This window comes from Tachyglossus aculeatus, chromosome Y4, assembly GCF_015852505.1.
Source record: "Tachyglossus aculeatus isolate mTacAcu1 chromosome Y4, mTacAcu1.pri, whole genome shotgun sequence".
NCBI lineage: Eukaryota > Metazoa > Chordata > Mammalia > Monotremata > Tachyglossidae > Tachyglossus > Tachyglossus aculeatus.
The window spans coordinates 7,050,695-7,172,590 of NC_052096.1; the positions used below are offsets into that span (position 1 = coordinate 7,050,695).

The 121,896-nt window shown below is 51.2% G+C and overlaps 5 protein-coding genes and 1 pseudogene across 5 annotated transcripts; 2 read left to right on the plus strand and 4 right to left on the minus strand.

Moving 5' to 3' along the window:
• Positions 1–5,438: 5,438 nt before the first annotated feature.
• Positions 5,439–14,325, plus strand: MCL1 (MCL1 apoptosis regulator, BCL2 family member). The gene is made up of 3 exons (XM_038768948.1): positions 5,439–6,130; positions 11,418–11,665; positions 12,570–14,325. Exons 1-3 carry the CDS (start codon positions 5,509–5,511, stop codon positions 12,684–12,686), a joined length of 987 nt encoding a protein of 328 aa, XP_038624876.1. The 5' UTR covers positions 5,439–5,508; the 3' UTR covers positions 12,687–14,325.
• A 45,279-nt stretch (positions 14,326–59,604) lies between these two features.
• On the plus strand, positions 59,605–64,713 carry LOC119946945 (target of rapamycin complex 2 subunit MAPKAP1-like). The gene is made up of 2 exons (XM_038768426.1): positions 59,605–60,227; positions 64,664–64,713. Exons 1-2 carry the CDS (start codon positions 59,723–59,725, stop codon positions 64,711–64,713), a joined length of 555 nt encoding a protein of 184 aa, XP_038624354.1. The 5' UTR covers positions 59,605–59,722.
• ADAMTSL4 (ADAMTS like 4) lies at positions 64,442–84,409 on the minus strand. Its single transcript, XM_038768728.1, is given in 15 exon segments — positions 64,442–64,954; positions 65,041–65,185; positions 68,251–68,430; positions 68,537–68,749; positions 70,625–70,801; positions 71,102–71,306; positions 73,263–73,392; positions 76,502–76,687; positions 77,632–77,743; positions 77,897–78,069; positions 80,245–80,449; positions 80,625–80,761; positions 83,254–83,356; positions 83,614–83,733; positions 83,735–84,409. Coding segments are annotated over 15 exon segments (2,808 nt in total). The 5' UTR covers positions 84,314–84,409; the 3' UTR covers positions 64,442–64,811.
• LOC119947425 lies at positions 79,831–79,933 on the minus strand (annotated as a pseudogene).
• An 821-nt stretch (positions 84,410–85,230) lies between the features above and the next one.
• On the minus strand, positions 85,231–99,054 carry LOC119946946 (basic proline-rich protein-like). Its single transcript, XM_038768427.1, has 9 exons — positions 98,987–99,054; positions 98,322–98,810; positions 97,889–98,204; positions 97,726–97,799; positions 95,655–95,840; positions 91,819–91,944; positions 87,804–87,883; positions 86,820–86,866; positions 85,231–85,572 (listed from the first exon to the last, which is right to left on the minus strand). The coding sequence occupies exons 1-9, from the start codon at positions 99,052–99,054 to the stop codon at positions 85,231–85,233; spliced, it is 1,728 nt and encodes a 575-aa protein (XP_038624355.1).
• A 685-nt stretch (positions 99,055–99,739) lies between these two features.
• On the minus strand, positions 99,740–121,420 carry F11R (F11 receptor). The gene is made up of 10 exons (XM_038768724.1): positions 121,361–121,420; positions 107,856–107,924; positions 105,136–105,243; positions 103,778–103,924; positions 101,373–101,575; positions 101,194–101,296; positions 100,970–101,077; positions 100,529–100,541; positions 99,911–99,959; positions 99,740–99,804 (listed from the first exon to the last, which is right to left on the minus strand). Exons 1-10 carry the CDS (start codon positions 121,410–121,412, stop codon positions 99,769–99,771), a joined length of 888 nt encoding a protein of 295 aa, XP_038624652.1. The 5' UTR covers positions 121,413–121,420; the 3' UTR covers positions 99,740–99,768.
• Between the last annotated feature and the right edge of the window lie 476 nt (positions 121,421–121,896).

The following is a 121,896-nucleotide window of genomic DNA, read 5'->3' on the forward strand; positions in this document are numbered from 1 at the left end:
AGTCACTTTGCTTGTCTGTGCCTCAGTGACCGCATCTGGAAAATGGGGATGAAGACCGTGACGTGGGACAACCTGATGGCCTTGTGTCTACCCCAGCGCTTGGCACCCTGTAAGCGCTTAACAAATACCATTATTATTATTCTAAAAATATTAATAATGCTTAGTACAGTGCTCTAGGCCTAGAAAGCGCTCAGTAAGTTGCGATTGATTGACGTGCCTGGTGGGTGCGGAGTGCGGGGGCGGTAAACAAAAGGCCGTTGGTGGGGCCGGTCCCCAGGACGGGCTCTCGCCCATCCCCACGGTACAGATTTGGCGACGCTGAAGATGCATCTTCGGCTCCTTCAATCAATCAATCAATCAGTCGTATTTATTGAGCGCCTACTGTGTGCAAAGCCCTGTACTAAGCGCTTGGGAAGTCCAAGCTGGCAACATCTAGAGACGGTCCCTACCCAACAGTGGGCTCACAGTCTAAAAGGGGGAGACAGAGAACAAAACCAAACATACTAACAAAATAAAATAGATCAATCAATCAATCGTATTTATTGAGCGCTTCCTGTGTGCAAAGCACTGTACTAAGCGCTTGGGCAGTCCAAGTTGGCAACCCTCCGACTGCCACGACCCCCCAGAAGCCGAGGCGGGCGGGCGTTGGGCGTCCCGGGCGACGCACACGTGAGTCGGTGGAAAGAGCCCGGGCTTTGGAGTCAGGGGTCATGGGTTCGAATCCCGGCTCCGCCACGTCTACTGCGTGACCTTGGGCAAGCCACTTGACTTCTCTGAGCCTCAGTTCCCTCATCTGGAAAGTGGGGAGGAAGATTGTGAGCCCCATGTGGGACCACTTGATCACCTTGTATCCCCCGCCAGCGCTTAGAACAGTGCTCTGCACATAGTAAGCGCTTAACAAATGCCGTTATTATTATTATTAATATTATTATGTTGGATATAACATAATGAGAACCCAAGACCTCCGACGGGTGCCCGCGGGCGTGGGAGGGGGCCGGCCCGCTGTTTTCTCCCCAGTTTCCTCTAGCCGGGCGACAGCAGGATGTGGAGTAAGCAGTTTCTCAGAAATGAAGTTTCAGTGGAGGCGGAAACCGGCTTACAGCATTCCTCTCAATCAACCAATCAATCAGTCGTATTTATTGAGCGCTTACTGTGTGCAGAGCACTGGACTAAGCGCTTGGGAAGCACAAGTCGGCAGCGCGTAGAGACGGTCCCTACCCAACAGCGGGCTCACAGTCTAGAAGAGCCCCCTCCTCGAGGAGGAGGCTGGGAGGCCTGTATATCATCATCATTATTAAATATTACTCTATTTATTTATTTTACTTGTACCTATCTATTCTATTTATTTTATTTTGTTAGTATGTTTGCTTTTGTTCTCTGTCTCCCCCTTTTAGACTGTGAGCCCAATGTTGGGTCGGGACTGTCTCTAGATGTTGCAAATTTGTACTTCCCAAGCGCTTAGTCCAGTGCTCTGCACATAGTAAGCGCTCAATAAATGTGATTGATTGATTGATCATCATCATCATCATCAATCGTATTTATTGAGCGCTTTCTATCCTACTTATTTTATTTTGTTGGTATGTTTGGTTCTGTTCTCTGTCTCCCCCTTTTAGACTGTGAGCCCACTGTTGGGTAGGGACTGTCTCTGTGTGATGCCAATTTGTACTTCCCAAGCGCTTAGTACAGTGCTCTGCACATAGTAAGCGCTCAATAAATACGATTGATTGATTGATTGATTGACAAGTTGGTAACATATAGAGACAGTCCCTACCCAGCGGTGGGCTCACAGTCTGAAAGACTGTATATATGTATATATGTTTGTACATATTTATTACTCTATTTATTTATTTATTTATTTGACTTGTACATATCTATTCTATTAATTTTATTTCGTTAGCATGTTTGGTTTTGTTCTCCGTCTCCCCCTTTTAGACTGTGAGCCCACTGTTGGGTAGGGACCGTCTCTAGATGTTGCCAACTTGGACTTAATAATAATGTTGGCATTTGTTAAGCGCTTACTATGTGCCAAGCACTGTTCTAAGCGCTGGCGGGGGGGCTACAAAGTGATCAGGTTGTCCCACGTGGGGCTCACAGTCTTAATCCCCATTTTCCAGATGAGGGAACTGAGGCTCAGAGAAGTTAAGTGACTTGCCCAAGGTCACACAGCAGACATGTGGCAGAGGTGGGATTCGAACCCATGACCTCTGACTCCCAAGCCCGGGCTCTTTCCACTGAGCCACGCTGCTTCACTGCTTCAAGCGCTTAGTACAGTGCCCTGCACATAGTAAGCGCTCAATAAATACGATTGATGATGATGATGATGGTATTTTTTATTATTATTATTATTATTATTACTATTATTATTGTACTAAGGTATTTCAGAGAAGCAGAGTGGCTCAGTGGAAAGATCCCGGGCTTGTGAGTCAGAGGTCGTGGGTTCTAATCCCGGCTCCGCCGCTTGTCAGCTGGGTGATTCGGGGCGAGTCACTTCTAGAGAAGCAGCGTGGCTCAGTGGCAAGAGCCCGGGCTTTGGAGTCAGAGGTCGTGGGTTCTAATCCCGGCTCCGCCGCTTGTCAGCTGGGTGACTTTGGGCGAGTTGCTTCCCTTCTCTGAGCCTCAGTGACCTCATCTGTAAAATGAGGATGAAGACTGGGAGCCCCCCGTGGGACAACCTGATCACCTTGCATCCTCCCCAGCGCTTAGAACAGTGCTTGGCACATAGTAAGCGCTTAACAAATGCCATCATCGTCATTATTATTATTATTTTTATTCTCTAGGCCTCAGTTCCCTCATCTGTAAAATAAGGATGAAGACTGTGAGCCCCCCACGTGGGACAACCTGATCACCTTGCATCCTCCCCAGCGCTTAGAACAGTGCTTTGAACATACTAAGCACTTAACAAATGCCATCATCATGATTATTATTATTATTATTATTATTATTATTCTCTGGGCCTCAGTTCCCTCATCTGTCAAATGGGGATGAAGACTGTGAGCCCCACGTGGGACAACCTGATCACCTTGCATCCTCCCTAGCGCGTAGAGCAGTGCTTTGAACATACTAAGCGCTTAACAATTGCCATCATTATTATTATTATTCTCTGGGCCTCAGTTCCCTCATCTGTCAAATGGGGATGAAGACTGTGAGCCCCATGTGGGACAACCCGATCACCTTGCATCCTCCCTAGTGCATAAAACAGTGCTTTGAACATACTAAGCGCTTAACAAATGCCATCATCATTATTATTATTCTTTGAGCCTCAGTTCCCTCATCTGTCAAATGGGGATGAAGACCGTGAGCCCCACGTGGGACAACCCGATCACCTTGCATCCTCCCTAGTGCATAAAACAGTGCTTTGAACATACTAAGCGCTTAACAAATGCCATCATCATTATTATTATTATTCTTTGAGCCTCAGTTCCCTCATCTGTCAAATGGGGATGAAGACTGTGAGCCCCACGTGGGACAACCTGATCACCTTGCATCCTCCCCAGCGCATAGAACAGTGCTTTGAACATACTAAGCGCTTATCAAATGCCATCATTATTATTATTATTCTCTGGGCCTCAGTTCCCTCATCTGTCAAACGGGGATGAAGACTGTGAGCCCCCCGTGGGACAACCTGATCACCTTGCATCCTCCCCAGCGCATAGAACAGTGCTTTGAACATACTAAGCGCTTAACAAATGCCATCAATATCATTATTATAATTATAATAATAATGGCATTTATTAAGCTCTTACTATGTGCAGAGCACTGTGCTAATTCTCTGGGCCTCAGTTCCCTCATCTGTCAAACGGGGATGAAGACTGTGAGCCCCACGTGGGACAACCTGATCACCTTGCATCCTCCCTAGCGCATAAAACAGTGCTTTGAACATACTAAGCGCTTAACAAATGCCATTATTATTTTTTATTATTATTATTATCATGATGGCATTTGTTAAGCGCTTACTATGTGCAGAGCACTGTGCTAATTCTCTGGGCCTCAGTTCCCTCATCTGTCAAACGGGGATGAAGACTGTGAGCCCCACGTGGGACAACCTGATCACCTTGCATCCTTCCTAGCGCATAGAACAGTGCTTTGAACATACTAAGCACTTAACAAATGCCATCATCAATATCATTATTATAATTATAATAATAATGGCATTTATTAAGCGCTTACTATGTGCAGAGCACTGTGCTAATTCTCTGGGCCTCAGTTCCCTCATCTGTCAAATGGGGATGAAGACTGTGAGCCCCACGTGGGACAACCTGATCACCTTGCATCCTCCCTAGCGCATAGAACAGTGCTTTGAACATACTAAGCGCTTAACAAATGCCATCATTACCATTATTATAATTATAATAATAATGGCATTTATTAAGCGCTTACTGTGTGCAGAGCACTGTGCTAATTCTCTGGGCCTCAGTTCCCTCATCTGTCAAACGGGGATGAAGACTGTGAGCCCCACGTGGGACAACCTGATCACCTTGCATCCTCCCTAGAGCATAAAACAGTACTTTGAACATACTAAGCGCTTAACAAATGCCATTATTATTATTATTATTATTATCATAGTTATATATTATAAGAATGGCATTTATTAAGCACTTACTATGTGCAGAGCACTGTGCTAATTCCCTGGGCCTCAGTTCCCTCATCTGTCAAATGGGGATGAAGACCGTGAGGTCCCTGTGGTACAACCTGATCACCTTGGAACCCCCCCAGCGCTTAGAACAGTGCTTCACACATAGTAAGCGCCTACTAAAGCCATCATTATCATTGTTAATTATTATTGTTAATTATAATCACACACTGTTGGGTAGGGACTGTCTCTCTATGTTGCCAACTTGTACTTCCCAAGCGCTTAGTCCAGTGCTCTGCACACCGTAAGCGCTCAATAAATACGATTGATTGATTGATTGATTGATTAGTATTTCCACCACTTTGGGGTGGAAAATTCCAGGCCTCGCCCTGCCCCCAACGGCTGTGAAAAGGGGCGCGTGACGTCGGGGAGGCCCCTCCCCCGTCACGTGACGCCTGGAAGCGCCTCCCTCGTCACGTGACGTCAGGGAAAGAACCTTCCCCCCGTCACGTGACTCCACAACGCGCTCGCCCCCCCCCGCGTGACGTCGGGGAAGCGCCGCCCCCGTCACGTGACCCTAGAGACGCCCCCATCGTCCACCACGTGACTTCAGGGAACCGCCCCGCCCCTTCTCGCTCTTTCCGACGCCGGCCACGCCCCCTGCTTCCGGTTCCCCCCCCACGACGCGTCTCGGCCGGCTTCCGGTGAGGCGCCTTTGCCCTTATATGGTCCCGGGGGGAGGTGGCGGAAGGGGCGTGTCCCGTCCGCCGGCGCTTCCTTCCTCCCTCTCCCCCCCCCCCTCCCCCGGTGACGCCACCGCGTCCGTTCCGCCGTAAAACCGCGCCCCCGCCGGCCCCCCGCTCCCATTCTTCACTTCTGCTTCTTCGGAGCGCGGATCCCTTCTGGTGGCCTTCCCGCGACGACGACGGACAGCGAGGATGCTGGGGCTGCAGAAGAACGCCGTGCTCGGGCTCAACCTCTACTGCGGGGGCGCCGGGGCCGCGGGGGGCTCCCCGCCCGGAGGGCGCCTGCGCAGCGACAAAGCGGCGGCGGCCGGCGGCGAGGGTCCGGCGGGCCGGCGCGCAGGCGCGGAGCACGAGGCGGCGACGGCGGCGCTGCTGGGCGGCGGCGGCCACGCGGGGGCGCTGCCGCGCCCGGCCCCGATTGGCGCGGAGGGCCGTGACGTCACGGCGGCCCCCGGGCTGCGCGCGCAGCCGGAGGGGACGGAGCCCTCCTCCTCCGCGCCGCCCTCCGGCCCGCTCCGGCCCGAGGACGAACTGGACGGCTACGAGCCCGAGGCCCCGGCCAAGCGGCCGCCCCGCCCGTTTCCCGGAGGGGGGTCCCTGCCCTCCACCCCCGACGGCGACGACGACGACGACGTGATGGCCGCCGCCCAGGACGGGCTGTACCGCCAGTCCCTCGAACTCATCACCCACTACCTGCGGGAGCAGGCGGCCGGGCGCAAGGCCGAGCCCCGGCGGGGGCGGGACCGGAGGGCGCTGGACACCCTCCGCAGGGTCGGCGACGGCCTCCAGCGCAACCACCACACCGCCTTCCTCGGTAAGGGGGCTGCCGGGACCCGGGGGCGCTCACCCCACTCACCCCGTCTTTCATTGGGGCCTATTTAGTGAGCGCTTACTGCGTGCGGAGCACCGGAGTGCGAGGTGGTAGCATAGAGGGGCCGCCCCTACCCAACTGTGAGCTCACAATCAATCAATTAATCAATCAATCGTATTTATTGAGCGCCTACTGCGTGCAGAGCACTGGAGTACAAGGTGGCAACATAGAGAGGCCGCCCCTACCCAACTGTGGGCTCACAATTAATCAATCAATCGTATTCATTGAGCGCCTACTGCGTGCGGAGCACTGGAGTACAAGGTGGCAACATAGAGGGGCGGCCCCTACCCAACTGTGGGCTCACAATCAATCAATCAACTAGTTAATCAATCGTATTTATTGAGCTCTTACTGCGTGCAGAGCACTGGAGTTCAATCAATCAATCAGTCGTATTTATTGAGCGCCTACTGTGTGCGGAGCACTGGAGTGAAAGGTGGCAACATAGAGGGGCGGCCCCTACCCAACAGTGGGCTCACAGTCAATCAATTAATCAATCAATCGTATTTATTGAGCGCCTACTGCGTGCGGAGCACTGGAGTGAAAGGTGGCAACATAGAGGGGCAGCCCCTACCCAACAGTGGGCTCACAGTCAATCAATTAATCAATCAATCGTATTTATTGAGCGCCTACTGCGTGCGGAGCACTGGAGTGAAAGGTGGCAACATAGAGGGGCGGCCCCTACCCAACAGTGGGCTCACAGTCAATCAATTAATCAATCAATCGTATTTATTGAGCGCCTACTGCGTGCGGAGCACTGGAGTGCAAGGTGGCAACATAGAGAGGCGGCCCCTACCCAACCGTGGGCTCACAGTCAATCAATCAATTAGTTAATCAATCGTATTTATTGATCTCTTACTGCATGCAGAGCACTGGATTAAGCGTCAGTCATTCAATTGTATTTATTGAGCGCTTACTGCGTGCGGAGCACTGGAGTGCAAGGTGGCAACATAGAGGGGCGGCCCCTACCCAACTGTGGGCTCACAATCAATCAATCAATTAATCAATCAATCGTATTGAGCGCCTACTGTGTGCGGAGCACTGGAGTACAAGGTGGCAACATAGAGGGGCGGCCCCTACCCAACCGTGGGCTCACAGTCAATCAATCAATTAGTTAATCAATCGTATTTATTGAGCTCTTACTGCGTGCAGAGCACTGGATTAAGCGTCAGTCATTCAATTGTATTTATTGAGCGCTTACTGCGTGCGGAGCACTGGAGTGCAAGGTGGCAACATAGAGGGGCGGCCCCTACCCAACTGTGGGCTCACAATTAATCAATCAATCGTATTGATTGAGCGCCTACTGCGTGCAGACCACTGGAGTACAAGGTGGCAACATAGAGGGGCGGCCCCTACCCAACTGTGGGCTCACAATCAATCAATCAATTAGTTAATCAGTCGTATTTATTGAGCTCTTACTGCGTACAGAGCACTGGAGTTCAATCAATCAATCAGTCGTATTTATTGAGCGCCTACTGTGTGCAGAGCACTGGAGTACGAGGTGGCAACATAGAGAGGCGGCCCCTACCCAACAGTGGGCTCACAATCAATCAATCAATCAATCGTATTTGTTGAGCGCCTACTGCGTGCGGAGCACTGGAGTACAAGGTGGCAACATAGGCGGCCCCTACCCAACAGTGGGCTCACAGTCAATCAATCAATTAGTTAATCGTATTTATTGAGCTCTTACTGCGTGCAGAGCACTGGAGTTCAATCAATCAATCAGTCGTATTTATTGAGCGCTTACTGTGTGCGGAGCACCGGAGTGCAAGGTGGCAACATAGAGAGGCGGCCCCTACCCAACAGTGGGCTCACAGTCAATCAATCAATTAGTTAATCAATCGTATTTATTGAGCTCTTACTGCGTGCAGAGCACTGGAGTTCAGTCAATCAATCAGTCGTATTTATTGAGCGCCTACTGTGTGCGGAGCACTGGAGTACGAGGTGGCAGCATAGAGAGGCGGCCCCTACCCAACAGTGGGCTCACAGTCAATCAATTAATCAATCAATCGTATTTATTGAGCGCCTACTGTGTGCAGAGCACTGGAGTACAAGGTGGCAACATAGAGGGGCGGCCTCTACCCAACAGTGGGCTCACAGTCAATCAATCAATCAATCGTATTTATTGAGCGCCTACTGCGTGCAGAGCACTGGAGTACGGGGTGGTAACATAGAGAGGCGGCCCCTACCCAACAGTGGGCTCACAGTCAATCAATTAATCAGTCAATCGTATTTATTGAGCGCCTACTGTGTGCAGAGCACTGGAGTACAAGGTGGCAACGTAGACGGCCCCTACCCAACAGTGGTCTCACAGTCAATCAATCGTATTTATTGAGCGCTTACTGCGTGCAGAGCACTGGACTAAGCGTTAGTCATTCAGTCGTATTTAGTGAGTGCTTACTGTGTGCAGAGCACTGGAATACAAGGTGGCAACATAGAGAGGCGGCCCCTACCCAACAGTGGGCTCACAGTCAGTCAATGAATCAATTAATCAATCGTATGTATTGAGCGCTTACTGCGTGCAGAACACTGGACTAAGCGTCAGGCATTCAGTCGTATTTAGTGAGCGCTTACTGTGTGCAGAGCACTGGAGTACAAGGTGGCAACATAGAGAGGCGGCCCCTACCCAACAATCAATTAATCAATCAATCGTATTTATTGAACGCTTACTGCTGGCAGAGCATTGGAGTGCAAGGTGGCAACATAGAGAGGCGGCCCCTACCCAACAGTGGGCTCACAGTCAATCAATCAATCAGTTGTATTTACTGAGCGCTTACTTTGTGCAGAGCACTGGAGTGCAAGGTGGCAACATAGAGAGGCGGCCCCTACCCAACAGTGGGCTCAGAGTCAATCAATCAATTAATCAATCAATCGTATGTATTGAGCGCTTACTGCGTGCAGAGCACTGAACTAAGCGTCAGGCATTCAGTCGTATTTATTGAGCGCTTATTGCGTGCAGAGCACCGGAGTACAAGGTGGTAACATAGAGAGGCCGCCCCTACCCAGCAGTGGGCTCACAGTCAATCAATTAATCAATCGTATGTATTGAGCGCTTATTGCGTGCAGAGCACTGGACTAAGCGTCAGTCATTCAGTCGTGTTTAGTGAGCGCTTACTGCGTGCAGAGCACTGGAGTACAAGGTGGTAACATAGAGAGGCGGCCCCTACCCAACAGTGGGCTCACAATCAATCAATCAATCGTATTTATTGAGCGCTTACTGCGTCCAGTAATATAGGCGGCCCCTACCCAGCAGTGGGCTCACAGTCAATCAATCAATCAATCAATCGTATTTATTGAGTGCTTACTGTGTGCAGAGCACTGGAGTACAAGGTGGCAACATAGAGAGGCGGCCCCTACCCAACAGTGGGCTCACAGTCAATCAATCAATCAGTCGTATTTATTGAGCGCTTACTGCGTGCAGAGCACTGGAGTACAAGGTGGCAACATAGATGGTCCCTACCCAACAGTGGGCTCACAGTCAGTCATTCCTTCATTCATCCAACCATCCATTCGATCATCCTCCCAGTCATCCATTCTTGTGCTGCCCAAGCGCTTAGTACAGTGCTCTGCACGCAGTAATCGTTCAATAAATACGATTGGATGAATGAAGGAAATCCATTCAGTCATCCATTCGACCATAGTAACATTCATTCATTCAATCATTTGTTGACTCACAGGCAACATTCCTTCGTTCAATCATCCATTTGACCCTCGTTCCATTCATTCATTCAGTCATTTGTTGAATCATCGCACCATTCTTTCAATCATCCACTCAATTATTTTACCATTCCTTCATTCAATCACCCATTCGATTATCTTACCATTCATTCAGTCCATTCGATTATCACACCATTCATCCAATCATCCATTCGATTATTTTACCATTCCTTCATTCAGTCATCCATTCGATCTTCATACCATTCATACAATCGTCCATTCAATCATCGCACCATTCATCCATTCAGTCATCCATTCGATTATCTTACCATTCATTCATTCATTCGATCATCGTACCATTCATTCAATCATCCATTCGATTATCTTACCATTCATTCATTCATTCAATCATCCCTTCCATCATCGCACTATTCATTCGATCATCCATTCGATTATTTTACCATTCCTTCATTCAATCACCCATTCGATTATCTTACCATTCATTCAGTCCATTCGATCATCACACCATTCATCCAATCATTCGATTATTTTACCATTCCTTCATTCATTCATCTATTCAGTCATCCATTCGATTATCTTGCCATTAATTCATTCGAGCATCGTACCATTCATTGTCATCCATTTGATCATCACACCATTCATTCAGTCGTCCATTCGATTATCTTACCGTTCATTCATTCGATCATCGTACTTTTCATTCATTCATCCATTCGATCATCGCACCATTCATTCAGTCATCCATTTGATTATCGCACCATTCATTCAATCATCCTTTTGATTATAATAATAATAATGGCATTTCTAAGCGCTTACTATGTGCAGAGCACTATTCTAAGCGCTGATTATCGCACCATTCATTCAGTCATCCATTCATTCATTTTATTGCATTGATGGAGCACTTACTGCATGCAGAGCACTGGATTAAGTGAGAGAGAGTCTTTTAGACTGTGAGCCCACTGTTGGGTAGGGACTGTCTCTATGTTGCCAATTTGTACTTCCCAAGCGCTTAGTACAGTGCTGTGCACATAGTAAGCGCTCAATAAATACGATTGATGATGATGGAGTAAGCGCCTGGAAAGGACAGTTCGGACAATTCGGCCCACCCCTACCCGACAGTGGGCTCACGGTCTAGAAGGGGGAGGCAGATAACAGAACAATTTAATTCCATCGTATCTTCTGGACCGTGAGCCCGTTGGTGGGTAGGGACTGTCTCTATCCGTGGCCGATTTGTACTTCCCAAGCGCTTTGTACAGTGTTCTGCACCCAGTAAGTGCTCAGTAAGTATGATTGAGTGAATTTATGGAGCGTCTACTGTGTGCAGAACACTGGAAAGGAAAATTAGACCACAGACAGATGGTCAGGACCCAACAACGGGCTCAGAGTAGGAGGAGGAAGGCAACAAAACCAAACAAGGGGCCAGGCCCTCCCCGTTAAAGAGCGGCCTTGGCCAAAGTTGGGCCGCGTGTGGAGGGGGCGTCGAATGCGAGCCCACCCCCTGCCCGGGGGGCGACCAGGTGGGCGGTAGCAACGGAACCCCCTCTCCGTCCCCCCGCAGGCATGCTCCGAAAGCTGGACATCAAGAAGGAGGAGGACATCAAGGCCGTGTCTCGCGTCGGGACCCACATTTTCAACGACGGGACGACGAACTGGGGCCGAATCGTGACTCTGATCTCTTTCGGTGCCTTTGTGGCCAAGCACCTGAAGAGCATAAACCAAGAAAGCTGCATCGACCCCCTAGCAGAGAGCATCACAGAGGTCCTCGTCACCACGAAACGGGACTGGCTGATCAAACAAAAAGGCTGGGTAAGTCCGGCCCGGGGACCGGAGAGCGGAAGCGGCCCCCCCGCCCCGCCCCGGGCGCCGACTGTGGCCCCGACTCGGGTTTAAGCTTACGTGGCCGGTCCGGAGGGGGAAGTTGGGATTCAAATGCAACTCCGGTGGCCAGGGCTCCCCACCCCCCAAGCGGGTCAGGAGCTTGGCGTGCGAAGCGGCCTGACCTAGTGGGAAGAGCACAGGCTGGGGGGGTCAGGGGACCTGGGTTCTGATCCCCATTCTGCCACTTCAGTCAATCAATCAATCGATTGTATTTTTTGAGCGCTTACTATGTGCAGAGCACTGAACTAAGCGCTTGGGAAGTACAAATTGGCAACACATAGAGACGGTCCCTACCCAACAGTGGGCTCACAGTCTAAAAGGGGAAGGGATCTGATCCCGATTCTGCCACTTGCCTGCCGTGTGACCGTGGATGAGTCATTTCACTCGGGGCCTCAGGTTCCTCCTTTGTAAAGTGGGGGGTTCAAGAAGCCCCTTGTGGGACGGGGACCATCTGACCTGATTGTGTCTCCCCTCCTCGGGGGGCTTGGCCCGTAGGTGGCATTTAACAAATGTCACGATTATTATTACTTATTATTATTGGGCCTTGCAGAAACTATGTGCTGGGACGGGCGGGGAGGCGTCGGAACGTCACCAGGTCCTGGAATTGGCCCGTTTTGGAGTCCAAAGGACAAAAACCCCTTTTCAGAAAGCGGAACTCGGGGGGGGGGCCTGTTGCGTTTCGGCCTTCTTTAGTGAGCGGCGGCGGCCTGGGCTGAGCGTGTCTCGTAACCCGGCCCTCTCTCCCTGAGGCGCAGAGTTGGGGGGGGGTCTTCCGAGCCCGGCAGAGAGGGTTCGCGCTTTAAAAACTTGGTTTCCCTTTCCCCCCCACCAGGAAGGATTTGTGGAATTCTTCCGCATAGAGGACGTGGAAGGCAGCGTCCGGAACATGCTCCTGGCCATGGCCGGGGTGGCCAGCCTGGGAGCCGGTTTAGCCTACCTGATCAGATGATGGGGACCCCCCTCCCCCTCGGACGCTCAGAGACCGACCTCACGTCCGCGCAAATCCAGCCCCAGGCGCCCGCCACCAGCTCACTTCAGCCGCCGCGACAGCTGGAAGGCTTTATTTATGAAGCCCAGCGTCCCGCCGCCCAGAATTGTCAGGCACCGAGCGGCGGCCGGCCAGGCAAGAGGGTTCGGGCTGGTTTTGGAGCTAGACATTAAGCAGAGCCCTGTCGTCTCGCTCCCCCGAAGAGCCGTCCTTGGAAAGAAGCGAAAGAGAACCGGTTCGGGAGGTTTACGTACAGCTTGGATGCCAAGCGCTCTCTTTCCCCCTCTCTCTCCCCCTTTTTTTTTCTCTTTTTTTGGGCCTTTTCCCCCTTTTTTATTTTCTAATCTGCAAATGGGGGCCACTGGGCGGAGAGCTCCACTGGGTGGGTGTTTGGTCTTGTGATCCGTGGCCCGAGTTTTGTTTTGTTTTTTGTTTTTTTTCTCCTCTTGGTTAAGAGTCGTGGCCAGGAGCCAGGCCCCCGGGGAGGGTTAGGAAAGGCTTAGCGTCCACAGGGAAGTTTCCCAAAATGAAAACCGAAGCACTAACACTCCCCACCCACCCCCACAGACACACAGCCCTCCTCCCCTTCCCTAGAGGAAGTGGTTTGCAACCGATGAGGCCACCCGGGTTAAAGAAGGCCTTCTCTTCAGTTCCAGGGCAGTGAGAAAGGTCAGCCCGGCAGCTTCTTCTTCCCCCCCAGCCCACCCATCCCCCCTTCTCCCTGGGTGGCAGAATTACTCAGTTTCCCTCCAGCTGGTGCCCTGCCTGTCCCGGCCCTGAGGCCTCCAGTCCCCCCCTTCTCCCGCATCAAGTGTATAAGGAGCCTTCTGAAGCAGACTTAAAACTGTACATGCGTTCGTACCCGTAAAAGTTGTGTATATATATTTTTGCAGAACTTTATTTCTCCGCACTGGTGTAACAGGAGGATTTTTTCTGAGGCGGCGGGGTGGGGGTAGAGGGGCGGCCCCCGCTCCTCTCGGGAAGCAAGCCCCGGTTCTGAGGTCGCGAGCGAGGGGAACGCAAGCCCTCCCCGCGTGATCCGTGCGGGGTTCACTAAATCGCCGTCCACGCTGTGCCAAAGCAGGATTCACTTCAGATTTGGGGGGCGGCGGGGGGGGGTCTCGTGTGTGTGTGTGTGTGTGTGTGTGTGTGTGTGTGTGTGTGTGTGTGAGTGGTTTTTGGAGATCTCAGACTTTCCTCTGGCGAGGCTCGGAAGCCACGGACTCGCAGTTGGACCCGGATTCGAATGCTCCACTGCAGGCCCCCCGTCTCCCCCCGGCCCCAATCCCCTTCACCCCGAAAATCGGAACGTGCAATGTGGCTCGAGGCCCAGGTTTCAGACCCCTGCAGCCTTTGATTTCCTCGGTGCGACCGGGATCGGATTGGAATTGCGGGGTCCGGCTCCTGGACTGATGGCACCCCGCGCCCGCCCACCTCCCCAATTCCCACCCCCACCCCTGGCTTCAACTGAAATCCGTGGCTTCCCTGGAAATCCAGGTAGAAGAAAGGCGCAAGCGTGGAGCGTAAACATGGTGCTATTTACCAGGCTTTGCTCGTCCCGGCCGAGGCCTCATCTGGCAATAAACACGTGTTTTGTTAAGAGTTGTTTTAAAATTTACTATTCCCGTGGGTCCCTCCGTCCAAAGCCCCGGTCAGTCTGTCGCACCTGACCAGATTTTGACCCCCCCTCCCTGCTTTTATTTGTGTGTGTCCCCCCGAAACCCGGGACTCTTTTGGAATGACCAGTATTGGGGAGGGAAGAAAGCTGAACGTGCCGGCTCATTCTGTCAATCAATCGTATTTATTGAGCGCTTACTCTGTGGAGAGCACTGTGCTAAGCACTTGGGAAGTACAAGTCAGCAACATATAGACAGTCATCATCATCATCAATCGTATTTATTGAGCGCTTACTATGTGCAGAGCGCCGTACTAAGCGCTTGGGAAGTACAAGTTGGCAACATATAGAGACAGTCCCTACCCAACAGTGGGCTCACAGTCTAAAACTGTCGTCCACCCCCCCAGCGCTTACTACAGTTCGCCGCTCATCAATCAATCGTATTTATTGAGCACTTTGTGCAGAGCACCGTACTAAGCGCTTGGGAAGTACAAGTTGGCAACATATATATTGCCAACTATATATATATAATATATATTGAGCGCCTCTTTGCCAAGTATATATATATATATATATATATATATATATATATAATATATATACTGAGCGCCTCCTCGGAAGCGCTCAATAAATATCATCGAAATACCCCTTTCACCCCTCCCCACTGCTGGGGGGCCTGGGGATCTCCCTAAGCTGCTTTCCGCTTGAGTTCCCTCATCTCTCCGGAAGAAACGCTCGTTAACTTTCCTCGTAAAGCCCCTCGGCGTTTGGGGGTTTTCTTTAAATTTTGGTTTTTCCCAGAAACAAGTGTCAGAGGATTCCCGGGGGGTGGGAGGGGGGTGTGATGGGGCCAAAGGGGGGTTTACAAGCCCACGAAATGGGTGGCAGCAGGAGGCTCAGAGAATCAATCAATCATATTTATTGAGCGCTTACTGTGTGCAGAGCACTGTACTAAGCGCTTGGGAAGGCCAAGTTGGCAACATATAGAGAAGCTGCTGTGGCTTGGTGGAAAGATCATGGGCTTTGGAGTCAGAGGCCATGGGTTCGCATCCCAGCTCTGCCACTTGTCCGCTGTGTGCCCACTGTTGGGTAGGGACTGTCTCTATATGTTGCCAATTTGTACTTCCCAAGCGCTTAGTACAGTGCTCTGCACACAGTAAGCGCTCAATAAATACGATTGATGATGATGACTTGTCCGCTGTGTGACTCTGGGCAAGTCACTTCACGTCTCTGGGCCTCAGTTCCCTCATCTGCCAAATGGGGACTAAGACTGTGAGCCCCATGGGGGACAACCTGATGACCTTGTATCTTCCCCAGCGCTTAGAACGGTGCTTTGCACATAGTAAGCGCTTAAATACCATTATTATTATTATAGAGAGACAGTCCCTACCCTGCACATAGTAAGCGCTTAACAAATACCATCATCATTATTATTATTATAGAGAGACAGTCCCTACCCTGCACATAGTAAGCGCTTAACAAATACCATCATCATTATTATTATTATAGAGAGACAGTCCCTACCCTGCACGTAGTAAGCGCTTAACAAATACCATCGTCATTATTATTATTATAGAGAGACAGTCCCTACCCTGCACATAGTAAGCGCTTAACAAATACCATCATCATTATTATTATTATAGAGAGACAGTCCCTACCCTGCACGTAGTAAGCGCTTAACAAATACCATCATCATTATTATTATTATTATTATTATAGAGAGACAGTCCCCACCCAACAGTGGGCTCGCAGTCTAAAAGAAGAAGAAGCTGTCGGACCTCAGAGGGTCGCGGAGAGCCGGGGAGGGGGCCCGGCCTGACCTTTTAGTTTGGGGGAGAGGGGGGCTCCCCCAACTCCAGGAACCGAAAGCCCTTTATACGCTGTTTTAAACATCCTCGCCTGTGCAATCAATCAATCAATCAAAACCAAACATACTAACAAAATAAAATCAATAGAATAAATAGATACAAGTAAAATAAATAGAGTAATAAATATGTACAAACATCTATCCAGGTGCTGTGGGGAAGGGAAGGAGGTAAGATGGGGGGGAAGCACTGTTCATTCATTCATTCAACCGTATTCTTGAGCGCTTACTGTGCGCAGAGCACTGTACTAAGCGCTTGGGAAGTACAAATTGGCAACACACGGAGACAGTCCCTACCCAACAGTGGGCTCCCAGTCTAAAAGGGGGAGACAGAGAACAGAACCAATCAATCAATCAATCAATCAATCGTATTTATTGAGCGCTTACTATGTGCAGAGCACTGTACTAAGCGCTTGGGAAGTACAAATTGGCAACACACAGAGACAGTCCCTACCCAACAGTGGGCTCCCAGTCTAAAAGGGGGAGACAGAGAACAGAACCAAACATACCAACAAAATAAAATAAGTAGGATAGAAATGTACAAGTAAAATAAATAAATAAATAGAGTAATAAAACCAAACATACCAACAAAATAAAATAAATAGGATAGAAATGTACAAGTAAAATAGAGTAATAAATATGTACAACCATATATCCATATATACAGGTGCTGTGGGGAAGGGAAGGAGGTAAGACGGGGGGATGGAGAGGGGGAGAGGAAGGAAGGGGCTCAGTCTGGGAAGGCCTCCTGGAGGAGGTGAGCTCTCAGCAGGGCCTTGAAATCAAGAAAGGATTTGGGGAGGTCCTTCCCTCACTCTCAGCGGGGCCTCGGTTGCTTGGGGGGGGACCCCCACCCAAGCCACCCACCCAGGTGGGTGGCCAAAAGGCGAGTAAATTTGGTTTCTTCTTTGACTTCCTGTTTTCCTGAGAAGAGAATAATAAATCTTTTTATTTCGATGCAAGGCCGCGGCGTGGGGCGTCCGTTGCGCCGGACGCCTTCTCGCCACCCCCGGTTGGAGCCAGCTGAGGAAATAGGCCCGACTCGGACAGGTGACCCCGCTCTCCTCAAACTGCCACCCACCCCCGTGCTCGTAATAATCGTAATGATGGTATCTGTTAAGCGCTTACTACGTTGCCAGCTTGTACTTCCCAAGCGCTTAGTCCAGTGCTCTGCACACAGTAAGCGCTCGATAAATACGATTGATGTGGCAAGGACTGTTCTAAGCGCTGGGGCATGCTCATAATAATCGTAATGATGGTATCTATGTTGCCAACTTGTACTTCCCAAGCGCTTAGTCCAGTGCTCTGCACACAGTAAGCGCTCAATAAATACAATTGATTGATGTGCCAAGCACTGTTCTAAGCGCTGGGGCATGCTCATAATAATCGTAATGATGGTATCTATGTTGCCAACTTGTACTTCCCAAGCGCTTAGTACGGTGCTCTGCATACAGTAAGCGCTCAATAAATACGATTGATGTGGCAGGCACTGTTCTAAGCGCTGGGGCATGCTCGTAATAATCGTAATAATGGTATCTGTTAAGCGCTTACTATGTTGCCAACTTGTACTTCCCAAGCGCTTAGTCCAGTGCTCTGCACACAGTAAGCGCTCAATAAATACGATTGATGTGGCAAGCACTGCTCTAAGCGCTGGGCCATGCTCTTAATAATCGTAATGATGGTATCTGTTAAGCGCTTACTACGTTGCCAGCTTGTACTTCCCAAGCGCTTAGTCCAGTGCTCTGCACACAGTAAGTGCTCAATAAATACGATTGATTGATTGATGTGCCAAGCACTGTTCTAAGCGCTGGAGCATGCTCATAATAATCGTAATAATGGTATCTGTTAAGCTCTTACTATGTTGCCAACTTGTACTTCCCAAGCGCTTAGTCCAGTGCTCTGCACACAGTAAGCGCTCAATAAATATGATTGATTGATTGATGTGCCAAGCACTGTTCTAAGCACTGGGGCATGCTCATAATAATCGTAATAATGGTATCTGTTAATCAATCAATCAATCGTATTTATTGAGCGCTTACTATGTGCAGAGCACTGTACTAAGCGCTTGGGAAGTACAAATTGGCATCACATAGAGACAGTCCCTGCCCAACAGTGGGCTCACAGTCTAAAAGTCTGTCTTGGTGCGGTTTGGGGAGGGATGGGTGCTTTTTTTCTTTTTTTTTTGGCGGGGGTGGGGGCTTGTTTTGAGTGATTTCAGTATCACATCACAGTATCACATCCCCCCAACGCATATAAAAGCCTCTGCCACCGGGAGGGGGGTCAGAGGTGAAAAAAGTAAACAAACGGCACCGAGTGAATCACCGGGGCAATGTGCAAATGTGAGGTTTTGCAAATGGTTTTGTCGCCTCTGTACTGGACGGGGCCAAGGGGCCCGGGAGATCAGATGAGTGATTTTTAGCTCTTCCGCCCTGGAGCGGGGCAGGCGATCAACAAAGCCACAATGTTTGCACTGTGATCGACATTTCAAAGAGCTGTTTGTGGCCCAGGCCGGGCCCCCCCCCCTTAAGGGACCCGGCTGGGGGAGGGGAAGAGGGAGTGCCCGACAATCATCATCATCAATCGTATTTATTGAGCGCTTACTATGTGCGGAGCACCGTACTAAGCGCTTGGGAAGTACAAATTGGCAACATCTGACCTGTATATATGTATATATGGTTGTACATATTTATTACTCTATTTATTTTACTTGTACATGTCTATCCTACTTATTTTATTTTGTTGGTATGTTTGGTTCTGTTCTCCGTCTCCCCCTTTTAGACTGGGAGCCCGCTGTTGGGTAGGGACTGTCTCTATGTGATGCCAATTTGTACTTCCCAAGCGCTTAGTCCGGTGCTCTGCACATAGTAAGCGCTCAATAAATACGATTGATGATGATGATAATAATAATAATAATGGCATTTGTTAAGCACTTACAATCATCATCATCAATCGTATTTATTGAGCGCTTACTATGTGCGGAGCACCGTACTAAGCGCTTGGGAAGTACAAATTGGCAACATCTGACCTGTATATATGTATATATGGTTGTACATATTTATTACTCTATTTATTTATTTTACTTGTACATGTCTATCCTACTTATTTTATTTTGTTGGTATGTTTGGTTCTGTTCTCCGTCTCCCCCTTTTAGACTGGGAGCCCGCTGTTGGGTAGGGACTGTCTCTATGTGATGCCAATTTGTACTTCCCAAGCGCTTAGTCCGGTGCTCTGCACATAGTAAGCGCTCAATAAATACGATTGATGATGATGATAATAATAATAATAATGGCATTTGTTAAGCACTTACAATCATCATCATCAATCGTATTTATTGAGCGCTTACTATGTGCAGAGCACCGTACTAAGCGCTTGGGAAGTACAAATTGGCAACATCTGACCTGTATATATGTATATATGGTTGTACATATTTATTACTCTATTTATTTATTTTACTTGTACATGTCTATCCTACTTATTTTATTTTGTTGGTATGTTTGGTTCTGTTCTCCGTCTCCCCCTTTTAGACTGGGAGCCCGCTGTTGGGTAGGGACTGTCTCTATGTGATGCCAATTTGTACTTCCCAAGCGCTTAGTCCGGTGCTCTGCACATAGTAAGCGCTCAATAAATACGATTGATTGATTGATTGATTGATTGATCTAGAGACAGTCCCCTACCCAACAGTGGGCTCACAGTCTAAAAGGGGGAGACAGAGAACAGAACCAAACATACTAAATAGAATAGATATGTACAAATAAATTAAATAAATAAATACATAGAGTAAAAAAAAATTGGCAACCCCTTTAGTACCATTTCATAGTAATAATAATAATAATAATGGCATTTATTAAGCGCTTACTATGTGCAAAGCACTGTTCTAAGCGCCGGGGAGGTTACAAGGTGATCAGGTTGTCCCATGGGGGGCTCACAGTCTCAAGCCCCATTTTCCAGATGAGGGAACTGAGGCCCAGAGAAGTGAAGTGACTCGCCCAAAGTCACCCAGCTGACAATTGGCGGAGCCGGGGTTTGAACCCGTGACCTCTGACTCCAAAGCCCGGGCTCTTCTCCACTGAGCCACGCTGCTTCTCTGCCATAATAATAATAATGGCATTTATTAAGCGCTTACTATGTGCAAAGCACTGTTCTAAGCGCCGGGGAGGTTACAAGGTGATCAGGTTGTCCCATGGGGGGCTCACAGTCTCAATCCCCATTTTCCAGATGAGGGAACTGAGGCCCAGGGAAGTGAAGTGACTTGCCCAAAGTCACCCAGCTGGCAATTGGCAGAGCCGGGATTTGAACCCAGGACCTCTGACTCCAAAGCCCGGGCTCTTCTCCACTGAGCCACGCTGCTTCTCTGCCATAATAATAATAATGGCATTTATTAAGCGCTTACTATGTGCAAAGCACGCGCTGGGCCGGTTACAAGGTGATCAGGTTGTCCCACGGGGGGCTCACAGTCTTCACCCCCATTGTACAGATGAGATCACTGAGGCGCAGAGAAGTTAAGTAATCATTCATTCATGGGAGAAGCAGCGTGGCTCAGTGGAAAGAGCCTGGTCTTTGGAGTCAGAGGTCATGGGCTCGAATCCTGGCCCCACCACCTGTCTGCTGTGTGACCTTGGGCGAGTCGCTTCACTTCTCTGAGCCTCAGTTACCTCATCTGTGAAATGGGGATTAAGACTGGGAGCCCCACGTGGGACAACCTGATCACTTTGTACCCCCCCCACAGCGCTTAGAACAGTGCTTTGCACATAGTAAGCGCTTAACAAATGCCAACATTATTATTCATTCATTCAATTACATTTATTGAGCGCTTACTGTGTGCAGAGCACTGTACTACAATCGCATTTATTAAGCGCTTACTATGTGCAAAGACTTCTCCCCCCACCCTTAATGAGTTTTAATAAATGAAGCACTTGAAATAATATGTTTTGCTCTCTGTCCCACCCTCAATGATTTCTGTTAGACTTCTCCCCCCACCCTTAATGAGTTTTAATAAATGAAGCACTTAAAATAAATATGTTTTGTTTTGTTGTCTGTCTCCCCCTTCTAGGCTGTGAGCCCACTGTTGGGTAGGGACCGTCTCTAGATGTTGCCAACTTGGACTTCCCAAGCGCTTAGTTCAATCAATCAATCAATCGTATTTATTGAGCGCTTACTGTGTGCAGAGCACTGTACTAAGCGCTTGGGAAGTACAAGTTGGCAACATCTAGAGACGGTCCCTACCCAACAGTGGGCTCACAGTCTAGAAGGGGGAGACGGACAACAAAACCAAACATATTGACAAAATAAAAGAAATAGAATAGCTATGTACAGTGCTCTGCACACAGTAAGCGCTCAATAAATACGATTGAATGAATGAATATGTTAAGCACTTATTAAGTGCCAGGCACTGTACTAAGCGCTGGGGGGTGGGGAGACAAGGTAAAAAGATAAGATTATCTTCTTATCCCCAAGATAAGAAGCACTGTGGCCCAGTGGAAAGAGGCCGGGCTTGGGAGTCAGAGGTCATGGGTTCATTCATTCAGTCGTATTCATTCATTCATTCAATCGTATTTATTGAGCGCTTACTGTGCGCAGAGCACTGGACTAAGCGCTTGGGAAGGACAAGTTGGCAACCTCTAGAGAAGGTCAATCAATCAATCCATCGTATTTATTGAGCGCTTACTGTGTGCAGAGCACTGTACTAAGCGCTTGGGAAGTCCAAGTTGGCAACATATACAGTCCCTACCCAACAGTGGGCTCACAGTCTAGAAGGGGCGGGCTCACATGTAGTAAGCGCTTAACAAATACCATTATTATTATGGTCATTTTAACTTCCCTGTGCCTCAGTTTCCTCATCTGTAAAATGAGGATTAAACACCTGCTCTCCCTCCTACTTAGAGGCTGAATCCCAGTTGGGAAAGGGACTGGATCTGGCCTGATTATGTCGTATTCACTCATTCATTCAATCGTATTTATTGAGCAATCCCTGTGTGCAGAGCACTATACTAAGCACTTGGGGAAGAAGTACAAAACCACAAACAGACATATTTCCTGCCCACAAAGCACTGACTCGTCCGCTGCGTGAGCATATTTAACGAGCGCTTACTGAGTGCAGAGCACTGTACTAAGCGCTTGGGAAAGTACAACAATAAACAGACACATTCCCTGCCCTCAGCAGTCTAGAAGGGGGGAGACAGACATCAATCAAATAGGCGCCACAGGGCTTGGGACACAATAAGCGCTTAAGAAATACCACAATAATTCCTCCCCCATGAACATATCGAAACCTCCGCGGGGGCGTCCAGCCCAGAGCTCTGAGGACTGTGAGCCCGTTGTTGGGTAGGGACCGTCTCTATATGGTGCCAACTTGGACTTCCCAAGCACTTAGTACAGTGCCCTGCACACAGTAAGCGCTCAATAAATACGATTGAATGAATGAATGAATGACTACCACAAGATGTTGGTGATCTCAGCGCCTTCGAGACTTAGAACAGCGCTTAGTACAGTGCTCTGCACACAGTAAGCGCTCAATAAATACGATTGATTGAATGAATGAATGACTACCACAAGATGTTGGTGATCTCAGCGTCTTCGAGACTTAGAACAGCGCTTAGTACAGTGCTCTGCACACAGTAAGTGCTCAATAAATACGATTGAATGAATGAATGAATGACTACCACAAGATGTTGGTGATCTCAGCGCCTTCGAGACTTAGAACAGCGCTTAGTACAGTGCTCTGCACACAGTAAGCGCTCAATAAATACGATTGAATGAATGACTACCACAAGATGTTGGTGATCTCAGCGCCTTTGAGACTTAGAACAGCGCTTAGTACAGTGCTCTGCACACAGTAAGCGCTCAATAAATACGATTGATTGAATGAATGACTACCACAAGATGTTGGTGATCACAGCGCCTTCGAGACTTAGAACAGCGCTTAGTACAGTGCTCTGCACACAGTAAGCGCTCAATAAATACGATTGATTGAATAAATGAATGACTACCACAAGATGTTGGTGATCTCAGCGCCTTCTTGACTTAGAACAGCGCTTAGAACAGTGCTCTGCACACAGTAAGCGCTCAATAAATACGATTGATTGAATGAATGAATGACTACCACAGGATGTTGGTGATCTCAGCGCCTTCGAGACTTAGAACGGCGCTTAGTACAGTGCTCTGCACACAGTAAGCGCTCAATAAATACGATTGATTGAATGAATGACTACCACAAGATGTTGGTGATCTCAGTGCCTTCGAGACTTAGAACAGCGCTTAGTACAGTGCTTTGCACACAGTAAGCGCTCAATAAATACGATTGATTGAATAAATGAATGACTACCACAAGATGTTGGTGATCTCAGCGCCTTCTTGACTTAGAACAGTGCTTAGTACAGTGCTCTGCACACAGTAAGCGCTCAATAAATACGATTGATTGAATAAATGAATGACTACCACAAGATGTTGGTGATCTCAGCGCCTTCTTGACTTAGAACAGCGCTTAGAACAGTGCTCTGCACACAGTAAGCGCTCAATAAATACGATTGAATGAATGAATGACTACCACAAGGTGTTGGTGATCTCAGCGCCTTCGAGACTTAGAACAGCGTTTAGAACAGTGCTCTGCACACAGTAAGCGCTCAATAAATACGATTGATTGAATGAATGAATGACTACCACAAGATGTTGGTGATCTCAGCACCTTCGAGACTTAGAACGGCGCTTAGTACAGTGCTCTGCACACAGTAAGCGCTCAATAAATACGATTGATTGAATGAATGAATGACTACCACAAGATGTTGGTGATCTCAGCGCCTTCGAGACTTAGAACGGCGCTTAGAACAGTGCTCTGCACACAGTAAGCGCTCAATAAATACGATTGAATGAATGAATGACTACCACAAGATGTTGGTGATCTCAGCGCCTTCGAGACTTAGAACGGCGCTTAGAACAGTGCTTTGCACATAGTAAGCGCTCAATAAATGCCATCGTTATTATAGACTGGAAGCTCAGTGTGGGCAGGGATTGGGCAGGGATCTACCAACCCTGTTATATTGTCCTCTCCCAAGCCTTAGTCCGGTGTTCCTCATAAAGTAAGCGCTCACTAAATAGGAGTGATAAACTGATAAATACGAGCAGCAGCGTGGCTCGTTGGCTTGGGAGTCGGAGGTCGTGGGTTCTAATCCTGCTCCTCCCCCTATCAGTTGTGTGACTTTGGGGAAGTCACTTCCCTTCTCTGTGTCTCAGTTACCCCATCTGTAAAATGGGGATGAAGACCGTGAGCCCCATGTGGGACAACCTGATCATCTTGTATCTCCCCCAGTGCTTAGAACAGTGCTTGGCACATAGTAAGCGCTTAACAAATACCATTATTATTATTATTATTATTATTATTATTATTATTATTATTATTATTATTATTAATGGGGGGGCGGGCCTGCAGGACCACCGGGATGCACTAGTACATCCCATAGTCAGAGAAGCAGCGTGGCTCAGTGGAAAGAGCCCGGGCTTTGGAGTCAGAGGTCATGGGTTCAAATCCCGGCTCCGCCAATCCATTCATTCAGTCGTATTTATTGAGCGCTTACTGTGCGCAGAGCAGCTGGGTGACTTTGGGCAAGTCACTTCACTTCTCTGGGCCTCAGTGACCGCATCTGTAAAATGGGGATGAAGACTGGGAGCCCCCCGTGCAACAACCTGATCACCTTGTTAACCTCCCCAACTCTTAGAACGGGGCTTTGCACAGAGTAAGCGCTTAATAAATGCCATCATTATTATTATTTTTATAACATTTATTAAGCGCTTACTATGTGCAAAGCGCCGTTCTAAGCGCTGGGGAGGTTACAAGGTGATCAGGTTGTAAGTGCCATCATTATTATTGTTTTTTATAACATTTACTAAGTGCTTACTATGTGCAAAGCGCTGTTCTAAGCACTGGGGAGGTTACAAGGTGATCAGGTTGTCCCACGGGGGACTCACAGTCTTCATCCCCATTTTCCAGATGAGGGAACTGAGGCCCAGTGAAGTGAAGTGACGTGACTTGCCCAAAGTCACCCAGTTGACAAGTCAGCGTAGCTCAGTGGAAAGAGCTTGGGCTTTGGAGTCAGAGGTTGTGGGTTCGAATTCCGGCTCCACTACATGTCTGCTGTGTGACCTTGGGCAAGTCACTTAGTTTCTCGGAGCCTCAGTTACCTCATCTGTAAAATGGGGATGATAACTGTGAGCCCCACGCGGGACAACCCGATCACCTTGTTTTCCCCCCCCCCCCCCCAGGGCTTTGAACAGTGTTTTGCACATAGTAAGCACTTACCAAATGCCATTACTTTTTAAGAGAAGCAGCGTGGCACAGTGGAAAGAGCTTGGGCTTTGGAGTCAGAGGTCGTGGGTTCAAATCCCGGCTCCACCAGTTGTCAGCTGTGTGACTTGGGGCAAGTCGCTTCACTTCTCTGGGCCTCAGTTACCACATCGGTAAAATGGGGATTAAGACCGTGAGCCCTACGTGGGACAACCTGATGAGAAGCAGTGTGCCTCAGTGGAAAGAGCTCGGGCTTTGGAGTCAGAGGTCATGGGTTCAAATCCAGACTCCGCCAATTCTCAGCTGTGTGACTTTGGGCAAGCCACTTAACTTCTCCGTGCCTTAGTTTCCTCATCTGTAAAATGGGGATTAAGACTGTGAACCCCCCATGGGACAACCTGATCACCTTGTAACCTTCCCAGCGCTTAGAACAGTGCTTTAATAATAATGGCATTTATTAAGCACTTACTATGTGCCAAGCACTGTTCTAAGCGCTGGGAAGGTTACAAGGTGATCAGGTTGTCCCACGGGGGGCTCACAGTCTTAATCCCCATTTTACAGATGAGGTAACCGAGGCCCAGAGAAGTGAAGCGACTTGCCCAAAGTCACACAGCTGACAGTTGGCGGAGCCGGGATTTGAACCCATGACCTCTGACTCCAAAGCCCGTGCTCTTTTCCACTGAGCCACGCTGCTTCTCTATGCTTTGCACATAGTAAGCGCTTAATAAATGCCAGTATTATTATTGTAACCTCCCCAAGGCTTAGTACAGTGCTTTGCACATAGTAAGCGCTTAATAAATGCCAGTGTTATTATTATTATTGTTGTTGTAACCTCCCCAGCGCTTAGTACAGAGCTTTGCCCATAGTAAGCGCTTAATAAATGCTATAATTTGAACCCATGACCTCTGCTTCCAAAGCCCGGGCTCTTTCCATTGAGCCACGCTGCTTCTCTGTTATTATTAGAGCAGTGTGTGTGAGTCTCCGTACGTTGCCAACTTGGACTTCCCAAGCGCTTAGCCCAGTGCTCTGCACACCGTAAGCGCTCCATAAATAGGATTGAATGAATGAATGAATGTGAGCGTGTGTTTTTCTTCCAGAAATACGGTTGAATGAATGAATGAATGTGAGTGTGTGTGTGTTTTTCTTCCAGAAATACGATTGAATGAATGAATGAATGTGAGTGTGTGTTTTTCTTCCAGAAATACGATTGAATGAATGAGTGAATGTGAGTGTGTGTTTTTCTTCCAAAAATACGATTGAATGAATGAATGAATGTGAGTGTGTTTTTCTTCCAGAAATACGATTGAATGAATGAATGAATGTGAGTGTGTGTGTTTTTCTTCCAGAAATACGATTGAATGAGTGAATGAATGTGAGTGTGTGTGTTTTTCTCCCAGAAATACGATTGAATGAATGAATGAATGTTAGTGTGTGTTTTTCTTCCAGAAATACGATTGAATGAATGAATGAATGTGTGTGTGTTTTTCTTCCAGAAATAGGATTGAATGAATGAATGAATGTGAGTGCGTGTTTTTCTTCCAGAAATACGATTGAATGAATGAATGAATGTGAGTGTGTGTGTTTTTCTTCCAGAAATACGATTGAATGAATGTGAGTGTGTGGTTTTTCTTCCTGCCTCCAGCCCCAAGTTCTCCAGGATGGGGCGGCTCAGAGGAGCGGCCTGCTGCTGTCGTGGAGGTTAAAGGTCCCCTCTTCCCTGGATTTTCCATCCTCATTCCGGGCTCCTCCCGCCAGAACAATCCCAAAAAACCAGGCCTGGTCGGCTCTAACCCGAGGAAGGAAGGAGGTTTATCTGGGAAAAATGCCGGAGTCCAGTCCAGCTCAACTGGGGCCCCACCTCCCCTCCAGCCACATGCCTCACATAGCTGAGATAACAGCGGTTACAACCTTGGGGGAAGGAAAGGGAGGAAGCCGTGAAACCAAAGAGGAAGAGGCCTAGAATCAATCAATCCATCAATCCATCAATCAATCATATTTATGGAGCGCTTACTGGGTGCACAGCACTGGGAAGTCCAAGTTGGCAACATCTAGAGACGGTCCCCACCCAACAGTGGGCTCCCGGTCTAGAAGGGGGAGACAGACAACAAAACCAAACAGATGAACAAAATAAAATCAATAGAATCAATCAATCAATCGTATTTATTGAGCGCTTACTGTGTGCAGAGCACTGGACTAAGCGCTTGGGAAGTACAAGTCGGCAACACATAGAGACAGGCCCTACCCAACAGCGGGCTCACAGTCTAGAAGGGGGAGACAGAGAACAAAACCAAACAGATTAACAAAATAAAATAAATAGAATCAATCAATCGTATTTATTGAGCGCTTACTGTGTGCAGAGCACTGGACTAAGCGCTTGGGAAGTGCAAGTTGGCGTCACATAGAGACAGTCCCTACCCAACAGCGAGCTCACAGTCTAGAAGAGGGAGGCAGAGAACAAAACCAAACAGATTAACAAAATAAAATAAATAGAATCAATCGTATTTATTGAGCGCTTACTGTGTGCAGAGCACTGGACTAAGCGCTTGGGAAGTACAAGGCGGCAACACATAGAGACAGTCCCTACCCAACAGCGGGCTCACAGTCTAGAAGGGGGAGGCAGAGAACAAAACCAAACATACTAACAAAATAAAATCAATAGAATAGATATGTACAAGTAAGATAGAGTAATAAATTTGTACAAACATATATACAAATATACAGGTGCTGTGGGGAAGGGAAGGAGGTAAGATGGGGGGATGGAGAGGGGGACGAGGGGGAGAGGAAGGAAGGGGCTCAGTCAGGGAAGGCCTCCTGGAGGAGGTGAGCTCTCAGTAGGGCCTTGAAGGGAGGAAGAGAGCTAGAATAGGATATGTACAAGTAAAATAAATAGAGTAATAAATCTGTACAAACATATATCCAGGTGCTGTGGGGAAGGGAAGGAGGTAAGACGGGGGGATGGAGGGGGGGCGAGGGGGAGAGGAAGGAGGGTGCTCAGTCTGGGAAGGCCATGGCTCAGTGGAAAGAGCCCGGGCTTCGGAGTCAGTGGTCAGGGGTTCAGATCCCGGCTCTGCCAATTCAGCTGGGTGACTCTGGGCAAGTCACTGCACTTCTCTGGGCCTCAGTGACCTCATCTGGAAAATGGGGATTGACTGGGAGCCCCCCGTGGGACAAACTGATCATCTTGTGACCTCCCCAGTGCTTAGAACAGTGCTTTGCACATAGTAAGCACTTAATAAATGCCATTGTTATTATTAATAGTCTTTTAGACTGTGAGCCCACTATTGGGTAGGAACTGTCTCTATATGTTGCCAACTTGTACTTCCCAAGCGCTTAGTACAGTGCTCTGCACACAGTAAGCGCTCAATAACTACTATTGATGATGATGATGATGATTAAAACCCCCGCTGGCCAGAATGGGGCGAGGAGTCCCCCGGGAGAAGTTAATCAATCCATCCATCAATCGAATTTTTTTGATAGCATTTATTAAGCGCCTACTATGTGCAAAGCACTGTTCTAAGCACTGGGGAGGATATGAGGTGATCAGAGAAGCAGCGTGGCTCAGTGGAAAGAGCCTGGGCTTTGGAGTCAGAGGTCATGGGTTCAAATCCCGGATAGTAATAATGATGGCATTTATTAAGCGCTTACTATGTGCCAAGCACTGTTCTAAGTGCTGGGGAGGTTACAAGGTGATCAGGTTGTCCCCCAGGGGGCTCACAGTCAATCCTCATTTTACAGATGAGGGAACTGAGGCCGAGAGAAGTGAAGTGACTTGCCCAAAGTCACCCAGCTGACAACTGGCGGAGCCAGGATTTGAACCCCTGACCTCTGACTCCAAAGCCCGGGCTCTTTCCACTGAGCCACGCCTCTTCTCTGGCGGATCTGCCAGTTGTCAGCTGTGTGACTTTGGGCAAGTCACTTCACTTCTCTGGGCCTCAGTTCCCTCATCCGGAAAACGGGGGTGAAGACTGTGAGCCCCCCAGGAGACAACCTGATCACCTTGTCACCCCCCACAGCGCTTAGAACGGTGCTTGGCACATAGTAAGCGCTTAATAAATGCCATCATCATCAGGTTGTCCCACGTGGGGCTCAGTCTTCATCCCCATTTTCCAGATGAGGTAACAGGCCCAGAGAAGTGAAGTGGCTGGCCCAAAGTCACACAGCTGACAGTTGGCGGAGCTGGGATTTGAACCCAGGACCTCCGAGTCCAAACCCCGGGCTCTTTCCACTGAGCCACGCCGCTTCTCACTAATTAATAATGATGGCATTTCACCCGGTGCTGTGTGCAGAGCGCCCCGGTAGTTGCTTTTAGACTGTGAGCCCACTGTTGGGTAGGGACTGTCTCTATGTGATGCCAATTTGTACTTCCCAAGCGCTTAGTACAGTGCTCTGCACATAGTAAGCGCTCAATAAATACGATTGATTGATTGATTGATTGGGAGAGGATGAGGTAGCCGAGTTGGTAGCCACGTTCCTTGCCCGCGACCGACTCTCCCGGCCTTTGGCGCAAGCCGGCCCCGCTCGCCCTCCTCGACTTTCCTTGGGGCCCCCCCGCCTTTTTGACCCGATAATCATCGGAATAATTTTGGTATTTGTGAAGGGCGCAACATTTAGCGAGCTCTGCCCCCGAGCGCGTAAACAGGAAATAGGAGGCCCCCGCCTGCGGGTGAGGCCTGCTGAGAAGCATTGTGGCCTAGTGGCTAGAGCCTGAGCCTAGAAGTCGGAAGGACTTTGCTTCTCATAATAATAATAATAATAATGGCATTTGTTAAGCGCTTACTATGTGCAAAGTACTGTTCTAAGCGCTGGGGGGGATACAAGGTGACCAGATTGTCCCACATGGAGCTCACAGCCTTAATCCCCATTTTACAGACGGGGTAACTGGGGCTCAGAGAAGCTAAGTGACTTGCCCAAGGTCACACAGCAGACGTGGCAGAGCTGGGATTCGAACCCGTGACCTCTGACTCCAAAGCCCGGGCTCTTTCCACTGAGCCCACGCTGCTTCTCATCCTGGCTTGGCCGCTTGGCCGCCGGGTGACCTTGGGCCAGTCACTTCACTTCCCTGGGCCTCAGTTCCCTCAGTACACTGCTCTGCACACAGTAAGCGCTCAATAAATGCAATCGAATGAATGCAAAGTGGGGATGATAATAATAATGATGGTATTTGTTAAGCGCTTACTATGTGCAAAGCACTGTTCTAAGTGCTGGGGGGGATGCAAGGTGACCAGGTTGTCCCACATGGGGCTCACAGCCTTAATCCCCATTTTACAGATGGGGTAACTGGGGCTCAGAGAAGCTAAGTGACTTGCCCAAGGTCACATAGCAGACATGTGGCAGAGCTGGGATTCAAACCCATGACCTCTGGCTCCAAAGCCCGGGCTCTTTCCACTGAGCCCACGCTGCTTCTCATCCTGGCTTGGCCGCCGGATGACCTTGGGCCAGTCACTTCACTTCCCTGGGCCTCAGTTCCCTCAGTACACTGCTCTGCACACAGTAAGCGCTCAATAAATACAGTTGAATGAATGCAAAGTGGGGATAATAATAATAATAATAATGATGGTATTTGTTAAGCGCTTACTATGTGCAAAGCACTGTTCTAAGCGCTGGGGGGGATGCAAGGTGACCAGGTTGTCCCACGTGGGGCTCACAGCCTTAATCCCCATTGTACAGATGGGGTAACTGGGGCTCAGAGAAGCTAAGCGACTTGCCCAAGGTCACACAGCAGACATGTGGCAGAGCCGGGATTCGAACCCGTAACCTCTGACTCCAAAGCCCGGGCTCTTTCCACTGAGCCCACGCTGCTTCTCATCCTGGCTTGGCCGCTTGTCTGCCGGGTGACCTTGGGCCAGTCACTTCACTTCCCTGGGCCTCAGTTCCCTCAGTACACTGCTCTGCACACAGTAAGCGCTCAATAAATGCAATCGAATGAATGCAAAGTGGGGATGATAATAATAATGATGGTATTTGTTAAGCGCTTACTATGTGCAAAGCACTGTTCTAAGTGCTGGGGGGGATACAAGGTGACCAGGTTGTCGCACATGGGGCTCACAGCCTTAATCCCCATTTTACAGATGGGGTAACTGGGGCTCAGAGAAGCTAAGTGACTTGCCCAAGGTCACACAGCAGACATGTGGCAGAGCCGGGATTCGAACCCGTGACCTCTGGCTCCAAAGCCCGGGCTCTTTCCACTGAGCCCACGCTGCTTCTCATCCTGGCTTGGCCGCTTGTCTGCCGGGTGACCTTGGGCCAGTCACTTCACTTCCCTGGGCCTCAGTTCCCTCAGTACACTGCTCTGCACACAGTAAGCGCTCAATAAATGCAATCAAATGAATGCAAAGTGGGGATGATAATAATAATGATGGTATTTGTTAAGCGCTTACTATGTGCAAAGCACTGTTCTAAGCGCTGGGGGGGTTACAAGGTGATCAGGTTGTCCCATGGGGGGCTCACAGTTTTAATCCCCATTTTACAGATGAGGTAACTGAGGCCCAGAGAAGTGAAGTGACTTGCCCAAAGCCACACAGCCGGCCATTGGTGGAGCCGGGATTTGAACCCCTGACCTCTGACTCCAAAACCCGGGCTCTTTCCACTGAGCCACGCTGCTTCCCCATTGATGAAGACTGTGAGCCCCATGGGGGACAGGGACTCTGTCCAAACTGTCCACTGGCTCAGTGGAAAGAGCCCGGGCTTTGGAGTCAGAGGTCATGGGTTCAAATCCCGGCTCAGCCACTTGTCAGCTGGGTGACTTTGGGCAAGTCACTTCACTTCTCTGGGCCTCAGTTCCCTCATCTGTAAAATGGGGATTAAAACGGTGAGCCCCACGTGGGACAACCTGATCACCTTGTATCCCCCCCAGCGCTTAGAGCAGTGCTCTGCACATAGTAAGCGCTCAACAAATACCATCAAAAAAAATAAATAAATACGATTGAATGAATGAATGAATGTGCCAACTTGGACTTCCCAAGCGCTTAATCCAGTGCTCTGCACACAGTAAGCGCTCAATAAATACGATTGAATGAATGAATGAATAGGCCACGCCAATTCCCCACCAGGCCATCATCATCATCATCATCAATCGTATTTATTGAGCGCTTACTGTGTGCAGAGCACTGGACTAAGCGCTTGGGAAGTCCAAGTTGGTAACATCTAGAGACGGTCCCTACCCAACGGCGGGCTCACAGTCTAAAAGGGGGAGACAGGGAACAAAACCAAACATACTAACAAAATCAAATAAATAGAATAGATAGGTACAAGTAAAATAGAGTAATAAATATGTACAGGCTGTTGGGCAAAGGGAGAATCCTCCCCATCTGCCAATCGTCCCCTAAAGGAAAAGTCCCGTGGCTCTCTAAATTTATGCAGGGCATCAAAAAACCATCCTTTTATGGCGAGAGGTTTCTCTCCCTAAACCACAGCCTTGAAGTGGGGGAAATTCAAGGGCGGGTATCAATCAATCAATCAATCGTATTTATTGAGCGCTTACTGTGTGCAGAGCACTGGGCTAAGCACTTGGGAAGTCCAAGTTGGCAACATAGAGAGATGGTCCCTACCCAATAGTGGGCTCACAGTCTAAAAGGGGGAGACGGAGAACAAAACCAAACATACTAACAAAATAAAATAAGTAGAATAGATATGTACAAGTAAAATAAATAAATAGAGTAATAAATATGTACGGGCTGTTGGGCAAAGGGAGAATCCTCCCCATCTGCCAATCGTCCCCTAAAGGAAAAGTCCCGCGGCTCTCTAAATTTACGCAGGGCATCAATCAATCAATCAATCAATCATATTTATTGAGCACTTACTATGTGCAGAGCACTGTACTAAGCGCTTGGGAAGTACAAATTGGCAACATATAGAGACAGTCCCTACCCAACATTGGGCTCACAGTCTAAAAGGGGGAGACAGAGAACAAAACCAAACATACTAACAAAATAAAATAAATAGAATAGATATGTACAAACAAATAAATAAATAAATAAATAGAGTAATAAATATGTACAAACATGTATACATATATACAGGTGCTGTATAAGATGGGGGGGATGGAGAGGGGGCCGAGGGGGAGAGGAAGGAAGGGGCTCAGTCTGGGAAGGCCTCCTGGAGGAGGTGAGCTCTCAGCAGGGCCTTGAAGGGAGGAAGAGAGCTAGAAAGGGGGAGACAGAGAACAAAACCAAACATACTAACAAAATCAAATAAATAGAATAGATATGGACAAGTAAAATAAATAAATAGAGTAATAAATATGTACGGGCTGTTGGGCAAAGGGAGAATCCTCCCCATCTGCCAATCGTCCCCTAAAGGAAAAGTCTCGCGGCTCTCTAAATTTACGCAGGGCATCAAAAAATCATCCTTTTATGGCGAGAGGTTTCTCTCCCTAAACCATAGCCTTGAAGTGGGGGAAATTCAAGGGTGGGTATCAAACAATCAATCAATCGTATTTATTGAGCTCTTACTGTGTGCAGAGCACTGGACTAAGCGCTTGGGAAGTCCAAGTTGGCAACATATCATCATCATCATCATCATCAATTGTATTTATTGAGCACTTACTATGTGCAGAGCACTGGACTAAGCACTTGGGAAGTACAGATTGGCAACATATAGAGACAGTCCCTACCCAACAGTGGGCTCACAGTCTAAAAGGGGGAGACAGAGAACAAAACCAAACAGACTAACAAAATCAAATAAAATAGAATAGATATGTAGATGTAAAATAAATAAATAGAGTAATAAATATGTACGGGCTGTTGGGCAAAGGGAGAATCCTCCCCATCTGCCAATCGTCCCCTAAAGGAAAAGTCCCGCGTCTCTCTAAATTTACGCAGGGCATCAAAAAATCATCCTTTTATGGCGAGAGGTTTCTCTCCTAAACCACAGCCTTGAAGTGGGGGAAATTCAAGGGCGGGTATGTGTGTGAAGGGCATTTTGGTGGGGGGTGGAGTCCTCTAACGCCCTTGAAAATTGTTTAATTTCCTCTAAACAAAGGGCCTCCCTTCTCTTCCCCAAGGCCGAGGTCGGGCCGGCCTTTAGATTATTATTATTTTTTTAATGGTATTTGTTAAGCATTTATTAACACGCAGGCACTGGGGCAGATACAAGATAATCAGGTTGGACAGAGTCCAGAGCAGCGTAGCGTAGTGGAGAAGCAGCGCGGCTCAGTGGAAAGAGCCCGGGCTTTGGAGTCAGAGGTCCTGGGTTCAAATCCCGGCCGCGCGGCTTTGGGCAAGTCACTTCACTTCTCTGGGCCTCAGTTCCCTCATCTGGAGAATGGGGATGAAGACTGGGAGTCCCACGTGGGACAACCTGATTACCTTGTATCTACCCCAGCGCTTAGAACAGTGCCTTGCACATAGTAAGCACTTAACAAATACCATCATCATCATCATTATTATTATTATTCCCTGGTCCTCAGCTCCCTCATCTGGAAAATGGGGATGAAGACTGGGAGTCCCACGTGGGACAACCTGATTACCTTGTATCTACCCCAGCGCTTAGAACAGTGCCTTGCACATAGTAAGCACTTAACAAATACCATCATCATTATTATTATTATTATTATTCCCTGGTCCTCAGCTCCCTCATCTGGAAAATGGGGATGAAGACTGGGAGTCCCACGTGGGACAACCTGATTACCTTGTATCTACCCCAGCGCTTAGAACAGTGCCTTGCACACAGTAAGCGCTTAACAAATACCAACATTATTATTATTATATAATAATATATATTATTTATTAAGTCCGGAAAGAGCCCAGACTTGGGGGTCAGAGGTCCTGGGTTCTAATCCCGCCTCCGCCGCTTGTCAGCTGGGTGACTTGGGGCGAGTCACTTCCCTTCTCTGAGCCTCAGTGGCCTCATCTGGAAAATGGGGATGAAGACTGGGAGCCCCACGTGGGGCAACCCGATCGCCTTGTATCCCCCCTAGCGCTTACAACAGTGCTTGGCACATAGTCATAATAATAATGATGATGGCATTTATTAAGCGCTTACTACGTGCCAAGCACTGTTCTAAGCGCTGGGGAGTAAGTGCTTAACAAATACCAACATTAGTATTGAGAAGCAGCGTGGCTCAATGGAAAGAGCCCGGGCTTTGGAGTCAGAGGCCATGGGTTCGAATCCCGGCTCCGCCAATTGCCAGCTGTGTGACTTTGGGCAAGTCACTTCACTTCTCGGTGCCTCAGTTCCCTCATCTGTAAAATGGGGATGAAGACTGTGAGCCCCCCCGGGACAACCTGATCACCTTGTAACCTCCCTAGCGCTTAGAACAGTGCTTTGCACATAGTAAGCGCTTAATAAATGCCATCATTATTATTAGTAGTATTATTATTAGGCGGGGTTCACAGTCTCAATTCCCCTTTTACAGCTGAGGGAACTGAGGCCCAGAGAAGTGAACTGACTTGCCTAAGGTCACACAGCAGACAAGTGGCAGAGCATGATTAGAACCCAGGATCCTCAACTCCATCCGCATTTGAGGATGAAATCCCACCCCTTCTCTCGCCTCCCCCCACCAATCGACTACCCCTCTCCCCTTCCTGATTATATTGGGAACTCTGTATGGGAGGACTTTATTTGTTACGGGCAGGGAACGTGTCTGCTTATTCTGTTGCGCTGTGCTCTCCCAAGTGTCTAGTACAGCGCTCCGCATATGTGCTCAATAAATACCATTAATTGCTATCTACCAATGCTGTTGTAAATAATAATGTTGGCATTTGTTAAGCGCTTACTATGTGCAAAGCACTGTTCTAAGCGCTGGAGGGGCTACAAAGTGATCAGGTTGTTCCACGGGGGGCTCCCAGTCTTCATCCCCATTTTACAGATGAGGTAACTGAGGCTCAGAGAAGTTAAGCGACTTGCCCAAGGTCACCCAGCTGACAATTGGCGGAGCTGGGGTTCGAACCCGTGACCTCTGACTCCAAAGCGCTGGGGAGGTTACAAGGTGATCAGGTTGTCCCACATGGGGCTCACAGTCTTCATCCCCATTTTACAGATGAGGTCACTGAGGCTCAGAGAAGTGAATAATAATAATGATGGCATTTATTAAGTGCTTACTTTGTGCAAAGCACTGTTCTAAGCACTGGGGAGGTTACAAGGTGATCAGGTTGTCCCACGTGGGGCTCACAGTCTTCATCCCCATTTTACAGATGAGGTCACTAAGGCTCAGAGAAGTGAATAATAGTAATAATAATAATGATGGCATTTATTAAGCGCTTACTATGTGCTTACTATGTGAGAAGTGAAGCGGCTTACCCAAGGTCACACAGCAGACGTGTGGCGGAGCCGGGATTAGAGCCCACGACCTCCGACTCCCAAGCCTGGGCTCTTTCCACCGAGCCACACTGCTTAGACAAGCCAACGCTTAGTATAGTGTCTGACACACAGTAAGTGCTTAACAAATGCCACGGTCATGCTATTATTTTGGATAAGGGCGGCCTGCAGCTCTCGGCAAGACTTGGGAAGGTTTTGAATGCGCGGGCCTGCTTTTTCCTCCTTCCCCCTCCTCCGTTTTTCCCGTGGGAGCCTGGACCTCGGGCCGTCCACATCCCAGCGCGTCGATCCAAGGCCCTGCTGAGAGCTCACCTCCTCCAGGAGGCCTTCCCAGACTGAGCCCCTTCCTTCCTCTCCCCCTCGTCCCCCTCTCCATCCCCCCATCTTACCTCCTTCCCTTCCCCACAGCACCTGTATATATGTTTGTACATATTTATTACTCTATTTATTTTACTTGTCCATACTGTCTCTATATGTTGCCAATTTGTACTTCCCAAGCGCTTAGTACAGTGCTCTGCACATAGTAAGCGCTCAATAAATACGATTGATGATGATGATATCTATTCTATTTATTTTATTTTGTTAGTATGTTTGGTTTTGTTCTCTGTCTCCCCCTTTTAGCCTGTGAGCCCGCCGTTGGGTAGGGACTGTCTCTAGATGTTGCCAATTTGGACTCCCCAAGCGCTTAGTCCAGTGCTCTGCACATAGTAAGCGCTCCATAAATACGATTGATGATGATGATGATGATGATCCGATGTCCCCCAGACCACCCACCACCGCACTCCCGCCGTCGTCTCGGCTCCCGAAACCCTTCGGCCTGGCCAGGCCGGCATTCCCGTCGGGATTTTCTCCCCGCCATCCCGTCACGTGCGGGGGCCCGCAAGCGTGTGCGTGCCGGCCTTGCTGGGCGACGAACCAGATGAGGAAAAGAATGCGTTTCAAGGCTTGGGTGGCATCCAGAAGCCGGGGGTGCCGGCTTTTCGTTCTGCCTTTGTTGGCGCCCCGCGTTCCGTTCCCTTTTTAAACCCTCTCCATTTTCTCTCTCCTCCCCGGCCTTTATTTTATTCTGTTAATATGTTTCATTTCGTCCTCTGTCTCCCCCTTCTAGACTGTGGGCCCACTGTTGGGTGGGGACTGGCTCTGTGTGTTGCCGACCTGTACTTCCCAAGCGCTTAGTAATAATAATAATAATAATAATGGTATTTGTAAAGCGCTTTTTTTTTGATGGCATTTATTAAGCGCTTACTATGTGCAAAGCACTGTTCTTAGCGCTGGGGGGATACAAGGTGATGAGGATGTCCTAAAATAAATAGAATAGATATGTACAATCAATCAATCGTATTTATTGAGCGCTTACTATGTGCAGAGCACTGTACTAAGCGCTTATGTACAAGTAAAATAGAGTAATAAATATGTACAAATATATATACATATACACATATATATACGTACAAACATATATACATATACAGGTGCTGTGGGGAAGGGAAGGAGGTAAGGCGGGGGGGTGGGGAGCGGGAGGAGGGGGAGAGGAAGGAGGGGGGCTCAGTCTGGTTGTCCCATCTGGGGCTCACAGTCTTCATCCCCATTTTACAGATGAGGGAACTGAGGCCCAGAGAAGTGAAGCGACTTGCCCAAAGTCACACAGCTGACAAGTGGCGGAGCCGGGATTTGAACCCATGACCTCGGACTCCAAAGCCGGGGCTCTTTCCCACTGAGCCACACTGCTTCTCTAACTATGTGCAAAGCACTGTTCTAAGCTCTGGGGAGGTTACAAGGCGATCAGGTTGTCCCACGGGGGGCTCACATCTTAACGCCCATTTTACAGATGAGGGAACTGAGGCCCAGAAAATGAATGAATGAATGAGTGAGTGAATGAATGAATGAGCCCATGACCTCTGACTCCAAAGCCCGGGCTCTTTCCACTGAGCCACGCTGCTTCTCTGCGCTCAGTAAGCGCTTAACAAATACCATCATCATCAGCAGCAGATGGACATTCATTCATTCACTCAATCGTATTTATTGAGCGCCTACAGTGTGCAGAGCACTGGACCGAGCGCTTGGGAAGTCCAAGTCGGCGACACAGAGAGACGGTCCCTAGTCCAGTGCTCTGCACACAGTAAGCGCTCAATAAATACGATTGAATGAATGAAAGACGTGCGGGAGACAGAGCCAGGAGGCCCAGGCCGGCCCGTTCCCTCAGTCGGTCGGTAAATCAATCAATCAATCAATCAATCAATCGTATTTATTGAGTGCTTACTATGTGCAGAGCACTGTACTAAGCGCTTGGGAAGTACAAATTGGCAACATATAGAGACAGTCCCTACCCAATCGTAGTTATCGAGCGCTGACGGCGTGCGGAGCGCTGGACTGAGCGCTTCGGAGCAGGCCACGTCAACAGGCACATTCCCTAGCCACAAAGAGAAGCAGTCAATCAATCAATCAATCAATTGTATTTATTGAGCGCTTACTGTGTGCAGAGCAGTGTACTAAGTGCTTGGGAAGGACAAGTTGGCAACATATACAAGTTGGCAACATATAACACAGTCAGCGCTCAATAAATATGATTGATTGATTGATTGATTGAGCGCTTACTATGTACAAAGCACTGTTCTAAGCGCTGGGGAGGTTACAAGGTGATAATAATGATGGCATTTACTAAGCGCTTACTATGTGTGAAGCACTGTTCTAAGCACTGGGGAGGTTCCAAGGTGATAATAATAATAATAATAATGGCATTTACTAAGCGCTTACTATGTGCAAAGCACCGTTCTAAGCACTGGGGAGGTTACAAGGTGATAATAATAATAATGATGGCATTTACTAAGCGCTTACTATGTGCAAAGCACTGCTCTAAACACTGGGGAGGTTACAAGGTGATAATAATAATAATGATGGCATTTACAAAGCACTGTTCTAAGCACTGGGGAGGTTCCAAGGTGATAATAATGATAATGATGATGGCATTTACTAAGCACTTACTATGTGCCCTCGTCCCCCTCTCCATCCCCCCCATCTTACCTCCTTCCCTTCCCCACTGCACCTGTATATATGTATATATGTTTGTACATATTTGTTACTCTATTTAATTATTTTACCTGTACATATCTATTCTATTTATTTTATTTTGTTAGTACGTTTGGTTTTGTTCTCTGTCTCCCCACTTTAGACTGTGAGCCCACTGTTGGGTAGGGACCGTCTCTCGATGTCGCCAACTTGGACTTCCCAAGCGCTTAGTCCAGTGCTCTGCACACAGTAAGCGCTCAATCAATACGATTGATCATCATCATCATCAATCGTATTTACTGAGCGCTTACTGTGTGCAGAGCACTGGACTAAGCGCTTGGGAAGTACAAGTTGGTAACATATAGAGACAATCCCTACCCAGCAGCGGGCTCACAGTCTAAAAGGGGGAGACAGCGAACAAAACCAAACATCCTAACAAAATCAAATCAATAGATGATGATGATGATGTGCGAAGCACTGTTCTAAGCACTGGGGAGGTTCCAAGGTCATCAGGTTTCATTATCAATCGTATTTATTGAGCGCTTACTATGTGCAGAGCACTGGACTAAGCGCTTGGGAAGTACAAATTGGCAACATCTAGAGACAGTCCCTACCCAACAGTGGGCTCACAGTCTAAAAGGGGGAGACAGAGAACAAAACCAAACATACTAACAAAATAAAATAAATGGAATAGATATGTACAGGTAAAATAAATAGAGTAATAAATATGTACACTGAGCGCTTAATGTGTGCAGAGCACTGGACTAAGCGCTTGGGAAGTCCAAGTTGGCAACATCTAGAGACAGTCCCTACCCAACAGTGGGCTCACAGGTCTAAAAGGGGGAGACAGAGAACAAAACCAAACATACCAACAAAATAAAATAAATGGAATAGATATGTACAGGTAAAATAAACAAATAAATAGAGTAATAAATATGTACACTGAGCGCTTACTGTGTGCAGAGCACTGGACTAAGCGCTTGGGAAGTCCAAGTTGGCAACATCTAGAGACAGTCCCTACCCAACAGTGGGCTCACAGCTCTAAAAGGGGGAGACAGAGAACAAAACCAAACATACCAACAAAATAAAATAAATGGAATAGATATGTACAGGTAAAATAAACAAATAAATATGTACACTGAGCGCTTACTGTGTGCAGAGCACTGGACTAAGCGCTTGGGAAGTCCAAGTTGGCAACATCTAGAGACAGTCCCTACCCAACAGTGGGCTCACAGGTCTAAAAGGGGGAGACAGAGAACAAAACCAAACATACCAACAAAATAAAATAAATGGAATAGATATGTACAGGTAAAATAAACAAATAGAGTAATAAATATGTACACTGAGCGCTTACTGTGTGCAGAGCACTGGACTAAGCGCTTGGGAAGTCCAAGTTGGCAACATCTAGAGACAGTCCCTACCCAACAGTGGGCTCACAGGTCTAAAAGGGGGAGACAGAGAACAAAACCAAACATACCAACAAAATAAAATAAATGGAATAGATATGTACAGGTAAAATAAACAGAGTAATAAATATGTACACTGAGCGCTTACTGTGTGCAGAGCACTGGACTAAGCGCTTGGGAAGTCCAAGTTGGCAACCTCTAGAGACAGTCCCTACCCAACAGTGGGCTCACAGGTCTAAAAGGGGGAGACAGAGAACAAAACCAAACATACCAACAAAATAAAATAAATAGAATAGATATGTACAAGTAAAATAAATAGAGTAATAAATATGTACAAACATATCTACAAGTGCTGTGGGGAAGGGAAGGAGGTAAGATGGGGGGATGGAGAGGAAGGAAGGGGCTCAGTCTGGGAAGGCCTCCTGGAGGAGGTTCCCCCCCCAGCGCTTAGAACAGTGCTTCGCACATAGTAAGCGCCTCCCCCAGCCCTGTTGGGAAGTTCTCCGGGCAGTTTGACCTCCTCCCAGGGCTTCATCTCTTGTTTACGGTGGAGGCAGGAGGGGGAGGGAAGGAGCAGCTGCTTTGGCCCTGCCTCCTTTGTATTGAAATTTCCTGCAGCCTATTTGTTTATTTCCTTCTCATTTCCCAACTGCCTGGGGGGTGGGGCCCACCCCCAGACGGCAGGGGCCTCAGTTTCCCCCCTCCCACCGAGCCCCCCGTGGACCGAGGCTTGGGGCCCGGGCAGCACCGGGTCCAAGGGGTCCAGAGGGCTGGGCGTTCCCCCAGCGGCTATGAACTGAGCGCCTCCCTCCTCGGCTACCACCCGGCCCCCGGAGGGAGATGAAATCTTTTCTCAGAAATCCCCGCCTGGAGGCGGAAGCAGGGTGGGGGAGGGGGGGGGAACAGGCCGCACCGAGCGAGAACCCGGTTTTTAACCGAGTCTTGAGGCTTTGAGGAACAGCTGGCTGCTTCTGGGTACTTCCCAAGCGCTTAGTACAGTGCTCTGCACGCAATAAGCGCTCAATAAATACGACTGATTGATTGATTCTGGGTGAAGGAGAGAGTTGGGTAGGGACTGTCTCTATATGTTGCCAACTTGGACTTCCCAAGCGCTTAGTACAGTGCTCTGCACGCAGTAAGCGCTCAATAAATACGACTGATTGATTGATTCTGGGTGAAGGAGAGAGTTGGGTAAGGACTGCCTCTATGTGTTGCCAACTTGGACTTCCCAAGCGCTTAGTACAGTGCTCTGCACACAGTAAGCGCTCAATAAATACGATTGATTGGTTCTGGGTGGGTAGGGACTGCCTCTATATGTTGCCATCTTGGACTTCCCAAGCGCTTAGTACGGTGCTCTGCACGCAGTAAGCGCTCAATAAATACGACTGATTGATTGATTCTGGGTGAAGGAGAGAGTTGGGTAGGGACTGCCTCTATATGTTGCCAAGTTGGACTTCCCAAGCGCTTAGTACAGTGCTCTGCACGCAGTAAGCGCTCAATAAATACGACTGATTGATTGACTCTGGGTGAAGGAGAGAGTTGGGTAGGGACTGCCTCTATATGTTGCCAACTTGGACTTCCCAAGCGCTTAGTACAGTGCTCTGCACACAGTAAGCGCTCAATAAATACGATTGATGATGATGACCCCCCCTAAGCCCCCCTTTCCATCCGCTGAAGCCAGCCCCCTCTTTGGGGGACCATGCTCAAACCCTACCATCCCTGGGGGAGGGGGTCTGCAGAGACCCCGGACCAGGCCCCCTATCTAGGGGGTTTAATAATAATAATAATAATAATAATAATAATAATAATAATAATAATAATAATGATGGCATTTGTTAAGCGCTTACTATGTGCAAAGCACTGTTTTAAGTGTTGTGGAGGTTATAAAGTGATCAGGTTGTCCCATGTGGGGCTCACAATCTTAATCCCCGTTTTTACAGATGAGGGAACTGAGGCCCAGTGAAGTGAAGCGACTCATTTGTTAAGCGCTTACTATGTGCAAAGCACTGTTCTAAGCGCCGGGGAGGTTACAAAGTGATCAGGTTGTCCCCCGGGGGGCTCACAGTCTTCATCCCCGTTTTTACAGATGAGGGAACTGAGGCCCAGAGAAGTGAAGCGACTCGCCCAAAGTCACCCAGCTGACAGTGGGCGGAGCCGGGATTTGAACCCATGACCTCTGACTCCAAAGCCTGTGCTCTTTCCAGTAAGCCAATAATAATGATGGCATTTGTTAAGCGTTGTTCTCAGCTGCCTAACAGGCATATCTATTCTATTTATTTTATTTTGTTAGTATGTTTGGTTTCGTTTCTCTGTCTCCCCCTTTTAGACTGTGAGCACACTGTTGGGTAGGGACTGTCTCTATATGTTGCCAACTTGGACTTCCCAAGCGCTTAGTACAGTGCTCTGCACACAGTAAGTGCTCAATAAATACGATTGATGATATCTATTCTATTTATTTTATTTTGTTAGTATGTTTGGTTTTGTTCTCTGTCTCCCCTTTTAGACTCTGAGCCCACTGTTGGGTAGGGATTGTCTCTAGATGTTGCCAACTTGGATTTCCCAAGCGCTTAGTACAGTGCTCTGCACACAGTAAGCGCTCAATAAATATGATTGATTGATTGATAAGCACTTACTATGTGCAAAGCACTGTTTTAAGCGTTGTGGAGGTTATAAGGTGATCAGGTTGTCCCCCGGGGGGCTCACAGTCTTCATCCCCATTTTTACAGATGACGGAACTGAGGCCCAGAGAAGTGAAGCGACTCGCCCAAAGTCACACAGCTGACAGTGGGTGGAGCCGGGATCTGAACCCATGACCTCTGACTCCAAAGCCTGTGCTCTTTCCAGTAAGCCAATAATAATAATAATGGCATTTGTTAAGTGCTTACTATGTGCAAAGCACTGTTTTAAGTGTTGTGGATGTTATAAGGTGATCAGGTTGTCCCACGGGGGGCCTCACGGTCTTCATCCCCATTTTTGAGGAAACTGAGGCTCAGAGAAGTGAAGCAACCCGCCCAAAGTCACACAGCTGACAATGGGCGGAGCCGGGATCTGAACCCATGACCTCTGACTCCAAAGCCTGGGCTCTTTCCAGTAAGCCAATAATAATAATAATGGCATTTGTTAAGCGCTTACTATGTGCAAAGCACTGTTTTAAGCATTGTGGAGGTTATAAGGTGATCAAGTTGTCCCACGGGGGGGGCTCACGGTCTTCATCCCCATTTTTGAGGAAACTGAGGCTCAGAGAAGTGAAGCAACCCGCCCAAAGTCACACAGCTGACAGTGGGCGGAGCTGGGATCTGAACCCATGACCTCTGACTCCAAAGCCTGTGCTCTTTCCAGTAAGCCAATAATAATGATGGTATTTGTTAAGCGCTTACTATGTGCAAAGCACTGTTTTAAGCGTTGTGGAGGTTATAAGGTGATCACGTTGTCCCCCGGGGGGGCTCACGGTCTTCATCCCCATTTTTGAGGGAACTGAGGCTCAGAGAAGTGAAGCAACCCGCCCAAAGTCACGCAGCTGACTGTGGTCTGGATTTGAACCCATGACCTCCAACTCCAAAGCCTCTTTCCACTGAGCCAAGCTGCTTCTCTCGAGGTTTGGGGGTCTGCGTTTCGGCCTCTCTGTGTGTGGGGGTCTCTGCGGGGCTGAGAGAGGGTCACTGGGGTGGGAGACCCCGAGAGATGGAGAAGGCAGGGTCGGGGGGCGTCCTCTCCGTACACCCCCAAAACTGCGTCCCTGTCCGGTTCCCACGGCCTAGGCCTAGGGAGGAGCCTCGCTGGGAGTAGGCAAGGGGGGAGTCCAGAACAGAGTCCGGGGGTGGGGCAGATCCCAACTTTGATCTCCAAACAAGAGTTTCCTTTGAGGAACCCAAGAAGGCCAAAGTCTCTGTGCTATTTATTCTGGCCCCCTCCTCCGGGAGGGACTCCAGAAATAGAGCCGGGGCCGGGGCACAGGCTGCCCCTTGTCTTGTGAGGCGGGGGAGGGTCAGGGGAAATCAATCAATCAATCATCATCATCAATCGTATTTATTGAGCGCTTACTATGTGCAGAGCACTGGACTAAGCGCTTGGGAAGTACAAAACCCCTTTTTTGTCTCCCCCTTTTAGAATGTGAGCCCCCTGTTGGGTAGGGACTGTCTCTATATGTTGCCAATTTGTACTTCCCAAGCGCTTAGCACGGTGCTCTGCACATAGTAAGCGCTCAATAAATTCGATTGATGATGATGATGAAAACCAAACATACTAACAAAATAAAATAAATAAGAATCGCGTTTACTGAGCGCCTACTGTGTGCAGAGCACCGGACTAAGCGCTTGGGAGGTCCAAGTTGGCAACATCGGTGGGGAGGGGGTGGCTGGCTACATATCTATTCTATTTATTTACATTATTCTATTTATTTTATTTTGTTAGTATGTTTGGTTTTGTTCTCTGTCTCCCCCTTTTAGACTGTGAGCCCACTGTTGGGTAGGGGCTGTCTCTATACGTTGCCAATTTGGACTTCCCAAGCGCTCTGCACATAGTAAGCGCTCAGTAAATACGATTGATGATGATGATGATGATGGTTTGGCCTCTGGAGAGTTTCTGCGGTCATCAAGAGAGCAGAAGCGGGCAAAGGCCCAGGGACTTTCCCAAATTGCTCTCCTTCCCGGAACCGTTGGGCCCCGGGACCCCGGCCCCCTCCATCCCACCCCCCTGGTCCAGAGAGGGGCCTTCCCCTCAGCGCCAGGTGGCCCTGCTTCCTGACTCAGTTTACCTCCCCCGGCTGGGAGGAAGAGGAGGAAGCGCTCAGTTTTGCAGAACTTGGGGAGGGGGAAGCGAAAGCGGATCTTGGGGAGGGTGTGACGTGACGCACCCCAAGCTCCTTCCTCCACTCTTGTTGCTCTTTGAGCTCAAATGGGGTGAGAGCTTCCCCCCCTGCAAGCCCCCTCACTGCGCAATGCACATCATCATCATCAATCGTACTTATTGAGCGCTTACTGTGTGCAGAGCGTTCCGGCGGGGTGGGGGGAAAGGAGAGGAGGGGGCTCTCAAACCCCTCTACAGCCATGCCCCTGCTCCAGGGCCTGTAGCTGCCCCCTCCCCTCCAGACTGGTGGCCCCCGGGCTGGGGGCTCCTGAGAAAGGGCTACCAGCCCCACGTCATCATCATCAATCGTATTTATTGAGCACTTACTGTGTGCAGAGCACTGGACTAAGCGCTTGGGAAGTCCAAGTTGGCAACATAAAGAGACAGTCCCTACCCAACAGTGGGCTCACAGTCTAAAAGGGGGGGAGACAGAGAACAAAACGTCCACAAGCACACTTCCTCATTTCCTTGGCGAAGCAGCGTGGCTCGGTGGAAAGAGCCCGGGCTTTGGAGTCAGAGGTCATGGGTTCAAATCCCGACTCTGCCAATTGTCAGCTGGGTGACTTCACTTCTCTGTGCCTCAGTGACCCCATCTGTAAAATGGGGATGAAGACTGTGAGCCGCCCCGTGGGACAACCTGATCACCTTGTCACCTCCCCGGCACTTAGAACAGTGCTTTGCACATAGTAAGCGCAGCGTGGCTCGGTGGAAAGACCCCGGGCTTGGGAGTCAGAAGTCATGGGTTCAAGTCCCTGCTCTGCCAATTGTCAGCTGGGTGACTTTACTTCTCTGTGCCCCAGTGACCCCATCTGTAAAATGGGGATGAAGACTGTGAGCCCCCCCGTGGGACAACCTGATCGCCTTGTCACCTCCCCGGCGCTTAGAACAGTGCTTTGCACATAGTAAGCGCAGCGTGGCTCGGTGGAAAGACCCTGGGCTTGGGAGTCAGAAGTCATGGGTTCAAGTCCCTGCTCTGCCAATTGTCAGCTGGGTGACTTTACTTCTCTGTGCCCCGGTGACCCCATCTGTAAAATGGGGATGAAGACGGTGAGCCCCCCAGGGGACAACCTGACCACCTTGTCACCTCCCCGGAGCTTAGAACAGTGCTTTGCACATAGTAAGCACAGGGTGGCTCGGTGGAAAGAGCCCGGGCTTGGGAGTCAGAGGTCATGGGTTCAAATCCTGGCTCCGCCACTTGTCAGCTGGGTGACCTTGGGCGAGTCACTTCACTTCTCTGGGCCTCAGTGACCTCATCTGGAAAATGGGGATTAAAACTGTGAGCCCCAGATGGGACAACCAGACTGAGCCCCCCTCCTTCCTCTCCCCCTCTTCCCCCTCTCCACCCCCCCCACCTTACCTCCTTCCCTTCCCCACAGCACCTGTATATATGTATATATGTTTGTACGTATATATATATGTATATGTATATATATTTGTACGTATTTATTACTCCATTTTACTTGTACATATCTATTCTATTTATTTTATTTTGTCAATATGTTTGGTTTTGTTCTCTGTCTCCCCCTTCTAGACTGTGAGCCCACTGTTGGGTAGGCACCGTCTCTAGATGTTGCCAACTTGGACTTCCCAAGCGCTCAGTACAGTGCTCTGCACACAGTAAGCGCTCAATAAATACGATTGATATTGATTGATTGACAACCTGATCACCTTGTAAACTCCCCAGCGCTTAGAACAGTGCTTTGCACATAGTAAGCGCTTAATAAATGCCATTATTATTATTATTAATGATAATAATAAATGTCATTGTTATTTTTTTTTATTATATTTGCTCTCAAGGCCTCCCTGGGAATGGGGCAGTGGGCACTCATGGCCCCGGGCGTCCTGGTTCCCAGATTCCTGCTCTGTGAGTCCAGAAAAGGGGTACTGTGGGGTGGGGGTGTTTATTAGCTTCCCCCCCCCCCGTGTCCCCCGTCCCCTCCCGGGGCAGCTGGTCCCCGGGGAGAGAGCGGAGAGGGAAGGAAGGCAGGCCAGGTGTTCACCAGGGACGGGGGTTTCCCTGCCCAGATGCCAGCCTCGCCCCGTGCCCCCTTGCCAGGCCAGGACCCCCGGGGACGGAGAGGGGATGGAAATCAATCAATCAATCAATCAATCAATCGTATTTATTGAGCGCTTACTGTGTGCAGAGCACTGGACTAAGCGCTTGGGAAGTACAAGTTGGCAACATATAGGGACAGTCCCTACCCAACAGTGGGCTGGAAAGGAGGGGAAGGGTCTCTCTTCTTGACTGTGAGCCCACTGTTGGGTCGGGACCGTCTCTATAACAAGTGGTGGAGCCGGGACTTGAACCCATGAGCGCTTACTATGTGCAAAGCACTGTTCTAAGCGCTGGGGAGGATGCAAGGTGATCAGGTTGTCCCATTTTAGACTGTGAGCCCACTGTTGGGTAGGGACTGTCTCTATATGTTGCCAATTTGTACTTCCCAAGCGCTTAGTCCAGTGCTCTGCACATAGTAAGCGCTCAATAAATACGATTGATGATGATGATGTGGGGCTCACAGTCTTAATCCCCATTTTACAGATGAGGTAACTGAGGCACAGAGAAGTTAAGTGACAACTTCTAGACTGTGAGCCCGTTGTGGGCAGGGACTGTCTCCCTTTGTTGCCGAATTGTCCTTTCCGAGCGCTTAGCCCACTGCTCTGCACACAGGAAGCGCTCAATAAGTACGATTGAATAATAATAATAATGGTGGTATTTATTAAGCGCTTACCATGTGCCAAGCACTGTTCTAAGCACTGGAGGAGATACAAGGTGATGAGGTTGTCCCACATGGGGCTCCCAGTCTTCATCCCCATTTTACAGATGAGGGAACTGAGGCCCAGAGAAGGGAAGTGACTTGCCCAAGGTCACACAGCAGACAAGTGGCGGAGTCAGGATTAGAACCCATGACCTCTGACTCCCAAACCTGGGTTCTTGCCACTGAGCCACGCTGCTTCTCAATGAATGGGGGGGGGGGGCGGGGAGGGTGATGGGCGGGAACCAGATGAGGGAACTGAGGCCCAGAGAAGTGAAGTGACTTGCCCAAAGTCACCCAGCTGACAATCGGCGGAGCTGGGATTTGAACCCCTGACCTCTGACTCCAAAGCCTGGTAAGTGCTCAATAAATACGATTGAATGAATCCCCCCCCACCGCCTTACCTCCTTCCCCTCCCCACAGCACCTGTATATATGTATATAGGTTTGTATGGATTTATTACTCTGTTATTTTATTTGTACATATTTATTCTATTTATTTTATTTTGTTAATTTGTTTTGTTCTTGGTCTCCCCCTTCTAGCCCGCGAGCTCGCTGTTGGGTAGGGACCGTCTCTAGATGTTGCCAACTTGGACTTCCCAAGCGCTTAGTCCAGTGCTCTGCACACAGTAAGCGCTCAGTAAATACGAATGAATGAATGAATGTCTCCTCCCTGTTTCTGCGCTTAGTACAGTGCTCTGCACACAGTAAGCGCGCAATAAATATGATTGATTGATTGATTCTGCATTTATCCCTCCGTCTCTCTCAGCCCACTCCTGGTGTCTCTGTCTCTCCCGGTGTCTCTGTCTCCGTACCCACTCACCCCCCACCCCGGTGTCTCTCTGATCTCTGGATCGGATCTGTCTCTGAGGCTCCGGCGCCTGTAGCGTGCCTCAGTGACAAGAGCCCAGGCTTGGGAGTCCAGAGGTCATGGGTTCTAATCCTGCCTCCGCCACTCTCCACATGTTTTGTTTTGTTGTCTGCCTCCCCCTTCTAGCCTGTGAGCCCACTGTTGGGTAGGGACCGTCTCTAGATGTTGCCAACTTGTACTTCCCAAGCGCTTAGTACAGTGCTCTGCACACAGTTATGAATGAATGAATGAATGAATGAATTTCTCTGGGCCTCAGTTCCCTCATCTGGAAAATGGGGGTGAAGACTGTGAGCCCCACGGGGACAACCTGATCATCAGTCCTCATCATCATCAATCGTATTTATTGAGCGCTTACTATGTGCAGAGCACTGTACTAAGCACTTGGGAAGTACAAATTGGCAACATATAGAGACAGTCCCTACCCAACAGTGGGCTCATAGTCTAAAAGGTCTGTAACCTCCCCAGTGCTTAGAACAGTGCTTGGCACGTAGTAAGCACTTAACAAATACCAACATTACAGCGTGGCTCAGTGGAAAGAGCCCGGGCTTTGGAGTCGGAGGTCATGGGTTCGAATGCCGGCTTCTCCACTTGTCAGCTGGGTGACTTTGGACAAGTCACTTGACTTCTCTGGGCCTCAGTTCCCTCATCTGTAAAATGGGGATTAAGACTGTGAGCCCCCCGTGGGCCCACCTGATCACCTTGTAACCTCCCCAGCACTTAGAACAGTGCTTTGCACATAGTAAGCGCTTAATAAATGCCATTATTATTATTATCATCTGGGAAGCTCTGTGGCTCAGTGGAAAGAGCCCAGGCTTTGGAGTCAGAGGTCATGGGTTCGAATGCCTGCTCCCCCACTTGTCAGCTGGGTGACTTTGGGCAAGTCACTTCACTTCTCTGTGCCTCTGTGACCTTATCTGGAAAATGGGGTTGAAGCCTGTGAGCACCCCCACCCCCACCGTGGGACAACCTGATAATCTTGTTAGCTCTCTTCCTCCTTTCAAGGCCCTACTGAGAGCTCACCTCCTCCAGGAGGCCTTCCCAGACTGAGCCCCTTCCTTCCTCTCCCCCTCGTCCCCCTCTCCATCCCCCTCATCTTACCTCCTTCCCTTCCCCACAGCACCTGTATATATGTATATACGTTTGTACATATTTATTACTCTATTTATGTATTTATTTTACTTGTACATATCTATTCTATTTATTTTATTTTGTTAGTATGTTTGGTTTTGTTCTCTGTCTCCCCCTTTTAGTCTGTGAGCCCACTGTTGGTTAGGGACCGTCTCTATGTGCTGCCAACCTGTACTTCCCAAGCGCTTAGTCCAGTGCCCTGCACACAGTAAGCGCTCAATAAATACGATTGATTGATTGATTCTCTGCGCCTCTGTGACCTCATCTGGAAAATGGGGATGAAGACTGTGAGCCCCGTGTGGGACAACCTGATAATCTTGTAACCTCCCCAGCGCTTAGAACAGTGCTTGGCACATAGTAAGCGCTTACTAAATGCCATCATTATCTCTGGGGGGGGGTGAGACTGTGTCAGCCTTCCCACCCCACCCGACCAGGCCTCGGTTTCCCCCCTGGGGCCGGTCCCCAGCTGGCAGACACCTGGTTGGGGGATGGCGGGGCCCCGAGGCCGTTTCGCTTTCGGGCCTGGCAGTGGGGGAGACTCCTCCCTCTTTCCCCCCTCCTCCCCCTTTCCCCCCTTCCCCTCCAGCTGGGCTCGGTGGCCATTCATTCAAACGTATTTATTCAATCAATCGTTTTTATTTATTTTATTTTATTTTATAATGGCATTTATTAAGCGCTTACTATGTGCAAAGCACTGTTCTAAGCGCTGGGGGAGGGGATACAAGGTGATCACGTTTTTATTACTCTTTTTATTTATTCATTTATTTTACTTGTACATATCTATTCTATCGATTTGATTTTGTTAGTATGTTAGGTTTTGTTCTCTGTCTCCCCCTTTTAGACTGTGAGCCCACTGGTGGGTAGGGACTGTCTCTAGATGTTGCCAATTTGCACTACCCAAGCGCTTAGTACAGTGCTCTGCACATAGTAAGCGCTCAATAAATGTGATTGATGATGATCAGGTTGCCCCACGGGGCAATCCCCATTTTCCAGATGAGGTCACTGAGGCCCAGAGACGTTAAGTGACTTGCCCAAGGTCACACAGCTGGCAATTGGTGGGGCCAGGATTGGAACCCAGCGCTTACTGTGTGCAGAGCACTGTACTAAGCGCTTGGGAAGTACGGGTCGTTTGGGGGCCTCTCCCGGGGGCGGCCTGGGACCCTTGAGCCTTCCTGAAATGGGGGGACCCCCCCCCCCTCTTCCCCTGGACAGCTGGGGACCGGGGAAGACTGCCCTTTTAATAAGCGCTTAGTACAGTGCTCTGCACATAGTAAGCGCTCAATAAATACGATTGATGATAATAATAATAATGGTAGCATTTATTAAGCGCTTACTATGTGCAAAGCACTGTTCTAAGCGCTGGGGAAGTTAACAAGGTGATCAGGCTGTCCCACGGGGGGGGCTCCCAGTCTTCACCCCCATTTTCCAGATGAGGGAACTGAGGCCCAGAGAAGTGAAGTGACTTGAAGTCCCCCAGCTGATAAGTGGTGGCGCCGGCATTTGAACCCATGACCTCCGACTCCAAAGCCCGGGCTCTTTCCACTGAACCACGCTGCTTCTCCTCACTAAATACATAAATACGCTCAATAAATACGATTGATTGATTGATTGATTGCTTCTTTTATCATCATCATCATCAATCGTATTTACTGAGCGCTTACTATGTGCAGAGCACTGGACTAAGCGCTTGGCAACATATAGAGACAGTGTGAGCCCACTGTTGGGTAGGGACCGTCTCTATGTGTTGCCGACTTGGACTTCCCAAGCGCTTAGTCCAGTGCTCTGCACACAGGAAGCGCTCAATAAATATGATTGATTGCTCTGCACACAGGAAGCGCTCAATAAATACAATTGAATGAATGAATGAATGAATGAATGAAAGGAGGAATGAAAGGAGAAAAAAGGGGGGGAGGGTGAGCAGGTTGGGACTTGTCTGGGCGCCCTCCTCCCCCCCCAATCCCTCAGTTATTTACCTTGAGAGCTGGTGGAGACAGGAAAGGGGAGGGGAATGACATAGGCCTGGAGGAATGTGAGCTTGGCAGGACACTGAGTACAGTAACTGAGGCCCCTCCCGGCCTCCCCCCACCCCCCAAGACATCCAGTACTGGGATCCCTGCCCGGGACCCTCCCAGTCATCATCATCAATCGCATTTATTGAGCGCCTACTGTGTGCAGAGCACTGGACTAAGCGCTTGGGAAGTCCAAATTGGCAACATATAGAGACAGTCCCTACCCAAAAGTGGGTTCACAGTCCCCCCCGCCCACCACCACTCAGTCAGTCGTGTTTATTAATAATAATAACAATAATAATGATGGCATTCGTTAAGCGCTTACTATGTGCAAAGCACTGTTCTAAGCGCCGGAGGGGGATACAGGGTGATCAGGTGGTCCCACGGGGGGCTCACAGTCGCTGGGGGGGAGATGCAGGGTTTTACTTGTCCATATCTGTTCTATTTATTTTATTTTGTTAATATGTTTGGTTTTGTTCTCTGTCTCCCCCTTTTCGACTGTGAGCCCACTGTTGGTAGGGACCGTCTATATAGGTTGCCAACTTGGACTTCCAAAGCGCTTAGTACAGTGCTCTGCACACAGTAAGCGCTCAATAAATACGATTGATGATGATGATCGGGTGGTCCCACGGGGGGCTCACAGTCGTCATCCCCGTTTTCCAGAGGAGGGAACTGAGGCTCAGGGAAGTGAAGTAATAATAATAATAATGATGATGATGGCATTTGTTAAGCGCTTACTATGGGCAAAGCACTGTTCTAAGCGCTGGGGGGAATACAAGGTGATCAGGTTGTCCCACGGGGGGCTCACAGTCTTAATCCCCGTTTTTACAGAGGAGGGAACTGAGGCTCAGAGAAGTGAAGTGACTTGCCCAAGGGCACACAGCAGACATGTGGCGGAGCCGGGATTCGAACCCATGACCTCTGACTCCAAAGCCCGGGCTCTTTCCACTCAGCCACGCTGCTTCTCTGTGCTTACTGTGAGCAGCTTACTTATTAATAATAATAATAATAATGGTGGCATTTATTAAGCGTTTACTATGTGCAAAGCACTGTTCTAAGTGCTAGGGAGGTTACAAGGTGAACAGGTTGTCCCACAGGGGGCTCACAGTCTTCATCCCCATTTTCCAGATGAGGGAACTGAGGGCCCAGAGAAGTGAAGTGATTCGCCCAAAGTCACACAGCTGACAAGTGGCGGAGCTGGGATTTGAACCCACGACCTCTGACTCCAAAGCCCGGGCTCTTTTCACTGAGCCACGCTGCTGCGCTTATTGAGCGCTTACTGTGTGCAGAGCACTTGGAAAGTACAAGCAACAAATAGAGACCATCTCTGCCCACAGTGGGCTCACAGTCTAGAGGGGGGAGACTGGCATCGAAACAAGTAAACAGGAATCAATACCATCAATATAAATAAATGGAATTAGAGATTATTGAGCGCTTATAGTGTGCAGAGCACTGGACTGAGCACTTGGAAAGTGCAATTCAGCAACAAATAGAGACAATCTCGGCCCAAAGTGGGCTCATGGTCTAGAGGGGGGAGACGGGCATCAAAACAAGTAAAAACAGGAATCAATACCATCAATATAAATAAATGGAATTAGAGATTATTGAGCGCTTACTGTGTGCAGAGCACTGTACTAAGCTCTTGGAAAGTACAATTCAGCAACAAATAGAGACAATCTCGGCCCACGGTGGGCTCACGGTCTAGAGGGGGGAGACGGGCATCAAGACAAGTAAACAGGAATCAATACCATCAATATAATTAAATGGAATTAGAGATTATTGAGCGCTTACTGTGTGCAGAGCACTGGACTGAGCACTTGGAAAGTACAATTCAGCAACAAATAGAGACCATCTCTGCCCACAGTGGGCTCACGGTCTAGAGGGGGGAGACGGGCATCAAAACAAGTAAACAGGAATCAATACCATCAATATAAATAAATGGAATTAAAGATTATTAAGTGCTTACTGTGTGCAGAGCACTGTACTGAGCACTTGGGAAGTACAATTCAGCAACAAATAGAGACAATCTCTGCCCACAGTGGGCTCACGGTCTAGAGGGGGGAGACGGGCATCAAAACAAGTAAAAACAGGAATCAATACCATCAATATAAATAAATGGAAGTATAGATTATATACACATCATTAATATACACAGAATTGTCAATATCAGTCAATCAATCAATCGTATTTATTGAGCGCTTACTGTGTGCAGACCACCCGGGGGGGGCTCCCATCCTCCTCAATCAATCAATCATATTTATTGAGCACTTACTGTGTGCAGAGCACTGTACTAAGCACTTGGGAAGTACAAACTGGCAACATCTAGAGACAGTCCCTACCCAACTGTGGGCTCACAGTCTAAAAGGGGAGACTTTCCCCTCTAGACTGTAAGCTCGCTGTGGGCAGGGAGGGTGTCTGTTATATTGTCCTCTCCCAAGCGCTTAATACAGTGCTCTGCACACAGTATTTATCGCCCCCCCCCCCTTAATGAACCCCGGTTTCAGAGAGACCTCCCTCCTTGGGGAGCCTCTTCCCCCCTTCCCCCAGAAGGCTACAGAAAGGTTGGGGTGGCAGCGTGGCTCAGTGGAAAAAGCCCGGGCTTTGGAGTCAGAGGTCATGGGTTCAAATCCCGGCTCCGCCACTTGTCAGCTGGGGGACTTTGGGCAAGCCACTTCATTCATTCATTCAATCGTATTTATTGAGCGCTTACTGTGTGCGGAGCACTGGACTAAGCGCTTGGGAAGTCCAAGTTGGCAACACATAGAGACGGTCCCTACCCAACAGCGGGCTCACAGTCTTGAAGTCACTTCTCTGGGCCTCAGTTCCCTCATCTGTAAAATGGGGTTGAAGACTGTGAGCCCCCTGTGGGACAACCTGATCACCTTGTATCCCCCCCAGCGCTTAGAACAGTGCTTTGCACATAGTAAGCGCTTAACAAATACCACCATTATTATTATTACTATGGAGAAGCACCGTGGCTCAGTGGAAAGAGCCCGGGCTATATGTTGCCAACTTGTACTTCCCAAGCGCTTAGTACAGTGCTCTGCACACAGTAAGTGCTCAATACGATTGATTGAATCAGAGGTACTTATTTTGTCGGCTGTGTGACCTTGGGCAGGCCACTTCACTTCTCTGGGCCTCAGTGACCTCATCTGGAAAATGGGGATTAAGACTGTGAGCCCCACGTGGGACAATCCGATTACCTTGTGTCTACCTCAGCGCTTAGAACAGTGTTTGGCACATAGTAAGTGCTTAAAAAAATACCATAATAACATAATTATTATTATTATTACTGCAAAAAGCACGGGCCTCGTAGTCGGGACAACCCGGATTCATTCATTCATTCAATTGTATTTATGGAGCGCTTACTGTGTGCAGAGAGCACCGGAAGTCACACAGTAAGCGCTCAATAAATACGACTGATTGATTGATTGATTGAATCAGGGGTCATGGGTTCTACTCCCGGCTCCGCCGCTTGTCGGCTGTGTGACCTTGGGCAAGCCACTTCACTTCTCTGGGCCTCAGTGACCTCCTCTGGAAAATGGGGATGAAGACTGTGAGCCCCACGTGGGACAATCCGATTACCTCGTGTCGACCTCAGCGCTTGGAACAGTGTCTGGCACATAGTAAGCGCTTAAAAAATACCATAATACCATAATTATTATTATTATTACTGCAAAAAGCACGGGCCTCGGAGTCGGGACAACCCGGATTCATTCATTCATTCAGTTGTATTTATGGAGCGCTTACCGTGTGCAGAGAGCATCGGAAGTCACACAGTAAGCGCTCAATAAATATGATTGATTGATTGATTGATTGATTGATTGATTGAATCAGGGGTCGTGGGTTCTACTCCCGGCTCCGCCGCTTGTCGGCTGTGTGACCTTGGGCAAGCCACTTCACTTCTCTGGGCCTCAGTGACCTCCTCTGGAAAATGGGGATGAAGACTGTGAGCCCCACGTGGGACAATCCGATTACCTTGTGTCGACCTCAGCACTTGGAACAGTGTTTGGCACATAGTAAGCGCTTAAAAAATGCCATAATACCATAATTATTATTATTATTACTGCAAAAAGCACGGGCCTCGGAGTCGGGACAACCCAGATTCATTCATTCATTCAATTGTATTTATGGAGCGCTTACTGTGTGCAGAGAGCACCGGAAGTCACACAGTAAGCGCTCAATAAATACGACTGATTGATTGATTGATTGAATCATGGGTCGTGGGTTCTACTCCCGGCTCCGCCGCTTGTCGGCTGTGTGACCTTGGGCAAGCCACTTCACTTCTCTGGGCCCAGTGACCTCCTCTGGAAAATGGGGATGAAGACTGTGAGCCCCACGTGGGACAATCTGATTACCTCGTGTCGACCTCAGCGCTTGGAACAGTGTCTGGCACATAGTAAGCGCTTAAAAAATACCTTAATACCATAATTATTATTATTATTACTGCAAAAAGCACGGGCCTCGGAGTCGGAACAACCCGGATTCATTCATTCATTCAGTTGTATTTATGGAGCGCTTACTGTGTGCAGAGAGCACCGGAAGTCCAAATCGGCAACCTGTAGAGACGGTCCCTACCCAACAACAGGCTCGCGGTCTAGAAGGGGGAGACGGAGGACAAAACAAAACAGAACAAAACAGTTCCAATCCCTACCCCACCACTTAAATTGCTGTGTGCCCCCTTAGGCCGGTCACTTGACTTCTCTGGGCCTCAGTTTCTTCATCTGTAAAATGGGGAAGACATTCCCATCCTCCCTTCGACGTGGCAGAGGGACCTTCCAATCGAAGTGTCGTGTGTCGAGCCCACTGCTTGGCACATGCATTTGAACACGCGTTATTACCCTTATCGTTGTTGTTATTATTATTAATTCATTCATTCATTCACTGGACTGTACTAAGCGCTTGGGAAGTACAAGTCAGCATGTTGTTATCAGCGTGGCACAGTGGAAAGAGCCCGGACTTTGGAGTCAGAGGTCATGGGTTCGAATCCCGGCTCCGCCACATGACTGCTGTGCGACCTTGGGAAAGTCACTTCACTTCTCCGGGCCTCAGTTACCTCATCTGTAAAATGGGGGTGAAGGAGCAGCGTGGCTCAGTGGGAAGAGCCCGGGCTTTGGAGTCAGAGGTCATGGGTTCGATTCCCGGCTCCGCCACATGTCTGCTGTGCGACTTTGGGAAAGTCACTTCACTTCTCCGGGCCTCAGTTACCTCATCTGTAAAATGGGGATGAAGAAGCAGCGTGGCTCAGTGGGAAGAGCCCGGGCTTTGGAGAGAGAGGTCATGGGTTCGATTCCCGGCTCCGCCACATGTCTGCTGTGCGACCTTGGGAAAGTCACTTCACTTCTCTGGGCCTCAGTGACCTCATCTGTAAAATGGGGTTTAAGACTGTGAGCCCTCTGGGGGACAACCTGATCACCTTGTAACCTCCCCAGTGCTTAGAACAGTGCTTTGCACATAGTAAGCGCCTAATAAATGCTATTATTATTATTATTATTATTATTATTATTATTATTCCCTCATCCGGGTTCTGAGCTACTGGGCCTCCCAGCTCAGGGACTGGAGTTGAACTGGGAGAACGGGCGCCCTCTCGTGGTGAATCCCGTGGCCTGCACACGCCGGCGCCCTGCCAGTATCTGGGTCATCATCATCATCATCATCATAATGATGGCATTTATTAAGCGCTTACTATGTGCAAAGCACGGTTCTAAGCTCTTGGAGATTACAAGGTGATCAGGTTGTCCCACGGGGGGGCTCACAGTCTTCATCCCCATTTTATAGATGAGGTAACTGAGGCACAGAGAAGTTAGGTGCTTTGCCCAAAGTCACACAGCTGGCAATTGGCATCATCATAATGATGGCATTTGTTAAGCGCTTACTATGTACAAAGCACTGTTCTAAGCGCTGGGGAGGATACAAGGTGATCAGGTTGTCCCACGTGGGGCTCACAGTCTTCACCCCCATTTTACAGATGAGGGAACTGAGGCCCAGAGAAGTGAAGTGACTTGCCCAAGGTCACACAGCTGACAATTGGCAGAGAGAGGATTTGAACCCGTGACCTCTGACTCCCAAGCGCGGGCTCTTTCCACTAAGCCACGCTGCTTATCCTATCATCATCATCATCATCATGACGATGGTATTTACTAAGCGCTTACTATGTGCTAAGCACTGTTCTAAGCTCTGGGGGAGATACAGGGTCATCAGGTTGTCCCCCGAGGGGCTCACAGTCTTCATCCCCATTTTACAGATGGGGTAACAGAAACAGAGAAGTTAATAATAATAATGATGGTATTTGTTAAGCACTTACTATGTACGAAGCACTGTTCTAAGCGCTGGGGGGATACAAGGTCATCAGGTTGTCCCACATGGGGCTCAGTCTTAATCCTCATTTTACAGATGAGGTCACTGAGGCACAGAGAAGTTAAGTGACTTTTCCAAAGTCACACAGCTGGTAAGTGGCGGAGCCGGGATTAGAACCCTTAAGTGCTTAGTACATGCCAAGCACTGTTCTAAACGCTGGAGTAATAATAATAATAATAATGATAATGATAATAATAATAATAATGATAGTATTTGTTAAGCACTTACTATGTGCCGAGCACGGTTCTAAGCTCTTGGAGATTACAAGGTGATCAGGTTGTCCCACGGTGGGGCTCACAGTCTTCATCCCCATTTTATAGATGAGGGAACTGAGGCACAGAGAAGTTAGGTGACTTGCCCAAAGTCACACAGCTGGCAATTGGCATCATCAGCATCATAATGACTCCGGCTGGGCCCGGCCGTTGGCACCCGCGGCTCCGCTGCGGCCGCCGCCATCGCGGCGGGGGGGCCGGTCCTCACACGGAGGGAGGGAGGGAGGGCAGGCAGGCGGACCCCCCCTCCTCCAGCCCCTCCCCCAAGGCTTCACGTGGTTGATTCTACAGAACAACATGAAGAGACGAAAATAGCATTTTAAGGGGCTTGGCCGTGGAAGGATGGCCTTCTTGGACAACCCAACTATCATTCTGGCTCATATTCGGCAGTCCCACGTGACCAGTGATGACACAGGGATGTGTGAAATGGTTTTAATTGATCATGATGTTGACCTCGAGAAGTTTCATCCCTCTACAGTGACTGGAGACAGTGGCCCGGAAATTCAGGGAAGTGGTGGTGGTGAGAATCAGGGCTTTGTATATGCCCAGTCTGTCGACATTACCTCAAGCTGGGACTTTGGCATCAGAAGGCGATCGAACACAGCTCAGAGATTAGAACGACTTCGAAAAGAGAGGCAAAACCAGATAAAGTGCAAAAATGTTCAGTGGAAAGAGAGAAATGCTTCTCACTCAGCGGAGGAGCTCAGCTCACTGTTTGAAAAAAAGAACTTCAAAGTTAAGTCTTCAAATTCTGGGAAGCAGTCAATATTATCAGTACGACTTGAACAGTGCCCTCTCCAGCTGAATAACCCTTTTAATGAGTACTCAAAATTTGATGGCAAGGCTCGCATCTCCTCCTGCCTTCAGGACATCTCCATCTGGCTGTCTGCCCGCCACCTAAAACTCAACATGTCCAAGACTGAACTCCTTGTCTTCCCTCCCAAACCCTGCCCTCTCACTGACTTTCCCATCTCTGTTGACGGCACTACCATCCTTCCCGTCTCACAAGCCCGCAACCTTGGTGTCATCCTCGACTTCTCTCATTCACCCCTCACATCCAGGCCGTCACCAAAACTTGCCGGTCTCAGCTCCGCAACATTGCCAAGATCTGCCCTTTCCTCTCCATCCATACCGCTACCCTGCTCATTAAAGCTCTCATCCTATCCCGTCTGGACTACTGCATCAGCCTTCTCTCTGATCTCCCATCCTTGTGTCTCTCCCCACTTCAATCCATACTTTCATGCTGCTTCCCAGATTGTCTTTGTCCAGAAACGCTCTGGATATGTTACTCCCCTCCTCAAAAATCTCCAGTGGCTACCAATCAATCTGCGCATCAGGCAGAAACTCCTCACCCTGGGCTTCAAGGCTGTCCATCCCCTCACCCCCTCCTACCTCAGCTCCCTTCTCTCCTTCTCCAGCCCAGCCCGCACCCTCCGCTCCTCTGCCGCTAATCTCCTCACTGTACCTCGTTCTCGCCTGTCCCGCCATCGACCCCCGGCCCACGTCATCCCCCGGGCCGGGAATGCCCTCCCTCTGCCCATCCGCCAAGCTAGCTCTCTTCCTCCCTTCAAGGCCCTACTGAGAGCTCACCTCCTCCAGGAGGCCTTCCCAGACTGATCCCCTTCCTTCCTCTCCCCCTCGTCCCCCCTCCACCCCCCCATCTTACCTCCTTCCCTTCCCCACAGCACCTGTATATATGTATATATGTTTGTACATATTTATTACTCTATTTATTCATTTATTTTACTTGTACATATCTATTCTATTTATTTTATTTTGTTAGTATGTTTGGTTTTGTTCTCTGTCTCCCCCTTTTAGACTGTGAGCCCACTGTTGGGTAGGGACTGTCTCTATATGTTGCCAACTTGTACTTCCCAAGTGCTTAGTACAGTGCTCTGCACACAGTAAGCGCTCAATAAATACGATTGATGATGATGATGATAATGACGGCATTTGTTAAGCGCTTACTATGTACAAAGCACTGTTCTAAGCGCTGGGGAGGATACAAGGTGATCAGGTTGTCCCACGGGGGGCTCACAGTCTTCACCCCCATTTTACAGATGAGGGAACTGAGGCCCAGAGAAGCGAAGTGACTTGCCCCAAGTCACCCAGCTGACAAGCGGCGGAGCCAGGATTAGAACCCATGACCTCTGACTCCCAAGCCCGGGCTCTTTCCACCGAGCTACGCTGCTTCTCTTCTAACAAGTGAGATTGGACACAGTCCCTGTCCCACATAGGCCTCACAGTCTTCATCCCCATTTTACAGATGAGGGAACTGAGGCCCGGAGAAGTGAAGTGACTTGCCCAAAGTCACCCAGCTGACATGGGGCAGAGCCAGGATTAGAACCCAGGACCTTCGGTCTCCCAGGCCCGCGTACTATCCACTAAGCCACGCTGCTTCATTAGTACAGTGCTCTGCACACAGTAAGCGCTCAATAAATATGATTGACTAAATGAATTATCATCATCATCGAAGGTATTTATTGAGAGCTTACTTCCAGGCCCCCATTCTATCCGCTAAGCCACACTGCTTCATTAGTACAGTGCTCTGCACACAGTAAGCGCTCAATAAATATGATTGAATAAATGAATTATCATCATCGATGGTATTTATCGATAGCTTAATTTTTTTTTCTAATGGCATTTATTAAACCCCCTCCACGGGCCAAGCACTGGGATGGATCCAAGCTAATCAGATTGGACGCAGTCCCTGCCCCACGTGGGGCTCACAGTCTTTATCCCCATTTTACAGATGAGGGAACCGAGGCCCGGAGAAGTGAAGCCACTTGCCCGAAGCCACACAGTAGACAGACGGATTAGAACCCAGGTCCTTCCGACTCCCAGGACCCCCCTCTATTCATTTATTCAATCGTATTTATTGAGCGCTTACTGTGTGCAGAGCACTGGACTAAGCGCTTGGGCTCAATGGAAAGAGCCCGGGCTTTGGAGTCAGAGGTCGTGGATTCAAATCCCGGCTCCACCAGTTGTCAGCTGTGTGACCTTGGGCAAGTCAGGATGAGGTAACTGAGGCCCAGAGAAGTGAAGTGACTTGCCCAAAGTCACACAGCTGACAATTGGCAGAGCTGGGATTTGAACCCATGACCTTCCTCCCTTCAAGGCCCTGCTGAGAGCTCACCTCCTCCAGGAGGCCTTCCCAGACTGAGCCCCTTCCCTCCTCTCCCCCTCGTCCCCCTCTCCATCCCCCCCATCTTACCTCCTTCCCTTCCCCACAGCACCTGTATATATGTATATATGTTTGGACATATTTATCACTCTATTTTGCTTGTACATATCTATTCTATTTATTTTATTTTGTTAGTATGTTTGGTTTCGTTCTCTGTCTCCCCCCTTTTAGACTGTGAGCCCACTGTTGCATAGGGACTGTCTCTATATGTTGCCAACTTGGACTTCCCAAGCGCTTAGCACAGTGCTCTGCACACAGTAAGCGCTCAATAAATACGATTGATTGATTGATTCTCTGGGCCTCAGTTCCCTCATCTGGAAAATGGGGATGAAGACTGTGAGCCCCCGCCCGTGGGACAACCTGATCACCTTGTAACCTCCCCAGCGCTTAGAACAGTGCTTTGCACATAGTAAGCACTTAAGAAATGCCATTAAAAAAAAAAAAGTCCAAGTTGGCAACATATAGAGACGGTCCCTACCCAACAGCGGGCTCACAGTCTGGAAGACTGTCGTCTATCCCATAGACCACGTGGCTTCCTGGGAGCAGAGCACTGTACTAAGCTCTTGGGAGAGCAGACTACAACAGAGTTGGAAGACACATTCCCTGCCAACTGCGATCTTTTCCACTCCTTCCCTCTTCCCAACTCCTGGGCTGAGCCCACCCCAGGACACTTGAGGCCTGAAGCCCCCTCCCCACACCGGCCAAGAGCCCAGCCCCCCCAGGATCCATCATCATCATCATCAATCGTATTTATTGAGCGCTGACTGTGTGCAGAGCACTGTACTAAGTGCTTGGGAAGTACAAATTGGCAACATATACAGTCCCTACCCAACAGTGGGCTCACAGTCTAAAAGGGATCCAGGACCCTGACTTTCCCCTCTAGGCTACGTTGCCAACTTGTACTTCCCAAGCGCTTAGTACAGTGCTCTGCACACAGTCAGCGCTCAATAAATACGATTGAACGAACGAATGAATGACTGTAAGCTCGCTGTGGGCAATCAATCAATCAGTCGTATTTATTGAGCGCTTACTGTGTGCAGAGCACTGTACTAAGCGCTTGGGAAGTCCAAGTTGGCAACATCTAGAGACAGTCCCTACCCAACAGTGGGCTCACAGTCTAGAAGGGAAGGTGTCTGTTACATTGTCCTCTCCCAAGCGTTTATCACGGTGCTCTGCACACAGTAAGCACTCAATAAATACAACTGACTGACTGACCATCTCCCCCCGATCCCGACACCCCCCCTGAGGCAATCCTCCTTACCTGATTTTAATGATGATAATAATAATAATGATGGTATTTGTTAAGCGCTTACTATGTGCAAAGCACTGTTCTACAAGGCGATCAGGTCATCCCACATGGGGCTCACACTCTTAATCCCCATTTTCCGGATGAGGTAACCGAGGCCCAGAGAAGTGAAGTGACTCGCCCAAAGTCACCCAGCTGACAGTTGGCGGAGCCGGGATTTGAACCCATGACCTCTGACTCCCAACCCCGGGCTCTTGCCACTGAGCCACGCTGATTTTGGCTGGAGGACAAGAACGAAGGCCCGTGTCATACTCATCTTTTAATAAAAAATAAATTAGTTCTGGGTGGGGGGGTGGGGGTGGAGGCAGAGGTGGGACTTGGGAGAAGTTGGGGGGTGGGATGTATGTAGTCCGCCTGCTTCCCGTTCCCAAACCCCATCACCAGAGACTGTGAGCCCACTGTTGGGTAGGGACTGTCTCTATATGTTGCCAATTTGTACTTCCCAAGCACTTAGTACAGTGCTCTGCACACAGTAAGCGCTCAATAAATATGATCGATGATGATATGTGGCGGACAAATGACGGGGGACACAGCCTGGGGGACGGAGCTGGGGCCCGGAGGACAGGAAATACAGTTTCGGGGCGCAGGAATTGCGGCCTGGCCGGGCCCCTCGGACGTCTGGGGGAATTTCTGGGGCTTCAACCAACGTCAGTGAGGATAATCCCCGCCCGGATGGACGTGGACACCAACACCAACACGCACTGGTACCCCCACGGGGGTCCAAAAGACCCCAGGATGGCAGCTTTCTGTCTCCTTTCCCACTAAAATCCCCGCTCTCCTTCCGCCTAAACAGACCTAACCCCCCGCTACGCCCCCAAATCACACCCAGCCGCCCTCCCCTAGCCCCTCTTCGAGCTTTCGGGGATACAGGAGGGGAGAGGGAGGGAGTCAGGCCTCCAAGGTGTGGGTCGCGGGGGGCGTCTCCGGCCCCCCGGCCCCCCTCAGCCCGGTTCGGGGGTCTCCCGGGGCGGGGCCGGAGCGAGGGAGCAGGAGCGGCAGCAGGATGCTTGGTAGGAGGGGTAGACACAGAGCCGGGCCTGGACCACCAGAGGACAGGTCGGGGACGAGTCTTGGCAGCGGTCATCTGGAGAGGGGGACGGGGTGGTGAGGACGGTCCGGACCCCCCCAAACCCCCCCCAGGACCACCACGGTCACCCCCGCGGCCCTTACCCGGGCTCCGGTTGCACGGCTGGTCGTTGCAGGACTGTCTGCGGGCCGGGCGGAGGGCGGGAGGACAGCGGGCACTCAGGGTCCGGTTGACCGTCAGGCACTGGACCTCCCTCAGCTGGACGCCCCCCAGGCAGGAGCGCGAACACTGGCGAGAGGGCCGGGAGGAGGGCGGAGGGTCAGATCTCATCCCACAATTGGGTAGGGACCGTCTCTATATGTTGCCAAATTGTACCTCCCAAGCGCTTAGTCCAGTGCTCTGCACACGGTAAGCGCTCAATAAGTACGATTGATGATGGGGAGAGAGGCGGGGAGACTGGAGGTGGTCCGGGCCAGGGGCCGGGGGCAGGCTGAGGGGAGCTTGTACTTCCCAAGCGCTCAGTACAGTGCTCTGCACACAGTAAGCGCTCAATTAATATGATTGATTGATGGATTGAGGGGGATCGGGAGGAAGGCGGATACTCCGGGGAAGGGGATGAGAAGAGAGATGAGACCTAGGAGGGTTGGGGGGGGGAGAAATGGGGCAATTTTTTGGGGGGTGGTGGTATTTGCTAAGCGCTTACTATGTGCCGGGCACTGTTCTAAGCGCTGGGGTACGTACAAGCTAATCAAGTTGGACACCGTCCCTGCCCCACGTGAGGCTCACGGTCTTCATCCCCACTAGACGGAGGGGGGAACCGAGGCCCGGAGAAGTGAGAAGCAGCGTGGCTCAGTGGGAAGAGCCCGGGCTCGGGAGTCAGAGGTCGTGGGTTCTAATCCCAGCTCCGCCACTTATCAGCTGGGTGACTTTGGGCAAGTCGCTTCACTTCTCTGGGCCTCAGTTCCCTCATCTGGAAAACGGGGATTAAGATTGTGAGCCCCCCGTGGGACAACCTGATCACCTGTATCCCCCCAGCGCTTAGAACAGTGCTTTGCCCCTTCCTTCCTCTCCCCCTCGTCCCCCTCTCCATCCCCCCCATCTTACCTCCTTCCCTTCCCCACAGCACCTGTATATCTGTATATATGTTTGTACATATTTATTACTCTATTTATTTATTTTACTTGTACATATCTATTCTATTGATTTTATTTTGTTAGTACGTTTGGTTTTGTTCTCTGTCTCCCCCTTTTAGACTGTGAGCCCACTGTTGGGTAGGGACTGTCTCTCTATGTTGCCAACTTGGACTTCCCAAGCGCTTAGTCCAGTGCTCTGCACACAGTAAGCGCTCAATAAATATGATTGATTGATTGATTTGTGTTTAACAGATACTATTATTATTATTATTGTTATTATTAAGTGAAGTGCCTTGCCTAAAGTTACTCAGGAGACAGGTGGCAGAGCCGGGACTAGAACCCAAGTCCTTTGGACTCCTAGGCCCAGGCTTTATAATAATAATAATGATGGCATTTATTAAGCGCTTACTATGTGCCAAGCACTGTTCTAAGTGCCGGAGAGGATCCAAGGTGATCAGGTTGTCCCACGTGGGGCTCACAGTCTTCATCCCCATTTTACAGATGAGGTCACTGAGGCCCAGAGAAGTGAAGTGACTTGCCCAAAGTCACACAGCTGACGATTGGTGGGGTCGGGATTTGAACCCATGACCTCTGACTCCAAAGCCCGGGCTCTTTCCGCTGAGCCACGCTGCTTCTCGGGGCCCGAGTTCCCTCATCTGTAAAATGGGGATGAAGATTGTGAGCCCCACACGGGACAACCTGATCACCTCGTATCCCCCCAGTGCTTAGAACAGTGCTTTGCACATAGTAAGCGCTTAACAAAGCAGCGTGGCTCAGTGGAAAGAGCCCGGGCTTTGGAGTCAGAGGTCAGGGGTTCAAATCCTGACTCTGCCAGTTGTCAGCTGGGTGACTTTGGGCAAGTCACTTCACTTCTCTGGGCCTCAGTTCCCTCACCTGGAAAATGGGGATGAAGACTGTGAGCCCCACATGGGACAACCTGATCACCTTGGATCCCCAAGCGCTTAGAACAGTGCTTGGCACATAGTAAGCGCTTAACAAATACCATCATTGTTATTATTATTATTATTAAGTGAAGTGCCTTGCCTAAAGTTACTCAGCAGACAGGTGGTGGAGCCGGGACTAGAACCCAGGTCCTTCAGACTCTCAGGCCCGGGCATTTATCTGCTCTGCACACCACTGTGAGCCCGCTGTTGGATAGGGACCGTCTCTCTATGTTGCCAACTTGGACTTCCCAAGCGCTTAGTACAGTGCTCTGCACACAGTAAGCGCTCAATAAATACGATTGATTGATTGATATTTATTCTACTTATTTCACTTTGTTAAAATGTTCTGTTTTGTTGTCCAGCTCCCCCTTCTAGACTGTGAGCCCGCTGTGGGGTAGGGATCGTCTCTCTATGTTGCCAACTTGGACTTCCTAAGTGCTTAGTCCAGCGCTCTGCACACAGTAAGCGCTCAATAAATACGATTGATTGATTGATATTTATTCTATTTATTTCACTTTGTTAATATGTTCTGTTTCATTGTCCAGCTCTCCCTTCTAGACTGTGAGCCCGCTGTGGGGTAGGGACCGCCTCTCTATGTTGCCAGCTTGGACTTCCCAAGCGCTTAGTCCAGTGCTCTGCACACAGTAAGCGCTCAATAAATACGATTGATTGATTGATATTTATTCTATTTATTTCACTTTGTTAATATGTTCTGTTTTTCGTTGTCCAGCTCCCCCTTCTAGACTGCGAGCCCGCTCTTGGGTAGGGCCCGTCTCTATATGTTGCCAGCTTGGACTTCCCAAGCGCTTAGTCCAGTGCTCTGCACATGGTAAGCGCTCAATAAATACGACTGAATGAATGAATGAATGCTAGGCCACACCACCACCATCATCATCATCATCAATCATATTTATTGAGCGCTATGTGCAGAGCACTGGACTAAGCGCTTGGGAAGTCCAAATTGGCAACATCTAGAGACAGTCCCTACCCACCAGTGGGCTCACAGCCTAAAAGGGGGAGACAGAGAACAAAATCAAACATACTAACAAAATAAATAGAATAGATATGTACAAGTAAAATAAATAGAGTAATAAATATGTACAAACATATATACAGGTGCTGTGGGGAAGGGAAGGAGGTAAGATGGGGGGATGGAGACCACACCAGGGCAAGGTGCATCCCTTTCTCTAGAGACCCCCACGAGGGTGGGCCGGGGGGTGGGGGCCGGGGCGAGTGTCCGGCGACGGGAAGGGATGGGGGGGACGGTCCCACTTACGGGGCTCCAGGCGGTGGAGAACCAGCGGTCAGTACAGTCTCCCCCGTGGCAGGGCTGCAGGGTGGGAGGCCGGGGCAAGGAGGAGCATTCGGCCGGGGGGACCACCGAGGTCTCGGCCCCCCTCCGTTGCACGCAGATCACTTCTCGCCGCTGGCTGCCGGGCCCACAGTCCACCGAGCACTGGGATGGGATGGAGAGGATGAGGCCCCCAGTTCGAGTCCTACCAGAGGCCCCCTCCCTTCCCCAGGCCCGGTCACCCCCGCCCCGTCCCCACCGCCCTCCTCACCTCTCCCCAGGGTCCGGCGAACCAAACCCGCGAGTCCTGGCAGGGTCCCGAGCTGCAGGCCCGCGTCTCCGCGGGGCGGCTGGCCGGGGGGCAGCTCCCCTCCCCGGGCCCCCAGTCCCCGCCGCCCCCCGGCCCCTCGCCCTCCCCCGGACCCCCGCTCCACAGGCAGATCACCGAGCGACGCTGGATCCCCGTCCCGCAGTCGGCCGAGCACTGTGGGAGAGGGCGAGAGCGGGGCGGCCGTGAGCGCGGGGATGGGGGAAAGGGTCGGGGGTCGAGGGGGGGGCCTCAGGAGGTAATAACAACAATAATAATAATAATGACGGCATTTCTGAAGCACTCACTATGTGCAAAGCACCGTTGGGAAGCGGTGTGGCTCAGTGGAAAGAGCCTGGGCTTTGGAGTCAGAGGTCATGGGTTCGAATCCCGACTCCGCCACATGTCTGCTGTGTGACCTTGGGCAAGGTAGGGACTGTCTCTATATGTTGCTAATTTGTACTTCCCAAGCGCTTAGTACAGTGCTCTGCACATAGTAAGTGCTCAATAAATACGATTGATGATGATGATGATGAAGTCACTTAACTTCTCTGAGCCTCACTTAGTGTAAAATGGCGATTAAGACTGTGAACCCCACATGGGACAACTTGATCACTTTGTATCCCCCCCAGTGCTTAGAACAGTGCTTTGCACATAGTAAGCGCTTAACAAATGCCAACATTATTATTATTATTATTCTAAGCGCCGGGGGGGATACAAGGCGATCAGGTTGTCCCACGAGGGGCTCACAGACTTCACCCCCGTTTTCCGGATGAGGGAACCGAGGCCCGGAGAAGCTGTGACTTGCCCAAAGTCACCCAGCTGACAGTCGGCGGAGCCGGGATTTGAACCCAGGACCTCTGACCCCAAAGCCCGGGCTCTTTCCGCTGAGCCACGCTGCTCCAGGTGTGGAAAGGCTGGCGTCAGTGGGTCATGGCTAGCCCCAGCGTTTAGTACGGCGCCTGGCACATAGTAAGCGCTTAGCAAAGCGCTGCTTGTGGAAGCAGCGTGGCTCAGTGGAAAGAGCCCGGGGTTGGGTGTCAGAGGTCTGGGGTTCAAATCCCGGCTCCGCCCATTGTCAGCTGTGTGACTTTGGGCAAGTCACTTCACTTCTCTGGGCCTTAGTGACCTCATCTGTCAAATGGGGATGAAGATTGAGAGCCGCCCGTGGGACAACCTGATCACCTCGTAACCTCCCCAGCGCTTAGAACAGTGCTTTGCACACATAGTAAGTGCTTAATAAATGCCATCATTATTATCATTATTATTATTAATAATGATAAATACCACTATCATGATTACTGGGGATCCGCGGGCAGGTCCTGGGCAGGGCAGGCTGGGATCATGGATCGACTGTGAGCCCACTGTGGGTAGGGACCGTCTCCATATGTTGCCAACTTGTACTTTCCAAGCGCTTAGTACAGTGCTGTGCACACAGTAAGCGCTCAATAAATACGATTGATTGATTGATTGGGGGGGTCAGAGGTCATGGAGGGATTGCGGGGCTTAGAAGGAGAGCTGGGGTCTAGACTGTGAGCCCGCTGTTGGGTAGGGACCGTCTCTATATGTTGCCAACTTGGACTTCCCAAGCGCTTAGTACAGTGCTCTGCACACAGTAAGCACTCAATAAATACGAGTGATTGATTGGTCGGGGGGGTCAGAGGTCATGGAGGGATTGCGGGGGTTAGAAGGAGAGCTGGGGCCTAGACCGTGAGCCCGCTGTTGGGTAGGGACCATCGCTATATGTTGCCAACTTGGACTTCCCAAGCGCTTAGTACAGTGCTCTGCACACAGTAAGCGCTCAATAAATGCGATTGATTGATTGATTTGGGGGGTCAGAGGTCATGGAGGGATTGCGGGGGTTAGAAGGAGAGCTGGGGCCTAGACTGTGAGCCCGCTGTTGGGTAGGGACCGTCTCTATATGTTGCCAACTTGGACTTTCCAAGCGCTTAATACAGTGCTCTGCACACAGTAAGCGCTCAATAAATACACTTGAATGAATGAGGGGTTTGGACCGGTGGGAGGGGTGGGGAGGGCGGGGGAGGGTCCCACCTTGGGGCTCCAGGCGCTGTGGAACCAGGTGTGGGCGCAGGGTCCCATGTGGCAGGGCTGGCTGCTGGGGGGCCTGGGGGGTCCGGGCCGGCAGTCGGCCTCGCTCACCTCGTTGCCCTGGTTACTGACGCAGCGCACCTGGCGGCTCCGCAGGCCCCTCCCGCAACGCACCGAGCACTGGGGGGGTGGGGGCGGGATGGCTGGGGGAGCCCCGTCCCCCCGGCCTCCAGCGGACCACCACCCCTGTACCCCAAATCTCCTCCACCCCCCTACCTGCTGCTGACCTCCAGGGCCCACCCGCTGCTGCGTCTCCCGGCCCCCATCTTCTCCAGACCCATAGCCCCCCCAGTCTCCAGGTCCCACCCCCTGCGGACATTCACACCTCGCCCCCCACCTCCCCTAGACCTCAGACCGCCCCCCCCCCCCCCGCAGCCCCCCACCCTGCCCCTCTGCTCCCCAGTCTCTCCCCAGGCCAACCTGGCTCCATGAGGACTGCACCTCCCAGTGCCCGCAGAGACGCTGCTGGCAGGGCCGGGTGGCATTGGGCGGGGCGAGGCGGGCACAGCGCTGGGGCGGCACGGAGGAGCTGCCCTCCCCGAAGTCCTGGCGGCAGCGGAGCTGGCGGTGCTGGCTGCCCGGCCCGCACGACCGGCTGCAGGGCGTCCACTCGCCCGTCTCCCAGCTGGGCCCCACACGTGGGCGGGCGGGCGGGCACGCGGGCAGACGCACGGACACGCGACGGGGCGAGACGCGGGAGGGGGTTAACGATCAGAGGTCTGCCTCGCCCCCTCCTCCCTCACCTCCCTTCACTCCTTGTCCAGCCCAGCCCGCACCCTCCGCTCCTCTGCCACCATCACCTCCTCACTGGGCCTCGTTCTCGCCCATCCCACCATCAACCCCCGGCCCACGTCCTCCCCCTGGCCCGAAATTCCCTCCCTCCACACATCCGCCAAGCTGGCTCTCTTCCTCCCTTCAAAGCCCTACTGAGAGCTCACCTCCTCCAGGAGGCCTTCCCACACTCAGTCCCCTTTTTCCTCTCCATCCACCCCCGCCCTACCTTCTTCCCCTCCCCACAGCCCCTGTATATATGTCTGTACAGATTTATCACTCCATTTTACTTCTACATATTCACTATTCTATTTATTTTGTTAATGATGTGTAGGGTAGGGACTGTCTCTATATGTTGCCAGCTTGTACTTCCCAAGCGCTTAGTACACTGCTCTGCACACAGTAAGCGCTCAATAAATACGATTGATTTAGCTTTAATTCTCTACCTCCTTCCCCTCCCCACAGCCCCTGTATATATGTCTGTGCAGATTTATCACTCTATTTTACTTCTACATATTTACTATTCTATTTATTTCGTTAATGCTGTGCATTTAGCTTTAATTCTCTACCTCCTTCCCCTCCCCACAGCCCCTGTATATATGTTCGTACAGATTTATCACTCCATTTTACTTCTACATATTTACTATTCTATTTATTTCGTTAATGCTGTGCATTTAGCTTTAATTCTCTACCTCCTTCCCCTCCCCACAGCCCCTGTATATATGTCTGTACAGATTTATCACCCTATTTTACCTCTACATATTTACTATTCTATTTATATCGTTAATGCTGTGCATTTAGCTTTAATTCTCTACCTCCTTCCCCTCCCCACAGCCCCTGTATATATGTCTGTACAGATTTATCACTCCATTTTACTTCTACATATTTACTATTCTATTTATTTCATTAATGCTGTGCATTTAGCTTTAATTCTCTACCTCCTTCCCCTCCCCACAGCCCCTGTATATATGTCTGTACAGGTTTATCACTCCATTTTACCTCTACATATTTACTATTCTATTTCTTTTGTTAATGATGTGCATTTAGCTTTAATTCTCTACCTCCTTCCCCTCCCCACAGCCCCTGTATATATGTCTGTACAGATTTATCACCCTATTTTACCTCTACATATTTACTATTCTATTTATTTCGTTAATGCTGTGCATTTAGCTTTAACTCTCTACCTCCTTCCCCCCCCAACAGCCCCTGTATATATGTCTGTACAGATTTATCACCCTATTTTACTTCTACATATTTACTATTCTATTTCGTTAATGATGTGCATTTAGCTTTAATTCTCTACCTCCTTCCCCTCCCCACAGCCCCTATATATATGTCTGTACAGATTTATCACCCTATTTTACTTCCACATATTTACTATTCTATTTATTTCGTTAATGCTGTGCGTTTAGCTTTAATCCTATTTATTCTGACGACTCGACACCCGTCCCCACGTCTTGTTTTGTTGTCCGTCTCCCCCTCCTAGACTGGGTTGCTGGGTAGGGACCGTCTCCATAGGTTACCAAGTCCCACGCGCTTAGTCCAGTGCTCTGCACACAGTAAGCGCTCGATAAATACGATTGATGATGATAAATACGACTGAACGAATGAACCAACATCCCAATCCTGACCGGCCTTCCCGCTCCCCACGCCAGCCTTCCTCCCAAGCCCAGGAGAGCCCCCCAGCCCCGTTCCCACTCTCAGTCTGGTCCCTGCCCCAGCCTTTTTGGGGTCCCTTGGGTGGGGGGCCGTGGAGGGGAGGGCTCCCGGGGGCCAGGGAGAGGGGTCTCCCAGGCGAGGGGCGACTCACTATGGTGGACACGGAGGCCCGTGGCAGGACTCCAGGGGGGCGGGGGGCCGGGAATTGGGGGCACACTCGCTCTCGTCCAGCTCTTCCCTCCCTTGGCGGGACGTGCACTGGAACACGGGGCGCCAGACCCCTGCGGAGCGGGAGACACGGAAATCCTGGGTCCCTCCGCTGTCCCCACCCTCTCCCACCTCCTGAGTCTTAAATCAGCTCCTCAATCAATCGATCGATCGGTCAGTGGTAGTAGCGGAGACGGGCAGTGTGGCCTAGGGGATAGAACCAAGGGCCGGGAGTCTGGCGGACCCGGGTTCTAATCCTGACTCCGCCACTTGTCAGCTTGGGGAAGTCACTTCACTTCTCTGAGTCTCATCCGGTAAATGGGGAGGAAGACTGTGAGCCTTAGGAGGGATAGGGACTGTGTCTAACTCAGTCACCCTGTATCTACCCCAGAGCTTACTTCAATGCTCAGCGCGTTATTATCAGCGTACATTGAGCGCTCACCGTATGCGCAGCACTGTACTAAGCGCTTGGGAAAATACAATAGAGTTAGAAGACACCGCTCCTCTCCTCAAGGGTCTCAGTCATCCTGTATCTACCCCAGAGCTTGCTTCAATGCTCAGCGCGTAGTAAGCGCTTAATACCACAGTTATCATCGGCGTGCATTGAATGCTCACCGTATGCGCAGCACTGTACTAAGCGCTTGGGAAAATACAATAGAGTTAGAAGACACAGCTTCTGTCCTCAAGGGTCTAACTCAGTAACCCTGTATCTACCCCAGAGCTTACTTCAATGCTCAGCGCGTAGTAAGCGCTTAACAAATACCACAGTTATTATCGGCATGCATTGAACGCTCACCGTATGCGCAGCACTGTACTAAGCGCTTGGGAAAATACAATAGAGTTAGAAGACACAGCTCCTGTCCTCAAGGGTCTAACTCAGTCACCCTGTATCTACCCCAGAGCTTACTTCAATGCTCAGTGCGTATTAAGCGCTTAACAAATACCAGAGTTATTATCGGCATGCATTGAGCGCTCACCGTATGCGCAGCACTGTACTAAGCGCTTGGGAAAAATCCAATAGAGTTGGAAGACACAGCTCCTGTCCTCAAGGGTCTAACTCAGTCACCCTGTATCTACCCCAGAGCTTACTTCAATGCTCAGCGCGTAGTAAGCGCTTAACAAATACCAGAGTTATTATCGGCGTGCATTGAGCACTCACCATATGTGCAGCACTGTACTAAGCGCTTGGGAAAATACAATAGAGTTAGAAGACACCGCTCCTGTCCTCAAGGGTCTCAGTCATCCTGTATCTACCCCAGAGCTTGCTTCAATGCTCAGCGCGTAGTAAGCGCTTAATACCACAGTTATTATCAGCGTGCATTGAGCGCTCACCGTATGCGCAGCACTGTACTAAGTGCTTGGGAAAATCCAATAGAGTTAGAAGACACAACTCCTGTCCTCGAGGGTCTAACTCAGTCACCCTTTATCTACCCCAGAGCTAACTTCAATGCTCAGCGTGTATTAAGCGCTTAACAAATACCACAGTTATTATCGGCGTGCATTGAGCGCTCACCGTGTGTGCAGCACTGTACTAAGCGCTTGGGAAAATACAATAGGGTTAGAAGACACAGCTCCTGTCCTCAAGGAGCTTACGGTCTGGAGGAGGAGACGGACATCGGGTCTACTAACTGGACAGTGCTCTCCCAAGCGTTTAGGACAATGCCCTGCACACAGTCGGTACTCAGTAAATAGAGATTGACTGTGTTTGATAAACAGAGGTCAGGAGAGTAGCGTGGCCTAATGGATAGAACCCGGGCCTGGTTCAGAGGACTTGGGTTCACGTCTCTGGGCCTCAGTTTCCTCATCTGTAAAATGGGGATTAAGACTGAGAGCCCCACACGGGACAGAGACTGTGTCCAACCTGATTATTTTGTAACCACCTCAGCACTTAACACAGTGCCTGATACATGGTAAGCGCTTAATACTATAAAGAAAAAGGAGACGAGGAATCCTGCAACTGGGGAGCGCTTAACCAATACCATTATTAAGAATAATAATAATAATAATGATAGCATTTATTAAGCGCTTACTGGGGAGCGCTTAACCAATACCACAATTAATAATAATAATAATAATGATAGCATTTATTAAGCGCTTACTGGGGAGTGCTTAACCAATACCATAATTATTATTAATAATAATAATGATAGCATTTAGTAAGTGCTTATATGTGCAAAGCACTGTTCTAAGTGCTGGAGAGGTTACAAGGTGATCAGGTTGTCTCATGTGGAGCTCACAGTCTTCATCCCCATTTTCCAGATGAGGTCACTGAGGCCCAGAGAATAATAATAATAATAATAATAATAATAATAATAATGGCATTTATTAAGCGCTTACTATGTGCAAAGCACCATTCTAAGTGCTGGAGAGGTTACAAGGTGATCAGGTTGTCCCACAGGGGGCTCACAATCTTAATCCCCATTTTACAGATGAGGGAACCGAGGCCCAGAGAAGTGAAGTGAGCCCACTGTTGGGTAGGGACCGTCTCTCTATGTTGCCAACTTGTACTTCCCAAGCGCTTAGTACAGTGCTCTGCACACAGTAACCCTAGAGCCAGATTCCTCAAAATGCCACCGGATGATACGCCAAGACCTCATGGCTGCTGCTGGAGACTGTGAGCCCGTTGTTGGGTAGGGACCGTCTCTATATGTTGCCGACTTGTACTTCCCAAGCGCTTAGTACAGTGCTTTGCACACAGTAAGTGCTCATTAAATACGATTGAATGCATGAATGAATGAGCCCGTTTCTAGATTGTGAGCCCATTGTTGGGTAGGGACCGTCTCTATACGTTGCCAACTTGTACTTCCCAAGCGCTTAGTCCAGTGCTCTGCACACAGTAAGCGCTCAATAAACACGATTGAATGAATGAACAGTAAGCGCTCAATAAATGCGATTGAATGAATGAATGAAGTGACTTGCCCAAAGTCACCCAGCTGACAATTGGCGGAGCCGGGATTTGAACCCATGACCTCTGACTCCAAAGCCCGGGCTCTTTCCACTGAGCCACGCTGCTTCTCTACTATATTATTATTATTACAAAAACAGAGGGTCTCGTTGGGATGGGATATATGTTGCCAATTTGTACTTCCCAAGCGCTTAGTACAGTGCTCTGCACACAGTAAGCGCTCAATAAATACGATTGATGATGATGATGATGATGGGGGTCGGGGCAGGCGTCCAAACCTTGTCCACAGGAGGTGGAGCAGTCGGTCTGCCCGGATCGTCTCCAGTATCCCGCCGGTGTTCGGAGCTGGGGTCCCGGGAGAGGCGGGGCGGGGAGCGGGGGGATCCGGACCTGCCGCTGCAGAATCCCCGGGGTCCGGGCCAGGCGGGGGGCCGGGCCGGCCCGGGAGTTCAATGCCAAGACTCCTGGGGATGGGGTGAGAGAGGCGGTTAGGGCCTGGACCAATCAATCAATCAATCAATCGTATTTATTGAGCGCTTACTGTGTGCAGAGCACTGGACTAAGCGCTTGGGAAGTCCAAGTCGGCAACATATAGAGACGGTCCCTACCCTACAGCGGGCTCACAGTCTAGAAGGGGGAGATAGAGAACAAAACCAAACATACTAACAAAATAAAATAAATAGAATAGATATCATCATCATCACATTAATCTTATTTATTGAGCGCTTACTATGTGCAGAGCACCGTACTAAGTGCTTGGGAAGTACAAATTGGCAACATATAGGGACGGTCCCTACCCAACAGTGGGCTCACAGTCTAAAAGGGGGAGACAGAGAACAAAACCAAACATACTAACAAAATAAAATAAATAGAATAGGTATGGACAAGTAAAATAAATAGAGTAATAAATATGTACAAACATATATACATATATACAGGTGCTGTGGGGAAGGGAAGGGGGTAAGATGGGGGGGGATGGAGAGGGGGACGAGGGGGAGAGGAAGGAAGGGGCTCAGTCTGGGAAGGCCTCCTGGAGGAGATACATATTTATTACTCTATTACTCTATCTATTTATTTATTTATTTTACTTGTCCATATCTATCCTATTTATTTTATTTTGTTAGTATGTCTGGTTTTGTTCCCTGTCTCCCCCTTTTAGACTGTGAGCCCACTGTTGGGTAGGGACTGTCTCTATGTGTTGCCAATTTGTACTTCCCAAGCGCTCAGTCCAGTGCTCTGCACATAGTAAGCGCTCAATAAATACGATTGATGATGATGATGATGAGATATGTACAAGTAAGATAGAGTAATAAATACGTACAAACATACATACATATGTATGTATACACTCCCACCCCCATTCAGGTTCTCCCTCCTTTCCCCCCCCCCAGTTGCAGCGGCCACTCGCCTGGCTGGAGCCGGGGCCCGGGGGTCTCCGTTGGGGGGGCCCCGGGGTCCGGGAGGGGAAAGGATATGAGGTACTGATAGGAGACCCCCAAGTTCTCCTCCTGGAAGATCATCTGGGGAAGGAAGCAGAAGCGGGCGGTCAGTCGGACCAGATGCGAGGGACTTCTCCCCCGCGATCCCGCCGGCCCCTGCCCGCCGCACGTCCCTCGGGGTTTGGGGACCCACCTCCCCACCCACCCCCGGCCCCCCGATCCACCCCCACTGACGTAGACATCCACGGGGTGAGCGGTGGGCCCTTCGGCGGTCAGGCTCTCTCCGGCCCCGTCTTCCCGGGGCGGTCGCTGGTACCGGAACACGGTTCCGCCGGCGGGATAGCTCCCGGGTGGATCCACGGCCCAGTTCCCGTTGATGATGGATTTGCCCCCGGGGCCGCGCAGAGCTGGGAAGAGGGGACAGGGCGGGGGTCACCCGCGTTTCCCCCGGCCCATGGACTCCCCGGGCCACGGAAGGGACACCACCACCACCTTTACTATTCTATTTATTTTGTTAATGATGTGCATCCAGCTTTAATTCTATTTGTTCCGACGCCTTTGACGCCCGTCTACATAATAATAAATAATAATAATAATGGCATTTATTAAGCGCTTACTATGTGCCAAGCACCGTTCTAAGCGCTGGGGGGGATACAAGGTGATCGGGTTGTCCCACGGGGGGCTCACAGTCTTCATCCCCATTTTACAGATGAGGGAACTGAGGCCCAGAGAAGTGAAGCGACTTGCCCAAAGTCACACAGCTGACAGGTGGGGGAGCCGGGATTCTACGTGTTTTGTTTTGTCGTCCGCCTCCCCCTTCTAGACTGTGAGCCCGCTGTTGGGTAGGGACCATCTCTATAGGTTGCCAACTTGCACCTCCCAAGCGCTTAGTCCAGTGCTCTGCACACCGTAAGCACTCAATAAATACGATTGAATGAATGAATGAACCACCACACTCCCTCCCATCGTACTCCCAGACTGTGTCCTGAGACTCTGGCCTTCAAAGCCTTATCCACAGCACCTGTATATATGTATATATGTTTGTACATATTTATTACTCTATTTATTTATTTTACCTGTACATATCTATTCTATTTGTTTTATTTTGTTGGTATGTTTGGTTTTGTTGTCTGTCTCCCCCTTTTAGACTGTGAGCCCACTCTTGGGTAGGGACTGTCTCTATATGTTGCCAACTTGTACTTCCCAAGCGCTTAGTACAGTGCTCTGCACACAGTAAGCGCTCAATAAATACGATTGATGATGATGATGATGAAGGCCCGTCTCCTCCAAGAGGTCTTCCCCGACTGAGCTCTCCTTTCCTCTTCCCCGCTCTCTTCTGCGTCGCCCCGACACACTCCCTTTATTCATCCTCCTTCCCAGCCCCACACCTCTTTTGTCTTTATCCCTCATTTATTTATTTCTATTAATGTCTGTCTCCCCTTCTGGATGGTAAACTCATTGTGGGCAGGGAATGTGTCTATTATTATATTGTCCTCTCCCAAACACGTAGTACAGTGCTCTGCACACAGTAAGTGCTCAGGAAATACTATTAACTGACTGACTGACTGACTGATGTGTGTCTGTGGGGGCAGCGGGAGCTTGGGAAAGGATTGAGGAACTAGCTGGGTTAATCAATTGTATTTATTAAGCGCTTACTGTATGCAGAGCACTGTACTAAGCGCTTGGGAGAGGACAATAGAACACTAAAACAGACACATCTCCTGCCCACAATGAGCTTACAGTCTAGAGGGTTGGATGCTCCAAAGTAGATGGCAATGCCTTATCCATAAACTTGTTGGGGGCAAGGAATGTTTGTTTACTGTTATAGTGTACTCTCCCAAGCACTTAGTACAGTGCTCTGCACACAGTCAGTGCTCAATAAATACTAGTGAATGAATGAATGAATGAACCATATATATGTGTTGTAAAGACCACACAGAGAAGCAGCTTGGCACAGTGGAACGAGCCCGGGCTTTGGAGTCAGAGGTCATGGATTCAAATCCCAGCTCCGCCAATTGTCAGCTGTGTGACTTTGGGCGAGTCACTTCACTTCTCTGGGCCTCAGTGACCTCATCTGTAAAATGGGGATGAAGACTGTGAGCACCCCCGTGGGACAACCTGGTTAACTTGTAACCTCTCCAGCGCTTAGAACAGAGTGCTTTGCACATAGTAAGCGCTTAATAAATGCCATTATTATTATTATTATTATTATTATTACCTCTTCCATCCTTCTCAAAGGGAATGCTAACCTTCTCTCCTTTCAGGGTGAGGGGCCGGGGGGGATCCCAGGGGCAGGGTGGGGGGATGATGATGGAGGACGTAAGCCGTCTAGACCGTTAATCTCATCGTGGGCAAGGAATGCGTCTGTTTAGTGTTTTATTGTCCTCTCCCGAGAGCTTAGTACAGCGCTCTGCGCACCGTAAGTGCTCAATCAATGCAACCGAATAGACTGTGAGCCCGTTGTTGGGTAGGGACCGTCTCTATATGTTGCCAACTTGGACTTCCCAAACGCTTAGTCCAGTGCTCTGCACACAGTAAGCGCTCAATAAATGTGAGTGAGTGAGTGAAGAGGGAGGGCTCACCGAGGTAGTTGTTGGTGTGGCGGAGCTGGGCGAGGCGGAGCTGGGTGGCCCCGGACGGGACGGTCAGCAGCTTCTGGTAGCCGAGGGGCTGGCCCGGCTCAGTCAGGTTCCCCGATACCAGGCGGCAGGAAGAGCCGTCTCCCCCGCAAACCCCACAGCTGTCCGGACGACGCTCCGAACCCAGGAGTCCATCACAGCCGGGACTCTGTGACCGGGAAGGGCCGGGAAGGGGGAGACGGGGTTGGGGCGGTGAGGAGGACCGCTCCCCATCCTCCCTCCAGCCCCCCGCACACCCCAAGGCTGTCCGGCCGCCGCTGCGACCCCGGGATCCCACCTCCCACCCCGCCTCGAGAATCTCCTTCCCCTTCGCCGGCCCTCACCAGACAGCGGCCGGCCACGCAGATGTCCGCGGCCCCGGGCTGACAGGGCGTCCCATCCTGGACTGTGTCCGTGTGCCGGACGTAGAAGCGGAAGCCGCGGGGGCGGCAGTTGAGCTCGCAGCGCTGGGAGCCCTGCACTGGGAGCGGGGGAAGGCAACAAGATGATGATGATATTTGTTAAGCGCTTACTCTGTGCAAAGCACCGTTCTAAGCTCTGGGGAGGTTACAAGGTGGTCAGGTGGCCCCGTGGGGGGCTCACAATCTTCATCCTCATTTTCCAGATGAGGGAACTGAGGCCCAGAGAAGTGAAGTGACTTGCCCAAAGCCACACAGCCGACAATTGGCAGAGCTGGGATTTGAACCCATGACCTCTGACTCCAAAGCCCACGCTCTTTCCGCTGAGCCACGCTGCTTTAAGATGGCGGGAGGGGTCACCCCAGGGGACACTGGGGGGGATCCCTAGGACCGGGACGGTTGGTCGATCGTATTTAGCGAGCGCTTACTGTGTGCGGAGCGCTGGACTAAGCATTCAGGGCTGTCCAATACAACAGACACATCCCCTGCCCACAGTGAGCTTCCAGTCAGGAGGGGGAGACCGACACGAATGTGAATAAATAATAGTAATAATGTTGGTATTTGTTAAGCGCTTACTATGTGCAAAGCACCGTTCTAAGCGCTGGGGAGGATACAAGGTGATCAGGTTGTCCCACGTGGGGCTCACAGTCTTAATCCCCATTTTACAGATGAGGTAACAGAGGCACAGAGAAGTTAAGTGGCTTGCCCAAGGTCACACAGCTGACAAGTGTCTGAGTCGGGATTCGAATCCATGGAAATAGACACAAGGGGCCACCAGGGTGGGAGGGTCACAGGAGGCTGGGAGGGTGAGGGGGGATCATGTGGCCCACTGTTGGGTAGGGTCTGTCTCTATATGTTGCCAATTTGTACTTCCCAAGCGCTTAGTACAGTGCTCTGCACATAGTAAGCGCTCAATAAATACGATTGATGATGATGATGATGTGGGGGTTGAGCAATCCCTGGGGGAGGCCCTGTCGGAGTCATAATAATAATAATGAAAATGGAATTTTTTAAGCGCTTACTATGTGCCAAGCACTGTTCTAAGCCCTGAGCAGTGGGGGGCGGGGCTCGAGGGGACTTCTGGGTCAATAATAATAATAATAATAATGGTATTTGTTAAGCGCTTACTGTGTGCAAAGCACTGTTCTAAGCGCTGGGGAGGTTACAAGGTGATCAGGTTGTCCCACTTGGGGCTCACAGTTTTAATCCCCGTTTTCCAGATGAGGTCACCGAGGCCCAGAGAAGTGAAGCGACTTGCCCAAAGCCACCCAGCTGACAGTTGGCGGAGCCGGGATGTGAACCCGTGACTTCCGACTCCGCGGGGTTGCGGCACAGCAAGCAAATGTCCGGGGGGGTGTCAGGACGAGAGGAGGTCACCTCGGGGCGGGGAGGGCCGGTAGGAGCGGCCAGGGTCATCATCATCATCATCAATCGTATTTACTGAGCGCTTACTGTGTGCAGAGCACTGGACTAAGCGCTTGGGAAGCACAAATTGGCAACATATATCCCATCCCAACGAGACCCTCTGTTTTTATAATAATAACAATACAGTAGAGAAGCAGCGTGGCTCAGTGGAAAGAGCCCGGGCTTTGGAGTCAGAGGTCATGGGTTCAAATCCCGGCTCCGGCTCATCACCATCAGTCGTATTTATTGAGCGCTCACTGTGTGCAGAGCACTGTACTAAGCGCTTGGGAAGTCCAAATTGGCAACATATAGAGACAGTCCCTACCCAACAGTGGGCTCACGGTCTAAAAGGGGGAGACAAAATGAAACATACTAACAAAAAAGTCCCCCCCGGACCTTTGACCTTCTTACCCCAGCTGACCCCTCCATGCCAGTCTCCCCCCGCCCCGGTCATCATCATCATCATCAATCGTATTTATTGAGCGCTTACTATGTTCAGAGCACTGTACTAAGCGCTTGGGAAGTCCAAATTGGCAACATATAGAGACAGTCCCTACCCAACAGTGGGCTCACGGTCTAAAAGGGGGAGACAAAATGAAACATACTAACAAAAAAGTCCCCCCCGGACCTTTGACCTTCTTACCCCAGCTGACCCCTCCGTGCCAGTCTCCCCCCCCGCCAGTCCCTTCCAGCTGCCCGCTCCCACCCATTCCCGATCAGTCACACTTTCCAAACTCCGTTCCAGCAGCTGACGCCCAGCCACCGCCCCCCCCCCCCCCCCAGCCCCTTCTCCACTCCCCACACCCCCCAACCCCTGGCAACACAAAGAGCCATCTGTGTCTGCCCTGCCCGCCCCCCACCCTCCCCTCAGTGGCTTATCTGGCCCGGGACGACAGCAGCTCCAGACTGCGGAGGGGAGAGGGCAGGGAGACGGCCGGGAGGAAGCAAGACGGAGGTGGGATGGACAGATGCACATGGACGGATGCACAGAAGCACATGCTCACCCGCGCGCTCACACGCCAACGTCCCCCGATAAGGGAACCCGGTAGATAGGGAGGAGAAGCTGGCAGGGGCAGAGGAGGAAAGAGGAAACAATCCAGAGCGGCACCACCCTGAGGGCGAGGGCGCGGGGCCTAGGTTCGAATCTCACCTTCTGTGAAAGGTTCCCACACATAGCGTCGCCCCATGAACTCTCGCGGGTTGAAGGCGGCGCACTGCAGGGCCCGGGGGTCCGGACGGTCCGGGGGGCAGGGCTGGGGGGGCGGCGGCAGCGGGGTTAGGGACGGGGGAGGATGGGGGGCGTCCGGCGGGTTAAAATGACCCGGGGCGGGTGGCGGAGAGGGGAGGCGTCCTCCAGTTCGGCCCTGAGCCAGAGGTCCGGCTGAACGGGCAAGAGCCGGGGTTCTGGAGCGCAAGGGGAGGGCGGCTGGGTCAGGGGAGGGATGGGGGCTGCTGGAGGAGGGGGAGAGAGAAAAGTCGGGGTTCTCGGTGTCCCCAAGGTCAGACTGACCTCCTGGCTGCAGGCTCGAAGCTGCTCCTTCTCCCCAGGGCACAGAACGGCAGAGGTGACGGGGGCAAACAGGTTCCACAGGGGCCCGGGTGGGCCTGGGGGACCGGGAGGCCTGGGGGGGGCCGGGGCTCAGCAGCGGCAGCCCGTTACCTGAGCTGGGGGGGTTCGGTTCCGCCCGGGCTGGCCAGGGCAGACCCCCGGACCACGCTGCTTCCTCCTCCCGCCCCTGGGCCCGCCGCAGGAACTGGGCCGGGGATGGGATGGTTTGGGAGGTCGGAGTCCTGAAGGGCAGGGTGATGGGGGGCTGGACCGGAGAGGGCTTAGCTTGGGAGGGCGCGGTCTGGGGGGACTTTGTTTCTGGGGGGGCCGTCTGAGGGAGCTGGGCCTGGATTTTGGGGGGTGGGGGCTTGGGGGCCTGGGTTTTAGGGGGCAGCTTGGTCCTGAGGGGGTGGGTGTGTGGCAGTGGGTTTGGCGGCAGTGATTCGGTGCCCGGGGACCGGGTCCCGGGGACCCGGGCGAGGGGCGGCTCTGTTTGCGGGGGCTCCGTCCCGGAGGGGCGAGGGGCCCGTGTTGCGGGGTCTTGGGGGTCAGAAGCCCGAGCCCCCGGGGCCGGGGGAGGTGAGGCCGGAGGAGGCTTCTGGGGGTGTCGGCGGGGCCGGTGCAGGGGCAGGGCGAAGGGGACTCGGCCGTACCCGAACATCCCCGGTTTGATGGGCTCTCGCCCCCGTGACCTGCGAAGACCGAGGGGGAAGGAAGGGAAAGGAGCCAAGGAGCAGGGAGGGGAGGAAACGGGAGGAGGAAGGAGAGGGAAGGGGAAGAAATGGGAGGGAAGGGGATGGAAGGAGAGGGACAGGGAAGAAATGGGAGGGAAGGGAAAGAAATGGAAGGGAAGGGGAAAGAAGGGGAGGGAAGGAGAGGGAAGGGGAGGGAAAGAGAAGAAATGGGAGGGAAGGGGAGGGAAGGAGAGGGAATGGGAAGAAATGGGAGGGAAGAGAAAGAAATTGGAGGGAAGGGGAAAGAAGGGGAGGGAAGGAGAGGGAAGGGAAAGGGAGGGAAAGGGAAGAAATGGGAGGAAAAGAGAGGGAAAGGGAAGAAACGGGAGGGAGGGAGAGGGGAGAGGAGGGAAGAGGGCCGGAGTCAGGTTTAATACCGGTGGGAATCTCTCCAATCCGTCCAGACCCAGACGACCTGCCCCCCAGCCCCTCCCCTTCATTCCAACGCCCGCTCCCAGATTCCCAGCCCCGCCCCCACCCTGCTCTGCGCCCAGATTCCCGGCCCCCAGAGAAGCAGCGTGGCTCAGTGGAAAGAGCAAGGGCTTTGGAGTCAGAGGTCATCGGTTCAAATCCCGGCTCAGCCACTTGTCAGCTGTGTGACTTTGGCCAAGTCACTTTGCTTCTCTGGGCCTCAGTTCCCTCATCTGGAAAACGGGGATGAAGACTGTGAGGCCCACATGGGACAACCTGATCACCTCGTATCCCCCCCCCAAAGCTTAGAACAGTGCTTGGCACATGGTAAACGCTTAACAAATGCCACCCTCATTATTATTAGTAGTATTCCAAACTTGACTGGGTGATTCCCGGCGGGCCGGCCTGCTGGCGGCGAACCCCAGGCCCCATCTCACCTGCGGACGGCGGCGGGGGTCTCTAGGAGCTGGTGTCTCCCTGGGGGGGGAGGCAGGGGCGCGCCCCTCCCCTGCCCCGTCTCCCGGGGCTCCGGCTTGTAGAGGGGGAGGGCGTGGCGGGGGTCCTGGGCTCGGGGGTCCAGGGCAGGGGGCGGCGGGGGCGGGAGGAAGCCAGGGGTCACGGGCGGGCGGCAGGTCCGGGCCCGGCGCTGCACCCCGAGTCCGCAGGGCTGGGAGCAAGGAGCCCACGGCGCCCACGGGCCCCAGGATCCCCCGGAGACCCCCGGGAGACCCTCGGCCTCGGGTGGAGGAGCCGGACGGGACCGCCGAGGGCCCATCTGCGGAGGGCGACAGCCAGGGAGACGGGCAGCCAGGGAGGATGGATGGATGGATGGACGGATGGATAGATGGATGGACGGATGGATGGATGGATGGATGGTTGGATGGATGGACAGTTGGATGGATGGACGGTTGGATGGATGGATGGGGGGCGTGGGGAGGGGCCAGGGGAGGGAGGAGGGGGCTGCCAGGACCCCCACTGGAAGGGGGCTTGGGGAAGCATGGTGGGACAGATGGAACTGGGGAGGAAGAATTGTGGGGGCTGAGATGGAGGTCACTGGTGGGGAGAATAGGTTGGAGGCCGAGATGGAGATCATTGGAGGAAGGTCATTCCCCCTTCTAGACTGGGAGCCTGCTGTTGGGTAGGGACCGTCTCTATATGTTGCCGACTTGGACTTCCCAAGCGCTTAGTCCAGTGCTCTGCACACAGTAAGCGCTCAATAAATACGATTGAATGAATGAATGAATTGGAGGGGAGAATAGGGTGGGAGTGAAATGGAGGTCATTAGAGGGGAGAATAGGGTAGTGGGGGTGAGATGGAGGGAACTGGAGGGGAGAATAGGGTGGAGGGGGTGAAATGGGAGGGGAGAATAGGGTGGGGGGCAAGATGGGGGTCATTGTGGGGAGAAGAGGGTGGCAGGGGTGAGATGGAGAAACTGGAGGGAAGAATAGGGTGGGGGGCGAGATGGAGGGAACTGAAGGGGAGAATAGTTGGGAGCATGAGATTCATTCACAAGTTGTTGCCAACTTGTAATTCCCAAGCGCTTGGTCCAGTGCTCTGCACACAGTAGGCGCCCAATAAATACAATTGAAGGAATGAATGAATGAATTCAGTTGTATTTATTGAGCGTTTACTGTGTGCAGAGCACTGGACTAAGCGCTCGAAAGTGGAAGGAACTGGAGGGGAGAATAGCTGCCGGCGTGAGATGAAGGGAACTGGTGGGGAGAATTGTGGGGGGTGAGATGGAGGTCATTGGAAGGGAGAATAGGGTGGGGGGAGTGAGATGGAGGGAATTGGGGGAGGGGTCTGGCCAGGGACCCCCGCCCCCCCCCCCCACCCCGTGCCTCCTCACTCACCTTCTGGTCCAGGCAGAGCTGGGGGAGCAGCAAGCTGAGGGTTAAGGACAAGCTGAACCTGGGGGAGGAGAGCGGGGATGGGGGGGCGAGGGGCTCACAGTCAGCCCCAGGGGTGGGGGTACACCCCTTCCCCACCGCCCCCCAACAATGCGGGTCCCCTTCTCCTCACCTGCCGGCCTCCATCGTCCACCTCCGCGAGGCCCGGGGCGGGGGCCGCTACTCCAACATGCGCCAACGGTCAGGGGAGGCCTGGAGGCCTGCCGGGACAGGAGGGTCTCAGCCCCACGGTGCCCCCTCAACCTCTGCCTCTGCCCCCCAAGACCGTCCCCCTCGGGCCCCCAGCCTCTCTCCGGCCTTAATCCCCCTCCCTAATCTGGAGCCTCCGGTATTTCTGGCCCCCTCGCCCCAATCCATCCCAGGCCAGACACAGAAAGCGCTGGGGCTGGGGGGGTCCCTCCCTCCCTCCCCCTCTGCACCCCAATCCCTGGAGGCCGGGGGGTGGGATGGGGATGGGGAGCCTCCTCTTCCTTCACCTGCACCGACCGGATCTCCGAGGAAGGAGAAGACTCTCGGGGTCTCCCCCACTCCCGGGCCTCTCCCCCTGGCTGGAAGTCCTCCCTGGGGTCTAGCCTCACTCCCTCGTGCTGTAATCGCAGCTGCCCCCACCCCTCCACAGCTGCCACCTCCTCTACTCTGCTTTCCAGGGAAAAAAAAAAGCCAACCAACCCAGAAAAGTCTGTGTGTTTCTGCTAGAGCCAAAAGCTGGAAGGAGATGAGGTTGTCAGAGACAGTCAGCTGCGGAGAGACAGAAAACGGGGATGTGGGGGAGATATTCCTTCTTCTTCCCAGCTTCTCCCCACCAACCCCTTGTCTCTCTGATCTCTTCCTCTGGATGTCTCTGCGTCTCTCCGGTCCCCACTTTTCCTCTGGATGTCTCTGCGTCTCTCCGGTCCCCACTTTTCCTCTGGATGTCTCTGGTTCTCTCTCTGTCTCCAGAGGGTCTCTCTGGTCCCCTCTCTCTGGGTGTCTTCGCACGTCCCCGTCCCGGCTCTTTCTCCGTCCTCTCCCTCCGGTTCAGTCTCTGCTCCTGGGTCTCTCCGGTCGTCTCTCTGTTCTCTGGCTGGTCCCCCGTCAGTGTCTCTGCCACCCCTACGCGTCTCTGCCTCGATGTCTCTGTCCGGGCCCCAGGAACGCCGCCTCAGCCCCGCTCCCAGGAGAAAGCGGGGCGGGGGGCTGGGAGGTGGGGTTGGGGGGGTTGACGTGAATCCTGGGGCTCCGGCCAGCCCTGACGCCCTTTTTGGATGCCTCCGGGCCCCACCCTCTCCCTGACTAGGCCTCCTCGCTCCTGCCATGGCCAAGGGAGGCAGAGCTCCAGAGAAGAGAAGCAGCGTGGCTCAGTGGGAAGAGCCCGGGCCGGTGAGACAGAGGTCATCAATCGTATTTATTCATCATCAATCATATTTATCGAGCGCTTACTGTGTGCAGAGCACTGGACTAAGTGCTTGGGAAGTACAAATTGGCATTGAACGCTTACTGTGCGCAGAGCACCGTACTAAGGTCGTGGGTTCCAATCCCGGCTCCGCCGCTGGTCAGCCGTGTGGCCTTGGGCGAGTCGCTTCACTTCTCGGGGCCTCGGTTCCCTCGTCTGTCCAACGGGGATGGAGGCTGGGAGCCCCACGTGGGACAACCCGATCACCATCATCATCAATCGTATTTATTGAGCGCTGACTGTGTGCAGAGCACTGGACTAAGCGCTTGGGAAGTACAAATTGGCAACGTATAGAGACAGTCCCTACCCAGCAGTGGGCTCACAGTCTAAAAGGGATCCAGGACCCTGACTTTCCCCTCTAGGCTATGTTGCCAACTTGTACTTCCCAAGCGCTTAGTACAGTGCTCTGCACACAGTCAGCGCTCAATAAATACGATTGAACGAATGAATGAATGACTGTAAGCTCGCTGTGGGCAATCAATCAATCAGTCATATTTATTGAGCGCTTACTGTGGGCAGAGCACTGTACTAAGCGCTTGGGAAGTCCAAGTTGGCAACATATAGGGACGGTCCCTACCCAACAGTGGGCTCACAGTCTAGAAGGGAAGGTGTCTGTTATGTTGTCCTCTCCCAAGCGCTTAACACACAGCTCTGCACACAGTAAACGCTCAATAAATACAACTGACCAGCGCTCAGAACGGCGCTTGGCACATAGTAAGCGCTTAACGAATACCGAAATTATTACTATCCAGGGGAGATGGACACTCGGGGAGAGAGAGATAGAAACAGGGGTCGGCAGAGACGGGGCTCGGGGAGAGACAGAGATGGGGGAGAGACAGAGAAGCAGGCCCAGCCGCCCCTCTTGCCCCTCTTGGAGAAGCAGCGTGGCTCAGTGGAAAGAGCCCGGGCTTTGGAGTCAGAGATCATGGGTTCAAATCCCGGCTCTGCCAGCTGTCAGCTGTGTGACTTTGGGCAAGTCACTTCACTTTTCTGGGCCTCAGTTACCTCATCTGTGAAATGGGGCTTAAAACTGTGAGCCCCCTGTGGGACAACTTGATCACCTTGTAACCTCCCCCAGCGCTTAGAACAGTGCTTTGCACATAGTAAGCGCTTAACAAATGCAATCATCATCATCTTGCCCTCGCTGATCTTTGACCTCTCTCGGGTCAGGCCCGGGGTTTGGGAGCCCCGTGACGCCTTTAATCTTTTCCCTCCAAGTCTTTCCCTTCGGAGAGATGTTGCTGATGGTATTTGTTAGGCGCTCACTAGAGAAGCAGCGTGGTTCGGCGGAAAGAGCCCGGGCTTCGGAGTCAGGGGTCATGGGTTCAAATCCCGGCTCTGCCAATTGTCAGCTGGGTGACTTTGGGAGAGTCACTTCACTTCTCTGGGCCTCAGTTACCTCAGTAAAATGGGGATTAAGGCTGTGAGCCCCCCATGGGACAACCTGATCACCTTGTAACCTCCCCAGCGCTTAGAACAGTGCTTTGCTCATAGTAAGCACTTAATAAATGCCATTATTATTATTATTCTCTGTGCCTCAGTTACCTCAACTGTAAAATGGGGATTAAGACTGTGAGCCCCCCGTGGGACAACCTGATCACCTCGTAACCACCTCAGTGTTTAGAACAGTGCGTGGCACATAGTAAGCACTTAACGAATGCCATTATTATTATTATTCTTTGTGCCTCAGTTACCTCAACTGTAAAATGGGGATTAAGACTGTTAGCCCCCCGTGGGACTACCTGATCACCTTGTAACCTCCCGAGCGCTTAGAACAGTGCGTGGCACATAGTAAGTGCTTAATAAATGCCATTATCATTATTATTCTCTGTGCCTCAGTTACCTCAACTGTAAAATGGGGGTGAAGACTGTGAGCCCCCCGTGGGACAGCCTGATCACTTTGTAACCTCCCCAGCGCTTAGAACGGTGCGTGGCACATAGTAAGTGCTTAATAAATGCCATTATTATTATTATTATTATTCTCTATGCCTCAGTTACCTCAACTGTAAAATGGGGGTGAAGACTGTGAGCCCCCCGTGGGACAGCCTGATCACTTTGTAACCTCCCCAGCGCTTAGAACGGTGTGTGGCACATAGTAAGCACTTAATAAATGCCATCATTATTATTATTATTCATTCAATCGTATTTATTGAGCGCTTACTGTGTGCAGAGCACTGGACTAGGTGCTTGGGAAGTACAAGGTGGCAACAGCAGGCTCACAGTCTAGAAGGCTCACAGTGCCAAGCACTGTTCTAAGCGCTGATGAGGACCCTGGCAGAGGGTCTCTGTGTTGACTCCCAGCCCCAAGTTGCCCCCTCCGCCCAGGACCCAGGCTGCCCTCTGTCCGTCTTTGGGCCGGGCACGATGCCCGGGAGTCTGGTTACCACTCCAGGACCAGGGGACGCAGAAGAAAAATAGGAGGGGAGGGGAGGGGAGGGGGAGGGCAGGGCAGCCCCCCGACCCTCTTCTGGGCTGGGGGCCACAGGTGGAAGCGCACACACACTCACAACCACACTGTGACCTCCTCAGAGCGGGGATGGGGAGGGGAGGGGGTGTGGGTCTCTGCCCCTCTGAGGGTCTGTGCCTCTCTGAGGGTCTCTACGCCTCTGAGGGTCTCTGCCTCTGTGAGGGTCTCTGCACCTCTGTGAGGGTCTCTGCGCCTCTGTGAGGGTCTCTGCCTCTGTGAGGGTCTCTGCACCTCTGTGAGGGTCTCTGCGCCTCTGTGAGGGTCTCTGCGCCTCTGTGAGGGTCTCTGCCTCTCTGAGGGTCTCTGCCCCTATGAGGGTCTCTGCCTCTCTGAGGGTCTCTACCTCTCTGAAGGTCTCTGCCTCTCTGAGGGTTTCTTCCCCTCTGAGGGTCTCTGCCCCTCTGAGGGTCTGTGCCTATCTGAGGGTCTGTGCCTATTTGAGTGTCTCTGCCCATCTGAGGGTCTGTGCCTCTCTGAGGGTCTCTGCCCCTCTGAGGGTCTCTGCCTCTCTGAAGGTCTCTGCCTCTCCGAGGGCCTATGCCTCTGTGAGGGTCTCTGCCTCTCTGAGGGTCTCTGCCCCTCTGAGGGTTTGTGCCTCTCTGAGGGTCTCTGCCTCTCTGAGGGTCTGTGCCTCTCTGAAGGTCTCTGCCCCTCTGAGGGTCTTTGCCCCTCTGAGGGTCTCTGTCTCTCTGAGGGTCTGTCTCTCTGAGGGTCTGTGCCTCTCTGAGGGTCTCTGCCTCTCCGAGGGCCTGTGCCTCTGTGAGGGTCTCTGCCCCTCTGAGGGTCTGTGCCTCTGTGAGGGTCTGTGCCCCTGTGAGGGTCTCTGCCTCTGTGAGGGTCTCTGCCCCTCTTAGGGCCTGTGCCTCTGTGAGGGTCTCTGCCTCTGTGAGGGTCTGTGCCTCTGTGAGGGTCTCTGCCCCCTGAAGTTCTCTGCCTATCTGAGGGTCTCTGCCCCCTGAAGTTCTCTGCCTATCTGAGGGTCTCTGCCCCCTGAAGTTCTCTGCCTATCTGAGGGTCTCTGCCCCTCTAAAGGACTGTGCCTCTCTGAGGGTCTGTGCCTCTCTGAGGGTCTCTGCCCCTCTGAGGGTCTGTGCCTCTCTGAGGGTCTCTACCCCTCTGAGGGTCTGTGCCTCTCTGAAGGTCTCCGCCCCTCTGAGGGTCTCTGTGCCTCTCTGAGGGTCTCTGCCCCTGTGAGGGTCTGTGCCCCGAGACCTTTGGGGTCCGGCGGCTGTGGGCAGCGCATCCCCCGGGGGAGGGATCCAGGGGTCCAAGCCAGGGTGGGGGGCGGCAGAAGAGGGGAGGGGGGCGTTGGGGAGAGCGTTAGAGGGGGGCGGGCTCCTGGGGGGCCGGGGGAGCGTTAGAGGGGGTGGGTGGGGGGGGGCCTTACCCTGATCAGCGGCGGGCCTGTCCGGTCCTGTCCGGTCCGTTAACCCCTCCGCCTCCGGCTTGTGGATTCCTCCTCGCTGGGCCCCGCCCCCCGAGGAGGGACCGCCCCGGCCGGAGACCCTCCCCCTCGGCCCGGCCCTGCCTGGCGGATGACCCGAGGATGACCCCCCCATGATCAGAATAATCACCATGGCATTTGTTAATCATCATCATAATAAGGGTGGTATGTGTTAGGCGCTTACTATGTGCGAAGCACTGTTCTCAGCGCTGGTTGGGGGGGGGCGTACAAAAAGTGATCAGGTTGTCCCACGGGGGGCTCACAGTGTTCCTCCCCATTTTAATTAATATCAATTAATGATGGCATTTATTAAGCGCTCACTATGTGCAAAGCACTGTTCTAAGCGCTGGGGAGGGTACAAAGTGATCAGCTTGTCCCACGGGGGGTTCCCAGTCTTCATCCCCATTTTAATTAATATCAATTAATCATGGCATGTATTAAGCGCTTACTATGTGCAGAGCACTGTTCTAAGCGCTGGGGGGGTACAAAGAGATCAGGTTGTCCCACGGGGGGCTCACAGTCTTCCTCCCCATTTTAATTAATATCAATTAATGATGGCATTTATTAAGCGCTTACTATGTGCAGAGCACTGTTCTAAGCGCTGGGGGGGTACAAAGAGATCAGGTTGTCCCACGGGGGGCTCACAGTCTTCCTCCCCATTTTAATTAATATCAATTAATGATGGCATTTATTAAGCGCTTACTATGTGCAAAGCACTGTTCTAAACGCTGGGGGGGGTACAAAGAGAGCAGGTTGTCCCACGGGGGGCTCACAGTCTTCCTCCCCATTTTAATTAATATCAATTAATGATGGCATTTATTAAGCGCTTACTATGTGCAAAGCACTGTTCTAAGCGCTGGAGAGGGTACAAAGTGATCAGGTTGTCCCACGGGGGCTCACAGTCTTCATCCCCATTTTAATTAATCAATTAATGATGGCATTTATTAAGCGCTTACTATGCGCAAAGGTTCTAAGCACTGGGGAGGGTACAAGGTGATCAGATTGTCCCACGCGGGGCTCACAGTTCATCCCCATTTTACAGATGAGGTCACTGAGGCCCAGAGGAGTGAAGTGGCTTGCCCAAGGTCACACAGCTTACGTGTGGCAGAGCTGGGATTCATTCATTCATTCAATCGTATTTATTGAGCACTTACTGTGTGCAGAGCACTGCACTAAGCGCTTGGGAAGTCCAAGTTGGCAACACATAGAGACGGTCCCTACCCAACAGTGGGCTCACAGTCTAGAAGGGGGAGACAGGCAACAAAACAAAATATATTAACAAAATAAAATAAATAGAATGAATATGTATTCATTCATTCATTCAATCGTATTTATTCATTCGTTCAATCGTATTTATTGAGCACTTACCGTGTGCAGAGCACTGTACTAAGCGCTTGGGAAGTACAAGTTGGCAACATATAGAGTTGAGCCTCAGGACTGAGAGGTGGGAATGGGCGCAGGGGGCTGGGGGCCAGACCATGGACATTCTAGAGACCCCAGACCCACCGCAAGGTCCTTGATTTCCTGGAGAATAATAATAATAATAATAATGTTGGTATTTGTTAAGCGCTTACTATGTGCAAGGCACTGTTCTAAGCGCTGGGGAGGTTACAAGGTTATCAGGTTGTCCCACTGGGGGCTCACAATATTAATCCCCATTTTACAGATGAGGCAACTGAGGCCCAGAGAAGTGAAGCGACTTGCCCAAAGTCACACAGCTGACAATTGGCAGAGCTGGGATTCGAACCCACGACCTCTGTCTCCAAAGCCCGTGCTCTTTCCCCTGAGCCACGCTGCTTCTCTAAATATAATAATAATAATGGTATTTGTTAAGCGCTTACTACGTGCAAAGCACTGTTCTAAGTACTGGGGTGGATAGAAGGTGAGCGGGTTGTCCCCCGTCTTCACCCCCATTTTACAGATGAGGGAACTGAGGCCCAGAGAGGTGAAGTGACTTGCCCGAAGTCACCCAGCTGACAAGTGGCGGAGGTGGGATTTGAACCCATGCCCGGGCTCTTTCCACTAGGAGACCCCGGGGGAAGACGGGGCGGGAATAGAGAGCCAAGAGCGGAGGAGACCCCCGGGACAGCAGTCAGGGGCCGGGATTGGGAAGAGGGCGGGAGAGGAAGGCCCCGGCCCAGACAGCGTGGCCAGGACGGATGCCAGGCCTGGATACCAGATGTGCACGGAAGCAGCGTGGCGCAGTGGAAAGAGCCCGGGCTTGGGAGTCGGAGGATGTGGGTTCTAATTCCGGCTTCGCCCCTTGTCCGCTGGGTAATCTACAGCAAGCCACTTAACTCCTCTGTGCCTCAGTTACCTCATCTGTGAAATGGGGATAAAGCCTGTCCAGATTGTCCACGTCGGACAATCTGATTATCTTCTAGACTGTGAGCCCACTGTTGGGTAGGGACTGTCTCTATATGTTGCCAACTTGGGCTTTCCAAGTGCTCTGCATGCAGTGAGCGCTCAATAAATAATAATGGCATTTGTTAAGCGCTTACTATGTGCAACGCACTGTACTAAGTGCTGGGCGGGGGGATACAACGTGATCAGGTTGTCCCACGTGGGGCTCACAGTCTTAATCCCCATTTTACAGATGAGGGAACTGAAGCTCAGAGAAGTTAAGTGACTTGCCCAAGGTCACACAGCAGACATGTGGCGGAGCTGGGATTCGAACCCATGACCTCTGACTCCAAAGCCCGGGCTCTTTCCACTGAGCCACGGATTGATTGACTGACTGATCTTGTATCTACCCCAGCACTTAGAACAGTGCTTGGCACATAGTAAGCTCTTAACAAATACCATCATCTGCATTCAGCGTGGCTCAGTGGAAAGAGCCCGGGCTTTGGAGTCAGAGGTCATGGGTTCAAATCCCAGCTCTGCCAATTGTCAGCTGTGTGACTTTGGGCAAGTCACTTCACTTCTCTGGGCCTCAGTTCCATCATCTGTAAAATGGGGATGAAGACTGGGAGCCCCACATGGGGCAACCTGATCACCTTGTATCCCCTCCAGTGCTTAGAACAGTGCTTTGCACATAGTAAGCGCTTAACAAATCCCATCATTATTATTATTATGAAGACTGTGAGCCCCCCGGGGGACAACCTGATCACCTTGTACCCTCCCCAGCACTTCGAACAGTGCTTTGCACATGGTAAGAGCTTAATAAATGCCATCATTATTATTATTCATTCAATCTGCACATGCCAAGGGGAGGCCCACGTCTGGAGGGGGGAGTGGGCGGGGGGAAACTGAGGCACGGGCTCGGGAGCTTGGGCAGGGGACCATTAAAACACTCTCCCGTCCATCCGCACCTCCTCCCTCCCATTCCATCCCCCTCCCCCTCCAGAAAGCCCCCTGGAGGGAGGATCTTGGGCCCACCCCCTGCCTCTCCCCTCCCCCTTTCCCGCCAAATCTCCCGGGGGGAGGGGGCCGGGGGCAGGTGAAGGGGTCGGGGGGCGGGGAGGGGAAGGGGTTGGGACGGGGTAGGGATGGAGGAAGGGAAGGGGGAGGGATTGGGGATGGGGGATGGGGGAAGGGAAGGGGGAGGGATTGGGGATGGGGGAAGGACCCAGGAATCCGGGCGCCCCGTTCCGCCAGTGCCCACCAGGGGGCGACGTTGTCCGAGGCCGGCAAACGCGGAGCCACAGCGGCCCCTGGTGGCCGCGGCCCGAAACCGGCGGAGCCACAGCGGCCCCTGGTGGCCGCGGCCCGAAACCGGCGGAGCCACAGCGGCCCCTGGTGGCCGCGGCCAGAAACCGGCGGAGCCACAGCGGCCCCTGGTGGCCGCGGCCTTAAACCGCCGGAGTTAAAGATCGATCGCTAATTATAACAATATTACAATTATAATTATAATTATATCACAATCATATATTAATCACATATAATATACAAGTAACGGGAAAATAATATAATATAATATAATATTATAATATAAAACACAATTTAATATAATATGATGCAATATATAATACAATATTATATAATACGATGGTATATTATATTACATTACATTATATTGTATCGAATTGCATTATTATCATATTATATTACATATTATGCATCATATATGTTATATAATATATTATACGTTAATTAATTATATCACATATGCTATATAATATATATTGTGTTAATTAATTGTAATAGATTATATAATATATACATTATGATTATATGATAATAATTCTTATATGTCATATAATTGTATATGACTATAATGGTTATAACGTATCATATAATTATATATGCTTGCATTATAATTATTATTATATTATAATTATACTGTACATGATATAAGCACATAATATATAATTATCATTTTATAATGTGATTATAATATTACTAATATAGTATTGTAATATAATCATATATTTTATATTATGATATATTTATAATATAGTATGAGATGATATATTATTTCTCAGAAAGATCGATTGATAATAATAATATTCCCCTCACCGTACCTCGTTCACCTCACCGTACCTCCTTCTCCTCCCCGTACCTCCTTCTCGCCTGTCCCGCCATCGACCCCCGGCCCACGTCCTCCCCCGGGCCTGGAATGTCCTCCCTCTGCCCATCCGCCAAGCTCGCTCTCTTCCTCCCTTCAAGGCCCTACTGAGAGCTCACCTCCTCCGGGAGGCCTTCCCACACTCAGCCCCCTCTTTCCCCTCCCCATCCCCCCCGCCTTACCTCCTTCCCCTCCCCACAGCACCTGTATATATGTTTTTACGGATTTAATACTCTATTTTATTTGTACATATTTATTCTATTTATTTTATCTTGTTAATATGTTTGGTTTTGTTCTCTGTCTCCCCCTTCTAGACTGTGAGCCCGCTGTTGGGTAGGGACCGTCTCTATATGTTGCTAACTTGTACTTCCCAAGCGCTTAGTACAGCGCTCTGCACACAGTAAGCGCTCAATAAATATGATTGAATGAATTGTCCTGCTTGGAGCTCACAGACAGATGAGGTCACTGAGGCCCAGAGAAGTGAAGTGACTTGCCCAAAGTCACCCAGCTGACAATAATAGTAATAATGATGGCATTTGTTAAGTGCTTACTGTGTGTAAAGCACAGTTCTAAGCGATGGGGAGGATATAAGGTGATCAGGTTGTCCCACGTGGGGCTCACAGTCTTAATCCCCATTCTACAGATGAGGTCACTGAGGCCCAGAGAAGTGAAGTGACTTCCCCAAGTCACCCAGCTGAAAAGCGGCAGAGCCAGGATTAGAACCCATGACCTCTGACTCCCAAGCCAGGGCTCTTTCCACTGAGCCACACTGCTTCTCCCTGTACTTTCCCAAGGGCTTAGTACAGCGCTCTGTGCACAGTAAGCACTCAATAAATACAACTGAATAAATAAGCGCTTAACAAATACCATTATTATTCATTGTGGCTCAGTGGAAAGAGCCGGGCTTTGGAGTCAGAGGTCATGGGTTCAAATCCCGACTCCGCCACTTGTCAGCTGTGTGACTTTGGGCAAGTCACTTCACTTCTCTGGGCCTCAGTTCCCTCATCTGCAAAATGGGGATGAAGACTGTGAGCCCCCTGTGGGACAACCTGATCACTTTGTAACCTACCCAGCGCTTAGAACAGTGCTTTGCACATAGTAAGCCCTTAATAAATGTCATTATTATTATTATTACTACTAAAGTGGGCACCGTCTTCATAGCTCTCACAGATCATGTGCACTCGCGGACGTCAGGGGGCGCCAACGCGGGCCCGAGCCCTCGTCCGGCCGGCAATGCCCACTCTTGGCCGCCAGGGGGCGCGCGCCCGGGGGGGGGGTAAAGCAGAGCACCGGCCAGCAACGCGCTCTCCTGGCCGCCAGGGGGCGCCCACCGACCCGTCTACAGAGCCCTCTTCCGGCCGGCAATGCTCATTCTTGGTCGTCAGGGGGCGCGCGCGGGGAAAAGCACAGCCCCAGCCAGCAACGCGCGCTCCTGGCCGCCAGAGGGCGCCGACCGGCCCGTCTTCACGACCCTCGTCCGGCCGGCAATGCTCACTTTTGCCCGCCAGGGGGCGGGCGCGGGCACGGGGGGGGGGAAGGCCCGTCTTCATGACCCTCGTCCGGCCGGAAATGCTCACTTTTTCCCGCCAGGGGGCGCGCGAGGGCACGGGAGGGGGGAAGCACAGCACCGAACAGCAACTTGCGCTCCTGGCCGCCAGGGGGCGCTGACCGGCCCGTCTTCACGACCCTCGTCCGGCTGGCAGTGCTCTTTTACCAGCCAGGGGGCTTGCGCGGACACGGGGGGGCAGGGGGGAAGGACAGCACCGGCCAGCAACTTGCGCTCCTGGCCCCCAGGGGGCGCCGACCGACTCGTCTTTACTGCCCTTGTCCAGCCGGCAACGTTCACTCTTGGCCGCCAGAGGGCGCGTGCACGCACGGGGTGGTAAATCACAGCACCGGCCAGCAACTTGAGCTCCTGGCCGCCAGGGGGCGCCGACCGGCCCATCTTCACCACCCTCGTCCGGCTGGCAGTGCTCTTTTACCCGCCAGAGGGCACGCGCGGACACGGTTGGGGGGGGGCCGGGGGAAGGACAGTACCGGCCAGCAACTTGCGCTCCTGGCCGCCAGGGGGCGCCGACCGACTCGTCTTTACTGCCCTTGCCCAACCAGCAACGTTCACTCTTGGCCGCCAGAGGGCGCGCGCGCGCGCGGGGGGGGTAAATCACAGCACCGGCCGGCAACTTGCGCTCCTGGCCGCCAGGGGGCGCCGACCGACCCGTCTTCACAGCCCTCGTCCGGCCGGCAATGCTCACTCTTGGCCGCCAGGGGGCGCCGACCGACCCGTCTTCACTGAACCCACTGTTGGGTAGGGACTGTCTCTATATGTTGCCAACTTGTCCTTCCCAAGCGCTTTGTACAGTGCTCTGCACACAGTAAGCGCTCAACAAATACGATTGATTGATTGCCCTCGTCCAGCCGGCAATGCTCACTCTTGACCGCCAGGGGGCGCCGAGCGCCCCGCCTGCACCGCCCTCGTCCGGCCGCAAAGGTGCCCCATCTAGCCGCCAGGGGGCGCCGGGCCCGCCCCCCCCCCTACAACAAATCACCTCCGGAAAAGAGGAAGGGGCGCCGGACCCTCCGTGCACAAAGGCGAAGCTCCAACAATCCAAAAGTCCTTTATTTCCAGTGAATCGAGACCCGCTGCCCCAGGGCGGGAACAGGGGGCAAGTGTGAAGAGGGGGCGCACAGCAGCGGGGAACGGGTGGGGGGTAAGACATCCCCCAACTCCAGCCCCGCTCCCCTGACTCTTCCCCTAAACCCGCCTGCACAGACCCTGCCCCCTCCCAAACCAGCCCCAGACCCCCCCAAGGCGGGGAGGGGGCTCAGGGCCACCCTAACCCCCCGGTCCCACGCTGGAAAGGTCAGGAGGAGAGAGACTGCAGCCTTGGGGGTCAGGTGTGGGGGGGGGGCGGGGGGGCTAGCTCCAAGCTCAATAAATTATGCCAGTCTTGAGGATGGGGGCGGGCGGGGGTCGCCAGTTTCTCTCCGGCCCCGACTCTCCCCCCCTTTGGCCCCAACGGGCCGAGGGGCGTCGTCCAAGTAAGGGGATGCGGGCGAGGGGGCCGGGGTCAAGGGTCAGGGGTCAGCACCGCAGTTTCACCAGCAAATGCCCAGGTGGGAAGGGGAGGAGAAGGGGGGCAAATCCATATAAAAACATCCTAACTACAGTGGCGGGGGTGGGTGGGTGGGGGTGCGATCACAGGGGCCGGGGTCACACCAGGAAAGATGATGTCTGTTTGAACTCGCCCTGGGGACAGAGACAAAGGGCCCGAGTCACCCCACGAGCGGCAGGCAGGTCCCCCCAAAACTTACCCCCTCCCATACCCACCTCCCTACCCCCCACATACACTCACATCACTGCGGGCAGACGGTTGGCTATAAATCACCTTCTTGCCCGAGCTCCTGAAAATGAAGGGAAGCAGCGATGCGTGAGGCAGGGGGGCTCTTCCCCCCCACCTCGCCCCTCCTCTGCCACCCGTTTCCTCCCGGCTGATGACCCCGACCACCCTCCTGCCCCTTCCCATCCCACGCCACCCTCACCTTCAGCGGCCGGGCACTGCCCTCCGCCCCTACCCTTTCTCCATCCCCGCCCACGCCTTTTTCCTGCCTGGCTCTCTCCTAAATCCTTCCCTCCCCATCTGGGACAGCCAGAAGCCTGCTTCTTCCAGGAAGTCCTCTTGGACCAGGCCCCCGGGGCCTGGGGCCGCTCCCCTGCGGCCTCCCCTCCCCTCCACTTCCTCCCCAGGCCAGGAGACAGATTTCTTCCACTGAGCCAAGCTGCTTCTCTGAATCTCAACTTGTATTTCCCAAGCGCTGAGTCCAGTGCTCTGCACACAGTAAGCGCTCAATAAATACGATTGAATGAATGAATGAATTTCTGGGTCGTGGGCCTTCTCCATCCCCTGGGCTTTTGCTGCTCTCTGCCTCAGGGGCTGGGGGCTTCTCCTCCGGCTGCCCCCCTGTATACTCACTCCTTCTTTGTCCCTGCAAGAGAAGAGAGAAAAAAGGAAGCGTGAGGATGGAGGCTGGGTTACGGGACAGGGGGAGCGGGGGACGGGGCACGCTGGAGATGGGGAGAGCAAGGGGTGGAGGGGAAGCGCTCAATAAATACGATTGATTGATTGATTGAGCCCAGGCTTTGGAGTCAGAGGTCGGGGGTTCAAATCCCAGCTCTGCCAACTGTCAGCTGTGTGACTTTGGGCAAATCACTTAACTTCTCTGTGCCTCAGTTCCCTCATCTGTAAAATGGGGATGAAGACTGTGAGCCCCATGTGGGACAATCTCATCACCTTGTATGCCTCCGGCGCTTAGAACAGTGCTTTGCACACAGTAAGCGCTTAACAGATACCATTGTAAGTCGTAAGTAGAGGATTTGAGGGAGCAAGGGACGGGCAGTTGGGGGGGCCCCTCACTGTTGAAGTAGCCGCGGCTGTAGGCGAACCAAACTCCGAAAGCGAGCAGGCCGAGCAGGATCAGGGACACGATCACGGCCGCCACGATGCCGCCCACGTTCAGCTCCGCTGCGGGGAGGCGGGGAGGCCAGTTTGGGGGGGGGCGTCCCAGATCCCTCGGGAACCGGCGCCCCCCCCCCATCCCCATCCCGGGGGGCTCCGCCGGCCCGCACCCCGCTACTCACTGGCCTCCATGCGCATGGGGTTGGACTGCTGGGGCAGCCCCACGCCGTTCTGGGCCCGGCAGCTGTATTCGCCCGAGTCCGACGCCGATAACGGGTCGAAGATCTGAGGGCGGGGAGGGTGTGAGGGGAGGCGGCCCCGGCCCCCCGCCGCCCGCCCCGTGCCCGCCCCGGCCCCTTACCAGCTCCCCGGTGTTGAGGTTCATGGTGTAGGAGGAGTTGCTGAAGATGCGGCTGCTCTTGGGGTCGGGGGGCACGGGGAGGCCGTCCCGCAGCCACTGGTATTCGGAGGGCGGGGACCCCTCGTCCTCCGAGCAGGTCAGCACTACCCTGCGGCCGATGGTGGCCGACGAAGGGACGCTGATCCTGGGCTTCGCTGGGGGCACTGCCGGGGGGGGGGGGGAGGACGGGGTGCTGAGGGGACCCAAGGAGCCCGTGCCCCCTCCCCCAGCCCCCGCTCAGACCCCCAGGTTGGAGTTCTGGCTGATAATACGTTGCCAACTTGTACTTCCCAAGCGCTTAGTACAGTGCTCTGCACACAGTAAGCGCTCAATAAATACGATTGATGATGATGATGATAATAATAATAATGGCATTTGGTAAGCGCTTACTATGTCCAAAGCTCTGTTCTAAGCACTGGGGGGGATACAAGGTGATCAGGCTGTCCCATTGGGGGGGGCTCCCAGTCTTCATCCTCATTTTACAGATGAGGGAACTGAGGCCCAGAGAAATCATCATCATCATCAATCGTATTTATTGAGCGCTTACTGTGCGCAGAGCACTGCACTAAGCGCTTGGGAAGTACAAATTGGCAACATATAGAGGCAGTCCCTGCCCAACAGTGGGCTCACAGTCTAAAAGGGGGAGACAGAGAACAAAACCAAACATACTAACAAAATAAAATAAATAGAATAGATCTGTACAAGTAAAATAAATAGAGTAATAAATGACTTGGCCAAAGTCACCCAGATGACAGTTGGCAGAGCCGGGATTTGAACCCATGACCTCTGGCTCCAAAGCCCGGGCTCTTTCCACTGAGCCACGCTGCTTCTCTACCGGACCTCCGGTGTCCGTCTGTCTGTGACCCTCCGGCGCCCGCCTCCAAACTCCAGACCGTCGAGTGCCCCCCACCCTGCGCTCTTCTCCACCGCCCCCCACCAAGCCCTTCAGATCCAGCAGCTTCCTGGGTCTCCTCGGCTCCAGAGACCACCTCCTCCAGGAAGCCTTCCCTGGTCGCCAGCCGATCCTGCGCCCCTCTCCCCGCCCTCGGGATTTACAGCACCATGATTTCACCTCGTGCCGACCCATCTCCCCAAGTTGGTCACTAGACCCAAGGATGAAGGGGATCATGTCTACCAACTCTTCCAGTATGGTGAGAAGCGCTCAATAAATACCACCCCTGCCTCCCCGCATCTTACTTTTCCAGTCCTAGCCACAGTGTTTAGTCCAGTGCTACACCTGTAGGTGGGTCGTTTAGCACTGCCAACAGACTCTGACCACTTATTTTTTTTTATATCATATTTAAAGCGCTTATTATATGCCAGGCACTGTACTAAGTACTGGGGTAGATAATGATAATAACGATGACAGTATTGTTAAGCGCTTACTATGTGCCAGGCACTGTACTAAGTACCGGGGTAGATAATGATAATAATGATGACGGTACTTTTAAGCGCTTACTATGTGCCAGGCACTGTACTAAGTACCGGGGTAGATAATGATAATAACGATGACAGTACCTTTAAGCACTTACTATGTGCCAGGTGCTGTACTAAGTACCGGGGCAGATAATAATAATGATAATAATGATGACGGTACTTTTAAGTGCTTACTATGTGCCAGGCACTGTACTAAGTACCGAGGTAGATAATAATAATGATAATAATGATGACGGTACTTTTAAGTGCTTACTATGTGCCAGGCACTGTACTAAGTACTGGGGTATATAATAATAATAATGATAATAATGACGGTACTTTTAAGCGCTTACTGTGTGCCAGGCACTGTACTAAGTACCGGGGTAGACAGTAATAATGATAATAATGATGACGGTACTTTTAAGCTCTATGTGCCAAGCACTGTACTAAGTACCAGGGGGTAGATAATAATAATGATAATAATGATGACGGTACTTTTAAGCGCTTACTATGTGCCAGGCACTATACTGAGTACTGGGGTAGATAATGATAATAATGATGATGGTACTTTTAAGCGCTTACTATGTGCCAGGCACTGTACTGAGCGCTGGGGTGGGTACAAAAATCAGGTGGGACACAGTCCCTGTCCCCCATGAGGCTCCCGGTCTCAATCCCCAATTTACAGATGAGGTAACTGAGGCACAGAGACGGGAAGTGGCTTGCCCAAGGTCGAACAGCAGACGAGTGGAGGAGGCGGGATTAGAACCCGGGTCCGGGCCTGTCCTCTGTCCACTAAAAGCTAACGCTGCTTAGAGACGAGCGAATCTGGTTGGACGCAGCCCCTGTCCCACATGGGGCTCACAGTCTGATTCCCATTTTACAGATGAAGGGACCGAGGCACGGAGTTAAGTGACTTGCCCAGGGTCACGCAGGGGTGGGCGGGCACGTACCCAGCACGGTGAGGTAGATGGTGGCTTCGGCGTAGCTGGCTCCGGTCGGGTCACTGACCATGCACACGTATGTCCCGTTGTCCTTGCGTGTCACCGACTTGAACGTGATCCCCGCCGCAGAGAAGGTCACCCGCTGCTCGTAGGGGGCTGGGCACGGGGTGGGAAGGGGCTGGTTCATCAATCATCAATCGTATTTACTGAGCGCTTACTATGTGCAGAGCACTGTACTAAGCGCTTACAGCGCTGGTTGGCCGAGGGGGGACGGACAGACCTGCCCGGTCCCCCGAGCCCCCAAACTCGCCAACCCATCTCCCCCTCAACGTAAACCGCTGCATTTGTTAAGTGCTTACTACATGTCAAGCACTGGGGGTGGAAGCAAGACAATAATAATAATAATAATAATAATAACGATGGCATTTATTAAGCGCTTACTATGTGCAAAGCACTGTTCTAAGCGCCGGGGAGGTTACAAGGTGATCAGGTTGTCCCACGGGGGGCTCACAGTCTCAATCCCCACTTTACAGATGAGGGAACTGAGGCCCAGAGAAGTGAAGTGACTTGCCCAAAGTCACACAGCCGACAAGTGGTGGAGCCGGGGTTTGAGCCCATGACCTCTCACTCCAAAGCCCGGGCTCTTCTCCACTGAGCCACGCTGCTTCTCAATAATAATAATAATGATGGCATTTATTAAGCGCTTACTATGCGCAAAGCACTGTTCTAAGCGCTGGGGGAGATACAAGGCCATCAGGTTGTCCCACGGGGGGCTCACAGTCTTAATCCCCGTTTTACAGACGAGGAGATACAAGGCGATCAGGTTGTCCCCCGTGGGGCTCACAGTCTTCATCCCCGTTTTCCAGATGAGGTCACTGAGGCCCAGAGAAGCCAAGTGACTCGCCCAAAGCCACCCAGCTGACAAGTGGCGGAGCCGGGATTGGAACCCACGACCTCTGACTCCAAAGCCCGGGCTCTTTCCACTGAGCCACGCTGCTTCTCATCATCAGCCCCCTTCTAGACTGTGAGCCCACTGTTGGGTAGGGACCCTCTCTATATGTTGCCAACTTGTACTTCCCAAGCACTTAGTACAGTGCTCTGCACACAGTAAGCGCTCAATAAATACGACAATGAATGAATGAATGAATGGGGTCCTGCGTGGGGGATCCCTGCCTGTGTTGGAGGGAGAACAGGGACTGACTTCCCGTTCTGTAGATGAGGGCCCAGAGAAGCTAAGCCACCTGCCCGGGGTCACCCGGCGGGGGGCAGGATTAGAACCCAGGACCTCCGACTCCCCCGCCCGGGGTCTTCCCAAGGGGCCGCGCCGCTTCTGAACGCCCCTCCTCCGCGGTCTTCTCCGAACTCACCGGTGATCTTGTTGTTGTAACACACCAGCACCGAGTTGCCGCCCTGCCCAAACTTCCAGACCACATTGGGGTTTTGGAACCCGGAATAAATGCATGATAGCGTGACCTCTGCCGGGGTGGGGTTGGGGGAAAGAAAAGAAAAATAAATCTTTGGTAGTTAATAATAATAATAATAACAACAATAATGGCATTTGTTAAGTGCTTATTATGTGCAAAGCCCTGTTCTAAGCGCTGGGGAGGTTACAAGGTGATCAGGTTGTCCCACGGGGGCCTCGCGGTCTTCATCCCCATTTGACAGATGAGGTCACTGAGGCCCAGAGAAGTGAAGTGACTTGCCCAAAGTCACACGGCTGACAACTGGCGGAGCTGGGATTAGAACCCATAATAATAATATAATAATAATAATAATAACAATAATTATAATAATGGCATTTGTTAAGCGCTTACTGTGTGCAAAGCACTGTTCTGAGCGCTGAGGGAGATACAAGGTGATCAGGTTGTCCCCCGTGGGTCTCACAGTCTTAATCCCCATTTTACAGATGAGGTCACCGAGGCCCAGAGAAGTGAAGTGACTTGCCCAAAGTCACACGGCTGACAACTGGCGGAGCCGGGATTAGAACCCATAATAATAATAATAATAATAATAATAATAATAATAATAATAATAATAATAATGGCATTTGTTAAGCGCTTACTGTGTGCAAAGCACTGTTCTAAGCGCTGAGGGAGATACAAGGTGATCAGGTTGTCCCCCTTGGGGCTCACGGTCTTAATCCCCATTTCACAGATGAGGGAGCTGAGGCCCAGAGAAGTGAAGTGACTTGCCCAAAGTCACACAGCAGACATGTGGAGGAGCTGGGATTAGAACCCACGACCTCTGGCTCCCAAGCTCGTGCTCTTTCCACTGAGCCACGCCGCTTTACTCTCTAAAGTATTGTTAAGTGTTTAAGTGCTTACTATGGGCTGAGCGCTGTTCTAAGCGCTGGGGCAGATACGAGATAAGCGGTTTGGGCACAGTCCCTGTTGTGTTAAGTATTTAAGTGCTTACTATGGGCTGAGCGCTGTTCTACGCGCTGGGGCAGATACGAGATAATCGGGTTGGGCACAGTCCCTGTTTTGTTAAGTATTTAAGTGCTTACTATGGGCTGAGCGCTGTTCTAAGCGCTGGGGCAGATACAAGATAATCGGGTTGGGCACAGTTCCTGTTTTGTTAAGCATTTAAGTGCTTACCATGGGCTGAGCGCTGTTCTAAGCACTGGACGAGCTAATCGGGTTGGGCACAGTCCCTGTTTTGTTAAGTATTTAAGTGCTTACTATGGGCTGAGCGCTGTTCTAAGCGCTGGGGCAGATACGAGATAATCGGGTTGGGCACAGTCCCTGTTAAGTATTTAAGTGCTTACTATGGGCTGAGCGCTGTTCTAAGCACTGGATGAGCTAATCGGGTTGGGCACAGTCCCTGTTTTGTTAAGTATTTAAGTGCTTACTATGGGCTGAGCACTGCTCTAAGCGCTGGGGCAGATACGAGATAATCGGGCTGGGCACAGTCCCTGTTTTGTTAGGTATTTAAGTGCTTACTATGGGCTGAGCGCTGTTCTAAGCGCTGGGGCAGATATGAGCTAATCGGGTTGGGCACAGTCCCTGTTTTGTTAAGTATTTAAGTGCTTACTATGGGCTGAGCACTGCTCTAAGCGCTGGGGCAGATACGAGATAATCGGGTTGGGCACAGTCCCTGTTTTGTTAGGTATTTAAGTGCTTACTATGGGCTGAGCGCTGTTCTAAGCGCTGGGGCAGATATGAGCTAATCGGGTTGGGCACAGTCCCTGTTTTGTTAAGTATTTAAGTGCTTACTATGGGCTGAGCGCTCTTCTAAGCGCTGGGGCAGATACGAGCTAATCGGGTTGGGCACAGTCCCTGTTGTGTTAGGTATTTAAGTGCTTACTATGGGCTGAGCGCTGTTCTAAGCACTGGGGCAGATACGAGATAAGCGGTTTGGGCACAGTCCCTGTTTTGTTAAGTATTTAAGTGCTTACTATGGGCTGAGCGCTGTTCTAAGCGCTGGGGCAGATACAAGATAATCGGGTTGGGCACAGTCCCTGTTTTGTTAAGTATTTAAGTGCTTACTATGGGCTGAGCGCTGCTTTAAGCGCTGGGGCAGATACGAGCTAATCGGGTTGCACACCGTCCCCATCCCATGTGGGGCTCCCGGTCTTCACCCCCGTTTTCTAGATGAGGGAACTGAGGCTCAGAGAAGTGAAGTGACTCGTCCAAGGTCCCACAGCGGATGTGTGGAGGAGCCGGGATCAGAACTCATTTTCTTGGACTCCCAGGTTGAAGCTCCCGCCCCCAGGCCACACTGATTCCCGTGAGAAGGGAAGGCGCAGAGGATGCTGGGAATAATAATAATAATAAGGGCATTTATTAAGCGCTTACTATGTGCAAAGCACTGTTCTAAGCGCTGGGGGACACAAGGTAATCAGGTTGTCCCACGGGGCGGCTCACAGGCTTCCTCCCCATTTTCCAGATGAGGGAACTGAGGCCCAGAGAAGTGAAGCGACTTGCCCAAAGTCACCCAGCTGACAAGTAGCGGAGCCGGGATTTGAACCCACGACCTCGGACTCCAAAGCCCGGGCTCTTCCCACTGAGCCACGCTGCTTCTCCGCCCCCGTCCCCTCCGGCGGGCCCACCTTCCCCCCGGCCCCCCCGCCATCTCCTCCTCTCACGTTTGTGCTCTTCCTCCCGGAGGAAAGGAGTGTTGGTGTGGACGGTGCCCTGGCCCAGGATCCCGGCACCTGTCGGGAAAGAGAGGATGGTGAGCCGGGCAAGGGGCGGCGGGAAGAGCCGCCAGGAATCACGGGAATCACGGGAGGAATCACGGGAGCGGTCCCCTCCCCCCCCGGGGCCCGAGGCGGGAACCCGCTCCCCCCGTGACTCATTTGGCGAGAGACGGGTGGGTTTGGCCCGTGTCCGTCCCCCCACCCCGAGACCAGAAGCTTCTTGAGGGTAACCCTGTCTAGACTGTGAGCCCGCTGTGGGCAGGGGTTGTCTCTCTTTATTGCTGTAATTGGACTTCCCAAGCGCTTAGTACAGTGCTCTGAACGTAGTAAGCGCTCAATAAATACGATTGATGATGATGATGCTCTGTACACAGTTTAAGTGCTCAATAATAATAATAATGATGGCATTTATTAAGCGCTTACTATATGCAAAGCACTGTTCTAAGCGCTGGGGAGGTTATTTTGCAAATGAGGGAACTGAGGCCCGGAGAAGGGAAGGACTGTGCCCTTCCTTCTCCCCCTTTTAGACTGTGAGCCCACTGTTGGGTAGGGACCGTCTCTATATGTTGCCAACTTGGACTTCCCAAGCGCTTAGTCCAGTGCTCTGCACACAGTAAGCGCTCAATAAATACAACTGAATAAATGAACAACCCACCTGACCTGCCCCCGCTTTGGTCGCGGGCTGAACCTTTCACTCATTCAGTCAATCGCATTTATTGAGCGCTTACTGATGATGACATTTGTTAAGCGCTTACTACGTGCCAAGCACTGTTCTAAGCGCTGGGGGAGATACAAGATAATCAGATTGCCCCCGTGGGTCTCACAGACTTAATCCCCATTTCACAGATGAGGGAACCGAGGCCCAGAGAAGCGAACTGGCTCGCCCAAAGTCACACAGCCGATGAGTGGCGGAGCTGGGATTCGAACCCACGACCTCTGACTCCCAAGCCTGGGCTCTTTCCACTGAGCCACGCTGCTTCTACCGTGTGCAGAGCACTTTACTAAGCGCTTGGGAAGTACAAATCGGCAACGGATAGAGACGGTCCCTGCCCAACAACGGGCTCACAGGCTAGAAGGGGGAGACAGACAACAAAACAAGTAGACGGGTGTCAATATCACCAGAATAAATAGAATTAGAGCTATGCACACATCATTAATAAAATAGAGTAATAAATATGTACAAATAAATAGGTTAATAAAATTTATTGTCTCTCTCCCCCTTCTAGACTGTAAGCCCGTTGTTGGGTAGGGACCCCTAAGCCCCCTCCTTCCTTTCCCCCCCACCTTACCTCCTTCCCCTCCCCACAGCACCTGTATATATGTTTGTACGGATTTATTACTCTATTTATTTTATTTGTACATATTTATTCTATTTATTTTATTTTGTTAATATGTTTTGTTTTGTTCTCTGTCTCCCCCTTCTAGCCTGTGAGCCCACTGTTGGGTAGGGACCATCTCTATCTGTTGCCAAATTGTACTTCCCAAGCGCTTAGTCCAGTGCTCTGCACACAGTAAGCGCTCAATAAATACGACTGAATGAAGGAATGACCATCTCTATATGTTGCCGACTTCCCAAGCGCTTAGTCCAGTGTTCCGCACACAGTAAGCTCTCAATAAATACGATTGAATGAATGAATGACCATCTCTATATGTTGCCGACTTCCCAAGCGCTTAGTCCAGTGTTCTGCACACGGTAAGCGCTCACTAAATACGATTGAATGACCATCTCTATATGTTGCCGACTTCCCAAGCGCTTAGTCCAGTGTTCTGCACACAGTAAGCGCTCGATAAATACGATTGAATGAATGAATGAATGACCATCTCTATATGTTGCCGACTTCCCAAGCGCTTAGTCCAGTGTTCTGCACACAGTCAGCGCTCAATAAATACGATTGAATGAATTACCATCTCTATATGTTGCCGACTTCCCAAGCGCTTAGTCCAGTGTTCTGCACATGGTAAGTGCTCAATAAATACGATTGAATGAATGAATGACCATCTCTATATGCTGCCGACTTCCCAAGCGCTTAGTCCAGTGTTCTGCACACAGTAAGCGCTCGATAAATACGATTGAATGAATGAATGAATGACCATCTCTATATGTTGCCGACTTCCCAAGCGCTTAGTCCAGTGTTCTGCACACAGTCAGCGCTCAATAAATACGATTGAATGAATGAATTACCATCTCTATATGTTGCTGACTTCCCAAGCTCTTAGTCCAGTGTTCCGCACACAGTAAGCGCTCAATAAATACGATTGAATGAATGAATGAATGACCATCTCTATATGTTGCCGACTTCCCAAGCGCTTAGTCCAGTGTTCTGCACACGGTAAGCGCTCAATAAATACGATTGAATGAATGAATGAATGACCATCTCTATATGTTGCCGACTTCCCAAGCGCTTAGTCCAGTGTTCTGCACACAGTAAGCACTCAATAAATACGACTGAATGAAGGAATGACCATCTCTATATGTTGCCGACTTCCCAAGCGCTTAGTCCAGTGTTCTGCACACAGTAAGTGCTCAATAAATATGATTGAATGAATGAATGAATGACCATCTCTATATGTCGCCGACTTCCCAAGCGCTTAGTCCAGTGTTCTGCACACGGTAAGCGCTCAATAAATACGATTGAATGAAGGAATGACCATCTCTATATGTTGCCGACTTCCCAAGCGCTTAGTCCAGTGTTCTGCACATAGTAAGTGCTCAATAAATATGATTGAATGAATGAATGAATGACCATCTCTATATGTCGCCGACTTCCCAAGCGCTTAGTCCAGTGTTCTGCACACGGTAAGCGCTCAATAAATACGATTGAATGAATGAATGACCATCTCTATATGTTGCCGACTTCCCAAGCGCTTAGTCCAGTGTTCTGCACAGGGTAAGCGCTCAATAAATACGATTGAATGAATGAATGACCATCTCTATATGTTGCCGACTTCCCAAGCGCTTAGTCCAGTGTTCTGCACACAGCAAGTGCTCAATAAATATGGTTGAATGAATGAATGTGCAAATAGATACACGTGCTTTGGGGAGGGGAAGGGGCGATGGGGAGGGGATGAGAGGAAAATGGGGGGGGGAAGGGGGTCCGGCGGAGGAGGGGATGAGAGGAAAAGGGGGGGGGCTCGGTCTGGGAAGGCCTCCTGGAGGAGGTGGGCTGTCTTTCTGTCCCTGGAGGGGTGAGGGGCTCTGTGAGTGGGTCCCGGGGTGGTGGGTGGGGGGGGCGAGGGGGTCCTGGTGGTCTGTCTGCCCCCCAACCCCACCACGCTCGGCTCTCGGGGCGCGGGCACGGCCGGAGGGAGGGCAGGGGAGGTTAGACCAGTCCCTCCCTTGGTGGAATTTCCGGTTCTACCTGCTTAGCTCCTTCCTGTCCCTGCCTGGCGGCGGCCTCTCCCCGCCAGGAGGGTTTGGGCAGCGGTGCCAGGGAGCCTCCCCCAGTGCCCAGCGCCCGGGCCCCACCCTCCCCTCCCCAGTCCCGGGCCGCCGGGACGGGACTTTGGACCGAAACCTCGTGTCCCGGAGAGAGCGGAGGGGGCGCGGACAGGAGGACGAAGGCCGGGCGGCGGGGGGCAGGCCCGGTGCCAACGTCCGGGCCGGGCAGGGCGGGAAGGGGACTGCCTGTTTCCCCAACCAGCCCCTCAGGAGTGAGACGCGGGAGCGGGCATCAGGGCGCCCGGCCTCTGGACATATCTATTCTATTTATTTTATTTTGTTAGTATGTTTGGTTTTGTTCTCTGTCTCCCCCTTTTAGACTGTGAGCCCACCGTTGGGTAGGGACTGTCTCTATATGTTGCCAATTTGTACTTCCCAAGCGCTTAGTCCAGTGCTCTGCACATAGTAAGCGCTCAATAAATACGATTGATGATGATGATGATGGACCCCGGGATGGAGCGGGGGGCTGAGGAGACCCCACCGTGCCCCTCCGCCCCGAGACAAACCCCCACCCCAGCCCCGCCAAACGTAGTCTGAAGCTGGCCCTGGCACGGGGGCAGCCCACAAACACAACCTCTCACCCCCTGATACCCATCCGATCAATCAATCAATTGTATTTATGGAGCGCTTGCTGTGTGCAGAGCACTGTACTAAGCGCTTGGGAAGTACAAGTTGGCAACATAGAGAGACGGTCCCTACCCAACAGTGGGCTCAAAAAGGGGGAGACGGAGAACAAAACCAAACATACTAACAAAATAAAATAAATAGATATGTACAAGTTAAATAAATAGAGTAATAAATATGTACAAACATATATACATATCTACAGGTGCTGTGAGGAAGGGAAGGAGGTAAGATGGGGGGGATGGAGAGGGGGATGAGGGGGAGAGGAAGGAAGGGGCTCAGTCTGGAAAGGTCGCTGGCCCTGCTGAGAGCTCACCTCCTCCAGGAGGCCTTCCCAGACTGAGCCCCTTCCTTCCTCTCCCCCTCGTCCCCCTCTCCATCCCCCCATCTTACCTCCTTCCCTTCCCCACAGCACCTGTATATATGTATATATGGTTGTACATATTTATTACTCTATTTATTTATTTATTTTACTTGTACATTTCTATCCTATTTATTTTATTTTGTTGGTATGTTTGGTTCTGTTCTCTGTCTCCCCCTTTTAGACTGTGAGCCCACTGTTGGGTAGGGACTGTCTCTATGTGTTGCCAATTTGTACTTCCCAAGCGCTTAGTACAGTGCTCTGCACATAGTAAGCGCTCAATAAATATGATTGATTGATTGATTTGTCCCCGTCTCGGACGGGGTCGGCGTCCGTCCCCATTATCCCGGGCCTCTTGGTAACAATTAATAATAACCGAGGTATTTGTTGAGCGCTTCCTCTGTGCCAGGCACTGGCCTAAGAGCTGGGGCGCATCCAAGCAAATCGGGCGGGACGCGGTCCCTGTCCCTCATCGGGCTCAAAGTCTTAAGGACGGATGAGATCACCGAGGCACGGAGCAGTGACTCGCCCAAGGTCACCCAGCGCTGTCTACCCCAGCGCTTAGCACACGGTGCCTTTAAGCGTCCGATAGCCGCTCCACCCACGGCAGCCGTGGACATGCCCGCAATTTAGTTATCGATCAGTCGAGGTCTTTACTGAGCGCATACTTTGTACTGAGCGCTGAACTGAACGCCTGGATGAGTTCACGAGAAGCAGCGTGGCTCAGTGGATAGGGCCCAGGCTTTGGAGTCAGAGGTCATGGGTTCAAATCCCGGCTGCGCCAACTGTCAGCTGTGTGACTGTGGGCAAGCCACTTCACTTCTCTGGGCCTCAGTTCCATCATCTGTAAAATGGGGATTTAATAATAATAATAACAATAATAATAATATTAATAATAATAATAAGGGCATTTGTTAAGCGCTTACTATGTGCAGAGCACTGTTCTAAGCGCTGGGTGGGGGGATACAAGGTGATCAAGTTGTCCCACGTGGGGCTCACAGTCTTAATCCCCATTTTACAGATGAGGTAACAGGCTCAGAGAAGTTAAGTGACTTGCCCAAGGTCACACAGCAAAACACGTGGCGGAGCCGGGATTCAAACCCATAACCTCTGACTCCAAAGCCTGTGATCTTTCCACTGGGCCACACTGCTAAGACCCCCGTGGGACAAACTGATCACCTTGTTACCTCCCCAGTGCTTAGAACAGTGCTCTGCACATAGTCGGTGCTTAAGAAATGCCATCATTATTATTATGAGTATGAACGTAACAGAGTTGTTAAATAAGCTTCCCTGTATTTATTTATTTTCCTGTCTGCCTTCTAGACCGGGTTTTCCTTGTGGGCAGGAAAGGCATCTACCCTACTGCACCCTCCCAACCCCTTAGCACAGTGCCCTGCATACACAGCGCTATAATAATAATAATGATGGTACTTGTTAAGCGCTTACTATGCGCAAAGCACTGTTCTAAGCGCTGGGGAGGATACAAGGTGATCGGGTTGTCCTACGTGGGGCTCCCAGTCTTCATCCCCATTTGACAGATGAGGTCACTGAGGCCCAGGGAAGTGAAGTGACTTGCCCAAAGTCACCCAGCTGACAGTTGGCGGAGCCGGGGTTTGAACCCATGACCTTTGACTCTTTCCACTGAGCCACGCACCCGCCCAGCCCCTTAGTACAGTGCCCTGTATACAGAGCGCTATACTGAGCGGATCATCACTGCCAAAGATTGATTGATCGATACCACCATTGTCATTGTAATTACCGCCTTCAGGCCCGTGATCCCCATCTGCTGTGTGCCCTGGGGAAGCCGCTGCCTCTCTCTGGGCCTTGGTTTCTCTCCCCAAACCCCCTCAAGACCCCCGTCCATCCTGCAACCACCTTCTTCAGGGGTCCCCGGAAGGATGCCGAGCACGTGCTGCGCTCCCCGGGCCCACCCTCATCTCCCCTCCCGGCCTTTCCCCCTATTCCACTGCCCCCCCGGAGCAGGGGATTATTAATAATAATAATAATGGTATTTGTTAAGTGCTTACTATGTGCAAAGCACTGTTCTAAGCGCTGGGGGGATACAAGGTGATCAGGTTGTCCCACGTGGGGCTCACAATCTTCATCCCCATTTTACAGATGAGGTAACTGAGGCCCAGAGAAGAAGTGACTTGCCCAAAGTCACATAGTTGACAAGTGGAGGAGCCAGGATTAGAACCCATGACCTCTGACTCCCAAGCCCGGGCTCTTTCCACTGAGCCACGCCGCTTCTCATTATTCAGCGTGGCTCAGTGGAAAGAGCCCGGGCTTTGGAGTCAGAGGTCATGGGTTCTAATCCCGGCTCCGCCAACTGTCAGCTGTGTGACTTTGGGCAAGTCACTTAACTTCTCTGTGCCTCAGTTCCCTCATCTGTAAAATGGGGATTAAAACTGTGAGCCCCCATGGGACAGCCTAATCAACTTGTAACCTCCCCAGCGCTTAGAACAGTGCTTTGCACATAGTAAGCGCTTAACAAATACCATTATTATTATTATTATTATTCAGAGGATGTAGGTTTTAATTCTGGTTTCACCACTTGTCTGCTGGGTAATCTTGGGCAAGCCACTGAACTTCTCTGTGCCTCAATTCCCTCATCTGTAAAATGGGGATTAAGACTGTGAGCCCCATGTGGGACAGCCTGATTAGCTTGTATATACTCTAGCGCTTAGAATAGTGCTTGGCACATAGTAAGCGCTTAAATACCATTGTTATTATTATTACTATTATCATCAACTCCCCTTCAGCTGCTCCCACCGACCCCCAAGACTGTCAGCTCGTTGTGGGCAGGGACTGTTTCTGTTTATTGTTCTACTGTCCTCTCCCAAGCGCTCAGTAGCAGCGTGGCTCAGTGGAAAGAGCCCGGGCTTTGGAGTCCGAGGTCATGGGTTCAAATTCCAGCTCCGCCAATTGCCAGCTGTGTGACTTGGGGCGAGTCACTTCACTTCTCTGGGCCTCGGTTACCTCATCTGGAAAATGGGGATGAAGACTGCGAGCCCCCCGTGGGACAACCTGATCACCTTGTAGCCTCCCCAGCGCTTAGAACAGTGCTTTGCACATAGTACGCGCTTAATAAATGCCATCATTGTTATAGTGCTCCGCCCATAATAAGCACTCGATAGGGCTGAACTGGAGGGGCTTCCCCAAGCATTCATTCATTCAATCGTATTTATTGAGCGCTTAGTGTGTGCAGAGCACTGTACTAAGCTCTTGAGAAGTCAAAGTCGGCAACATACAGAGACGGTCCCTACCCGACAACGGGCTCACAGTCTAGAAGGGGGAGACAGACAACAAAACAAAACACAGTAAGTGCTCAACAAATTCATTCATTCAATCGTATTTATTGAGCGCTCACTGTGTGCAGAGCACTGTACTAAGCGCTTGGGAAGTCCGAGTCGGCAACATATAGAGACGGTCCCTACCCGACAACAGGCTCACAGTCTAGAAGGGGGAGACAGACAACAAAACACAGTAAGTGCTCAACAAATTCATTCATTCAATCATATCTATTGAGCGCTTACTGTGTGCAGAGCACTGTACTAAGCGCTTGGGAAGTCCAAGTCGGCAACATATAGAGACGGTCCCTACCTGACAACAAGCTCACAGTCTAGAAAGGGGAGACAGACAACAAAACAAAACACAGTACGTGCTCAACAAATGCATTCAATCGTATTTATTGAGCGCTTACTGTGTGCAGAGCACTGTACTAAGCGCTTGGGAAGTCCAAGTCGGCAACATATAGAGACGGTCCCTACCCGACAACGGGCAAGGGGGAGACAGACAACAAAACAAAACAGTCAAGTGCTCAACAAATGCGACTGACTGGCTGACAACCCTCAAGCGCTCAGTACAGTGCTCTGCACACAGTAAGCGCTAAATAAATACGACTGAATGAACGAATGACCCCAACCCCCTCCCTCCAAATACACACACTTCCTTTCCAAGGGCCACTGAGAGGAAACTAGGGTTTTCTTTGTCTTTTCCTGATTCCTAGGGGTTCCGGGGGATGGAGAGGGAATGGGCAGTCACGGAGGGAGGAAGCAGGCTGGGGCGGAACACCAAGTGACTCATTCTCCACCAAACCCCCCACCACCACCTCCTCCAAGAAGCCTTCCCAGACCGAGCCCCCATTTTCCTCTCCTCCTCCCCACCGCCCCCCGCCCTACCTCCTTCCCCTCCCCACAGCACCTGTATATATGTTTGTACAGATTTATCACTCCATTTTAGTTGTGCATATTTACTATTCTATTTATTTTGTTAATGATGTGCACTTGGCTTTAATTTCATTTGTTCTGACTTGACACCTGTCCACAAGTTTTGTTTTGTTGTCTGTCTCCCCCTTCTAATAATAATAATGATGGCATTTGAGCCCACTGTTGGGTAGGGACTGTCTCTATATGTTGCCAATTTGTACTTCCCAAGCGCTTAGTACAGTGCTCTGCACATAGTAAGCGCTCAATAAATATGATTGATTGATTGATTTACTAAGCGCTTACTATGTGCCAAGCACTGTGGAGGTTACAAGGTGATCAGGTTGTCCCATGGGGGGCTCACAGTCTTAATCTCCATTTTACAGATGAGGTAACTGAGGCCCAGAGAAGTGAAGTGACCTGCCCAAAGTCACCCAGCTGACAATTGGTGGAGCTGGGATTTGAACCCATGACCTCTGACTCCAAAGCCCGGGCTCTTTCCACTGAGCCACGCTGCTTCTAGACTGTGAGCCCGTTGTTGGGTAGGGACTGTCCCTGTATGTTGCCGACTTGTACTTCCCAAGCGCTTAGTCCAGTGCTCTGCACACAGTAAGCGCTCAATTCATTCATTCATTCGATCGTATTTATTGAGCGCTTACTGTGTGCAGAGCACTGGACTAAGCGCTTGGGAAGTACAAGTTGGCAACATCTAGAGACAGTCCCTACCCAACAGCGGGCTCACAGTCTAGAAGGGGGAGACAGACAACAAAACAAAACATATTAACAAAATAATGTGCATTTAGCTTTAATTCCATTTGTTCTGACGACTTGACACCTGTCCACATTCATTCAATCGTATTTATTGAGCGCTTTATTGTGTGCAGAGCACTGGACTAAGCGCTTGGGAAGTACAAGTTGGCAACATCTAGAGACAGTCCCTACCCAACAGCGGGCTCACAGTCTAGAAGGGGGAGACAGACAACAAAACATATTAACAAAATAATGTGCATTTAGCTTTAATTCCATTTGTTCTGACGACTTGACACCAGTCCACATTCATTCATTCATTCAATCGTATTTATTGAGCGCTTACTGTGTGCAGAGCACTGGACTAAGCGCTTGGGAAGTCCAAGTTGGCAACATCTAGAGATGGTCCCTACCCAACAGTGGGCTCACAGTCTAGAAGGGGGAGACGGACAACAAAACATATTAACAAAATAAAATAAATAGAATAAATATGTACAAATAAAATAGACAATAATATCTATAATAACAGATAATAAATATTAAATCATTCAATAAATACCATTGAATGAATGAATGAACTCCTGCCTGCCAAGAGAGACCCGGAGCCCCAGGGACTCATCTCTGCCTCCCTCAACCCCTACGGAAATAGCAAGGATTCAGGGCAGACACATGGGTGGACAGGATGTTCCCCGTGTCCCCCCGCAAATCCCAGGGGGAGGGGACTCCGGGTTCCTGAACTGGGGCGGGGGAGGAAGGGGAAGCAACAGCAGCAACCAACTCTCACCTAAATCCACCCTCCTCTTTCCTAATAATCATGATTGTGCTATTTGTCGAGTGCTCACTGTGTGCTAGGCACTGCTCTAAGCGCCGGGGCTGATGCAAGACAATCGGGTTGGACCCAATCCTTGTCCCCCGTGGGGCTCACGGCCTTCACCTCCATTTTCCAGATGAGGGAACGGAGGCCCAGAGAAGCGACTCGGCCAAGGTCACACAGCAAAGTGGGATTAGAACTCAGGTCCTTCGGACTTCCAGGACGATTCCCTGCAGCTCCCTTTCCCACATTTGGACTGTGGGCAGGTCCACCCCTTCCCCTGCCCACCCCCCATCTCCGCTCCCCCCGCCCCCTCCAAAGACAGAGTTAGTGCCACAAGCTTCCCTCTTTGGTCCCTGGCTTTGCTGTCTTCCCAGCCCCCTCGCGACTAGAAAGTTCCTCCTGAAGTCTAACCACCATCCTTCCCACTGCAATTCGGGACCGTTTCCTCTTCCACTGGCGGCCCTCGGGTCTCCCCTGGTTCCTCAGAGCGATGGGGTCCGACCTGGGGAAGGGTCACCTTCGGTGTCCACCCAGAAAGTCCCAGGGGTGAGTCAACTGCTTGGCAATCCTCTCTTTTAGGCGCTTAGTACAGTGGTCTGCGCGCAGTAAGCGCTCAAGAAACACCGTCTTGCAAAGCCCCCAAACCCCACCCCCAAATCCAGCTGGGAAAGCAATCCCTGGGCCTGGCAAAGAGACTTCCCTTATCAATTCCCCAAGGCCAATCCCGCCCCACTTATTTATTCACATTCTTGTCCCTCTCCCCCTCTGTAAACTCGCAATGGGAGGGAATGTGTCCGCTCATCACGTTGTATCGTGCTCCCCTAATAATAATATTTGTTAAGCGCTTACTATGTGCCAAGCACTGTTCTAAACGCTGGGGAGGCTACCAGGTCATCAGGTGGTCCCACGTGGGGCTTCCAGTCTTCCTATTTTACAGCTGAGGTCACTGAGGCCCAGAGAAGTGGAAGTGACTTAACCAAAGTCACACAGCAGACAGGGATTAGAACCCACGACCTCAGACTCCCAAGCCCTGGCTCTTGCTACTGAGCCACGCTGCTTCTCGATAAACCCTTAGCACAGCGCTCCGGACATCATCATCATCCTTCCCAAGCGCTTAGTACAGTGCTCGGCACACGGTAAGCGCTCTATAAATACGACTGAACGAGTAATGATGGCATTTGTGAGGCGCTTACTATGTGCCGAGCGCTGTGCGAAGCGCTGGGGTAGAGGCGGGGAAATCAGCTGGCCCCACGTGGGGCTCCCACTTTTAATCCCCATTTTCCAGATGAGGGAACGGGGGCCCCGAGAAGTCGAGTGACTTGGCCAAGGTCACACGGCTGATAAGTGGTGGAGGTGGGATTAGAACCCACGACCTCTTGACTCCCAAGCTGGGGCTCTTGCCACTAAGCCACGCTGCGCTTTGGGCAAGTCACTTACCTTCTCTGGGCCTCAGTGACCTCATCTGTAAAATGGGGATATAGGCTGGGAGCCCCCCGTGGGACAACCTGATCACCTTGTAACCTCCCCAGCGCTTAGAACGGTGCTTTGCACATAGTAAGCGCTTAATAAAATGCCATTACTATTATTATTAAATACCACTGATGGAGACCCCCAAACGTCCCTGGACCCCCCCAAACTCCTAAACTTAGACCACGTGGACAACAATGAGGCTGGGAGGGGAGATTCACCTTTGAACCCCAACCAACGGGCCCCCCCAGTGCCTCCGGCCTCGAGGCGGGTCCTTTTGGGGGACCCTCTCCCTCCCCCCCGGAATTCAACTTTTAGAATAATAATGGTACTTGCTAAGCGCCCAAATTCAACTTTTGGAAGACTAAGGCTACTTGTTGAGCGCCGAAATTCAATTTTTAGAAGACTAAGGCTACTTGTTGAGCACCGAAATTCAATTTTTAGAAGACTAAGGCTACTTGTGCGCCGAAATTCAACTTTTAGAATAAGGCTACTTGTTAAGCGCCGATATTCAACTTTTAGAAGACTAAAGCTACTCAAAAGCCACTCAAAAGCCGAAATTCAACTTTTAGAAGACTTAGGCTACTTAAGCACCGAAATTCAACTTTTAGAAGATTTAGACTACTTAAGCACCGAAATTCAACTTTTAGAATAAGGCTAATTGTTAAGCACCGAAATTCAACTTTTAGAATAAGGCTATTTGTTAAAGCACCGAAATTCAACTTTTAGAATAAGGCTACTTGTTAAAGCACCGAAATTCAACTCTTAGAATAAGGCTACTTGTTAAGCACCGAAATTCAACTTTTAGAATAAGGCTACTTATTAAGCACCGAAATTCAACTTTTAGAATAAGGCTACTTGCTAAACGCCGAAATTCAACTTTTAGAATAAGGCTACTTCTTAAGCGCCGATATTCAACTTTTAAAATAAGGCTACTTCTTAAGAGCCGAAATTCAACTTTTAGAATAGGGCTACTTGTTAAGCGCCGATATTCAACTTTCAGAATAAGTCTACTTCTTAAGCGCAGATATTCAACTTTTAGAAGACTAAAGCTACTTAAGCGCCGAAATTCAACTTTTAGAAGCCTAAGGCTACTTAAGCGCCGAAATTCAACTTTGGGAATAATAAGATTACTCGTTAAGCGCCGATATTCAACTTTTCGAATAATAATACTCGTTAAGCGCCGATGTTCAACTTTGAGAAGACTAAGGCTACTCATTAAGCTCCGAAATTCAACTTTTAGAATAATAAGGCTACTCGTTAAGCGCCGAAATTCAACCTTTAGAATAGTATGGCTACTCGTTAAGCGCCGAAATTCAACTTTGACAAGACTAAGGGTACTTGTTAAGCGCCGAAATTCAACTTTTAGAATAAGGTGACTTGTTACGCGCTGAAATTCAACTTTTAGAATAAGGTTAGAAACTCAACTTTTAGAATAAGGTTACTTGTTAAGCGCCGAAATTCAACTTTTACTCATTCATTCGATCGTACTTCTTGATTCTATTGATTTTATTCTGTTAACCTGTTTTGTTTCGTCGCCTGTCTCCCCCCTTCTAGCCTGTGAGCCCGCTGTGGGGGAGGGACCGGCTCTAGATGTCGCCGACTTGGCCTTCCTAGGCGCTTAGTCCAGTGCTCTGCCCACAGTAAGCGCTCAATAAATACGACTGAATGAACTTTTAGAAGAATAATGGTACTTTAAGGGTGGTTGTTGAGCGCTTACTATGTGCTAAGCACTGTTATCCCTTTCCCCCTCCCGTGACCTCTGACCTTTGACCCCCCCGGGCCCGCACTCACCGAGAGAGGCCCAGAGGAAGAGGAGCCGCAGCCCCTCAGCCCTCGCCGCCATCCCGACTGCGGGAGCCCATCTGACGCCGGCCGCGCCCATCCCTCCCGGCCCTCAGGTGAGAGCCCGCCCCCTCTCCCCGCCGCCGCCTCTCATTGGCCGGCGCCCCCACCGCGCGCGCTCCCATTGGTCCGCACAGCCGCCACTCTTCTTGACTGACGCGCCCCCCCCGCCGGCAGGTGCGGCCCCTCCCTCCCCCCACCAGACCACGCCCCCTTCCCCTCAGGACGCGCTCCGATTGGCCCGAAGAGGAAGCCCCGCCCCCGCCAGGTGAGGTCCCGCCCATCCCCGTGACCGATTGGCCGGCAGCCCACCTGGCCCGGCTTGTGATTGGCCGGAGGGGCGGCCCGCCCACCCCCGGATTGGCTGGGAGGTTGGCCAGGTGGGGGACCGGATTGGACGAGAGCCTCGGAGGCGGCTGCCTGTCTTGAAGGGAGGGCGGAATTGGGAGTGGAGGGGAGGAGAGGCGAACCAGGTTATAATAATA

Coding starts and splice junctions, on each gene's coding strand:
- LOC119946946 (XM_038768427.1), bottom strand. CDS start 99,054: ATGGGGCACCTTTGCGGCCGGACGAGGGCGGTGCAGGCGGGGCGCTCG. Junction 95,841..97,725: donor TCCGCGAGTGCACATGATCT/GTGAGAGCTATG, acceptor CGGCGGTTTAAG/GCCGCGGCCACCAGGGGCCG. Junction 86,867..87,803: donor AGACATCGAGGCAGAGACGC/GTAGGGGTGGCA, acceptor ATGTTGGAGTAG/CGGCCCCCGCCCCGGGCCTC.
- LOC119946945 (XM_038768426.1), top strand. CDS start 59,723: ATGGCCTTCTTGGACAACCCAACTATCATTCTGGCTCATATTCGGCAG. Junction 60,228..64,663: donor AAAATTTGATGGCAAGGCTC/GCATCTCCTCCT, acceptor CCGCCTAAACAG/ACCTAACCCCCCGCTACGCC.
- MCL1 (XM_038768948.1), top strand. CDS start 5,509: ATGCTGGGGCTGCAGAAGAACGCCGTGCTCGGGCTCAACCTCTACTGC. Junction 6,131..11,417: donor CCACCACACCGCCTTCCTCG/GTAAGGGGGCTG, acceptor GTCCCCCCGCAG/GCATGCTCCGAAAGCTGGAC. Junction 11,666..12,569: donor TGATCAAACAAAAAGGCTGG/GTAAGTCCGGCC, acceptor CCCCCCCACCAG/GAAGGATTTGTGGAATTCTT.
- F11R (XM_038768724.1), bottom strand. CDS start 121,412: ATGGCGGCGAGGGCTGAGGGGCTGCGGCTCCTCTTCCTCTGGGCCTCT. Junction 103,925..105,135: donor TTACAACAACAAGATCACCG/GTGAGTTCGGAG, acceptor CCCCGTGCCCAG/CCCCCTACGAGCAGCGGGTG. Junction 101,078..101,193: donor CCCCATGCGCATGGAGGCCA/GTGAGTAGCGGG, acceptor GCCTCCCCGCAG/CGGAGCTGAACGTGGGCGGC.